This window comes from Mustela lutreola, chromosome 1, assembly GCF_030435805.1.
Source record: "Mustela lutreola isolate mMusLut2 chromosome 1, mMusLut2.pri, whole genome shotgun sequence".
In the NCBI taxonomy this organism is placed as follows: domain Eukaryota; kingdom Metazoa; phylum Chordata; class Mammalia; order Carnivora; family Mustelidae; genus Mustela; species Mustela lutreola.
The window spans coordinates 26790691-26927319 of NC_081290.1; the positions used below are offsets into that span (position 1 = coordinate 26790691).

Below are 136629 nucleotides of genomic sequence, written 5' to 3' on the forward strand. Positions count from 1 at the left end.
GTAAAGAGAGAAAGTAGAAGAGAATGAGATAGAAAGTAGAAACAGTGGCACCTTGGTGGCTCAGTGAGTTAAAGCCTCTGCCTTCGGCTCAGGTCATGATCTTGGGATCCTGGGATCGAGCCCCACATCAGGCTCTCTGCTCAGCGGGTAGCCTGCTTCCACCCGCCCCCATGCCTGCCTTTCTGCCTGCTTGTGATCTCTGTCAAATAAATAAATTAAACCTTAACAAAAAAAAAAAAAAAAAGGTAGAAACAAAGCAACAAAGGTGTGACAGGGTCAGAGATTTAAGGAAAAACATGAATGCTAGAAAAACCACCCTGACCTAGATATGGGGCTCGAGGGGATTCTATTTCATGATACAATTAATAGAAGTGTGAAGAAAATAAGACAAAAAGAAAAGATAAGCAGAGGTATAAGGAATAAAAATAGGGGCACCTGGTGGCTCAGTCAGTTAAGTGTCTGACTCTTGATTTCGGCTCAGTCCCTGCTCAGGTCATGATTTCAGGGTGGTGAGATGGAGCTCCACATCAGGCTGGGTGTGGAGATTGGTTGAAATTCTCTCTCTTTCTCTCTCTCTCTGTCCCTCCCTACCCTGCTTGTGTTCTCTCTCCCTCTCATCTCAAAGAAAAAAAAAAAATAGAGATAAAAAGTGATTTCCATTTTAGGCTCCTTATTTAGGAACTTATTTATTGGGGAAAAGTCTCAACAGGTGATAAAACCAAGATTCTTCCTCCACATGTAGAAGTTGAGAAAGCCTAACTCCCAGTGGTTAGCAGCATCTGTAATTCTAAAACACAATAAATAGGTCCTAAAGAGGCATTCAGAAGATGGGTCTTCTAGAACAATACTTTTAGAAGACGGCCATGAAACAAGGGGTCCATGGTGAAATAAATTTGCAAGGGGCTGCATATAATATTCTCCCCGAACTTTCCCATGAACAGCAGATGATGGAGGGCTCTTCAGGGTCTGGCAGAAAAGAAGAGTTCAACTCATCCTTTAACTCCTTTTTCCAAACCACAGGATACTTTTTTTCACCTCACGTCTTGCTAACATCCTACAGACTCGGTGAAAGACGGCGGGTTCAACATGAGAAAACATGGGTTTGAACTTTCGTTGCAACACTTACTAACTTCATGACTTGGGATTAGGTTACTTATTAATGACCCACAGTCTTCGCTTCTCCATCTGTACATGAGGTTTAATAACACCGAGTGCTTGGCACAGTGTCTGGTATATAGGAAACGCCAGATTAAATACTTGTTACTAGTATTCCACAGAAGATTTTCTGGGAAATGTTAGTTCTTCTTAAGTTTCCTGTCAAATTATCAATATGAAGTATAAATATTGGATTACACTATCACTCTTAAAACATCCAAAAGAAATTTGTTTTTCTAATCAAAGAAAACCCAAAAGTTTTTATTTTATTTTTTCCACCCCCACCTACCCCTCTCCTTTTTATTTTCAGCTGGACAATTTCAAATCAAACCAAGAAAGGTCAGTGATAACACATCAAGGCCAGTAATTTGTAGGGATATCCTCAAGTATGCACACAAATGGGTCTTGGACCAAAGGCAACCCCTGTCTTAGTCTGTTCAGGATGTTATAACAAAAATATCATAGAGTGGGTACTTTAGACAACAAACATTTATTTCTTGCAGTTCTGGAGGCTGGAAAGTCCAAGATTAAGGTGCCAGCAGATTTGGTGCCTGGCAAGGACCACTTCATCCTTCATGGACAGCCATCTTCTTGCTGACATGGCGGGAGGGATGAGGGAGTTCTCTGGGATCTCTCTAATAAGGGCACCAATACTACTCATGAAGGCTCCACCCAAATGCCCTAAACACCTCCCAAAGAACTCACCTCCCAAAAACTATCATTTGGGGGACTAGGTTTCAACATATGGATTTGGGGCAGGGGGACCAGGCTGTAGCAACCATTTCTGAGATGAAGCTGCCTTTTGGAAAGAAAACTCTGCCTGGCCAGTAAGACTGCTCACATCAGACCCAGCACTAGAAGAGGTGAAAGCTGGTCTTCATGCCTTGGACTACGCCCATTCAAATGGAAAAACCTTGCCATTACATAACCCACGAATACTAGTCACCTACCCGGGGCCCTTATAGTCCCTCTGTCCCTTGTCTCTCCCTCTATCCCGATCACTTTTCAGGAAAGAATCCAAAACCTCATTAGAACTCTGGGTTACTGCTCCAAGTTATTTGCATTTGTATTCTAACATCCTTCAGAGTCTTCAGTCTGAGTACAGCTCTCAAACTGAAATGTCAAGAATCTGCCAATTAAATGCAAGTGAGTAGGGAGGCCTTCCTGTCAGGTTACCTAAAATTGCTTCTGTGGAAAGTAGACTCATCAGCCTTGACAATGTGTCTTCTCTGATTCTGATTCATGCCTCCCTCCTAACGGTGAGTCCAAAGTCCTTTATGACCTCCATGCCACTTCCAGCATGTGTATCTCCTCAGATCATTCTCACCACAGGTCACAGTAAGCTGAGAAACCTCTCTCAGTAAGTTATTACTGGATGCTAAGTCTGGGTTTGTAGATGACAGTACGATGGAAGATTGATTCAACCCACTATCAACATAATGGACTTAAGATGATCTCCCAAACAAGAGGTCATCACCAGTCACTGCGCCGTCTTTAAGAGAGATCGCAGACCCATCCCACGGGTACACATTGCCAAAGACTACTGAGCACGTTCTCTTCACAGCTCAAAGTCTTGTTCACCATTGTGTCCCCAGGGCCTCACACAGTGCCTGGTGCACCATTTTACTAGCATCAGCAAGGGCTTCTTAAGAGAAGTAATGACAAAGGAACAACTGACATTTCCAGTCTTGCTTCAACTGGTGCCTCGCCCAGCTGAGCCAATCCTAAACTCTCTTACTCTGAAGACATGGCTCCAAACCTTATTCCCTGGTCTAAGACAAGAAAACTATGGACAAGAGAAATGAAATGTCTCACCCCAGCCTCCCAAGAACAGCTATCAATTGCTAAAAGGTCTGATTTATCAAATGGTACTCCAGATCTTCTGACATCTGTCCAATTACTAAAGACCTTTTCTAACCTATATTTCACAACATATTTCAATACGTTATTTTGGTTGTATCACGAAAATCATGGCTTAAACTCTACTGAAATAGAGTATTACATACCCATTTGTCACATTCTTTTGTTGCTCATCCAATACAAAACAGAGTTAGCGGCCCAGTCTTGGAACACTAATTGCCAGTGAACCTATGGAAAGTATAATATTCATGTTGGCACCCAGTGAGCAATTTTTAAAGCATAAAATTGTCCCATTACATTTCATTTTAAAATAAGAAAATTAGTTCCTGCTTTATTTCCAAGGCCCCTGTTCACTCACTGTATTAAGGCCAACAGACTTCACTGCTTTGGTATTTGAACAGTAGACACCCACTGAATGTCACTTACCCATATGGTTCCTGGGCTCACATTTCAATGACCTAATGCAGTTTGTAATACTAGTTTCTTAAGAGCTCCACAACCCTCTGCCCTTAATTATAGGTATGATACTATCCAAAATCATACTACTAAGAAATCTCTCACTCAACTCTAACCTTATAAAACACCATTGGCAGCAGTCTTCCTCATGAAGGACGTGGTGTGCCTAGAAATGAATTAGAATGGTCTGCAAATCACCCTGGAGCTTAGGAGTAAACAGCAGGTGGAATGCACAGCTGTAGTAATGGGAAGGGTTAAAACTGACCTTGGGAGTTCCTCCTCCTCACACTCATTTTATTATTAATGATCCTGGGATCATAGGTGTAGTAGGTATTTGTTAAAAGGTTGAATAATTCACCTGTGAATGACAAGTGAGTTGCACTGAGTTACGGTCTCTTCTGCAGTTCACCACATATCTCTTATTGCCTTGCATAACTATTCCTTCTATATGGGTATTTGCCCTCCCAATTAATCTATTTAAATCCCTCAACTGATATGCTGTGCTGATTCCATTTTCTTTTTTGTCTTCTGTCATTATCTGCCTCCTGTGACCAAAGAATGCAACTGGACATAACATCAAACTCCCTGAGGGCCAGAACCCTGTCCACTGCTCTACCTCCAGGAGTGGGTACTGAATCTAGCATACCCAGGCTACATGCTGAGTAAGTGTTCAAGAGTGTAGGAATGTATGAACCAGTAAACAAAAGAACTGATGCTATAGGCCATGACAGAAGGGGAGAAAAAAAAAAAAGAACGTGATTCTGAACAAAAATGCCTTGGAAGAAGTTGGCATGGTGTATCAGAGGAGCAGCTTCCTTACCTATAAGTTGAAGAGACACCTGAATTTGCTGTAGGAGCAACTGAAATAATGTTAAGTGTGAGCTCCATAAAAATGGTAAAGCACTATTCAGAGACGGTATCTCGAATATGATGACAATAGATTGTGAATAAAATTAACTAAAGCTGGCTGTTAAGCTACAGCATAAAATTGCAGCAATCAAAGGGTTAACACCAGAGCAGGGGTGTGGTCCAGACTTACGGAATGAATTCATGGCCCTGGTTCAGACCTTACAGAATGGAGATGGGGAAAAGTTATTGCTCAACTTGGGGATCTAGAAAGAAAGCATCTCATAGCAAAGAATCTACAGATACAGAACTGCTCCTTTTCTTGATTTTTTTATTAGATGTTGAATCAATCATACAGAAATTGACATTTACCTGTTGACAAAGCAGGAGTTTTTCATATTTCAAAGTTACTAAGATTAAGGTGCGTGCCCAGATGAGTACAGGTCAACCTTTTTTGCTTTTGTGAATCCTTTCCAAAAATTATTCTAGACTCTTCACCACTGTTCCCTGTGTGGTTACAGTTCAAATGAGAGACCTGAGAAATGACAAGTGGCCAGACAAGATACAGAGCAAATAAACTGAGCTATGTGTCAACATTTTCTAAGTAGGGCCTGTGTTCCCCAGTTCAACTCCTAAAAATGAATTCTCATTGCTTAGTGAGATTTTTTAAAAGGGTTTTTTTTTAACACAAAACACAAAGTAATAGTTGCATGGTTTTAATGTACACTGACTTTTCCAGAAATGTGCTTACTATGTAAATCAAGGCATGACTAAGATTTTGTTCAAAACTTTATTGGGAGTTGTGCTCCATTTCAGAATATCATATCCAATGCTGTTCGTGATATTGCCAATACAATGCTCATTGATCTGCATTTGTAGCTCATGATTACACACAGGGCTAAGCATCTATGATTTCATCTTATCATCTAGGATGGCAAGACTGAAGCCTTCTGACTGAAGCCCATGTTATTAAAAACTGCTTTTCCTTTTTTCTGCTTTGTACTAAAGTTAGGATACTATACTCATTGTTTAAAAGTCTATATGCATTTGGGTCATATGGACATGGAATTTTATTTCAGAATAACCAGAACATTTGTTATAAAGGAACACTGAATCTGCAAGCATTGAGAGAACAACTAATCTCATCCAACCTACACACTCTAAAATAAAAGTGAGACTCAGAGAGGAGGAGTAACTTGTTCAAGGCCACACAGCCAACTGATGACCAAGCCAGAACAGGAACTACCTAAACACCAAGTCCTCCTTTCAGCAGGCTGCCTCGCCTTGATGCGATGACTACATAAAAACACACAGAGGGAGAAAAATGAACCTCACACTTGAGAATGAAGTTGGTGACCATTAGACCTAAGGGATGGGGCTGGAGAAGGTCTCTCCTCATCTCTAGCTACCAGCACAGGGGACAAGAGGGTTCAGAGAAGTTCTTGCTTTGGCTTTGTCTTGTTTTGTTTTGTTTTCCACCTAAAAAGCATTAGGTGCTAGTTTGGGCACTGAGTTTGTGCAGATGGAGCTGTGGTCAATTCATAGTTTCTCTCCAAAAGGCACACAGAGAAAGCAGTCATTCATGAGTCTTGTGTTTAAGACCACATTAAAGTGGGGGGGGGGGGCGGGGGGGGGAGCAGACAAAACATCACTTATCTTGGGAAAGCTATGTTCCATTATTACATTAAACTTGAACTTTTTCAACAGTCCTTCACAGTAAAGAAATCAAGGTATAGAGGCTCAATTTAAAAATCAATAAAAGGTACCCCTGGTTTTAAGCCCCAAGCTTAGATATTTTTAGTCAGATGCTTTTCTTAGGAGGACTGAATTTGCAAACAACTACGTGGAACAGATACAGCACACGCCCATGTCGTTTCTATATGTAACATGTACATTAATACTGTATGAAACATTCCCACCAGTTAAACACGAAGTAATTAACATTTCTCTCAAAGCTGGCTTCCAGCCAAATCACTTCTCCCCATTTATGAAGCAAGAACATTTCCTTTGGTAAGGAACTTTGGCATTGGTACCCAACTAAACCAAACAGGACAGTCTCAAATCAGGAAAAGAGAAGCCAGCCAGTGAACTCGATTCTCTGAAATCAATGCCATCTTCGGGTAGCCCAAAGTCACTGCTACTAGGACAAATTCCCCAACCTGGGATTAGGGCTGTCTTCCAAACAAAAGAAAACTAAAACACTCAATATTGTTTCTAAGCCTTAAGCTAATACCAGCAATTATAACATTTATGATTCATCTATAAACTAAACTGACTCTGTCTTTTCAACTCCACTTGGCAAATATCCTCAGCTTAAGTTTCTACAGTTGCCACTGAAGAGCCTAGTATTTGAGGATGAAAACCCTGAGGGACTTTGCTTCAAATGAATATGATCCTAAACACCTATGCAATCATTTTTATCAAAGTAATGGAATTTGTATCTCTAAAATAAAATAAAATGCAATATATCTGAAGTTACAAACATGCTAAGCCAAGACATTTAACTCTCCGTGTGGAGGGATACACAGAATTGCATTTTCACATTATCTTTAGTGAGTTCTGAGGCAGGCACAGGAGACAGGCACTGGGGAAGTTGCTGGTGCAGATGTACTGTAGCAAAGGGACACGTCTGGTGGCTTTAAAACCCTAGGGAGAAAAACAAAGAGTTCTTGATTATGGTCACTTTCTTCAACTTTCTTTTGGAAGGACCTAAATGAAAGTGGGGTGACGGGTCTGGGTCTACAATGATAAAACCTCTCACTCAGAGGCTCCTCCCATGTCACCCAAGGGACCCACTAGGGCACCATCAACGGAAGGGCCCGAAAATGAAGGTGTGAGGTAGAGGTCAGAGATGTTCCCCGGGAGGCGAAGCATTCATTTTGCTGCACGGGGCTGAGGGTTAAGAAGGGTATTAAAAAGCCGTCTAAACCTTTCCACTTACTCGGCAATCCGCATCTTATTGGAGAAGGGCTCCGGCTTCGAGATATCTGGAAAATACAGAGGAGTCACGTGAATGACACAGGAGATGGAGCTCAAAAAATGAATCCCTTTGACGTTTTATTCCTAAACCAGCTAAATAGTTGTTCTGAGGCACTTTAGAACTATGATGGTCAACTCTGAAGTTGAGCAATGCGAGTCCTCTTATACGTCCTGAAGTAAATGGGCCCTCAATGTGGTTTCAATCATGTCATTCAATAAAATCTGGGCTCAGTGGCCTAAGCTGGTTTGTTTGCTTATTTGTTTGTTTTAATAGCTGCTGAAGACATTGAGATTGGGTGCTCCGTGACCATGTCGAATTCAACACTTTCCAGAAAATAGTTATTAATAGTAGTACGATTACCCAATTAAAGCTAAAATGATCCAACGCTCTCTATCAGATCTCTATATAAATCATGTCCTGTGTCCAAAACCCTGGAAAGAATCATTTTCCAGAAAATCTCACCTTTGTTTTCAAAGCAATTTTTTTATTTAAAAACTTTTTTAAATATTTTTATTTTAAAAAATTTTTTAAAAAATTTTAAGATTTTATTTATTTGACAGACAGAGATCACAAGTAGACAGAGAGACAGGAAGAGAGGGCAGGTGGGGGAAGCAGGCTCTCCACTGAGCAGAGAGCCCAATGCGGGGCTCGATCCCAAGACTCTGGGATCATGACCTGAGCCGAAGGCAGAAGCTTTAACCCACGAAGCCACCCAGGCGCCCGAAAAACTTTTTAAATTTTTTAATTTAATTTTAAATTAAATTTTAAATTTAAATTAAATTTATTTAATTTATTAATAATGATCGTTTTATTTGTTATTTATTATATACTTATATATAATAAAAACCATTTATTAATTTATTGATTAAATAAATTCATTAATTAAATTTATAATTTAATTTCATTTAAATTATTTTAAAAATTAAAAATTTTATTTAAAAAATCTTACCTTTGCTTTCACCAAGCAAAATCCATTGCCTATACCTACACACCTGTTATGATTCAGAAATAACTGACTACAAGCAACATTCTTGCTCTGAGCTTTCAAAAACTTTAGACACTAACAAAGATGAAAGCTGTTCTGGATGCATCAAGACCTCATAAGCCCAAAACCAGACTAACAAAAAAATTTGTATTTTATTTTGCAGGTGTACCCAATCACTGTAAGGAAAGGACGGTGGAAGAGGCCAGAAAGTGGGCAGTGGCTTCACCGTTAATAGTATATTTTAGGGGCACCTGGCTGGCTCACTCAGTAGAGCGTGCAACCCTTGATCTCAGGTTCATGAGTTCGAGCTCCATATTGGGTGTGGAACCTACTTTAAAAAAAAATGTATTTTATTTTCATCTAAAGTTTAAATTATTTGATTCTCCTTGGGCACAAAGCAGGAAAGAGAAGGGGTGTGAAACGTGCATGAGGGGTTTTTTGTGTGTTTTTTTTTTAATGATTTTATTTATTTGACAGAGAGAGATCACAAGTAGAGAGAGAGAAAGGAAGGAGCAGGCTCCCCCCCTAGCAGAGAGCCTGATATGGGACTCGATCCCAGGACCCTGAGATCGTGACCTGGGCTGAAGGCAGAGGCTTAACCCACTGAGCCACCCAGGCAGTCCTGCATGAGGGTTTTATTGGAGGGACACTGCCCACCAATAAATAAGCCTTTCAGTGAGAGTCCAGAGGAAAAATCTGCCCTATCTGTGAATGTTTGAGGTGTCTAATACTGCTCTTTGGTAAGTCATGTCATCTTAGAATAAGGAGATTGAGGTTCTTGCAGGATAAAATTCTCAAGATTTCTTTTTTATTTTTCAGTCCATTAAATGCACTATCCTTTTGCTTTTACCCACCATAAATACTTATTCATGAATATGGATGTCAGTTATATTAAAATCTCTATGAGGAAAGATCTGTGTCAGATACATTCCTTTTCCATTCTCAGGCTATTTCCTTTTTCTGGATATTCCTCCTTAATTTCCCAGCTCATTGAAATTCCATCCATTCTAAAAAACCAAATCAAGTACCAATTTGCCCATGAACCCCTTCCTCACTACCAAGTCCTGAAAGAGTCCCTATCCCCTCTATGGCTGTAGTCCTTCATGCCTCTTGCATGGATGGTGGCATATACCACACTTAGTGACTTTGTTGAAATCATGTTGATCTTCCTATATTGAAACCCATTCAGGGAAGAGATCATGTTTTCATCATGTTTGTGTCCCCTAGCATCCATCAGAAAAGGAAATGATATTTGTTAAAGAGTATGTTGAAGTAATAGATGCTCACTAAACTGAGAGAAGTAGACCTTATTAACGGAGGGTGGCGGTGGTTGTTTTTTATTTTGTTTTGCAGAGGAAGTTTTAGAAGTTTAGGCATGAGTTGCATGACTAGAGATAATTCCAGAAAACTGGAGCCCTGCCAACTATAGTTCTCCTCCACCACTCTCCCTAAAACAAGACTGAACAAATATTTAAAGAATTTTTATTCGAAGGAACAGCAAATTACTAGCCGATTTGGTGTCCAGATGTCTTGATCCAGTCCTGTACTCAAAAGGCATTGACTAAATATTATTTGTTGAATAAATCAACAGTGGTGAAGCATAATAATGTTTTGGTTTTCAAAAATGTTTTTGCTGTTATTTTTTTTTTTGACAGAGGTATTAGTAATCCTCCCAAGAACTAATACACAAGGAGACCAATGTTATTCTTCCTACTTTGAAGTGTGGAGGAAAATTAATACCTACAGTGCCCTTTATAACTGGAATCCAGACCATTTGAGCAATTTCTCAAAACTTGTGCAATAGGTTGAAGAGAAACCGAGGACCTGTGTTTGGGTCACTCCATCCTCTGTTCAGAAGACTGTATCGCTTTCCCATTTTCATTCCAAAACAAAAAATAAAACTATGAAATATGCAAAGTCTATTATTCTTTGAAGTAATTAAGGAAAATATAGCCTCTACTTTCTTCTTTCTAGAATGATAAATTTCTTAGAGCGAGGTAACATAAAAATCAGTTTGGGGTTATTGCAACAGGTTCTCTTTCTACCTATAGACTTATAATCCCTTCTTGTAGAGATGACTGTTGGAGATAAGAATGTCAACCATAACATGCTTTGCATAAAAATTATTAGATATATACCGTGCTTAAACCAATACGGCTACGGGGGCAGACAGGGCTTAAACTCCTGCTTCGACATCGACTTACAGATCGCACCGAATTCCACTAAAAAGAGAGAGAGAGAAATAGTAATTTGTGAAAGTTTGCATGGCTTCAAACAATATGCAATCCCATGGACTAGGAGGTTTTCCTGATACGATTACACTTGCCCTTTACTGGGCACCAATCAGCATGAGACACAGACTTCACATCCTACAGCTACTCAATATTTGACAATTACTTCAGGGTGTTTCTCAGATAAAACCCCATCACAGTGAACTTTGAGATACTCAAAGTCTTGGTGCTAGAATTTCATTTTGATGAGTAAATCATTAGAAATTACATTCAAGCTTGGAAGTGTCAGAGAATGTAAGCCCAATGTGGGCAGGGATTTGGGTCTCTTTTGTTCATTGTTGAATCGTAATAGTCAAAAGTGACTATTGAATAAATGAATACAGTTGAATGAAATGAATTAATGAATGAAGGAGGGAGGGAGGCGAATCAACATGGCTGCCTATCTACTAATGAAAATAATGAATAAGAAAACTATATATTGACTATAAATAGATCTTACTAGCAAAATCCTTCTTACAAATTTCCCTTCATTCAACTATTTCTTTTATTCCAAGTACTTCCTTTTAGGGTTTTCACATTTTGTTTTAGGAGTTTAAGCTGGGGAAAACGTTGGTGATATGTTTGAGCAGAGGAAGAAGGAAATTAAAATGCCTACTTGATGTAGGATATACAAATAGTGGCTATTTCCTCTCCCTCCCTTCCAAATTGCACTACAGAGAGTCCATAATTAGAATTTCTTAACAGAAAGTTATAGTTGCAGGAGCAAGCAGCATGTTTTATGAGTTCATTCATCATAGACCATGGTGGCTGTCAGATCAACCCAACCCAATTTCTGTAGGTTCAACTTTCATAGTACAGAATAATTTATTGAGATACTATTCACTACAGTGGAATGTTTAAGCTGCAAAAACCCTTAAGTTCTTTTAAAATACTCTACTCCCATTCTCCATTATGTTAGGAAAAATGCCACTGAAGCCCTTCTCTATTCTCTCACTCAAAGAGAACGGGATCTGAGCCAACCCAGATGGTGGCTTTACACTGGACTGAAGAGCTTCCCTTTAGAATTCACTTAATTCTTTCTAGGAGAGGTAGGATAAAAACTCCATTGTGTGAACTACATGGAATACCCAAGCCCCCGTAGCCACCCAGCCCCCACCACAACACACATTAATACACTTTCATAGCTACAACTCCATTTTGAAGGCTGCTCAATTATTTACCACGTTCAAAACATTTTACAACCAATGCACACAGGAAGTAACCCTCCAAAACAGATGGACTACTCTCTCCCCACCTCCTCTGCCTTCTTTTTTTCATCCCTCCCCCACTCCCTATACATCATACCAAGGAGAGAAAAACAGCACATTCATCGTTTCCCAACATGGATAATCGTCAGTAAAAATTTGGCCAACTGCTTCCTGAAAGTTAATTGATCACGTCCCAAAGCTTAGAATTATAGAGGGCCTCCAATAAGACAAGCTCAAAGAGTTTTGCCTTTATAATAACATATTTCTAAGATGGAGGAGGCAAATATGACTAGTTTAATCTTATAAACAGAGCAACAGACAAAGAAGTCACTGCCAGGAAATTATGAAGAATCATGGACGAATCAAAGAAAGGAATCTCTTCTTTCCCAACCAGTCTGTTTCCTCTCCTTTGTATGAAACCTTATCAAGCAACTTTAGACTTCTTCTATAGAATCTCTGGGTTTATAAATGTTCTCGAACTTGTGAATCAAACACTTGGGATGAATTGTCACTATGCAAGGCCACCGTACAAAAGCCCCTCTCTTGGTGACAGCTTCTCCCTTCATAATGACACAGTCATTCTCCATGAGAGCAGGCCACACGTGATAGAGGACCAAGGGAGCAGTGAAATCAGAGTCATAGCTGCGACGGTACCTATTTTAAACACACAAAAGAACAAAAAAAAGGTTAAGTGATTATGTAGTATAACTGGAGGTCATCAGTGTAAGTTTTCATTTTTTATTATGCTCAGTCTAGAGGAATATGGATCCTGATTCTGTTGCCAAAGAGATGGTTGTGGGCTCTTAGAATAGCAACCAAGGATAGGACTCAACATGGACTCGCATAGAACAAGCTAGGTCAGGCTAAACAACATTCCTTCTTTTTTCAGAATTACAAGTTACCATTCAGGGAAACACAGGAGACAGAGACCATCTGAAATCCTATAGGTATCCTGAAAGATTTCTCATGCTCTCCTTGTGGACAAAATAAGAGAAACGTAGGTGGATGATAGACTTAAGTAGGTGGGTTAGAAACTGATTCAATGATCATACCCCAAAGTGAAATAACTAATGAGTCAATAAAATCTTGAATTCAGCTCTCTCTCAATCTTTTGATAAGTAACATGTTCACCAATGACCTTCATGAACTGTAGGTAAATCACTCAAAGGCTAGGGATGGGTAGGAAAAGAGAAACAAATGACAATATCAAGAAATAGCTCAGCAGGGGTGCCTGGGTAGCTCAGGGAGCTAAGCCTCTGCCTTCAGCCCAGGTCATGATCTCAGGGTCCTGGGATCGAGCCCCACATCGGGCTCTCTGATCAGCAGGGAGCCTGCTTCCCCCTTCTTTCTGCCTGCCTCTCTGCCTGCCTCTCTGCCTACTTGCAATCTCTCTCTCTCTCTGTGTCAAATAAATAAATAAAATCTTAAAAAAAAATAGCTCAACAGACAGGAACAATAAGCTGAATCTAATAAGACACAGTGTGGTGTGGATACATATGAGGCTCTGTAATTGAGTCCAAAAAGCATATAATCGCACAAATAGAGGTGATAAAAGACTTAATCATGGTACAAGTAAACAACAGATTTCAGTTGAACTCAAAATGTTCAACAACAGTGCTATATAAGAAAAAAAAAAAGCAGAAAACACTACTACAAATTAGCTGGATTGACAGAGAATAAGAATGGAAAGGGTATTAGTTTCTCTAAACTCCTCCATTCAAAGCAGGGGACTACATTCAGTGTAGACACTTAAATAGGAATACTCAAAAGAGCATGGAGCACAGGCCAAAGAAACTGCTCTATCAGGAAGTCTCAAATCCCCTTTATATGGAAAAACCCAAAGCCATGAGGCCAGAAGTAGGAAGATATGAGGAATTGCTTCAAATACGTGAAAGGCTGCCAGGGTTTTTTGTGTGTGTTTTTTTGTTTGTTTGTTTTTTTAAAGGTTAAACTTGTTCTGTGACATCCTCCAAGGAGAACCAAATAGTCATTATTAGGAAAACCAGTTTCAGCTCCACAACCTTCCAGAGGTATAGGTTACAGACTGCTCCACAAAGCAACACCTTCCATCTGATTAAAGGCACAGAAGCACGAGACCCCCCAGAGGTCTGTGAAATGTGCAGATTCCATAAACTAAAGTGCATGAACATTTCTGAGTGGTTCTATGTGTTCTGCAAAGGAGAAAGGAATACGGGAAGAGGATTGAAAATAATATGTTCTGTAAGAAAATCAAAAAGGTCAATTGCAGTGTAATGTTCTAATAGCAGCTCTTCCATGAGTGGACACGTGTTAGGAGCGATGATCTGAAAGAAACCAGCAACAGGGCAATGGCAGGAAAAGCTAGACGGCATCGGAAACACCCTTATTGTGATTTGGATAAGCAAAAGAAAGGTATGTCATGTCTGTCATCAGTAGCTCGTAGGGACATCGGGCCACCACCGTCTATGTAAACAAAGACCAAGAGCTAACATTCCCTGAGCGCTCACTACATGCCAAGCAGTGTCTTTTTCTGTTTTCTTTTTTAAGATTGTATTTATTTATATGAGACAGAAAGAAAAAGTGCACAAGCAGGGAGGAAGAGTAGAAAGAGAGAGATAAGCAGACTCCCCAATGAACATGGAGTCCAATGTGGGACCCAATCCCAGGACCCCAAGATCTTGATCAGCGCTTAACCGCTTAACCCACTGAAGCACCCAGGCGTCCCCATGCCAAGCAGTGTCCTAAGTACTTTCTCTGAATAAGTTCAGTTAACATTCTCCAGACCCAGGAAATAGGTATTATTATTTCCCCCATCTGACAGCGAGAGGGAACTAAGAAAAAGAAAAATAAAGTAGCATGCCCTAGAACTAATTGGTGGGAGAGCTGGGATTTGAACCCAAGCAGCTCGATGCCAGAGCCTCAAGCCTCACAGTGTTCTTAACCACTAGCTTGGCCTCCTTCCAGTAACCTCCAGCTGTATCATAAGATCCCATAAAGTTTCAGTAAAATGTTTTTTTTTTAAGATTTTATTTATTTATCAGAGAGAGAGAGGGGGAGAGCGAGCACAAGCAGACAGAACGGCAGGCAGAGGCAGAGGGAGAAGCAGGCTCCCTGCCGAGCAAGGAGCCCGATGTGGGACTCGATCCCAGGACGCTGGGATCATGACCTGAGCCGAAGGCAGCTGCTTAACCAACTGAGCCACCCAGGCATCCCTCAGTAAAATGTTTTAAATTAATTTAATTTCTTCTCATTTACATAGGAAACATCTACCACGTAAAAGCTGATAGAAATTCAATGGTCCTGATGAGTCTCAAATGCTGGTGTGCGTAAGGAACACCTGGGTGTTTGTTAAATGGCAGATTCTTCAGCCCCATTCCAAAACTGCTGCATAAAATAGCATGGGGTGTGATCCAGGAGCCTGCCTTTTTAACAAGACTTGAGTAATTCTGACACAAGCGATATATCTCTGTGCCCTACTTGGAGACACCCAGCCAAAATACTGCAGTAGAAACCGGTAAAAAGGAATATACATTCATGTTCCTTTTTTGAGTGTTTTTAGGGCAGCCCCTTTTCTTAGTGTTCCAGACAGGTTCCGGGTACTCATTAGCTCCCCCCAAGACCAATATAGTCCGAGGAAATGATAACATCACCTCTGAGTCACATTTGACTGGGAAAGAGAACGAGGCCAGGAGAGGGGTCTGCCCTGTGGCATCTGCCCTGTGGCATCTGCCCTGTGGCACAGAGAAGCACATGGCAGGGACCGGAAGTCAGCTCATGTCTGTTGATTCCCCACCCAGAGCTCTCTTCCCTAAATTGCTTCCAGGCAATAGAGAAAAGGTTATTTATTGTTTAAAAAAACAAAAATCCCTTAGCTTGTGCTCTTATGTCTCTTACTTGCAATCATTAAAAATTTCTCCGTCCGCCCCAAATGCAATATCTAGGGGTGGGTCTAAAGCCTGCATGGCAAAGGCAATGCAGCATATCTCCTGGATGAAGTTGCTGAGGAGGCAAAAGTCAACTTCAGGAGGAAATGAAATCTTGGGATTGACATTCATGGCTCGGATCACATCCTGAAAAACAAAAAGAGGGCATCCCCTTGTTACCAACCTGTGACAAGAAGCTCCAAAAGGGGTTATGATGGGTTGGGGGGGGGGGGGGTTGGGGCAGGGAAAGAGCACATGGGTGAAGATACCGTAGACTAGGAAACTAGTTTGTAAACTAGGAAAGTTGAACACGTGCTAAAGGAGAAAGAGTCCCTACTGGGGAAAGAGGAAAGATGATGCAGAGGACAAATGGCGTACTGAAGGCCAAGAGAGTCTCTCCCCCACCCCCACCAAACTAAAAGTAAATACACTGAGTGGCTTTTATTCATTATTTCCTCAATTTTCTATTCTGGGCAAGTACAGGAAGTGCCAACTTGTTCCTAGTCTAGAATAACAGCAGTTATAATAGCTTGGGCTTATTGGGTATTTGCTATGTGCCAAGTCTTATGCTAAGCAAATTACTTGCTTGTTTTTCACTTAATCCTCTCAAGAACTCTTGATGGGGTCATGGCCATTGTGGCTCCCATGTAAAGCACAAACAGGTGAAGTAAATGTGCAAGGTCAGACAGCTAGGATGTGGCACAGCCAGGGTGCGAGTCTACACTGACCTTCCTCAAAGCTTGCTCTTAAGCCTTATGGTATTCTAGTTCCAGTCTTAAGAACCCATCCAAAGACTAGAACTATAAAGGTCAGACTATTTTTTTTCCCCATAAAAGTCTAAGAAAGAGCCAATAATGACCAGTTCTACAAAGTCAGTTGGCCGCTGCTCATTTCTGATATCCCGTCACATAAAAGCAATCCTGAGCACTGGGTGGATTTCTGAGTTATTGGTCTTCCATATAAAGAGCAGCCGCAGCACACCAGTCCCACTAAGAGACCCAACACTTACGTTAACACTGCTTTGGGAATCATATAGATCAAGATGACAAATGATATAATCCGAGACAGCATCTTCAAAGTTATTCGACCCCGCGAGAGATGGTGTCAACGATTTCCTCACGCGGATCTTGAAATGTCTGAATGCCATCTTAGCTACATGGAATGCCTCCTGCATGTAAAAATGCAGCCAATTTATTAGGTAGAAGAAGGGGAGTAAAAAATCCAAAGTAAGAGAAGAAGAAAGAATACCCACCAAAAATTCAACATCGTGTGGGTCTTCTGAACATTAAATACAGTTGATCAAAACTAATTTTAGTCTGGGAGAAAATACGTACCTCAATTTTGAAAAGTACATAAATACATCTGTGACTATGCATGTTCATCTATTTCAAGACAGTTGGTCATTGTTCCAGTAACCTCAAGTTCGAGAGGCAGCACAGTGCAGAGGTTCAAGGAAACAGATCGTCTGTGGTTAAATAAACACCTAAAAAGTGCTGATTTGGGGGCGCCTGGGTGGCTCAGCTGGTTAAGCACTAGACTCTTGATTTCGGCTCAGATCATGATCTCAGGGTCATGGGATCAAGCCCCATGCATCTTTCTTTACTCCTTCTTCTGTGCTTAGCAGAGTCTGCTTCTCTCCCGATGCCCTTTCTCTTTCTCGCTCAGATAAGTAAATAAATTTTTTTTTTTTAAGTGCTGGTTGATGCTATGATCCCACCACAATGTCATATTACTGGTCCAAAAATGAAATTATCAATCTGTGTTTACATTATACAAAGACACATATCAAGTATCCGGCAAGTTTCCTGGCGTATGTTGATTCAACAAACATTTATTAAATGCCTGTTATGTAGTAGGCACCGAGGAAACTCAGTTATGCATGAGAGACATGGCCGTTAAGCTTACAGAACCTTCACCAACTTCTTAATGAAGTGAACCACGGTTGGCAAACTTTTTTCTGTAAAGAGCCAGAGATTAAATGTTTAAGGCTTGCCTAAAATACATAGTCTTTTGTTATATTATTTTTTTACACTCATCTAAAAATGTAAAACCATTCTTATATTCTTAGCTCGTAGGTGGTATTTTCCTTAGAACTAAAGGGCAGGACAAGATCTGGCCCTCAGGTCATAGTCTGCGGACTCCTGAAATAAATTAATAATACAGGATAACACTCAGTAGACTCTGATAATTCTGCTCTCACACCAGTGTTTCCTTTTGTTTTTAAATATTAACTGTTTTTCTCATTTCTCATAATGGACCCTTACTATCTCAGTAAGGTACCCACAGAACAAATACCTTTGCTTTGAGAACTAAGGATTCTATATGAGCCCTTTTAATCTGCCATCCTCAAGTAGCTCATGTCCTAAAAGTTTTAGTAACTACTCTTAGTTCAATAGACAGAAGAGTTAACACAATCAGCCTTCTGATTTGAGAAGGAAAGGAAATCAGTTGGAAGACTGGTGCAAATCAACATAGTTTATATTCATTTGAGATAATCCTATATTTATGGATACTTCTTCAACAAATGCCTGGGCGGTATAAGTATTGATATATATGAAGAGTTCTTGACTGTGAAAAATTAGCCATCCCAAATATTAGTAACTGGAGGAAGGAAGAAATAAGCAAGCAAATGGAGATCCTACCCTCCCTCTGTGACCTCAGGTCCAGGCTGTCCGTTCAGGCTGTAGGGTCCGGTTTACCCAGCACCTTCTTAGCGCTGCCCACCCCGCCCCCGCCCTTCAAGGTGCAGCCCCACCGGCGTCACCTACCACGGTGGCGATGTAGATAATCCGCTGCACGGTCTCGGCTTTGTCAATGCAGCGCCGCAGCAGGCACTGCGCGTCCAGGCGGGCCTGGGAATAGGCGTCGCTGAACCGGGACAGGAGGGCAGCCTTGCGCGCCACGTTGGACATTTTGGCGCGATTCGGGGACGGGGTCCTGATCTTCACGACGGCGGCGGAGGGACTGGTGGACCGGCTGCGGCTGCGGCTGTGGCTGTGGCTGCGGCTGCGGCTGCGGCTGTGGCTGTGACTGTGGCTGCGGCTGTGGCTGTGGCTACGGCTGCGAGGGCCAGGGCTGGGAGTCCGGCTCCTGGCGGACCTGTTGGCAAGCAAGAAGCAGCAGGAGAAGCACTGGGATTCGCTTCTGGCCACGGGAACAGCAAGTGACACCCAGGAGCCGCGCGCCCTGGCAGCTGCCCCCGCGAACTACTAGGCGTCAAGTACACTGTCATGCGCTCTCTATCTGCGCGGGGACTTGGCTCCTCACTTATCCTTTAAGCAGCCCTTGGAGCTCAACATGGATTGTTGGCCATTCTAAAGCCAAGGAACCAGAGGCTCAGATAACTAAAGTAACACCGCCAGCAAGCCAGAGTTAAAGAGATCAGCTTCTCAGTATTTCGTACCCCAGCCTTGGGGTGCTAACATATCACAGAGGCTTTAGGGTATAAAACGGGATGAACACTCAACCATGAGAAAGATGTGTGTTCTCGTTCTATGGCGGTGGGGCCGTTCACACTCATTTCTCCTCTCCAGAGCCCGAGTTCTCACCGGCGACAGGTTCGCCCGATTTCTGGGCGGGAGCGGGGAATGAAAGATCTGGTGAGCTAACACATGCGGAAGCACTTGGTGAATTTTAAAGCCCAGCATCTTGAATAGTATCGCTACAAGTACAAGATAGATTATCAAAGGAAATGGGCCGCCAAGGAGGGAAGTGGTGGAGAAACTAGGAAGCAAACGGGAATGCGAGGCCCGTTTTGAAGCTAGAGAGAGGCGCAAAAGCCCTGGGCAGTAGTCCGCCAATTTCTATGGCGCAAGAAATACTGTCACCGCGGCCGATCCCAAGCTATGAATGTGACATCACACTGAACTTGGAGGGAGGCAGAAATGCACAGAATCAGGTCCTGGGAGCCAGCACAAGCTGGTACCAACTGATCATGGCAGAATCACTCCCCAGAATGCAAGGCTAAGGTGGCATTTAGGGAAATGGGCACCAGGTATGGGAGTGGCTCCAATAGCTTGGGTCAGGGCTCACTGTGGGGCTGAGGGAGGTGGTGAGTGGTAAAAAGAACAAGGAAATGGTCCCAGAGAAGCATCCTGCTCTGTCCTCATGGAACTCCGAATGACCTGTCTTAACATTCTGTCCATCAGTAGAAAGGGATGTCACAGAACACTCACCCACACACTCCATCAAAAAGTAAAATGACCGGTGGTCATCCCAGAGAGGGGACTCCCAGGCCTCAGAGAACAGGACGCTCCTATTATGGAACATTCTTCCAGCACGGGCACCATGCACGCACGATAGGTCCCCCTGAATCTGCTTTCAAGCCACATAACTCTCAGTTTCATTCCTTCGGCTTCCATGTCAGCCCCCAGTTAATTAGGGCCCAAGCGCTGACAATCCCAGAGGTATTTTCTCTCTCTGGAAGGGTCTAGTTAGAGAAAACAATCCCTCTGCAATTCTAAGTTTCCTATACTGTGGGGGTTTGGGTACAAAAGGTCATTTCGTTTGGTTTGGTTTTTCTTTCCCAAGCCACGCTTTTACCACTACCAAAAAGCACTTAAAGGAAAAGATCTGTGAGAATGTGTCTGACCTTCCTTGAAGTGCAGATTTTTCAGCAGACAAAACCGCTATCTCGTCCTTCAGCGTTCGGAGCTGTTTCTCATAATCGGAAATCACTTCGGGCCGCTGCTCTGAGCCCCGCTTGTCAATGCGTCGCTGGTCCAGCCTCCTCTGCTCAGAGGTCCTCGGTTCGGAGGCTCTAGGCTCCGAACACCGGTGCTCTGTGCTTCTGTGTTCTAAGTTTCGGTGGCGGGAGTCCTCCTGGATTTGAAGAGATTTAAGCCTGAACAGAAAACAAAAATTGAGGAAAGAAAAGAGAAAGCGGGGGAGGGTGGGAGAAAGATACCAGCAACCACTGGCATACCTAACACACAGAGGCTACTACTCTACTTAGCAATGCCTTTCCTGCGTTGGACTACTCTGATGGAAACACAGGAGGAACAAAAACCAATCAGAAAAGAGCAGAATTGCCAGGGTCAGAGGGCCACCCCACATCTGCAGCTTGCATGAAAAAGGCTCCTGAAAAAGGAATACATAGGCAGATTCTTCAGCAAAAGCAGAGTGGGCCTATAGTCATGCTGTCCTATGTTAGGCTGATCCTAACTGCACAGAGTCTGGAAGCACCGGACCTCCAAAACCTAGGTCCTGAAGCTGGCCAAAGATACAATCTCCTATCTTCATTGGCTCTTTGATTCTCGGAGCAGATGGAATGGCTGGGGGCGGGGGGAGGGGGGATGACAATGGAGATGGCATCCACAGTACTAGGACAAAGGGTGAATTTGTAAATAATAATAATAATAATAATAATGATGTATTCTAGAGACAAAGCTTTGGAAATAAACTTGGCATCCTTATAAAGATGCAGAGAAGCAGGGCACCTGAATGGCTTAGAGGGTTAAGCCTCTGCCTTCAGCTCAGGTCATGGTCTCAGGGACCTGGGATCGAACTCCCCATCGGGCTCTCTGCTCAGCAGGGAGCCTGCTTCCTCCTCTCTCTCTGCCTGCCTCTCCACCTACCTGTGATCTCTCACTCTGTGTCAAATCAATAAATAAAATCTTAAAAAAAAAAAAAAAAAGATGCAGAGAGGCATGACTAGCTAAAGCAGGAGCAAAGCCGCACAAAGAGAACATGCTGTGATGAAAAGGCCAATGATGGAAGATGAAAAGGTAAGGGCTAAGGTTAAGGAGGACACAGAGAAGCTAAAAACGCAACAGCAGAATTAACCGCTGCACTGGAAACGGTAAAGACCAGAATTGCTGCTATAACAAATCACTGAATTATAGGGTCAAAGAATCTGAAAAGGTCTGTCAAGTAGGAAATAAGAGATGAAAATGATGGTGAGAGCTCTTTCCCCTAAGCAGGCTGAGACGACCTCTGAAAATGGCCCGCTATTCGTGTGACCCAGAGAACCCTACAAAATCATGCAAATCTAGAGGTTCAAATCTTCACTTTCACTTTAAGAACACACGTGAGCCTCCCCAGGCCATCAAGGGTAGAAGATCTGAAAAGCCACCAAGTATCTGAAGGACATCGCTTCTCAGAAGCAGAGTGTGCCCTCCCGTTGCTACACTGGTGGGGATGGTACATGTGCCCGGGGCAAACAGTGAGGCTGCACACAGGGTCTGTGGCCCATGAAGAATGCTGAATTATCCCTGCCCGTGCTTAAAAATGCCAAGAGTCATGATGTATTTAAAGGTTTTGATGTCAGTTCTCTGGGCACTGAGCACACCCAGGTGAGCCAAGTCCCCCAAGATGTGACGAAGAATTTACAAGGCTCATGGTCGGATTAACCCCTACATGAGCTCTCCCTGCCACATCGAGATGGCCATTGCTGAAAAAGAGTGGACTGCCCCTAAACCAGTAGAGGAGGTTGCCCAGAAGAAAAAGATATCCCAGAAGAAATTGAAGAAACAAAAATATATGGCCCAGGAATAAATTTTGCATAGAATAAGTGCACATAAAACTAAGGAGAGAGAGAAAAAAAGAAAATGATGGTGAGAGAGGGGAGAGATGTAGACAACAGAGCAGTACTCCCAGCTACAATGTTGGGGTGTTCCCGAAGAAACCAGAACAATGGAACATGTGTGAAGGCAGCAAAAAGATATTGTGTGTGTGTGGGTATGTGTGTGTGTGTGTGTGTGTGTACACAACTCCCACTTGCTTATTTGGTTGGGGGGGATCAAAATTAGGATCAATGAAGGTATAGCATCTTAACACCTGTCAGAATGGCTGGAAAGATGACAACAAGAAGTAACAAGTGTTAGTGAGGATGTGGAAAAGGAAACCCTTGTGCACTGTTGGTGGGAATATGAATTGGTGCAGCCACTGTGAAAAATGATATGGAGTTTCCTCAAAAAATTAAATATTGAAATCTAATAATTCCACTACTGGGTATTTACCCAAAGAAAACAAAAACATTAATGTGAAAAGATATGTGCACCCCTATATTTACTGCAGCATTATTTACGATAGCCAAGATGGTAATAAGCTTCCATAAGTAACCCGTGTCCATTGATAGATGAATAGATAAATATGTGATATATGTATATGTGATATGTGACATACATATTTATATATATGTCTACATACACATTTTATATATATTATATATATATATACACACACACACATAGACATACAATGGAATATTACTCAGCTATAAAAAAGAACTAGATCTTGCCCTCTGTGACAACATGGATGGACCTAGAGGGTGTTACTCTAAGTGTAAGTCAGAAAGAGAAAGACCAATGCCATAAGATTTCACTAATGTGTGAAATTTAAGAAAACAAAACAAATGAATCAATAAGCAAAAAGCAGAAATAGACCCATATATACAGAGAACAAACTGGTGGTTGTCAGAGGGGGGAGGCATGGGGAGATGAGCAAAGGGGGCGAAGGGGAGTGGGAGGTATAGGCTTCTCCATAGGGAAGAAATAAGTCACAGGAATAAAAGACACGGCATAGGGGATACAGTCACCCGTACCATAATGGCATTGTAGGGTGACAGATAGTAGCCACACTTATGAACATAGCATAAGGTACATACAGAGCTGTCAAATCGCTATGTTGTACATCTGAAACTAATAGTGAGTCAACTAGAATGTGTTTATGTTCTCCTCCTCCAGATTATTTACAGAATAATCTGAAATTTAAACATTTGCTGCAATGATTATCACAATTTATTTCCAATGTTTAAAATCAGTATCAAAGTAACTATTCAATATTAGGGAAATGTCTAGATAATGGAACACAATGCATCTATTTAAAACCAAGTTTTGCAGTATTTTTTCTTAGTAATAGAGAAAAACAATGTTAAGTGAAAAGATGGGGTCCAAAATTGTATACTTATACTGATTTTTGCAGTATTAAGTCCAATTTTTAATGGATCATTTGGAAGAAATTGCAAAATGGTAACAAGAACTAGCTCTGGAATTTTGAAAGGGTCTTTGGGTTCCTCTTACACTCTGTTGTACTTTGAAATTTTTCTATACTAGATAGCTAACATTCTAATAGTAAGAAAAAAATTTTATAAAATTAATAAAAATATTTCTGCCTTTCCTCTTTGTGAACAGCTTCTTTTGTATTGTAATGGAGCACGAAAAAGCTAAATTCAAAGATCAATCAGCAGGCTGCAAAAATCCTGTCATTTTTTTTTTCTTACTGCTTTTTTAGCTGATTTATTTCCTCCTCTGCAGCCAAAAGGGATATGGCCGATCTGTTCTTGGTTTCTTCAAGAGTCTTTTCAGTTTCAGCCAGACTGTAAGAGAAATCAGTAACTAAAGACCGATTTTCCAAAATTGGCAGACTTTCCAAATCAAGGCATAGGTTCTCCCAGGAACTTTTGGCATATGATATAAGTTCAACATAAACAAGATTAAGTTATGATACATCTGCATCCAATCAGATGCCATTGCAAATATTATGTTGTGCTTGTATGCAAAAAATATGCAGGCATTCTTTCTCAAGGTTAAACGCAAAGACATTACAAAGTGACTACCACCAAAGGGCTTATGTAATAATTACTAACATTAGAATGTAAAGGGCAAAGAAACTTGTTCCCTTCCTCCTTCTCTCTCTCCTCATCCATCTGTTCTAATCACACTAAATCTTCAGGCTGCCTCTCCCTATAAAAGCCCCATTCCTAGTACCATTTTCTGCAGTATTCTCATTACTTTACAATGTAGAGTTGCATTTGACCTAATTTTCCCAGACTTCCTAAATATAAAGAAAAAATTATTTGCCCACCTACAAAGAAAATCTTCCAAAGTCAAACTTGCCTACCAAGTATTTCATGCCTCTGACTTCCATAATTTATTGAGCATGATTTTCCTAAGTTTTCAACATAGTTAGGTCATTGTCAGTGTCAAGGACTCTCTTCATTGTAGACAAATCATAACAAATCATATTATTTCTTTAGGTCTATTTAAATTTTTAAGAGAAATGGGAATGTGTAGATGACATCGGATGGAGACCAGTGGTTCTCCATTAAGTTGCCTTAGTCCAGTGAGAGATCATAGGTGGGCAAAGGTTTCTTGACTTCTTGGACCCTACTTCCCTGAACTATCCAGGTTCTTTCATCCGAGGCTAAAAGAGTGCAGTTGCTGTCTAGACTCACACTAGTCTTCTTCCTTTCTTTTAGATGGAAGAATGGAAGGTCAAACACTGGGGTCCTATCCTAAGCAGTGAAGCATATAGAGAAATAATGGTCTACCAGGATTCCTACCAAGTTCCCACAGATTCCAGCCGATCAGGCAATACAAGAGGTGGTGTGATTACCCAATGTTCCTTCCCATCTCCTCCTCCTCCTCCTCCTCCCCTAACAGGCAGACAACCTGTGAGTGGTCTTGCAATTGTTGCCCCTGCCTGTCTCAAGCAGTCTCCCCTTCTCCAGAGTGCCTCCAACACTTGGTTCACACTAACATTCTCATTACAAATACACTATGAACTACTTAAGGGCAAGAATTATTTTTTTACTTATCTTTTTATCCCCAGCACCTCAAATAGTGCCTGTGAACATGGTAGTGATGAATGAACACAATGTCTAAAGGCTTTTTAAAAATGCCAAAGTAGCAGTAACTTCATAATAGGGCTACTGGTGATTAAGAGGAAAATCCTGTGATTTAATTCAAAGGTGAATATGTTACAGGTTTTTAAAAGTATATATGGAGAAAAATATTAACATATTTGTCATGAGAAAACTGTAGAAAATTAAAATAAGCAAATAAGAAGTAAGGAAGGAGAGTATGAACAGGAATAGTTGTGTTTTTCTCTTAAGACATGGCACTCGTGTGTGAACACATGTACATACAACCAAACATACATGCTAATTTGGCACCCTTGAATGATATACAGAGAGAAGAAAGAAAGTCACATTCAGGTGCCAAGGATTATTTTAAGCAAGTTAATGTATTTTATTTATTTTTTATTAGGGGTTTATTCATTCATTGAGGATATACCATGTATCAGGCATGATGTTGGGTGCTGGGGACACAACAGTGTCAGAATAGCAGATACAAGACAGTAACCCTTTGGGGCTTCTAGGCTGGTGGATCAGAAACATGCAAACCAATCTTTTCAAGTTCCAAATTATGGTAAGAGCTCTGCCCAGATCACTGTGAAAGAGAACTACGGAGCGGAGGTAAGGAAAGACCTTTCGATGTACGTGGTCACAGAAAGACTCTGAGAAAGTCACATTTCAGCTGAGACCTGAAAGATAACAAAGAAGCATCGAGGCAAAGAACCAGAGAGCGAGACCGCCATGTTTCTGAAAGAGCACAAAGGTTTCAAGGTGAGGAAGAGGACCACAGCCTAGGTGAGGAGAGCCTGGCAGGAGATGAGGGTGGAAAGAGAGGTAGGGCCAGATCACACAGGGCTTTGGAGAGTCCTGGTAAGGAGTTTAGAATTTTTTTTCTAAGTGTGAAAGGAGGCTACTAACAGCTTTTAAGGCGGAGTCTGCCTTTATTAATTTCTATGTGTGAAATGGATCATAGTAGAGCAAGAATGAAAGCAGGGAAGGGACAACTGGTTGAAGAAACAGGTATCCGGGCCTTGAACTAGGACGATGGAGGTAGAATAGGAAGAAAAGTCCAAGGGTGGGAGAAGTTTAGCAGGCAGATTCAACTGGACTTGCCAATAGATTGGAGATAGGAAATGAGGACATGTGGGATTCATAACCAGAGCCCAAGTATAAAGTCTAGACATCTTCCTTTCCGAGAATTCATCAAACGTGGGCAGATCCGTCCCCATTCAGCACTATAGAATTTGCTCCTTCGGAACTGAGTCAAAACCAATCTGGTCTCCACAAAGTTAGACACAGGGACTCTCCTTGGTGGGCCACTCATTTCACAGCCGGTAGCACCCTGACTCTAAAGGCAAGTAGAATAAGAAAGAAGAGACTTAGCTACTATAGAATGTGGAGGACAGACAGCATCATTTGTGATGCCTTAAAAAAATAAGAACCACAGGTGGGTCAAAAACCAAACGAAACTAGGAAATCCAAGGTAAAGGAGCAAATACCTTCCTCTGTGCAACTTTCAAATGAGATGCACATGGCTTGGTGGTGGGAGAGGGGGGAGGATGCATCTAGATAGTGTACACATGAATGATAAAGCAAACAGTGTGAAAGGTACATGACAGTGCCTATGGGTGTCCTTAGTACTAGTCTTACAAATTTTCTGCATTGGAAATTATTTCCAAATAATTTTTTTTTTTTTTTAACAAAACCATGTAGTCATGGTTCCTTGAATCCTGATGCTCCTGATGGGTATTTACGGAGCCATAATGATAAGAGAGGGAGATACAAAGGAATTCCTGGCTCCTTTTGGTGCTGATAGAAGTCAAAAACCAGCAAAGTCTTGAAGCCCTGCCTCACAGTTAGTGGCAAACAGAAGGGCCTGGCCAGCAGCAGTTGCCAGCAAATTCTCCAGAAGATTTAACCAGACAAGCCACAAATCAGCACCCCTTGGCACAAGACTCTACTGCCCAGTTGGAAATGAAGGAGCAGGAAGCCATAGAGCAGTACAAGACCAAAAGATCCTCCTCTCCAGCCTGAGGCATCCCTCATGAGATGCAAGCCTCCCTCTACTTTTAGATGCTAGTAGAAGGAAGGAGGGGGGCCAAGGAGACTCCTGGAGAGGGCCAAAACAAAACAAAACAATGCAAAAATAAACAAACAAAAAAACCCTAACAGTAGTTTGAACTTTGAATTCACCAGATATTTACAGGAAAAGAGCTATAATAAACCAGAAAAGAAGTGGTAAATGTAATTATCCTCACCTCCCTCCAAATCAGCTGATATTAGTTGAAGTAAGTTGCAGAAATTCAGAGGAGCAGTGCTTTTTTGCTCATTACATTTGTAAATGTTGACTGTTGGCAGCCATAAAACTGTTCATTGACGATGATTCCACTTGCAACATGAATGTTGGGTATGGAGGTAACTCTGTGTGTGTGTGTGTGTGTGTGTGTGTGTGTGTGTACACATGCAAGCATGCACAAAGAAAAATGTCTGGAGCAAAATAAACCAGAGTGTTAACAGGGATGAAATAACAGGTGATTTTTCACCTTTATCCTTGTCTTTGTTGTATGCATTTTGAATTAGCAATGATTGTGCCTCATTAAACCTCCTTGGCTATGACACAGCCACTTTTGTATGTTTGTATGTTGTATGCATTTTAAGAAGGAAATTTTTGTTACCTTCATGATCAAGCAAAACTAAGTCTGTAGAGATGCTTTCCTTAAAAGGAAATCTCATCAGAGAACAAGGCAGTGTGCCACACTTTATTCCATCACAAACCCTAACCAAAAAGTTCTTTGCTGCCCTATACATGTGAGCGGTAGAGCAAGGCTCCAATTAGGAAACACGGGTTTGATGGGTTTGTGCTAGCTGGGCTGCACGCAATTTCATACACATTTGTCTATCTTCCTTAAGTGCAAATCCAAGGCTTGTGATTTTCTTTGCAGTAAATCCTTGAGCTTGCTACCCTGGCTATGCCACTGATAGCTGCTGCTGCCTGGCATTGCCTGACTTCTTTAAAATACTTTTTTATATCTACAAATTATTCCAAAATCTTGGAATGCTCATACTTTAAAGAGTCTGACTTCTCAGCCAGGGGTCTATACCCCCTAAAGGATCACATCTGTCAGATGGATGTAGCCTCTTCCTCTTGCTCTTGATTTTACTCTTTGTCTGACCTTCTCTAACCCTCCCCATTTTGCATTTTATTTTCTTTCAAAAGACAGATTATATTATGTAATAATCTTCATATAGATATTTATATAGATATATAGATATATGCTGATAATAGGCCTCTAGAGAAGAAGAAGCTCCAGGGATGGAACCAAGGGGACCAGCATCTTAGGTAACCTATTATAATAGAGAAATCTTATCCCCAGATTCAAAGACATCTGTCTGACTCTCTCTCTCTCTCTCTCTCTCTCTCAGACACACACACACACACACACAGTTATTTGCAGACGTCTACATTTTTCATAAGCCATTATTTCCCTTTCAAACTTAAAAATTAAGAACAAACAATTCTTTTTGGAAAAAGATAACTTGCATTCCTCTTACTCGTCTTGAACCTGGTTGAGTTGATTACGAGTCGAAGTCAACTCAGAGTCTAGCTGTTGCATGTCCCGATCACGAACACCTGACTCTTTATGTTTCTCTTTATCAAATGTGTCCTGAAATGATATACAAATCAAAAAGAGTCTTGAATAGATGAAACAGCTTGTTAGGTTGCAACGCAATTATGCTGAGCAAAATTAGTCAGGTGCAAAAGGACACAAATGCATTGTTCCATATATATGCAGTTCTAGTGCAAGCAAAATTACTCTAGAACAATAAAAATCAGAAGAGTGGTTGCCTGTGGTGGGGGAGGGTAGGTGACTGGGAATTGGCACAAGGAAATACTCTAGAGAGATGGAGATGTCTTCTAAGTTAATAGGGTGTGAATTACATGGATATATGCATTTATCGACCTATGGATTTCACTGCAAGTAAATTATACTTCAATTTTTTATTATACATCACATTTTTAAAAAGCCATTGAAATATCATCCCATTATCTTTATCCTCAGAAGAACACCCACAGGATAAAATCTAAGCAGCATGTGAAAAATCCCCGGGAGAGAAAAACTTGATTAAAACTGACTGATGTCTGTGGAGTGCTTACCCTATGTTAGTTGTTTTTGCATGTTTATCACATTTAATTCTCAAATGGCCCTAGTGGGTCAACAAAAGCATTGTCTTCATTCGGCAAGTGAGACATAGAAGGTTACACGACAGACCCGGGACCATAAATGAGCAGACAGAATTGTGCCCAGTGACCTCCAAGCAGTAACCCTTTTGCCCCTGTCCTCCTAAGACTGCCAAGAAAAGACTGCTCTATGTGCTTTAATTTGAGAATTTATGGAAATCCATGTAATTGTTTAAAATCAAGGCTACCAATGTTTAATGACATCAGTGCCTTAAGCAAGGTGTATGTTCTATTTCCAGTCTGGGCTTCACCTGTCTAAAACTTGACACTAACCCATAGAAATCACCCCCTAGCAACAGCAAATGATGGTACTCTTTGTCAGTCTCTGAGAACTAAGTTTCCAATTCGTTTCATTTCACTCTTTCAGAATGGTCTCTCCTGAGGCTCCATGGTACCCTAACTGTGTGGATTAATCTTCATTCCAAAGTTCCTATTTAATGCTGAGGGTGGGCAATGTCCCAGATGTAGACCATCACCAGTCCCTTCTTCCAGCGGAGGAAGCAGAGGCTCGTTGATTCGTCTGAGGTCATACCGCTGGGAGGTGGGCAAAGCTGAGAGTTGAACACAAGTCTGTTTGAAGAGAAAGCTGAACCCATTATGCCACATGCTACTGTAAACAGAACCTCACTTTTTGGACCTGTGTCCCCCTTCCCTAAGTAGCGCTAAGTCCCTCACTAGGCAAAAGCCATCTCTTACATATGTCTGCATTCCTGGAGCCCGAACAGGGTGCTGAAAGTCAAGGGGAATCCTTTAGCATCCCTACCTGTAGAGAGGGCACCCTGCTGTCAACAGGTTTTCCCAGGGAAGCAGCAGTAAAGGAGGCCTCCAGCCAAGGCAGAAGGCGCGATTTGATGATTTCCACACCATCGTAATGTCCGCCTGAAAGAACCCACAAATCAGGTCAGGGAGAGAAGTTCAGCAATACGGTGAGAGCACCAAGGACAGAAGCAAAAGAAGACGACAGAGCCGGATGGGGAAACATGGGCCATTCTCACCTTCTTGGGCTGCCGTGGTGAGGATCCGAAAGAGCTGTCCTTGTACTTTGGAAATTTGTTCGATGAGCTCAAGGCAATGACTAAGATTTTGATCACATGTGTTTGCCTGCAAAATCAAAACAGAAAAGTCAATGTAATTCCTTTCCTCTGGAACCCACTGCAGGGACCCAAGGCCTGACTTTACCCAGGGGCGCCTGGCTGTGGTATGCTCCCAGGCACAGAGACTGCCCTGGGTTCACCAACCACCTTTCCAGTTCCTCCTGGGCACACAACTAGAATACTTCTCCCAGCTGCCCTAGTAGTCGGCAGTAGTCAGCAGCGGTACAGCGGAGTTCCAGTCATTGGGAAAGGAAGTGCTATATGCTCCTTGCAGGTATGACCCGGAAGAAAACCCCTTGAGCAATTCTCTTCTCTCTCTCCTTCCCCATCAGCCAGCCAGATGCCGAAGACCCAGGAGAGGACCCCAAGGACATAAAGGATGGTGGAGCTACAAGATTTGAAATTTGAAAGGCTAAGCATCCAACACTTGCAATGATTATCATTGAGAAAGTGTGAGTGTGTTTGTGTGTGTGTGTGTGTGTGTGTGTGTGTGAAGCCACTGAGGTTTAGGGGTTAATTTACTAGCAATACCCCCGACTTGCTATTCAAAGGAACCCTACAAAAACTCCTTTCATAAAGTGAATAGACATTTTGTAACCCAATACAAACCACTGTTTCCTGATTTACCTGCTTTATTGGTTCGTGTCCTCTAAGATCATTATGTAGACTAAGAACACTACTTGTTAATAACAGGAAGGTACTGGGTCATTAAGGATCCCAAGGAGAATAAGACAAAAGACGTGGCACCAGCCATATAGCATGGGCAGACTTGTAGGGGAGAGAGGATCAGAGACAGTTCCCCCCATGGAACATGGGCACACGAGGTCTACTCCAGAGCCCACGGTCTTGGGAAGGCAGAGAAGACTTCCCCGAGAAAGTGAAATCTAGGCAGGGAGAGCAGGCCGATGTGGGGGGATGGGCAGTTCCAGGGGTTGTGGAACATCAACAGAACACAAAGAAACCCAAGAGGTGGGCCTTTAGCTATTGTTCTGCTTTTTTCACCCCCTTGGTGAGATTTTTACCATTTCCTCACCAGCCAAACCTCTAATGGCGTCTACCACTAAAGGAAGGGACAGAACCACAAGCAATGAACAGATCACATGGGTGTAAAAACACACAGACTGATGTATTGTCTCAAGCCCTAAGAAGGCAGGAGCGGTGGGGGCCTCCTGGGCGCTGGGCAGGACGTGGGGGTGAGGAGGAGAGAAATGAGAACAGGGAGGAAGAGTGGCCTCCAGGCAAAAGTCTACAGGTCATAGGCATGTGTGGGTAGACTGGGGATGTGGTTCAGGCAGGCAGGCAAGCCCCCTGTGGACAGAGGTTGTGCTGACCTGGGTGCTGTTGCACTCCCGGCCTGTGTTCCCTGTGTTCCGTGGTCTCTGTGGTCCAACCCAGTAAGTACTGGACAGACGCATGATGACGAGAAGATTCGCACACTCCGTGTTTATCACAGACCTCCTATGCGCAGGCGCTGTCGATGTTTACGTATATAAGCTCAGGGAAGCCCCACAGCAGTACACTGGGAGGTGGGGGTGTCATTGTTATCACCTCCATTTTCAGTTGACAAAAATGAGATGCACAGAGGTTAAATAACTTGTCTAAGCTTACCTTGCCGGTAAAATGGCAGAACTGAGATTGGAACCCATGCCCTTAAGAGTATGACTGGTGCTGGGAGCAGAGGAAGGACATGAGTGAATGGGGAGGGCCATCCAGAACCACCCCCCCCAAGAGGGGAGACACTGAGAGAAGTCTGGATGCAGAGTACTAGAGAGAGACAGTGATGTACAGTAGAGTAGCAGGGGCAAAGGCCTTGTGGCAGGGGCAGGAGGGAGTTTAGTTACCTTGAGAACCGTAAGTAAGCGTATGTAGCAGAAGCACAGAAGGTGAGAGCCATTGGCAGGACAGATCCTGGAGGGCCTTCCAGGCCTGGGGAGGAGTCTGGAGGGAGTGGACTCGAGCCTAGACCCTAGGTGGAGCTGCTGGGTTATGTCCACGCCTGGTGGACGGCACCTGGTGACAAGCTCTGATTTGGCACCTATGTCTGATGCAGCCATTTGTTTCTGTTTCTCATCCCTCTATCCCCTTCCCTAAAAAGACCAGGAGCTCTCTTTAAAAGTTCCTTTGTCTTTCCTATGTTTATATCAGTTGCCACTGGTATGTTTAACAAATTAAATGGCCCCAAAATATGTGAATGAATGAATGAATGACTTAACAGTGTAATATTGACATCATCAGAACACTTGGAACCCCCAGCAGAACAGCTGTGCCCATCCCTCCCTTGTTGAAGCAGCGGCTCCTTGGCCTTGCTCTCACACCCGCACTTATCATGGTGAACCTGTTACTCAAGAACAGCTTTGCCCTCTGGCTCGATTATGCCATAGCTACGTAGGCAGGGAATGGGGCCTGAGGGTCCAGCAGACCTGAGTGATTATCTCTGCTCTGCCACTTGCCACCATTCTCTGCAATCCTACACAGATTACTTAACCCTTCTGACCCCAATGCCTCTCCAGGAAAATGGGAATCACGACTTGCAAAATATTAGGAGAGAATTAAATCCAAAGAATGCATATCTAGCACCTCAAAGACAGAAGGCATTCAACAATTGGTACCTATGAAGTATTATGTATTATTTAAAGGAGCAATGGGTATAGGAATAAAGGCAGACCTCGGTTCAAATATGGTTTCCCACTTAGTTTCTGTATTCTCTTAGAAAAGATGCTTTTTAAAAAGAAAGCGATCACAAGTAGGCAGAGAGGCAGGCAGTGGTGGGGGGTCGGGGAAGTAGGCTCCCTGCTGAGCAGAGAGCCCCATGCAGGGCTCCATCCCAGGCCCCTGAGATCATAACCTGAGCCAAAGGCAGAGGCTTAATCGACTGATCCACCCAGTCGCCCTAGGAAAGGTATTTTAAATATGAGCCTCTGTTTACCCATATTTAGGAAGTGGCTGAACTCATGAACTAAGCTAGGTGCAGAGTAGAGGAGGGACAGAAAAATTAGAAGCATTATTGTAGTATTATTACCATTTGCTTCTATGCCTTGCCCAGAGTCTGGTTCAAAGGAGGTGCCCAAAGGAATGTTTGTTAAGTGGGCTTGTACACACAACTTAAACAGAAGACAAAGTATAGTATAAAACCGTTCCTGTTCCCAAGACCTGTCTCAACACGCTGCAGCTTCTAACACAAAGCATCACGCAAGACGCTCAAATTGCAGTAGGGTCGTGTTCTCTACCAAACAGTCCCCCACAAAATAAACAGAGCAAAGATATGACCGAATTCTGCTGTCTCCTAATTCCAAAGTTCATTCATTCATAAATCACTGTACTCTTACTATTTGTAGCTCAGGAAATAAAGCTACATTGAAAAAATTAGGGGCACCTGGTTGGCTCAATTGGCTAAGCCTCTGCCTTTGGCTTGGGTCATGATCTCAGGGTCCTGGGATTGAGTCCTGCATCGGGCTCCTTGCTCAGTAGGGAGTCTGCTTCTCCCTTTTCCTCTGTACCCTCTCTCTGACTCTCTCTCTCTCTCTCTAAAATAAATAAATAAAATCTTTTTTTAAAAAAGGAAAGAAAGAAAAAATTAAAAGTTGCCTGCTGTCAATGAGCTCACCAGCTGGGGAAGTGGGATGGAAAATGGGGGACACACAGAGGATTAATAGTTACCTTAGAGTTTACTGAGTGTCTTGTGGGCAGTGAGCTGGCACGGGAACAAAGCACACTCTCATGAGCAGTGAGGGGTAAGAAATGAAGGTATTTCAAGAAGAGGAGCAGCAGGCATGAGAGCCAGGAGGAACAAGGTGTACCAGAAGGGCAAGTGGAATACAGGGTCCAGAGACCAAGTAATGATAAACTTTATTTGTCACATGAAGGGTTCTGAGCCTTACGCCATCACTGAATATTTAAGGGGGACAGGAAAAGGAGAGTGGTGACGTGGTTCAATTTACTTTGCATTTTATGAAATTCACTCTGGCAGAAGCCAACCACACAGGGTTCCGAAAAGGAAGTGAACCTGGTGGGAAGTGGGGGTGGTTGTAACCCTCTGGTTGGGGAATGCAGTGCCTTTGCCCAACTACAGGACACAAGTGGAGAACCAGCAAGGCTAGAGAGGGGGAAACAAGTCCTGTTGGGTTCGTGTTGGGTTGGAAGAAATCTGGAGCCTCCCCATGATGCAGGCTAGAAGGCAGGTGATGACTGAGGTCAGGAGCTCTGAAGAAAGCCCAAGCTGGAGATAGATTTGGGGGTCCCCAGCATCTGGGAAATAGCTAACGCCATAGGACTTGATGCATCAATTGCTTTTGAGAAATCGAGGAGCTAAGAACAAGGAAGAAGAAGAAGGCTGGTTATCAGGTAACTTCTGGTGACCTTGATGAGAGCAGTGACGGCAGACTGGTGTGGGATATTTGATGTATTTCCAGACTGCATGGGGGTGAGGGAACCAATGGGAGCCAAGAAGAAGCAAAAACAATGAGGACAAGTGACCCTTTTCGAGAAGTTCCCCAGTGTGGGGAAGAGTAATGTGGATGTCCCTACTCTCGTGCCCCAAACAAAAGCTCCTAATACTATCAAGCCCATATATTGCCTGATTTCCTAAATCCTTCCTAACATGCCTCCGCATGACTCATCCACCTTACTTCCCTCTGCTCCCCTGCCAACAACTCTCTCCTCTCCAGCCACTATCCTGCCTTGCATACGCACACGTTACATAGACACAGGATCCGCCACCAATGCTTTAATGCCTTTCACGTTCTTAACTTGTGAGCAGCCTTGACCTTAACATTTCTCCTTGTGACAGCCTGATCATCCAAGCCTCTACCAATGATTCTCTCATACCTTTGATTCTATCCCTCACCTTGAACCACCCCTGCAACATGGAAGAGAAAACTTTTCATTGCTAAGTCAACAAAATGTATCACTCAATATCTTTCATCAACTGACAAACTACGGTTGGAACAGCTATTTAAATCTATCGCTTTGAGCACAAAATACAGTGATTTACATTTTAAGAAAGCTCGGTCTCACACACACAAAACATTAGATAAGACTTAATAGTACAAAGGGTTCAGCCCAACATTCCTTTAAAATATGAATGCTATTATAACATTAAGTGATTTACCTGGCTTTATTTTTTTAAACTTTTATTTAAGGAAAACCTCATCTTACATACAAGAATGCCATTCCAGGGCGCCTGGGTGGCTCATTGGGTTAAGCCGCTGCCTTCGGCTCAGGTCATGATCTCAGGGTCCTGGGATCGAGTCCCGCACCGGGCTCTCTGCTCGGCAGGGAGCCTGCTTCCTCCTCTCTCTCTCTCTCTGCCTGCCTCTCTGCCTACTTGTGATCTCTCTCTGTCAAATAAATAAATAAAATCTTTAAAAAAAAAAATAAAAAAAGAATGCCATTCCAATCCTGCCGGTTGGAGAATGGGCAGATGAGCAAGGGAAAAGAAAGATCAGTAGTCAGTGTGTAGAGACTCATCTGAGCGGCAGTAGGGGGCAGTTGCTTGTAGCCAGTCGTGGAAATTCACACATGGCAAACAACAGCCTGAATTTCTACCTTCTTTTTTCCCCCACTGTCCGGCTAATGTGTGCTAGAGGGGATGGGCAGAGGAGGGTGGTGGAAATGGACACCTCAAATGAGTAGAATTTCCTTACACCTGCCCTCCCTCTGTAGGAGGCAAGAGAATAAACTTGGCAAGCAAAAGACCTACTTTCAAGTCCAAGTTCTATCCTTTCTTTTCAAGTCCAAGTTCTACCCTTTCTACTCGTGTGACCTCGGGCAGGTTAGCTGCTCTCCTAAGGTTTGATTTTCTCATCTGTAAAATACAGAAAATAAAACCTGCTATTTCACAGGCTTTTATAAAATTTCAAGGCAATAATGCAGGAAGAGAGCTTTGAAAGCCTTCGAGGGCTCCTTACGTGCTGGTTATGAGAGGCTACAATTCGTCCTCCAGGGAAATGGCTGTCCCATATATGGGCAGCCCCTTCACGTGACTCAGTTTCCAAAATCAACCCTCTTCTACAGTGTAGCTGACTTTCCCACTACACCACTACCTCCACAACAATATTTTAAAACCAAAATACTAAATTTTAGATAGAAGGAGGCTTATATATACCCCAACATCTTAGCAAAAACTTCTATTTAGACTTCCTCTGGAGTTTACCATCTTGACCTGCAGTTACTATTTCTACCAGGTTTCTTTCATTAATTATTTCCCGAAAACATGAAACAACAATGTTGTTTCCATTAACAAGTTTGTCTAAGAATGTTGATAGTCCTACTGTTAAAAATAGAATAATCTGTCCTAATCACTTGTCAATTTCTTTCCTACCCATGAATTCATCGTTAGCAGCTGTGGCAGAAACTTTAGCACTCGTGAAAGATTCCACATGCTTTCCAGGTCTCGGGCTCGTTTACAAGGAGACTGGAGCCGCGTAACAATCCTGGTCTAGGGAAGAGGAGTGAAAGTGATGTGTATAATGTAAGTGCCCTCTTTCTCTCTCTCTTCCCCTGTGGACCTTTGCGGTCCCGGGATGAGATCTGTGATGAGATGACTTGTTCCACCAAGTGGCGGCCACCCGAACCTGAGCCAGTGACGGAGGAGAGGGGCCATCAGAGTTGGCATGAATGAGAAATCTCTCTCATGTAAGTTTAGACAGTAAGATTTGGAGCTGTGTTCATCACTGCAGCTTAGCAGTAAAGAGATCAAGGGAAGAAAAAATGTTTTCTATGAATTCACTAGACTGAACCCCAGGAATGTGGAAGTGTATTGACTATGGGGGAGGACAAAGGCAGCCAGGGAGTCCGTTTGAAGACACCATAGCAACTACAACAAAGCTTCTGTACTGAGAATCAAGGATATTTTGTCATGCAGACAACATCTATTTTAACACAAAGATTATCCAGAAACAGAGGGACACCTCTTTGAGAAATCCTTTTTATGTACTGATATTGAATATGCTGTTGTTGCTTGCAAGGGCAGATTTCTATAACACAAGAGGAGAGTAATGCAAGGGGAAGTGTGATCAGCTGTCCCTAACATCCTCACCCACATAGCAGATAATCACAAGTTTCCAATTCATAATGTCCTGATGTCTGTTATTATACATCAAGAATGGAATCTTCTCCTGTCTTAGGGATGGGGTTATCAAGGATCTGGTAAGTTCTTACCGTTTTCTCCTGTAATTACATACAGTACATTTTAAAAAGTAATAAATGTCAGAGCATCTGACCAAAGGTAGCTCCCTAGTCCACAAGATTCTGGGTGGATATAAATGCATCTCAGGAGGAGGAGGAGTTTCAGCCCAGAGCTGACCTTCTCCAGGTACTGCTAACATGGGAAGGAGGTTAATTTCTTTTTTTTTTTTTAAGATTTATTTATTTGTTTATTTATTTATTTGACAGAGAGAGAGATCACAAATAGGCAGAGAGGCAGGCAGAGACGGGGTGGGAAGCAGGCTCCCTGCTGAGCAGAAAGCCCAATGCAGGTCTCTATCCCAGGACCCTAAGATCATGACCTGAGCCGAACACAGAAGCTTAACCCACTGAATCACCCAGGCGCCCCTGGAAGGAGGTTAATTTCTCATCTTAACATTTCTGTGAACTAACTAGGTCCCGGGACCTAATTCTGATCTGCATGATCAGTTGGGGGCATTTGGGCAGCAGACTATTACTTGAAGGACCATTCTCAGAGTCTGACCTTGTTTACATGTCTCCTCACTGCATGATGCTTTTAAATCCCACCTCCCATTGCCCCCTGGGGATAACATCCAAACTCCTTAACACACCACCCAAGGCCTCTACTCTCTGGCCCCAACCACCCCACATTCTCAGCCCATCTCACTTCCTCTCCTTGCCCAGAACCATTCTGGGCAACCACAAAGACCAGCTTCTTCCTTCCTTCCTGCTTTATCACCTGCTGTTTCCTCTGCCCTTTATATGCTACTCTGCCTGGAAGTTTCCCGTTAAGATGCAGCTCACATTTCCACTCCCAGCATCTAGCACAGACAGACATATCATAAACTCTGCAAAAATATTTTGTTGAATGAATTAGTTAATCAGTAAAGGTACATTGCCAAAAGTGGGCGCCTGGGTGGGTCAGTGGGTTAAGGCCTCTGCCTTCAGCTCGGGTCGTGATCCCAAGGTGCTGGGATCGAGTCCACATCGGGTTCTCTGCTCAGCGGGGAGCCTGCTTCCTCCTCTCTCTCTCTCTCTGCCTACTTCTCTGCCTACTTGTGATCTCTGTCTGTCAAATAAATAAATAAAAATCTTCAAAATAAATAAATAAATAAAGGTACACTGCCAAAAGTGTACATATAGAGTGTTTAGGCCAAAGCTTCACACAAAGCAGAAGCTAAGTAACCATTTATTGAATGAATTATTAAGCCCTTAATAACTGGCTCAGTTCTTGGTTGAACAAGAAGAGATTTTCTATGGCTCTTCCGTCAACATTCTCAGTAACCACACAGGAGGAAAAACAATTCTGAAAGTTACATGTTTGTACCAAGCTGTCCTTGAACAGCCAATGCAATCCAAGGTTTAAAGACCAAGTAATACAATATTTCAGCATTTCTTTAATAACTAAAAGTAAGTGAATTTGCAATGTTTGCTTTTGTTTTTATTGTGTTTCTCTAGCAAGGTTTGGAAAAATATCCCTTCTTGGAGTCATTTTAAATAAATAAATCTTTTTTAAAAAATCAAGCAAGTAGTGGTTTTGTGTAGGGCCCAGAAGATTGCTAGATGTTGTAGGATTAAAAACTAGCTAACATATAAAAAACAAAGGCATTGGGGCAGAAAATTGCATTTTTTAAAAAATTTACTGTGTCTAACAACATACATAGGACACAAGGAAAAGAGTGTTGGTGGACAGATTAAGGCAGAGGAAATAGGAAGCCTTATGAAGGAAATTAAGAGAAATTTTAAAAAGTTAACTAAGATCTATTAATCCCAATAATGACTAGTTTAAAGGAAAATGAAAATTTTGCATTGTGCTTTAGATTTGTTCAAATCATTGATCTTTTTCACTGAAAATAACTTTTTCCCAAGGGGATAACTTTAATCACATTCTTAATTCTAGAGTGGTATTTATGGTCTTTTATTTTGCTTGAGTTAACTAGAACTAAATCAATGTGGTCACAGTCAGCAAAATCAACTTTCCATAGCAAATATAATATAAAGCTTTTAATGAATAAACCTCTAGAGCCAACATTTTAATAAACGTACTTTGCTACAACGACTACTCTTCATCTTAAGGTTTCAAGGAAAAAGTCCTCGGAACTATTAAAACAAACTTGCTATATTACAAAGAATGTCTAAGCCATTGACCAAAACCCACCCTGTAGGTGACAGGTTACTGAATAAGTCTAGAGGTAACCTTAATTTTGGTAGGTGTATATACATATTTTCTTATTCTCTCTCTTTAGCTATGCATACATACGGAAACACACACACACACACACACAATTAAAAACGCTTATGCCCTCTCAATTGTGCCCCTACTTGGAAATCATGGCTTTGGTTTCAAATCAATTTTAATAAAGGCTGAATTAAAGATATTTGGGGATCACCTTTAATTCTACACTGGATATGAGGTTTTAAGAAGACAAATGTGTCCCAGAACCCAGGTGTGTGGGAGAATGGTGGTGGCATTCAGTCAGTCATTATTTAATTCAACATTGCATTGCAATGAACAAACATTGCAAATTCACTTTCTTTTAGTTATCAAAGAAAAGCTGACGTATTGTATTACTTGGTCTTTAAACCTAGGAGGCACGCATTATTCTAAGTGCTGAGAATACAGAGATAAGCAGAAAAGGGAGAACTCTCTGCCCTCTGGAGCTAACATTTTAGTGGGAAGAGGGGAAGGAAAGATTGACAATAAAATAAAAGAATAAGTAAAAATAAGAAGATGCGTTTATTACAGAAGAAACAAAGCAGAGAAGGGACACAGTGTGCCAGGGGCAGGGGGAGGAGATGGCAGTTGTGAACAGGATGGTCTCTCCTGAGAAGGTGAAATTTAAACAGACTTGAAGGAGGATAGAAAGCAAAGCTGTTGGTAGCTTACTGAAATACCCACAAGCAAAAGTTTTCCAGGCAGAGAGGAACAGGAAGTGAAAATGCCCTGAAGCATGAGACTGGCTGATGGGCTCTAGACTCTTCTGCCCAATAGAGTAACCACTAGTCATATGTGACTATTTAAATTTAAATTGATTAAACTTAAATGAATTTTAATTTTTTTAATTTAAATGAAATGTAAAATTCATTTAAATTTAGGGGCACCTGGGTGGCTCAGGGGGTTGGGCCTCTGCTTTCTGCTCAGGTCGTGATCCCAGGGTCCTGGGATCCAGCCCTGAATTGGGCTCTCGGCTCAGCAGGGAGCCTGCTTCCCACCCACCACACCCCCCCAGCCTGCCTCTCTGCCTACTTGTGATCTCTCTCTGTCAAATAAATAAATAAAATCTTTAAAAATAAATAAATTTAAAATTTAAAATTCATTTCTCAGTTTGTACTTACCACAATTCAAGTACCAAATAGCCACCATATTGGACAGCGCCTGTATAGAACAAGTCCATCATAGAAAGTTCTACTGGACAGCTTTGCTCTAGAAACAACAACCAGATCAGTATTGCTAGAGTAGATTGAGGAAGAGAGTAAGAGATGAGGTCAGCATTTAAAGGAGCACAATTGTGTAGGGCTTTGATGGCCATTGAAGGAACTTTGGCTTTTATTCTGAATAGGACAGAAGCCTGAGGGCTCTATCAGAGAAGTAACTTGATCTCACTTGACATTTAGAAGAATCTCTCTGAGATATGTTTATATCTAGATGAACGATGATGGAAGATGGACAAGGATGGTTACAGCATAGGTGGTGAAAGGGTTCTGTGCGAATTTCGAAGTAGGTACCAACAGACTCAGCTGGTGAAAAGGTTGTGGGGTGAGTCATGCTGAAAACATTGAAGTAAAGAAGGAGATCAGTGTTCACAGCACGGGCGTCGCTAAGGTAGGTTTTAGACTGATTTGACTTCAAGCTGATGAGAGCACAACTGAAAATGTCTCATGGGCAATCGGAGAAGTGAGCTCAGATGAGAAGAGGTCCTGAATACAGATATGAGATTCATGGGCATATGTATAAGAGAGAAGCAAGAATGGAGGCCCAGAGAAGATTCCTAAAGTCTTAAAGAACTGCCATAGGAGGAAAATGGGTAAGGCAAGGAGACCAGTCACTTGAAGAATAGAGCTAGCGACAGTCACAGGCAACAGAAACACCAAAGAGTCCAAGAAAATGATTGCATGGGGAAACGGCCACAGATCTTTTTTGGAAAGGCATTGGTCTCCAAGACGGCAGTTTCTATGAAGGTGGGGGGGGGGGGTCTAGATTGGAATGATTTCAGTGACAATAGAGGAGCAGGGGGGATTACTGCTACTGAGAAAGGAAAGTGTAATAAACTTCGGCATTTCTCTATCATTAAACTTGGTCCAGTCAAATGTTAGTGTGATTTATGTGAAACACTGTCTTGTGACAAACTGAATATACATTTTGTAATATATATATATATATATATATATATATATATATATAAATATTTTAAGTCATCTCTACAGCCAACGTGGGCCTCAAATTTACAATCCCAAGATAAGGAGTCCCACGTTCTACCAACTGAGCCAGCCAGGCACCCCCAAACTAAATATCCTTTTTAGCATTCAGAGTTTATTTAGGCCAAGGGGGTAATAATGAAAGGAAGAGGGTGGGGTGGGAGGAAGGAAGGAAGGAATGGGGGAAGGGAGAAAGGAAGACAGAATAGGCTGTAAGAGGTAGAAAGAGGTGAGTTTTAATTTTCCTGCAATCTTGATGCAGAAGTGCTCATTCTTTAAAGGTGGGCAAAGATGGTAAACAGGGAACACTACAAAGGGAGCAAGGAGAAAGCTGTGGGTGTTCTTTGAGTTCTCCTCTACCACAGGAGCCCTGGTCAAAGGGTGAATGGGAAAGCCCAGAGACTCAGACAGCATCCAGTTGCATTTTTCCTGGTAGGATTTCAGAAATGAGCCAATTTAAATTTAAAAAAAAAAATTGAGATCTGGTTAAATGAATCTGTCCTATTTAACAGAAGAGGTACTGAGACCCACAGAGGTGAAATAAATTCCCCCAGGGAATTCAGCTGGTACTATCTAGAGCCAGAACCAGAACCCGGGCTCATTCCGGGTCCACGCATGCCCAGCTCTGTCTGCCTCACTGTTCCACTTTATGAGGGGGACCCTCCTATTTAAGACGGACAGATCAAACCCAGCAAATGCAACACCGAGTTGTACTTAATGTGCGGGGGAGGTTAACGCGAGCCGGAGTGGGGGTGGGGATTAATGAGACTTGAGGAGCTCTATGGGTTTGATGCCAGAATGTTGGCTTCCTACAAATGCCTTGGTTACAGGCCTCCTGAATTCTCTGCCTTGGTGTGGAATTGTGCCTTTCTTGCCATGCTGACCAGCACACAAGTGAAACCCGCAACGTTGACAAGTGTCCATCTCACTGACATCTGAGTAATGGCTTCTGGGAGTATTTTTATAAAAATTCATTGTGATACAATCCCTGAGTATTCTGAGACGTGCGGAGAGGCACGACCAGGGGTATAGTTTTAAAAAAAAAAAAAATCGAGTTAGGGATAGGGAGGTGGGTTGCTAACGGAGCGGATGGGAGGGAAAGCAGCAGGCTGGAGCCCTGGCGGACTGGGGTCTCTGCCGTTGCTAGGGCCGCCAGCGTCCTTGGTTACCGCTGGGCCGAAGGCGCGCTCTCCGCGCGGGCTCCGAGTCTGCGCTCCGCGAGTTCCGTCCCCCCCACCAGCGCCCCCTGGCGCGGAGGGGAGAAAACTGCACCGGCAGGCCCGTGCCCTTCCTCCCTCCCCGGCGATCCCGGTTCGAGACGCGGTCCCGGTGAGACATCACGCCCGCCCGGGCTTTGCCAAGCGACCGCCCCGGGCCAGCCCTGCGAGGGCTGTGCCGGGAGCTAAAGCGACGGCGAGCCCGGGGCTGTCCCCCGCGGACTCACGTTGTACTCCCTCAGCCAGCCGTCTAGCTTGTCGTGCATCAGTCGCAAAGTTTCGCTCGAGACCAGTTTCCTCAGGTTTTCTGCCATCGCTCACTTTTGCACTCGGCCGCGCTCTGGGAGATGGGAGACGTGGAGGGGACGAGGCGGCGGCGTCCGCGGGCCCCCGGGGCGACGCGGCGGGAAGGGTGTTCTCCGCAGGGGCTCAGAGCACGGCTGCTGCTGCCATCCTCCGCCTCGGGTCAGAGCCGGCAGGGTTCGGCAAGCCGGGGGGCGGGGAGGTGCCCTGGGCCGCAGCCGCCGCGCCTCATCCGCCGCCCGGCGCGGTCTCGCGCTCCCGCGCCGCCGCCCGCAGCCCCCGCCATAAATACGGCGGCGATTATTAAACAAACCCTGACGTGGGCGGCCGGCTGCTAGGGACGCGCCCCGCGCGCGCCCTGGCAACGCCGGCCTCCGCCGCGCGCCCCCGCTGCCGCCGCCACCCGCCGCCCTCCCGGAGCCCTCGTGGCCGGGCACCCGCCCCGGCGCGCCCTGGAGCCGCTCCTGCTCCTGCTGGTGCTGCTGCTGCTGCTGCTGCTGCTCCTGCTGGCCGAAGGCGAGGCCGCCCAAGACCCCTGACGCTCGGGATGGGGCCTGGGGCGGGCGGGGCGCAGACCGGCGAGGGCGGCTACCCCATCCCTTGCAGGACCGCGACTCGCCCGCCCTGTGGGATGGGGGCATCCCGCGGCCTCTCGCCCGGAAAAGCGAAGGTGGTAGGTTTCTCCACGGACCGTCGGGTTAGGCAGCAGGTAAGCGTCTGACGGCGCCCCCCTTGATGCGTTAACTTCTCAGACCTTCGGGGCTTCATTTGCAGCACCGAGGGGTTGGTGGGCGCCCAAGTGCGGAGATCGGAGGCGCTCGGGCGTTCGCAAACGCGAGTTAATCCTCGGGCTTAGACAAGGTTAGGTATAGTGTTGTTTTTTGTGTTTGTTTTTTTAAAATTTTTAAAAATCTATTTGACAGAGATCACAAGTAGGCAGAGAGGCAGGCAGAGAAAGAGGAAGGGAAGCAGGCTCTGCACTGAGCAGAGAGCCCCATGCGGGGCTCGATCCCAAGCCCCTGAGATCATGACCTGACCCAAAGGCAGCGGCTTTAACCCACTGAGCCACCCAGCGCCTCTGGGTGTAGTTTCAGAATCACCGAGTACTCTGAAGTTTTCATTCAATTCTCGTTCTCTAACTGAAACTTGGTGAAAGTTCAGACCGCGCTTGGCACTATTTCAAAAGGGTGCGTGAAGCTACGGGGATGGTTTCAACAGCTTAAGAAATGAAACAGTTTCAACCATCATGAAGCACTTTAGAAGCCCTTATTTTATATGCATCAAATGATGAGCTGATTGCAAATCATTCTTATCTAGTCGTTAACACAGGAGTGGGGCCGGGCCACAGCGAGCCAGCTAGCTAGTTTATTTCGGTGCCGTTTCTTTAGGAACTTGAAAATATATGAACTTTGCACATGTCCAAATATGGTAATGTTATCTAATATATAGTAATATATGGTAATATTCAGAGGTTGTTTCTCTTCATTATGGTGGTTTTCTGTCCTCCAATGAAAATGAGAAGCTCATTTCTGGAGCCGAAGTACTATCTTCTATAGGCTACAAAATAAGAACTAGAGAAGTTCTCATCACAAGGAAAAAAAAAAATGTGACCATGTGTAGTGATGGATGCTAACTAGATTTATTGTGTTGGTCACTTCACAACATGTGCAAATCCTGAATCATTACATCGTACACCTGAAACTAATAAAAATATTATGTGTCATTTAGATCTCAATAACAACAAAAGGAACAATAAGGACCATAAGGGTACATAACATATTTTATTAGAGTAGTGTAATAATTACTAAAGTAAAAGAAAAAAACAAAAAAACCCACTAAGTATTCATTAGACACTTTCTTCCTTTAAAAAATACATAAAAAGGGAGGAAGGGAATGGAGAAAAATCCCACAGATTTTTTAATTGGGAGCCAATAATTGCATATTTCAATAAGCAGTTGGAGTCTTTGAGCAGTCCTATTTACTTATCCATAAAAAACAAGTTGGAATATTTGCTTATGTCAGATTAGGGGTTAAATCCTCTTCTTTGCTGTGGACTCTGTGACTGCTACTCCTTGGTTACGCTATCTATAAACAAGAGACAATAGTTCTTACATCACAGTATTATTATGCGACTAAACTAAAAAATTCGTGTGGCATTCTTTTTTTTTTTTTTTTTTTTTTAAGATTCCATTTATTGATTTGACAGAGAGAGATCCCAAGAAGGCAGAGCAGCCCTGGAGGTGGGTGGAAAGCAGGCTCCCTGCTGAGCAGAGAGCCTGATGTAGGATTGGAGCCCAGGACCCTGAGATCGTGACCTGAGATGAAGGCAGATGCTTAACCCACTGAGCTACCCAGGCGCCTCTCATGTGGCGTTAACACAGCACTTGGCACAGTGCTTCACAAACGCAGGATCATTATTACTACAATGTGGATCACAGTACATTTAGTAGAGATAACAAGGCTGGAAACAATCTAATCTCCAGCCATAGAGTGAAGGTTGAACAAATCCTTCAGTGAAATGTTACACAATAGAAATCCTGTCACTGAAGAGTATCTGTTGTCTAGGAATTCTCACTGCATAAAGTTAAGTGAAAAAAGCAGGGACACTAAATAATCTACATTGAGTTATATTATACAATATCAACCCAAAGCGTGATTATAGATTATTTTAGTTTGCTCCTTTACACTTCTTTGATTTTCCAAATTTCTACCATGAACACTGATTCCTTTTTTGAAAACTTATTCAGAAGCAGAGTTACCCAAAGAGTTACCTTCAGGAAAAGTGTTAGCCAAAATAACAATATTAAGTGGACTCAAAACAAAACATGCTTTGACCAAATGTCCAAATTACTACTGTAATAGTCTTAGAGTCTTAGGATAGAATGGATCTCTGAAATTACTTTAGAATTTGCTACCCGATATTGTTTATATCTACATAGGCTCGAGTCCCACAGCTGGATTCAAAACCCTAATGGCCTACAGTCATTTCCAGTACTTCTTGGGTGTCCCCAGATCTCTGAAGTGTGTGCTGTGTATAGCAGGAACCTCAGGTTTATCAATAAAAAACCAACATCGTCATCAATGACTCAAAACAAAGGAAGTGTTCTATGTATCTATTCATTATTTTCTCCCCACTACTTCCAAAAGAAGACCTGAGATAACGTACAATAAGAACCTTGTAGAAAATATCATTGTTAGATTAGAAATATTTTTTTAGTGGAAAAAGCAAGTATACACCCAATTTAAGCTTATGTATGAAATTGAGCTTTATTTAACATTGAATCTGTAGTTTGTGGAAGCCAACACAGAAAGGAAAATGACTTTTATGATTATTATTACTTGAGTTTAAAAGTATATGTACCACTTCTTTGAGTGAAACACATTTTCCTGCTACCAGTTACAAAATATGTTTATCTTTTTCCAAAGAGCCTAGAACAACACAGATGACACTGTCTTTAATACTTACCCCACTTTAAAAAAAATAGAGAGAAAATCTTGATATGCTTGTTTCCTGCGGTCACCTTCCATCAATGCCAAGGGGGTGACACTAGAACTCATGTCATCAAAGAGACACTGACATACCAAGAAACTGACGTGCCATTTCTTAGCTCTCTAGTGATGTTGCCTGATACAAGCTTAGAACTTCCATACCTGTAGCAGTAAGTGGACATCCTCATAAGTGCCCTTCATAATCATCCCCTCCACAGAGCTTTAGATGGGTGCTAGATAGCAATCAATTTAAGAGAGAGCTGGAGCCTGGAGTGCAAATAGTCTGTGTTGCTGACGAAAGAAGAATCCATATGCTTCATATTACAAGTGTGCAGGCAACAAGGTTGAGATTCTATTTTTAAAGCCTACTTTTTTATACATATGGAAGAAAACATCAGATTAGTGAAGGCTCTATTTGGACAGCACTTTAATTTTGTCTCAATTTGATTATTTTAGGATATAATCACTTGGCGATTATTTGTAAAGAAAAGAGAAAATCAAATTTTTCTTTTGTGGTACACTATCAGGTATGTTGAAAAAGTTGAAAGAACAATAAAGTCAGATCATGATGCACACTCTTGTTTTATCTCTCCCTCTGCCAATCAGTGGTTTCTTGTGACCTTACATAAGTCTTTAATGACCCTGGACTTCAGGTTTTTTCCACCTACATAATGAAAAACATAGATTAGATCAGCTCTGAGATCTCTTGCTCTTCTCTTGTTTCTTTTAACATACTGGTTATGGGTCAGATTGAGCAAATCTTGCCCTTTATTCCAATTTATTTCCCAACCATCACCTTATTTTCAGTTTTTGGTTCACAGTTCAGCTTGGGTCAAGTCTTGATTCTGAGAGCATTAGTCAATCACCAAAAGCTGAACATTTTTCTTGAGTACAATTTATTCTGCAGCCTTGCCAGAATAACTAATGCACCTAGCCTCCAGGAAATAAGCAAGTGTTTTCTTTGTAGTTGCACTTTAAATACATTTAAACCAGCTGAAACTGACAAGATCTCCCCAACTCTCCCCAGGCTCTCAGAGCTCATCCCCCACTCTTCTTTATGCTTATTTTCTTTCACTTTTGGACATGCTGATACTGTTGCAGTTATCACAGGACATTAAATTTATTTGTCTGCCTCCTGTATGAGCTTCTTGAAGAAAGGGACAGAGGTTTAAAAGCTTGTTGAACTTGAAGTGCCTGGGTGGCTCAGTTGGTTTAGCATCTGCCTTTGGCTCTAGTCATGATCCCAGGGTCCTGGGATCAGGCCCTGCATTGGGCTCCCTGCTCAGCATGGAGTCTGCTTCTCCCTCTCCCTCTGAATCTCCCTCTGCTTGTTCTCCCTCTCTCTGCCAAATAAATAAAATCTTTAAAAAAAAAAAAAAAAAGTTTGCTGAACCAAACTTAATAAAGAGTGAAAGAAAAAAGGAAAGAAGGAAGGGAGGGAGGAGCCCATTGGCTGCTTTCTAGCTGATGTCATAATCCTGTTGAGGCAAAAGAAAGCAAAGTTTTAATAGCCAGTTGGCCGTTCTTATGGCATCATAATTCTGCCACCCACTCGTTCTAGAGAAGTGTGGGGTGACAAACATCTGGATGGAATAGGAAAAGTCCTGACTTATAGAGTCCTTAACTCTGAAGTTTACATGCATCCCTCAACTGGGGAGATTTTCAGCTGGGGATTTTAAGAAGCCACTGAGAGCTTCACTGAAGCCACTCAGTGTAGCAAGAGGTGTGTCGGTGTGGAGGTCCACGCTGCACTAAGCATAAACACGTGCGAGGATATACAGAGGCATCCTCGTCATTTTCAGTTCCTCACTAAGGACAGTTGCCCACCACCCCCAACCCTTAGCTAGTGGGGCTGAAAGAATGTTCTGCCCAGCTGTGGCCTGGATGCTTTTACAGGTATGCTGTGCTATTCTGTCCAATAGCTCCTTTAGGGTAGGGCCTGGTGCCATCTGAAGAACATCTTTTAACCCTTTATTGCCCACTTGCATGAAGCTTCTTTAAACCCAGTTTCATTGATGATCTTGCCGGGGTGCTCTGTCTCCGTTCACGGGGAGCAAAATGCTCGTTTGTCCATGTACTTCATGTTCTCTAGTCTGAGACTCTGGGTACTCATTTTAGCAGCTTCATTGGGTCCTTTTTGGGTTCTGCTACATTGCAGGGAAAGATTTTTTTTTTAAAAAGATTTTATCTATTTATTTGACAGTGAGAAATCACAGGTAGGCAGAGAGGCAGGCAGAGAGAGAGAGGGAAGCAGGCTCTCTGCTGAGCAGAGTGCCCGATGCGGGACTTGATCCCAGGACCCTGAGATCATGACCTGAGCCGAAGGCAGCGGCTTAACCCACTGAGCCACCCAGGTGCCCCAGATTTTAAATGATTTTAAAAGGAGAAAAAATCCTCCACCCTTGGAGAAAGAACCAATTGGTTGGGATCTGAGCTGAAGGCAGGTCCCACCACTGCACAGAAGCAGGGATGCTGTCTCCTGTGTCATGCCAACAAGCATTCCATGCTCACAGCAACAGTTCAGAATGTTTCTGTCAAAGTATTTCATGCCCTTTATTGGTTAAACGACAAAAACAAGAAGAAAATGTTCATATATTACAACGTATCACCTTAGCACCTAAACAAACTATAGACCTTTTGTAGCAAATACAGCTGAGAAGGAGGGAGCCAATTTAGTATGACTTTTGAGAGTTACAGGTACCCCTCCTGTCGCAACCCAGGTTTCCATCACCATTGTGATGGAATATTGAAACATCCCTGCCCTCCATGTTTTCAGCTCACTAGCTAAATGCAATGGCAGATACTTGGCTCTGAAAATGGCCATCAAAGGGGTGCTCTTAGGATACATGAAGGTGTTGCAGTGTATATAGGGTGTGATCTACACTGTGAGATCTCCTTAAACATCCCAGGAGAGGACCTAGGACAGCATGATGGCAGTCCCTAAAATGAAAGATGTTGAAATAGGTTTTTTCATCACATCACATAAACATCGACTGAATTTCTGGGTGACAGAAACATCTGCCTTAGTCATAAGGCAGAATTAGACTTGGTTTCTGCTCCCCAGCATCTCACAATCTATTCAGAGGAAAGACACATAACCATAGATCAGTGTAACAAGTTACAATAGTAAATATAAAATTCTATGGAAACACTGACCAACCCTTCCCTTACTTCCTCCTCCAGCTCCCTGAAGAAAAGATCAAAGGAAGTTGTAGAAGAGAACGCCATTTAGAGCCAGATCTGGAAGGATGGAGAGGAGTTTCACCAGGAAGAGAAGAGATGATGGCACAGAATGGACAGTCGCCAAGAGGCATGAAATTGCATGGATAGGCAGGGAATGATGAGTGCTAGTCCAGGGTGACTTTAGGAAACTCGGGGAATCAGAGACAAGATTGTGAAGATAGTCCTGGGTTCAACTGTGATAAGTCTTGTAGAGCAGGCTGAAGAAGTTGATCATGACTTTGTAGGCAGTGGGGAAGCAGCTAAGAGCTATAAACAGAAAAATGATTTGTTTGAGTCTCTTTTTTATATCGTGTTGGTGCTCCGAGAGGTGAAATTTGGAGGAGTGATGGACCCAGCAAGAGCACTTACAGGACACAGATTTGAGAGTTAATAAGGTTCTTCTCTGGAGTAATGCATGGTGAGCATTAGAGTGGACATATGTCATAGACACTCAGATGTTAGTAATATTTTTTACCCAATAGAAGAAAGTTAATCCATCCATCCATCCATCCATTCATTCATTCATTCATTCATTATTCATTCATCAGTTATTAAGTACCTATTATTTACCTAGTTCCTAGTATGTTCAGGAGCACAGAAGTTGTAACACACTGCCCCTGCTTTGTAATGAATTTACAGTCTACTCTGGAGCAAGATATACATGCAGGAAAGGCAAAATAATACAATATAGTGTATTATTAAGTATCAAAGCATCATCATAGCAAATCAGGACAATAACAATTCCTAAGGGCCACAGAAATCAGAAATTGCTCATGAGGAAAAAAATTAAGAAGGGCTTTCCAGAAGAGATATTCCTTGAGCTGAGTTTTGGTGGCCAAGTAGGAGAATTGCTAGATAAAATACAGAAATAGCCACATCTGCAGAAGCACTGAGACATTAAGAACTTGATACATTCAGGCAAACAGATGAGAACTGCAAATTAGACACACGGCTGAAGTGTAGGAATAGTTTGTGGAAGGGGCAGAAATTAGGCTAAAAAGAGGTAGACGGGGACCAGAAAATATAGAACTTTATGTGATAATATAAAGAATTTTCATTGCAAAAGTTATTGGAGGATTTTCAAGTTCAGGATGAATGTCATGATTGGGTTTGTACTTTAAGAAGGTCACACTACAAAGAGTATAGAATAACTCTGAAGGTTGCTGGCCGGATGATGGTGTCATTTACTATGGGAACATGCAAAGAGCAGGTTGGGGAGACGGATTTTAAGTCCCAATTTTTTGATGTGATGGGCTTGAAGTGTGTGTTAATTTCCTAAGGGCTACTATAACAAATTTAGTCACTTCAAACACCAGAAATTTATTTTCTCATAGTTCTGAAGGCTAGAATTCAGAAAATCATTAGGGTTGGCTCCTTCTGGAAGCTTTGAGGGAGAAGCTGATCCATGCCTCACTCCCAGCTTCTGGTGACAAGTCGTGGCATTTCTTGCCTTGTAGAAACATTACTTCAGTCTCTGCCTCTGTCTTCCGAATGCCTTCTCCTCTGCGTGTCTTTGTCCTGTTCTTCTCTTTTAAGGACACCAGTCATGAGATTTAGAGCCTAACCCAAATCCAGGGTGATCTCTCTTGAGATCCTTAACTTATTTATATAAGTTAAAAACCTGTTCTCAAAACCCTATTTTGAAAAGCCTATTTCCAAGTAATATCACACTCGCAGGTACTGGTGACTCGGACTTGGATATATTTTGGTGGGGGGACACTATTCAATGAAGGATAACTGTCTTCCTCATCTGACTAGTACTCTAGCCTTGCTTTGCACTTCCAAAAGCAAAAGGAAATACAGAATTAAAGACTGTGTTATGTTGTAGAAAGAGCAAAAACTTTAGCCAGAAGAAACTGGATTCAATCCAGGCTCTATATTAGTTGAAAACTTAGGCTTTTAACCTCTGAGAGTCTTGATTTCTTTATTTTTAAAATGGGGATAATATGACCTATTATAAAACTGGCAGGGAAGTTAAATACTCATTCTCAGGTGTATGGTAGACCCTACTATTTTAAAAAAAAAAAAAAAAGCTTAAAGATAACACATTTAGAAATGACCCACATTAAAGATGGGGTTATGTGAGTATAACGCGTGTTCAGACTACAGCAACAGACACGAAGAATGGGGAGGTGACCTGTCAGAGAGACAGACGTCAGCAATGAGGGCTCCCAAGAGAAGGTGACTTTTCAGATAGTCAAAGGGGCTTTTGGCATCAAGAAAATCAATTACCAGGTATCTCACCACCTAAGTCAAAGAGAAGTTAGCAAAACAAAGGCAGGGCTTCTAGTCTTAAAAACTGGGGTATCAGGCAGATTTCTAAGATGTTACGAAGTTTCTGTGCTATGCTAGGCGTTCCAGATAAAAGGACAAGTAAGACATGGACCTTCCAGATAGAGCTCACCATCTTTCAGGTGACACAGACAGGTAAACAAGATAAATTACAATAATGTGCTACAAAAGACAAGCGGAGTTCAAGGACAGACCAGCTAAAAACTGCCTGTGGGAGACTGGGAAAGCTTTAGAGTGTGTGTGACATTTGGATGGATTCTAGGAGGATGGCTAGAGCGTGCTTGCCAGAGAAAAAGAGGAGCTCTTTCCAAGCAGAGGAAAAAGAGGTAAAGTGTAGGAAGTAAGACCTATGGTACCAGAAATGGAGGATCAGTCAGAAGCCCAGAACCAGAGCCAAAGTGTTAACAGACTTACTGCTGACTCCCAACGCTTTGTACTACAATTTACAGTTATCCTGGTTAAGATGCAGGTTTGTCCTAGAGATCCTAGCAGGACTGAGCACAGAGATGTGAGTCAGTAATCCTAGCATTTGGGAACGAAGATAAACATATTCATGACCAGTAAGCTACTGACATTAGCCAAAATCAGAGAGAAGGGGAAAGTTTGTGAGGGATTTCTTATGCAACAGATGATCTAATTTATACTTCACAGCCATGTTCTGATGGAAAGCAGGCAGAGCCATGAAATAACAGTTCAGTCATCAAAAAAAGCAAAATTGAGCTGGTTCCTAGAAAAAGAACATTTTTGCCAGCTGGTCTCTTTGCTCTTTCCTGCTGACTTAGGCGGCCCTGGGCCCCAAAGGTGCTTTCTAGAAGTGGTTTCAGCTCCCTGAGAAACAGCTCTTACACCTCGGTTGCTACCCACCCATTGCGTTGAAAACAAATAAGATCAACGTTGGGTTCTAGTGTGCTGTGAGCATCTATTAGCTTGGGTTTCCCACAATGTGTACCGACAACACCGTCTCCAATAATAAATGGAAAATCCAACCCCAATACCACCGAAGAAAGCATCAGACTTCACAGGCTCTCCAAAGTTAAGCAGCATCCCTAAAGCGGCTTCACGTCCTCCTCGAGTCCTCTCACTTGCCAAGATTTTAGCTGGCTAATCGGCAACGTACTAACTTCCGTGCACCAGGACACCACCCCCGTCCCCGTGTGTTCTCCAATACGCCTCTTCCCACCCTGGCCACGGAGACCCCGGCCCATAATGCAAGGAGGACGCGACAGCTCGGGACCGCGCCAGCCCTCGGTGAGGGGAACCGACGGCGAAGGAAGGGGCGACGTCGTCGTCTGAAGCGCCCCTCGGGAGAATGGAGGCGGGGGCGGCGGACCTCGCCCGCGGGCAGCCGGAGGACTCGGAGACTTCCCCGCGCCGGAGGGGCAGGGGTGCGGCGAGCGGAGCCCCCTCCCCCTCCCCCACACACACCCCGCGGCCAGGGCGCAGGCGCAGGCGCACGGGGTGCGGCCACGGCGGGGAGGGCGGCGGCGCGGGGCGCGGGAAGATGGCGGCAGCGGCGGCAGCGGCGGCGGCCGAGCAGGTCTGGGAGCCATGCTGCAGCCGGGGGCAGGAGGGGTCGGGGAGGCCGCGACCGGCCGGTGGGGACCGCTGTGGGGACCGCCGTGGGGCGGGTCGGCGGAGGCCGGGACGCGAGGGCGGGCGGGGGCCGCCGCGGGCCGGGCTCCGGGGGGCGGAGCGGACGGGAGGAGCTGTCCGCCGCCGGGGATGCCGGCGAGGGCCGGGTGGCGGCTCCGCGGGCAGGGGCTCCGGGTCGCCGAGGGGAAGCCGGCGGCGGCCCTCGGTCCTGCCGGCTGCCCCTCGGCGGGGCTGAGGAGGGGTCGCCGCCTGAAGGGCGGGGTGGCGGCCGTGGCAGCCGGGAGCCTGCGCCAGGACGTGCCGGGGACGTGCCGGCTTCGGTGGCCAGCGGAGATGCGGGTAAAAATAGCCTGAGCCCCGGAGCGGGGAGGCTGCCCTGACGCCCGCCGACACCCGTCAGCTGCTGCCGGGAGGTCAGCTTGCGGCCACTGCTGTGCCTGCCATCCCTCGTACGCTGGCATCGGGTTTCTCCCCACCGCTTTGGTTATGGAGATTCGGTCATCAGTTTAAAACTGCCTCTGTCCAGCTGGTTTAAAATTACTTTTTTAGGGACGCCTGGGTGGCTCAGTGGGTTAAGCCACTGCCTTCGGCTCAGGTCATGATCCCAGCGTCCTGGGATCGAGTCCCACATCGGGCTCCTTGCTTGGCAGGGAGCCTGCTTCTCCCTCTGCCTCTGTCTGCCATTCTGTCCGCCTGTGCTCGCTCTCTCTCCCTCTCTCTCTGACAAATTAAAAAAAAAAAAAAATAAAAAAATAAATTACTTTTTTAATGCTTTATCAACTATTTCCTGATCTGAATTGTAAACGTGTACCTCCGAGCAGTTTAAAAGACTATTTCCCCCCCCCCAAAGCAAGCTAAACATTTACATACACATACGTGCATGCATGTTGCATACACATAGGTAGTGTTGCTAGAGTATTTTGTTGTAATAAAAATAATTTTCGTAGTCACTTTTTTCCTTAACTGTTCTTTCCCTTTACGAAACTATGAATGAGACTTTCCTTGGAAAAAGTCTCATTTTACAGCATTGCTGAAGAAATAAATGCAAGTCAAGTTGCCAGCATTCTGTTCTCAGAAGACTTAACTGCTTTGTATGTCACTGGAACAGTCATTCTGAAAGACACAAAAAATAGATGAAATCCACCTTCAAGAAGCTTAAAGTCATACTGCCAAATAAATACAGAGAAATCAGCTAAGAGGGCAAGCTACAGATCATAACAGTAAATTAAAATCTAAGGGAGTAAGTAAGAGTAAAAGGAGGCAAAGCTTCTTGGGGTTGTTGAGATTAAAATTGTTCCTTGGCTTCCCTGATTTCCCTCCTGACATCTCAGCTCTTATTTTAGATGGTTCTTTTTTTTTAATCTGCATCCCCTGTTGATGCTCTGGGGGTTCCACCAAGGTTCTATTCTTGCTTTTCACATAAATTGGGCAATCTGGTTCATTCCTTCGTTTCTACTCCAGAGTTAAACATAGGTCTCCAGCCTGAACTGAAATTTCCACAAGCACCCCAAACACAGAAATGTAGAAAACTGGATTGCGTCGTATTTACCATTAAAAGGGCTACAACCATCCGTCCTTGGTTAACCTAGCTAGAAACTTGAGAGCTGGACCTATCTAAGGGAGCTCAAAAGGGACCCACACTTGGTTTGATGTTCTGCTGTTTGAGGTGTGATATTTGAACAAAGGGCCCCACATTTCCTTTTTCCTCCAGACCACACATGAATATAGCAGGCCTCTACCTGAGAGTCATCTTAGATCCCCTCTGGGTCCCAGTCACAGCCAATCAATCACCAGGTTCTGTAGTTCTTCCTCTTAATGCCTCTCCCCATCTTCTGTTCATCTAAAGCTCCGTCAAGCCTTCCTTTGGACTAATATCAACACTTACCTGACAGTTGATATATCTTTATCTCTAAACTCTTCTGTTCCAGCTCATCTCTTTTTAGTACGTGACTTTGATTTTGCCGTAATGCAAATCTGATTGTATCGCTAACCCACTTTAAAATTTTAGTAGTTCCCCATCACCTTTAGGACAAAGTCCATTGTTCCTGACACAGTACTTTGTCCATTCATTTGCTGGCCCCAAACCATATCTCAGACCTTATTTTTTGCACCATTTCTATACTCATCCTCTTACCATCCACAGAAACTACCAAAATTAGTTCACACTGAGATAACTTGTATTCAGAGTTTCCCTGCTCTTCTCTCTGCCTGGAATGCCTTTTCTGTGCTTTTGCCTGGCTTACTCCTATTTATCCTCCCAAGGTTCAGATGAAATCTCAGTCTTTCTTAAAAACCTGCCCCTGCTGCTTCTGCTTGCTAAGTAGAGCTGCAGTCCTCTTTTGTACCCTTTCAGCATTCTGTGCGTTTGCCACCACTGTTGAACTGCCACTGCTAGTGACCCGGTCTGTCTACTCTCCTGGCCTATCAGGAAGTTCACTGAGGGTAGGTGCTTTGTCTGGCCTATCTTGGTGATCTGGGGCATTTGGCATATAGTAACTCTTCAATAAATCATAAATGTATCAAATTGAATATAATAATTTACATGAATTGGCAGAAAAGAGTAAAGAATGCATCCCAGGAGGGATCAATTTTGTCTTGTCTCTCTTTGTTGTAGACCTTTTATTCAAGCTCCGACTTTTAAATTGCCCATACCATGTCTGTGACAATTAGTGGAAAGTATATCTCCCTTAAGGTATTCTATGCCTTCTTGCAAAAAGTATCAAAGTGCACACTCCACTCTAAGATGTCAGCAGCATGAGTGTACCCTCATGCAGACACACAACCTACACAATACTCAACAACCTGTTTTGGGAAAAAAATCTGGTGAGTAGACTGAATTCTCTTCTATAGAGCCTTCCTTGCTGCTTTGTGGAATTACAAAAATTGTATCTGCTGCATTATTCACAATGATTAGTCCTGTCATTTTCCATTTTCCATAAACCCCTAACCAGCCTGCTACCTCTGCCACCACGGTAAGATTCCGGTAGCCTTCTCCACTCTTTCTTGGCAGATGACCTTAGCTTTCACATCCCAAAGAAAAAGAAGAATGTTTTCTCTCCTGGGTGTGAACTGTTTCATTGAAGTGGGAAGCCTATCCTGAAAGCCTAGTCTTTTCTCATGTACTCGTATCACTTTCTTTCCTGCCTCCTGGAGGGTCTCATTTCCTACATTATCCTGCCCAACTGTGAGATCTTCCATCTTTGCACCTCTTGGCATCTTTCCCTCTGCCATCAAATATACAACTCTTCCCCCAAATTGGCGGGGGCCAGGGGGAGGAGAGGTGGTTACTAACAGCAACCACAAAAGCACAGTTTTCCTCTGATAGTACATAATTCTTTAGCTATCGTCTTCTCTTTTTTCCTCTCTTCTCTTTCTAGACTGGAAAGTAGATGCATACATGTGATATCTTTTTAGACTGTGCCCAGCTTACTGGTTTGCTTCCCAGAGTTCACCTTTGAAGGTTGAAGCACTTCTTGACAAAGCAGGTTCAGCAACACTACATATCCTTGGTTTTCCTACCATTCATTGTATTTCTCACTTTCCACCATAGCTGCACATTTAAATTTTCCCAAGACTGTGTCCTTGGTCACTTGTTCTCTTTCCTGTATGCTATTTTTCATAGTACACTGATGCACTCTTGTGGATTTAATTTACCTCGGGGCTAAGCTCTCAGATCTGTATCCCTAGTCCTGACTGATCGAATACCCCATTCCGTCCTTCCCCTTGCCTTTGAGCCATGTGGTTATTTCTCATTTAGTTTAAGTGCGACATAGGCAGAGTCTTCTGCCTCCTCCATTCCCCATATTTAGCTAGTCCCCATTCAGTACACATGAGATTCTTTGAAGCTGGCTGCAAATTCAGTCAGCTCCTCTCACGAAGTATGTTTTTAATCTTTCCTTTTTCATCCCACGTTAGTTTAGGCCCTCATTACCTCATTACTTCAAACCTCCATCATGGCAACATCCCCAGCAGCCTGCTCACTGATGTCCTGTTTCCTCTCTCTTACAAACACCCACACGTTTAGCATCTTGAAATGTGTGTCTTTCGTGTCCAGGAACCTCCAAGGACTCCCAGTTAAACAGAAAGACTAGAATTTGTACCCAGCAGTCCAAGAATTTTCTTGACCTGCTCTACTTTGCCACTGTAATCTCCCTGTGTTGCCTGCTCTGACCCACCTACTTCCTGTTTCCTTGAAAACAAATGCGAAGCCATCCTGTGTCTCCTCCGGTTGGACTCCGTGGCATGAATTGGCCATGCTATTGATTCTGGCATCTGAGCATACAGATTACTTTATTGCACTGCTAACTATTTTATACCCACATCACATTTATGATATCTAGAGAATAAGGGTCCTGTCCTGTATTTCTTTAGTATTCCTATTTGTGGTATTAGTGTTTAAGCATAAAATATTTCATAAGTCCCTATCCAATAAGTAAGTTTTCTCAGAGCTCTAAAATATTTATAAGTTGGGTAGTATCCATTTTTATCCATTTTGTGTTCATAACATATTACCAAAAATACCATTCAACCATAGTGTAAGTTAGAGGTCCTCCAACTTTCTGGTCTTGGGTTATTTTTATGCTCTTAAAAGTTACTGAGAGGGCGCCTGGGTGGCTCAGTGGGTTAAGCCGCTGCCTTTGGCTCAGGTCATGATCTCAGGGTCCTGGGATCGAGTCCCACATCGGGCTCTCTGCTCGGCAGGGAGCCTGCTTCCCTCTCTCTCTCTCTCTCTGCCTGCCTCCCCATCTACTTGTGATTTCTCTCTGTCAAATAAATAAATAAATGAATAAAATCTAAAAAAAAAAAAAGTTACTGAGAACCCCAAATAACTTTTATTTATGTGAGTTATAGTCATTGATATTTACCATATTAAAAATTAAACTGGAGAATATTTGAAACACAGGAATACACAAGCACACATTCCATTAGCTGTTAGAGCCTTGATGTCACATACAGTCATTTAGCCTCTGCAAAACTCCACTGAACATTCATGAGAGAAGAGTAAAAAAGATAAGTAACATCTTGGTATTATTTTGAACACAGTTTTTACTCTCCAGGCTTCTGTAGGAGTTCAGGGAGCTTCTCCTGGTCTTCCTTGCCCATACTTTGAAAACTGCTGATAGAAGATAATGTTACCTTTAGCCAACTGGGGTGATAAATAGCAAACAGTGTCAGCCTTTCCAATTTTTTTTCTTACAAATGAAATATATATATATATGTATACATATATACATATATATATATATGGAATGCATATTACACATATATAATGAAACAAATCACTAAAAATCATTAATAAAAAAAAAGATGAACCATGTGGAATATATATGTCAATTCTTACCCCAGATGAACTAGCTGTACACTTCAGGTACACTGGAAATGTTCAAAGCAGAGGGTAGAAATGTGTTATCAAGAGTCACACTAAAGCTTCTCCACTACCCCTCTAAGCATAACAACATCCTGAATTGGAGCCTACAGCTCAACATGACTTCAAATTTATCCATGGAAAATATGTGTTTCAGCAGTTCAGCAGTTCAGTTTTCTTTCATTAGGAATGTGCACTTCATAAATAAATGCATTGAAAAGAGTGGGTATGGCTGTTCCATTGTGTTGTATTTTGTTTTTAGCAAAGTTCCAACGGTCCTGTAAAGAAGTCCATGCGGGAGAAGGCTGTCGAGAGAAGGAATGTCAATAAGGAGCATAATAGTAATTTCAAGGCCGGATATATTCCAATCGATGAAGATCGCCTCCATAAAACGGGATTGAGGGGGAGAAAGGGCAATTTAGCCATCTGTGTCATTATCCTCTTGTTTATCCTGGCTGTCATCAATTTAATTGTAAGTATGTGGTACAGAATTTTCTTTTTGTAATGACCATGGAGTGCTTGCTTATGCAGCACATATATTAATTACCATGGGGAATTTTTTAGTGAAATCATAGACTTTGTTTCTATAATTTCTTTCAAAACCCTCTTACCTTCTGCTTTTCAATACATGTTTTCTCACTTTAAGTTTTTCTTAGATGCACAGTTACCCTTCCCAGTGTGTGCAAAGAGCCCCTGACTTGCTTACTCTCCAAATATTGTCTAACAGAATCCTGTCTTCCTAATTTCACAAGCAACAGTGCCTTTTATCAAATGTTTTTGAAACAAGAGATTCCATCTTTTACACATAGAAAAGACCCACTGGCCTTTTTTAAAATTTATTATTAAAGTGTAGCTAAGATACAATATTATTCTTAGTTTCAGGTGTACAGCATAAGGGATTGGACAGTTCTCTACAGTACTCAGGGCTCACTGTGAGCATAGTCACCACCTGTCACCAAATAGTGTTATTACAGTGTTACTGACTGTATTCCCTATGCTGTGCTTTGCATCTCTGTGACTTATTTTATAAGTTTGTATCTCTTCTTACTGAGTTGCCGTAAATATGTTATTTATTTTTTAAAAACCTAGTATGCTAGTATTGCCACATGTTAATTTTATTTAGAAGAAAATGTGCATGGAACATTTCCTTTAAAGGACTTAGCTTTGGGAAGGGTAAAGTCAGCTGGGTAGGAGACACTTGACTGCCTTCACCTCTCCTAAAAAAATATAACCCTTTTTGTTCTCATTCAGCTTTTCCTAAATTTAGTATTACCTCCTCAACCAGATTTTAAAATCGTAAACCCTTGTTTGACAGAGAGTTATCTTTTGTAGTGTTGTCTATGTTGTTATAGACTGGAAGGATCTGGTAGGCGAGTTTACTTTAAGGTGCTGAAGACCTAATATGTTACCTTTTCCAAAGATACTTGCTTTTCTAAAGAAGAAGACTTAATCCAAGGTTGTAACTACCTGAGGGTTAAACTTGAACCCCTCTGGCATGTGTGGAGATGACCTATGCCAAGGGTTGTTATTGGTCTACCTGTGACGGATGAACATGGGCCACAGAGGGTCTAAAGCAATTTCATTTATTTTTATTTTTGGCTCCTAATACTTTTAAGCCAGTCCTTTATACTTTATGTTCCTCCCAAACCTTTGTGTTTCATTCTTCCCGTACATTGGAAAGAGCTGGTACTGTAAATAGCTTTTCTAGGAGCACGTGTTCTGAATTTATTTTATTTTATACATTTTTGTTGTTGTTGGAAACTTCTGGTTAAGATGGAAGAATGAAGACATTTTTCTCCCCTTCCTCTTTAAAAAGCTCATCCCAAGGTAACAAAGTCAAGAAACAGAAATACATTGAAGGAACGTGGGAAGCAACCGAAATCCTAAACCATAATGTATGAAGACAAGAAAGCAGGAGGAGAAATGGCAGTTCACTTACCAGAGAAGGGAACCTGTTCCTTTGTGTTGGTGACAGAGCCTTGCATAATCGTCAGGAATTGGAAATGCAAGTACCGTGAAAAGCAGGAGTAAGGCAGGAATGGAAAGCAGCTTTTCAAGAACCCTGTAGAAGCAGTCAGAGATCCCTAGCCTCCTCTGCCTTCCGGCCAGCAGTTAGGCAACCTTGCCTTGTAACCCCACACAGCATGTCGTGGAAGGGAGAGGATTCTTCCTGCCTGAGGAGAGGAGGGATGCTCGAAGCAGGCAGGTCTGAATCCTGAGTGCTGAGACCCTGTGTCCCAGCTCTCCAGCTCTCTTCTCAGTCTCTTTCTCCAGCTCCCTGGTCCCAGGCTTCTGTCCCCCAGGCAGGAGATGAGGTAGCCTGCTCGGGGAAAACTGAAGCATCTGGAGAAAAAACCTGTAGATACTGACATCTGGCAAGTCCGAGTGGAAAAGCCACCTCATCTCCTGCTATGAAGCCTGTCACAAGCCCCACCCCACACAGAGAACTTTCTGTGCACTTTTTTAAACCTCACTGTTCAATATGAACACTGAGCCACTAGGGATCCATGGATCTTTTGGAAAGCTCCCAGAATTAAAAAATGATGGAGACCAAAAACACACAAACCATGGGGAAAATAGGAATTCAAGGAAATAGAGAAAATACAATGAATGACAGAAAACTTAAAAAACTAAAACCAATATCTTCAGCGAAAAGAGAGGATATTACATCCACAAAACAAGGATAACATGCCATTAAAAAGGAGCTATTAAAGAATAAGGAAGAACTTGCAGAAATACATAGGGATGGATGGATGGATGGATGGAAAGACAGAGAGATTGGCCAATAAAGAAAAGGAACCTTTCTAGAAAGCTCAATAAAATTAAAGAATCCAGGAAGTGTAACATTCTGCTAATAGGAGTTTCAGAAAAAGGTAAGAAGGAACACTGGGGAGAAAGTTATCAAACATATAAGTCAAGAAAATTTCCTAGAACAGATTGAAAACTACCATTCTAGGTCCAATGTCATGCATAAAAGACTCACACCAAGGCCATGACTGAAATTTAAGAAAACCAGGGATAATGAGAAGATCCTAAAATCTTCCAGAGGAGAAATAAAAGCAGGTTGTGTATGAAGAACACAAAATCAGAGATGTCAGACCTCTCAAATGCAGCCCAGCAAACCAGACCGCAAGGGCCTTCAAAATTCGGAGGGAAAATAGCACCAACCCTAGAATGTCTATTGAGCTAGACTAGTAATCAAATGTGAGGGCTTATAGAGACGTTTTTTAACCGTGCATACTCTCAAAATTGCCTTCACATACATTCTTTTTTTTTTTTTTTTAAAGATTTTATTTATTTATTTGAGAGAGAGCATGAGAGGGGAGAAGGTCAGAGGGAAAAGCAGACACCCCGCTGGGGTCGAGCTCAACTCGGGACTCCAGAATCATGACCTGAGCCAAAAGCAGTGGCGCAACAGACTGAGCCACCCAGGTGCCCACATACGTTCTTTCTAAGAAGGCCATTGGAGGAGAAGCTCACTTCCAGAAGGCACTAACCCAGAAAACTGAAGGCAGGGATGTGGGAAACTGGGTATCCAGCACAGGAGAGAGACAGAGAAGTTCCAGCACAAAACGAAGGAAAAGTTTTCAGTGACGGCTGACCCAGGGGGAACGGTCAGGATTGGAGCAAGCACAGAGTTCCAGTAAGCTTTCCTGAGACAGAAAAATAGAACTCCTAGAATAAATTACCCGAGAGGTTTGGACTTTGAGAACCTTTTACTGAGTGACCTTTTATAAAGACTTTGGAGGTTTTGAAAATTTTCAGTCGGGTTTTCAAAGAAACTAAGCAAATGTGGTCCAGTGCCAAAGAAAGACAAGTATGAAACTCCAGGAGACGCAGAGTACAAAAAAGGAACTGCTCTCTTAGTTACAGTATTTGGCTTAGCCATGAACAGTACTTATACAGTTGCAGTACTAAAAATACTGAACCTGGGTCTAGCTAGCATTTGAGAAGGGAGCCAGTGGAGAAGAAATATAAATGAGATAAATTCTTCTGCTGAAGTAAGAAATTAATAGGTAAAACCTTAGATTGATGAGTGAAGAAATAATATAATCACATCACTTAAAAATCTGGAAAAATTCTAGATGAAATACCTAAAATTGTTTGAAAGTGGCTGTCACCAGACAAGATGTGGAGGAAGCAGAAGAAATAAGAAACTGCTCTTCTAGCACTCCTAGTACTTTGACTTTCAGCTATTTGCCTGTAATACCCTGATCAAATTGAAATGGGTTTAATTTTCAAGTGGAAACCCAGGTGATGTATTCATATCACTAGTGAGACATCTTAGGAAGTTTAATCCTCTGGCAATTGTCTTTTCTGTTTGTTTTCTAATTATGTTAAATGTAGGCTACCAATTAACAGGGGGCTTGTTTTCTCTTATAGATAACACTTGTTATCTGGGCTGTGATTCGCATTGGGCCAAATGGCTGTGACAGCATGGAGTTTCATGAAAGCGGCCTGCTCCGGTTTAAGCAAGTATCTGACATGGGAGTTATACATCCTCTTTATAAGAGCACAGTGGGAGGAAGACGAAATGAAAACTTGGTTATCACTGGCAACAACCAGCCTGTAAGTTCCCACATCAGTCGAGGGATATTAGAGGAAAATTCTTTGTAAAAACCTAGAGTGGATTATTGGAAATGGATGTTTTCCTCGAGAGACTATTCATAAGCATATTTAATAATATTGTCAGTCTTGTAATCTATAAATATTACATGCTTTCTTAATATCTTAATAGGGCAGCATTTCCTATAATAGATTAATTACTCTAAGAATAGCATGTTCTTTCTCCTCCGCGCAAGGTAACCTGCAAACAGAGCACCTTCCCAGGTTGGAATTCCCTGTACTTTCTGGGAGTCTAGAAGGGAGTATGCCAGTCGAGTCCGTGGCAGCCCATATAGGTGGCTGCTGTAACACAGGTTTTCAGTGGACCAGAACCTCACGGAGGTATTCTTACCACCCCCTGCCCGCCTTAGGTCTAGGTCCATCTGTCTGCCCCGTGACCCATGGATTTGTGCAGAGCAGTACAACCAAACAAGGGTATAAATCCTCATTTTAAGGAACTCTTTTCCCAAATGGATAGAGAGATGCGGTTAAAATCATTGGAAGTTAGTCTATTGTAAAGTGTTTTTAATAATGTTCTTGATGTATTTTGGATGCAGCCTCCTTTGAAAACATATTCATGATAAAGTGTTTCTCTGTAGATTGTTTTCCAGCAAGGGACAACAAAGCTCAGTGTAGAAAAGAACAAAACTTCTATCACCAGTGACATTGGTATGCAGTTTTTTGACCCGAGGACTCAGAATATCTTATTCAGCACAGACTATGAAACTCATGAGTTTCATTTGCCAAGTGGAGTGAAAAGTTTGAATGTTCAAAAAGCATCTACTGAAAGGGTATGATTTCTTTTGTTTGCTTTATTAATGGAAGAGAATTACTGTCTAAAGTTACAAAGCGGGAGGGGAGTTTTGCTGGTTTATAGTGATGGGAAAGAATAAGTTCTGGAACAGTGGGAAGGACTAGTTAGTTCTAGATTCATCATCTGATCATTATCAAGTCACGTCTCTTAATCTCAACCCCTGTAAAACGTGACTGAAAATTCTTGCCTTTCATATTCCATGGGTGAAACTCCTGTTCCTCTGTCTCTGATAATAATTCTCACTTTAATTTAGAAATGCTTTTTATTACCTTTTTTTAAATAATTTTCAGATTACCAGCAACGCTACTAGTGACTTAAATATAAAAGTTGACGGGCGTGCTATCGTGCGTGGAAATGAAGGTGTATTCATTATGGGCAAAACCATTGAATTTCATATGGGCGGTAATATGGAGTTAAAGGCAGTGAGTATTTCTTAAGTGTTTTAGAGAATTAGTAGATTCTTGGGCATATAAATCTATATGTGGAACAGTATACAATTATTTAAAATGGTAATGTAGTTGTATATTTTTTGACATGGGGAGATGTTCAAAATGGACTCTGAAGTGGAAGACAGTTATAGTTTGTAAAATGTCTCATTTTTATTTTTCAGAACATATGTACATTAATAAAAACCTAGAAGGGTATGCCAGAATGTCAACAATGGTTGACTATGGGTAGCAAGATAACAGATGACTTTAATTTTATTTTTCATTCTGCTTGCCTCTTGTTTTCTAAAAAAATTTTTTACAACATGTTACCTGTATTATTTTAAAAGGCAAAAATAAATAAACTTCCAAAATTCTGGAAGAATTCTCAAAGTAAGAATTATCATAGTAATTATCCATTCCCTGAAGTTGTTGGTTTTTGGCTTCTTTTTTAGATGTATAATTTCTTATTTTTTTATTAATATATAATGTATTATTAGCTCCAGGGGTACAGGTCTTGAATCGCCGGGTTTACACACTTCACAGCACTCACCATAGCACATACCCTCCCCAATGTCCATAACCCCATGTTGGTTTTTTTTTTTAATTAAAGATTTTTCATGCCCTCTCCCAAATTTTATATCCAGTGATGTGAAAATCAATTAGCAAATGTACAAAATATATTTTATTTACCCATCTATTATTAACTGCAAAGGGAAAAGATTTTGCCTTTATTATAGCTATTAAAAAGTGAAGTTGTGTGTGTGTGGGTTTTTTTAAAGATTTTATTTATTTATTTGACAGACAGCGATCACAAGTAGGCAGAGAGGCAGGCAGAGAGAGAGGAGGAAGCAGGCTCCCCACTGAGCAGAGAGCCTGATGCGGGGCTCCATCCCGGGACCCAAGGATCACAATCTGAGACGAAGGCAGAGGCTTTAACCCACTGAGCCACCCAGGTGCCCCGAAAAGTGAAGTTTTGTCCTTCACAGATTATATCTGAACTTCAGTAGGTAACATATCTCATGTAAGGGAGCCAGATATCCAAAAACTGTTTATTCTGCTTAGTTTTGATCAAAGCATATTTATTCAATATGTCCTTGGCCACCAGCAATGTGCTACTTAACTAAAGCTAATTAAATTATTTTACCAAGCATCATATATGACAGAAATAAAATTAATCCTAAGGACTTATAAAAATAAAATAATTATTTCCTTTTATTTAAAGTTAATTTAACTTAGAAAAAAATAAGCCTTAAAAAATTGAGTTTTCCCAAGATGGGATTGGGAGGGAGACAAACCATAAGTGACTCTTAATCTCACAAAACAAACTGAGGGTTGCCGGGGGGAGGGGGTTGGGGAGAAGGGGGTGGGATTATGGACATTGGGGAGGGTATGTGATTTGGTGAGTGCTGTGAAGTGTGTAAACCTGGTGATTCACAGACCTGGGGATAAAAATATATGTATATAAAAAATACATGTTTATAAAAAATAAAAAATTAAAAAAAAAATATTGAGTTTTCCATTTTCATAAATAGCATTCTCCTCTAAAACACATATTACAATTTCTAAATAACAAAGATAAACACAAATGTGTTTCTTGCCAGAAACTCAATAGCAATACTGAGTATATTTTGCCTGTATTGTAGTAAGAAGCCATTCCTCTTAAGAGAATAGTGTTGAGGAAACATCACAATGGGGCTATTATTCTCAGCACTGGAAACTCAAAGAAGCAAGAGGCTTGATAGCCGGCATATAGCCATTAGCAAGTTACCTAAATCTTTTTTTTTTCCCTACCTGAAAATTCTGTCTGTAGTTGATATGGGAAATATTAAGATACTTTGAAATACATATTCATACATATCAGTTTCTCCACAATTAAAGAAAAACAAGCCACCAGTACTGAAAAGATAATTAGCTTTATAATCCAGTTAATATCAGTGGTTAGTTTTTAAATGTAGAGCTAATTATAAGAAAAAAAATTTTTTTAAGTAAGAATTTTATCAATTAAACTGCATTTAAAGAAATAACTGCTCTAGCGATTTAAAGAAAGTAAAATTAAATGACCACAAGATGGCAACATTGAAACGAAATTTCAAAATTCATCACAAGGACTCTGTTTATCCCATATGCATACTAACACTACATAGTCACTTAGCTATTAACATTTCTTCAAACCCAACTTTGTCTCATTGCTTTGAATGCCTTCTATAACCCAATGACTCTCCAATTTGGAACTCCTGCTTTAATCTCTTCTCTGAACCAAGACTCACATACTCAGCTGAGTTCTCCACTCCAGTACATAATAGGCACCTCCAATTCAACAAGTCTAAAATCTTCATACCCTCTCTCTCCCCAAACATGCCTTTCTTTCAGTGTTCCCATCTTGTTAAATGGTGCCCATCAGCAAAGCCTTAAAAAAATAGAGCCTGACTGTTTCTCATTGCCTCCACCACCACCACCGATGATATAAACCACCACATCCCGCCGCACTGTTGGAATGGCCTCCCAAATGGTCTAGCTGCTCTCATTCACCCCTGTAGTCAGTGATCTGTGCAGCAGCCAGGGTGATCCTGTCTCAGAGATCACATCACTTCCACATTCAGACCTCTCCCAATGGCCTCTCACCTAACTGGGGATAAAACTCAAAGTCCATTCGGTTCCCCAACATGTCTGGCCCCAAGTTATTTCTTTGACTCATTTCCTGTTAGTCGACTCCCTTGTTCTCTCTGCTTTAGCCACACTGGCTTCCACCTGTTCCTCGAACACCTAGCACATCTTCATACTGGGGCCTTGGCATGTATTGGGTCCTCTGCCTGAAGGGCCCTTCCCCGGTTGCCCACATGGCTTACTCATCTCATCTGGTTTCTGCCACACTGTGACCACCTCAGGGAGGCCTTCCCTGACCAGCCTGTATAAATAGAGCCCCTGCCTGGTCACTCTCTCTGCTTACCTTTTTTTCCCAGTGATGTTATATTTATTTTACCTGCTCACCTGTTTATTTTCTGCCACTCCCCATTAAAACGTCAGCTGTATGAGAGCTTGGACTTAGCTCTCTGTTAATTGCTGGATCCTCAGCACCTAGAATAATATCTAATACATAGTAGACACTTAATAATTATTTGTTGATTGAGTGAAAAGAAAAAAAAGAAAGGAGGAAAGAAGAGAGAGAGAGGCTTAGGAGTTCCCAAAAATAAAGGGGCTACAGTACAAGAATGTTCCTGAAACAGTACACATGGAGAAGAGAACCTCGAGGCAGTTTTCTTTGAGTGCCCGGTCTTCAAAATTATCTGGTTTGAATCTTGATTTGTGGTGTACAAAAACATTAGAAATTAAAATTAATTTTTCTATAGGAGAAAAACAGTGTTTTTCTTCTCATCATCAGAAACATACCAGTCAGTAACTTTGTAAAAACTCTCTTAAGAAGTAACAAGTGAAAATGACCTGTATCAGTCTTATGCACTTAGGAATTTTGATATAATTTTAATAGAGGGTGTTATAACTGTATTGATACACACTATGAACTAAAGAGGTCACTAGTTGAATCTTGACATTGGTTTTGTTTTTCCTGTTGTTGTTTTGGTCATGACTTTACTGTTTTTTTACACCACTTATTTTCCTGGTTACTATTCTAAGTTTTGTTTATTAATTTTGTTCTATTTGTGGAGGTAAATAAATCATGTTATTATTCTCCTGATAGGAAAACAGCATCATCCTAAACGGAACTGTGATGGTTAGCACAAGTCGCCTACCTAGTTCCTCCAGCGGAGACCAGTTTGGGACGGGCGACTGGGTGCGCTACAAGCTGTGTATGTGTGCAGATGGGACGCTCTTCAAAGTACAAGTGACAGGCCAGAACATGGGCTGCCAGATCTCAGACAATCCCTGTGGAAACACTCACTAGAAGAACCCGAGAGGTCACCCACGTGTTCATAGCGTGACTTTTTTTAAGAGTGTGCATGCAAGTCATGTTTTTAGAGAGTTCGCGATAACTCTCACCTACAGAGCACTACTGTACCTATTATGTAATCTCCATATTTAAAAGATTCTCAGCTTAAATTTGAATACATTTCATTAAGTTGCACTGATCTTCAAATTACAGTTCTAAAGTAATTATCAGAAGTGAATACAAGCAAAATTCATCTTGAAAGAAGTATTTTTAAAATCCCGCTGTTCCTTGTCTAAAGGATAAAGGGCTGAAGCAACCGTTCAGACTCACTCTAAGTACATTTGGTAAATGGGGATGCACCCACTTAAGGGGACTGAAAGGTGCACCGTTAGTAAATGTTACACGCTCTGTCTTTTGGCTTCTGAGAGAATGGTCTCGGATTTTTAGTGCATTAATTTTCAGCTGTGTTCTCAATGCAAGTGAAATCATTAAAGAACGTCACATATGTGATTGGTAAGAAACTGTGGTTTCTTAGTTTTGCACTAGGATGAAAATACTCCGTAATAGAATATTTACTTGCTAACTATTGATGAGTATGAAATGTTCACAATGTGTTAGAAATTGAAACACCAGCTTTAATTGTTAGATCCTGATGTCAGCTGTGGTTTACATGACTCATTCTAGCCACTGTCCCAGGCACTGTGTCTGTAACATCGCTGATTCTCACCACAGCTCTGGATGTAGGGCTTATTATCCCAGGTTTTCCCCTTAGGAAACTGAGGATCAGAGGAATTAAGAGACTTACCTTATGTCACACAGTATAATAGCAGCCCGGGTTGGGACTGGAGCTCACATGTGATTCAAACCTAAAATGTACCTGCTTCCAAATACTGTGTCCTTTTCACTATCTGCACTGAAGTCTTAATATTTAAAAATATAAAAAATATATAAAAAATATTAAGACAAATTCAGACTCACTTAAGCAGGTAAGGATCAAATAAAACAGCCATGCTTACTCTAGTTTAAAAAATTAAAAATGAATCTCATGTCAAAAAAATTGGCCAACTGCTATCAGATTTTAAACTAGCTTGTGCCAATCCAAAATATTATGCGATAGAGAAGTCCAGTTAGTCTAGCTGTAGGCTACTGCAGTTTCCTAACTGATGGGCCTTGGCCCCTGGGGGTACCTGAATTGGGTAAAAGGGTCACTAAGATATTTAGACCCTCAGGCCTCAGGGCAACGCAGTGCGAAGCTGGAGGCCGTGGCCCCAGGCAAGTCCGCCCCACTGCGCCATTCAAGGAGCACCCGTTGCCCTGTGCGCTGCAGCATGGTGTGAAGGGTGCGGATAGAGAAAATTCGTCTTTAAGTAGCTTTGCAGTAAGTATGAGAACTGATCTCTGCTCCTCATATCCCAATCCCTGAAGCCAGTTGATTTTTAATGTATTTTATAATTGACTTAAAAGGAACTCTCTGGTATTATTAATCACACACAGAGCATCAGGGGCCAAGTTTTCAAAATAGTTTGCTGTAAAATAAGCAGTAGAGATAAATCATAAGCCCCACTCTGTGTTCAAGTCTAACAGTATTCTGCTGTGGTCACTTTGAACTGTGCAGATAAGAAAATCGATACAAAAACGGATCTGCATTCAGCCTACGCACAGTTCTCTCTGATAGAGCAACCAGATGCCTTAGAGATTACGAGCAGTCATTAAAGTGTACTGAAGGAGATGAGCTTACTATATAATACTAAGTGCAGTTTTTAAATGAGGGGGAAAGTGAACTTTATTTTTTTTTTATTTAAATCCAGTTAGCCAATATATAGTACATTAGTTTCAGATGCAGTGTTCAGTAAGTTATCAGTGACCTATGACACCCAGTACTCATTACCTCATGTGCCCTCCTCAATGCCCGTCACCCAAGAAGTGAACTTTCTGACCTCTGAGTGTTATTAATTGTTGTGATAGTCAGAACTTATTTGAATATATGCAGTGTCATTTCATATTTGAATGATGTTCAGAAAAATCCGTTGGAATTTTCATTCAGACACATAGTCTATTTTTAATTTCACATTCTTGTCTGTTCTATTTAGATTTGCTTGGAAAGTCTCTAAATATTTTTGCAAAAACCACAAAACACTATGTTACAAAGTATTATTTATTGAGTATAATTCACGAAGCAATCTATATTTACTCAACTCTTTGAGAAATACTTGTGTTTTTGATACATCTCCATTAAGTGCTTTTAACATGAGAGGATATTTTGATGTTTTTACAGGACTGTAAAGGTAACAGGTACAGTATTTTAGGACACTTTGCAGGTAGCCTTTGCCTTTTCACTGAGATGTAGACCTGGAAAACTCACGGGAAATGAGATCAGGAACAAACCGTCCATTTCACTTGCTATCTATTTTGCATAATGGTAAAACTTCAGCTCCTCGTTCTCACCACCAGATGGTATTTTTCAAAACCCGAAATGTTAACTTTGCCTCTTTCTCCTGGTTGTTCATCCCCTGCCTTGAGCACTGACTGATAGGACAGGAAGCGGACTCCGGGAAAGCAGATAGACAATGACAGGCTCCCAGGAGAAGGGGGGTAGATTCGTGTTTGTGTAAGTAACCGCACTACTTCAGAGAGAGGTCGCAATGATGAGGGAGACAAATGAAATAAAAGCCAAGTATTTCAGAAACCATCAAACAGGCAGCTGGGAAAATGCAAAACAACACAAGGGGGGTGCTGTCTATATATGGTCTGCAAGATTTAAATATATCCTTATTTGTATTCTTTTTGCGTTATGACAAAAATGAAATAAATTTTGTGTGATAGTTCTAATGATGAAAGGTGGAAGTTCTACCTAGCTTTGAAATAATTTTTTTTAAAGAGGGTAAGAATGTTTATGGTGCTTAACTTGACGAAAAGAGACCACTGAAATGCTGATATTTTTAGAAGTCTTTTAAAAAGTGTTGAGGGGGCAAAGACTACAAATTATGCCATATAAAAATTAACCTCTGTTTTGGATTGCTAACCTGATTTTCAGTTAATTCAGTTTGTAATAACTATTAATGATCTCTCTTTACAATAAAGATTCTGCAAATTGTTTGCTGTTGATTTTTTAATGATTAAAACTCTGGTGGGTTTCTGCTTAATCATACAAACATGATAGATTTAACTATACCTTGAGTCTACTTAAATACATTGGTGTTTACGTAATCCATCTGGAATCCTAGAGCTCATCATTCGAAGCTGTATGGTTGCTATTTGGATAGTCCTATCCTCTGTGCATTGCAGACTGCCTCTCTCTAGTGTCTCTTCCCTCCGTGTCGCAGGAGAATATGCACACTGTCACTGTGGCAAGAGGCCAGAACCTGGAAGATGAAAGGGCGAAGGTTTCCAGGGGCAGGGAGGCTCCAAGGGCAGATGGGTGGAGCTTTAAAGGCTCAGGTCTAAATCCCCACCCACCTGGCTGTATCCAGACAGAGACCCGTTTGAGAACTACCCAAGGACCAGAAGGTATGCCTTAGAAACTGCTACTGTTGTTGTGTTCTTCCTATACCTTATCAAACATACCTTCTGCTTTCTTCTAATTGTTTTAACTTCCCTTTTATAGAAGAATGGCCTCTTGGTTTCTGTTGTACTTTCTGTTTTTTCTAGAGCCTTCCTATCTCACTCTCTGACACACACACCTCCAGTATCTCAGCTTCCTCATACTTAGGCTTGAATGTGTCCATTTAAAGACTGACATTTTACCTAATTGTTTTCCAGTTTCCTTAGAAAGTTTTTCTAGAGTTCTCAGGAGTTCTTTACCTAGTACATGAAAGTCTGTATACAGTACGCATAATTTTTCTTTACAAATCAGTGTCTTTCATTTTAAGACAAAGTTATCTAGCTTTTTGAACTCAAATTTATTAGTTAACATATAAACCTCAACTTAAAAAGAACCAGGTCAGTGAAAATTTTTAACATGCTCCCAATAAGTATTTGTCACTCATATGTTTCTCTTCAGTACTGCAGAATAAGGTGCCTGTGAATGACCGTGTTCTGGGATTGCTCATATTGTTACATTCACAAGGTCTACACTTGTATTTATGATGATTGCGGCTTTGAATATAGAGACAAATATCCTTCTGGCTGGACAAGTTAATTCAATGTCTGGTATTGTGTAAGAAGTACGCCATCAAAATAAATCACTGCTCCATGCTGTAGGGCACCGTTACGGTTCGTGGACACATGTACCTCGATTTAGGTGCCCTTTAAAATGTAGGAGAGTTGACCTTGTATAAAACCAAAGTTTAAAAGTTACATGTTTCATTTCATTCACTCCGTGCACTTATTTATCCAAACAGGATAGCCTTGGGACAGACTAGAGACTATTGAAAATATAAAACATGGGGAGAAGGGAGAGGAATTATATATATATATGTAGTTCTTCTAGTCATTAAAAAAAAAAAAAAGTCTCTTGTGAATGGATCTCTCTCTCTCTCTATATATATATATATATACACACACACATCTATATTTGGAAATATGTGAAATATATATATTTGGAAAACATGGCCCTTCTGGGAACTTACAGTCTTTTGGGGAGTTTACTATCCATTTTCTTTGAAAATTTTTGTGTATACACATTTAGCCATTGTAGATACTTACTTTAAAATTTTCAATTGCTTCTCAAACTTTGATGAAAATGATACTTGATATTTATGTATCTCATTAAATCCTGATGGTGCTGATGCAGAACATCATTTTTATAACCCATTTTGCTTATGTTGTGTCTAAATTTCAAAATTTAAAGTCACAAAAAATGTAAATTTAATTTAATTTTTTAAAAAATCAAGAGTCTCCTTTGTGAGTTGAACTTGCCCTTCATATAGTTCATAGTTTAGTGTAACTGGATGGCTTGTCACTCACATAATAAACCACATAGCTGATTACAGGTTGTAGATAAGCATAATAGACTTTGCTCAGTACTAATGACCAGCAAAAAAACAGAAGTCTTTAATCTTGGTAGGTTTTCCTCCAAAGCAGACTGCACAGTGAGTATACTTGGAATAACAGACACAGAGGTGAGGACCAAGTGAATATTTTCTAGAAAATCAGAGGAGTTATTTCTTTAAATTGTGACATAAATGTAATTGCATACTATAGCTTTACCATTTTGTTAAAGCCTTTGAGAGAGAGAGAGAGAGAGAGAGAGAGAGAAATCGAGTGTGGTTGGGGTGGGGAGGAGGGAGAAGAGGAGGGAGAAGAAGCAGCAGACTCCGAGCTGGGATTGGGACCTGAGCCTAAGGCAGACACTTAACCGACTGAACTACCCAGGCACCCCATAGCTTTACCATTTTTTTTTTTTTAAAGATTTTATCCATTTATTTGACAGAGAGAAATCACAAGTAGGTAGAGAGGCAGGCAGAGAGAGAGAGGAGGAAGCAGGCTCCCTGCCGAGCAGAGAGCCCGATGCGGGACTCGATCCCAGGACCCCGAGACCATGACCTGAGCCGAAGGCAGCGGCTTAACCACTGAGCCACCCAGGCGCCCCAGCTTTACCATTTTTAAGCTACATTTTAATGCCCCAAGTTCTAAGAAATCAAATGCACTTAAATTGACAATCAAGGCAAAATAATTTTCCTAAACCTTAAATTGAAATTTGAATTTTCTGCTTCTTCGACGTTAATTGTCACATACATTATTTTGAATAAGGCCATTCATTTTCCTTTCTCTAGGCATTATGAAAAACCTACATTTCCGAGTCCTAACAATGCTAACAGGTCTTTATTTTACTGGAACAATGACAAACCCATCCAGAAAAGGCAGTATTTTATTCAGTTCGGAGTGTCAATGGAATGGACATCTTCTGACAAACTGTTCTTTTACTGGAAAGCATGATACCCGTGCGGACATGCCCCGGGCAGCGGCCACACTGGATGCAAGTGCCAGTTTCCTTAGGGATCTCATACAGTCTCGCGTGAGAAAAGACCGGAATATAAAACATCTGGACCTCAGTAACAATCACATTTCGAACATCAGCTTAAGCCCTCTTGCACACTTCCACACTTTGGAAATACTAAACCTCAGCAACGGTTCCATTCGCTCGCTCTCTCTGGATCTACCCAGTGCCAAGTCCTCATGGGGGAAATGCCACAGAAGCAGCGGCAGGCATGGGCTTCTGTTTCTAAAGTTGTTAATTCTTCAAAGAAACAAACTCACTGACATTCCCAAGGGTAAGTACGATTTTAAGAGATGGGCTAGCCCCGAGAAACAAGGAGATGTTCTATGCCTGTAAGAATCCCATGTTTGTTGTCAGTTTTGAGGAAATTGCTAAAAGTAAAGCAGTTTCATCAGGACAGATAAATGAGTTTCTTAGCGGAATTTCAAGTTAAAATATGTGGAATTCATAGCCAATGCAATTGAATCTCTCATCATTATAACTTACATTAATGTAATAGAGCTTTGTTGAGAGAGACTAGGAAGTATTTAAGTGCTAAATAATCATGACTTCAGATTATCTACATTATTATCATATATTTGTTATTAAATATAGGAAGTACTAAGAAATAACTAGTTTATATGTTTTCAGTGTATAGCACAATTCCAATTAAGTATGTTGCCATATTTATAATTTTTGTTTTCTTAGAATACGTTTTGCATCAGCTTGGAGGACAATGGTGTCCTCCAAGTGTAGACGAGAAATATGCTAATGTTGTATGATCACTATGTAAACTTTCTCATTATAAAATCAAAATCAGAATTCTTTATCCTGGTTTCTAACAGGATACTCCACATATCCTGTTGTTTAATAAATTCTCATGGCTTCTGGCATTCAGTAATCCACATGTTGGACCTCCTTAACTAATCACCAATATTTTATTAAGAAAACATATCAGATTCATAATCTGCAACTTCCTTTGCCTTTTTTAATACCCAGGAGTGCCAGACAATTTCCTTTCCTTGTTTATTTTTAGTCTTGGTCACTATTTGCTAAGTATTTACCTTATATGAGACATTCTGCTAGAAAAAGAAAATGTAAGGATATTGTCTTTTTTTCTCCATCCCAAGTTATGCATATTTCGTTTTTTTCTTATTTTCCATTCTTTCCTTTCATATCTTATTGTTTTGCTTTTTCCCCAGCCTTTGGTCTTGTTTGAAGCATCATTTTGGCAATAGCCTGCCAGGTGAAGGAATGACTATCCCAGTCATCAGATCAACAGAATTATGTGGGAAAGGGAAGAATCTTCCCTCCCTAAGCTTTTTCATAAAAGCAATGTGCAGGATTTTCAGTGTGAAGTATAAACTAATTGCACCTTATTTGATAATTTTTATTGTATTCTTATTTTTAAAACCCTGCTGTTTGTAGAACATTAGTAATTTTAAAAAAATTTAAAGGAGAAAACTTTTAAGTCCTTCATGTTATACAGTTGACCTTGGTACAGATCTACTTATATATGGATTTCTTTTTATAAGTACTACAGAACACTGTAAATATATTTTCTCTTCCTTACAATTTTCTTAATAACATCTACAGTATATAATACATACAACATATAACATATTTGTTAATTGACTTTGTTATGGGCAAGGCTTCTAGTCAAAAGCAGGCTTTTAGTAGTTAGGGGGAGCTAAAGTTATATGTAATTTTTTTACTGTGCAGGGGATCAGCACCCCTCCATCCTGTGTTGTTCAAGGATCAACTGTATATATTCTTTAAGTCTATTCCTCATGCCTATGTGCATATTTTTCTTTCAAAATCGGATCATACTTTCCATAATATTTCATAATTTGTATTTTCATGTCACAGTCCATTTTGAACATCTTTCTATAATTAAGCAATCTCATAAATAGTATTTTATATTATTGAATAGCTTTGATATATACATACATTATAACTGGGTTAATCAAACAACATTTAGACTACTGCCACTTTTTTGCTATAACTCTGTGATGATCATCATGGTAGCTACACATATGCATATGATATAACATAATTTTAACTAGTATGGTAGATGTGAATTTCAACCCATAAGTTCAAGTGTACTAGAGAAATAACCTTCTGATGTCTATACCCCAACATAATTTCTGATTCTGAGCTCGCATTCTAGTAGACTCAGTTAGGGATGGGGTGTGAGATGCTTGTACTTAGTATCAGTCTTCCATTAGCTTTCCTCTGCTTTTCTCCAAATTTGTACCACAGCTCTAGAATCTTATACCCTGACAAGGCATCAAAGTGTGCATGTGCATGTGTCTGTGTGTGTGTGGGCATGCGCACACGTGCATTTCTGTGCGTGTCTCTCCGTCTACGTGTGTCCCCTACCAACCCTGCTAGCCAGAGAACATTTCTTTTCAGTTTTTTAGTTCGAAGAAAATTCTTCACATTTTTTTGTTTCTTCAAAACACTCTGTCTAGATCTAGAAATTCCTTTCGTCTAAAGGTTTAGGCCTTTGGAAACAAAAGCCAGAAAGACTTGTAGACTCCTCTGTTTTCTGCCTTGCCCTGTGCCTCCCCTGGGGTAGTTAACACAGAGCCTCCTTTCTGGTTGAATAGGGAGAAATGGAAAAAGAGACATAGAGATAAAAGAGCAATATGTCAAAATAATCTCCCATCACTTAACTTCTCTCCTTAAGGCAGATGTATTCCCCAGAGCTAATTGGAGGTCAGAGGGACTACAATACCATTTAAGGACCAAACACCCCTATCCTATAAAATACATATACAACCCCATCTTTCTTTTCCAAGTTGAATTTCTGCCTCCCCAAAAGATCAGAAAAAATGTTACACTTACAAAAGAGAAGAAAAGGTGATGAGCCAGTCATGTATCTGAAACTCCATTAGAACTCTAGCAGACGAAACCGTAGAGAGATGAATGAAACCAGCTGATAGTGGGAGGCCAATGTAAGCTCTGAATCTAACTGGACATAATTCAGAGCTCTTTTATCCATAGCATTTTGTGACTTGGATTATTTTCCTCTAATCGCCCTATCCTTCAGCTGAGCCCGCCTGTAACATCCCTTTGCCATTCCACGATTCTGTGACCGTCGCTCAGTCACCCTGACTTTGAAATCCCATTCTGGAGGGGGAAAGCCGGTAAAAGAAAAGGGCGATGCTGCCGGGAGTACCTTTCTATTTCCGACCCTCCCTTTGTTCTTTGATTCCTTTGTTCTAAGCCTGGTTAAAGGCAGCATCTGGGGGCCCCTGGCTGGCTCAGTCGGTACAGCATGCTGCTAATTATCTTGGGGCTCTGAGTTTGAGCCCCACATTGGGGGTACAGTTTACTTTAAAAAAATTTTGGTTACAAAGGTAACATATTGATAATATAATATTTACTCATAGAATTGTAGTGAGGATTCAAGGAAAAATGTATTTCTTTTTTTTTTTTTTTAAGATTTTATTTATTTATTTATTTATTTGACAGACAGAGATCACAAATAGGCAGAGAGGCCTACAGAGAGAGGGGGGGGAAGCAGGCTCCCCGCTGAGCAGAGACCCCCCCCCCCAATGCGGGGCTCCATCCCAGGACCCTGAGATCATGACCTGAGCCGAAGGCAGAGGCTTAACCCACTGAACCACCCAGGCGCCCCAGAAAAATGTATTTCAAGAACCTACTGGAACATGGTGTTTGGCATAGTAAATGGTAGCTATTAAAATATGGGAACAGTACTTTGTATACATGTAAAGTACTTTGCAAATATTAGTTATTTTTTTCTGTCTTGGCACAAACTGAGAATAGCAGTCTATTTAGAAACAAATTATCCATTCGGTTTTGTCTGAATCTCAAGTTATCTTCTAAAATGTTCAATAGCTATTGCAGTGTGGAAGGCCTGGCCCACATAATTCATGAGCTGAGACTCACTTGTGTCTGCCTGTTTATAGAAGTGCTTGCGTTCATCAAAAATAATAATAAATCAGAGATTCTCACAAAGTAGCAATCAAACAACCGGCCTTGTAACACATGTGTGCTTTTTTTTTTTAATTTTTTTAAACATATAATGTATTATTAGCCCTGGGGGTATAGGTCTATGAATCGCCATAACACTCACCATAGCACATACCCTCCCCAATGTCCATAACCCCACCCCACATGTGTGCTTTTATAAATCCTGTCTCACGTCTTCAAGCGGTGACAGCTTACAGAATCCATGAAAAGTCGCTTTCACTCGGGAAGACCCACCTTTGCAGGAGCAAAAGCTCACACTGACTCACCCAGACTCAACTGATCCCCTGTCATCAGAGTCAGCTGTGATGTCACCAACAAGCTTCCCGTTGGGGAAACACCCAAGAGAAGTGCCAGCCAATGCAATTTAACTTTCTGATTCAATTCCACCTTGCTCCCAGATCTTTGGAGTACAGTGTTAATAGCAGAAAAATCAGTTTTCAAACAATGGGATCAATCTCCAGTTCAGCTATCCCACAAGCAGTATTTTGGAGTGCCCATAGAGTACCTGGAAATGCAGAAGGACCAACATCTTCCTGGGATTCCAATTAGGTTGACAGACCAAAAACTTAACACATTAAGTTCTGGAAACCAAGAGATAAATGTGTTAAAATGAGACAAAATAATACCTGTCTTTTGAAACTGGTGGAGGGAAAAAAACAAAAAACAAAATACAAAAAAACATAACTAGTGTATGGTAAAAACAAAAGTATGTTATAATCTATTTCATATTTCTTCCCGATTGTTGTTGAATTATGGAAATACCAATAAGCTGTATTTTCAAAACCGGGTCAGGTTCTAAAATAGCCACATGAACGTATGTCAGTAAGCTAAGAGGGCCTGGTGTTTGGCTCACCTATATAAAACTGACCACCTTGAGGGCTGACCTAATGAATAAAATATCTTGCCTAAGACCATTTCAGACTCTTTCAATTCTCAATACTCTTTGAACTTAAAGCCATAACTCCCTGAATATCATTGTTCTATGTTATCAGATTATCACTCTTAGGAGAGCATTTAAGAAGTTCATAGTCCAGGGGCGCCTGGGTGGCTCAGTGGGTTAAGCCTCTGCCTTCAGCCCAGGTCATGATCCCAGGGTCCTGGGATCAAGCTCCGAGTCAGGCTCTCTGCTCAGCAGGGAGCCTGCTTCCCTTCCTCTCTCTCTGCCTGCCTCTCTGCCTACTTGTGATCTGTTTGTCAAATAAATAAATAAAATCTTAAAAAAAAAAAAAGAAGTTCATAGTCCAAAGGAACATTCCTAAGGCAATTTAGTGTCTGGGTGTACCCTCTATGGCCTTTCTTCTAAGAGACACTGAGACAATTTCTTAGAAATAATAAAAATGCCTCTGGCTGCTTCAATGCAAAAACTAATCAGATTCCTGCCTCCTCTGGCTTGTGTGATCATCGGAAAACAGTTCAATAAATAATTCCTTCTCCACAAAAGTGCCTCCATATTTTCCTCCCGATGTTCAACTCCCCTCTCTGGAAACATGGAATCTACCTTCCGATGGCCACGCCCCAGCTGTCACTACCTCTCCCAACTTCTTTTGTTCACCTGAGTACCCTCTCAACATTGATTCGCCATGCAAAATTTTTAAAAGAACACATTTCCCCATTGAGAAACGCACCCAAATACTGTGGAAAATTTGCTCAAATTTCCCAACCCTACTCTGGGAGACCCTAAGCGAACAATGTCATTTATAGGACCCCACCAGTTCTCTTAATAGAATTAAACCTTAATTCTCTGAAATTGGAAATAGATGGAAATTTTTCAGGTAGGAGCTATAACTGAACTTAACCGTCTTAATTCTTTTTTTTTTTTTTTAAAGATTTTATTTATTTATCAGAGAGAGAGAGAGCAAGCACAGGCAGACAGAGTGGTAGGCAGAGGCAGAGGGAGAAGCAGGCTCCCTGCTAGCAAGGAGCCCGATGTGGGACTCAATCCCAGGATGCTGGGATCATGACCTGAGCTGAAGGCAGCTGCTCAACCAACTGAGCCACCCTGGCGTCCCAACAGTCTGAATTCTTATCTGCAGAGTTTACCTTCCTCTTGGGGATCTTAGCTTGATATTATGAAGGGAGTCAAATAAGGGGGTATCCTCGTAACTCTCTGCCTTCAAAGTCCCTATTCCCACCCCCACCCCCACCCCCGCCAACCCATGCTTAGAATGTTCTGGTCCCATTCTTCTTATTTACCCTTATACCTCTTATATTACTCTATTTACCTGTTAACTGACCTTAAACAAGACACTTAACCTATACAAAGCTGCCTGGTTCTTATTTTTAACTGAGGATGATGGCGTATACGGGGAGGTTATGAGGGTTAGCGACAGTGCTTGTAAAAACTTTAACACGTAGAGTGATGATACATGTGAAACATTTCTCACAGCATCTGGTACGTAACAGGTGCTCGAACAATGTCAGCTCCCCTCTAGTGCCTTTTGATCATCCTGAGTCTCTAATTCTCTGTTCCCCATCCCAGTCTTTGCTGTGATGGTCATTTCTGTGATCTGAGGTACAATGGGTGATTTCCATTCTCTTTCTGCAAAAGTTCAGAGTTCATGTGAAGTTCAGAATACCCATCAACTATCTTGTTGTTGGTTAGACTTCTGGAAGTCTGAACATTATCAGAGGCCCCCGCTCGTCTGTCTGCTTTGCACTCTTTGATCTGTCCTTTGACTCACTGAACCACACTGACCCATGAGACCATCACTGCTGTTGGATAATGAACTGGCTGCATCCCCAAAGCTCCTCATGCCCTTTATGATTTATCCTTCCCACCCATCCTCTCCCTTCAGTAACCAATGACCTCCTTCCCGATACTATATATTAGTTTGTATTTTCCATAAGTTTATATTCATGCAATTATATTATATGGGTTTTTTTTGGTATAGCTCCTTGCATTCAGCATAATTACTTTGAGATTCATCCATGGCATTGTATGTATTAAAAGTTCATTCCTTTTCATTGCCAGAATTCATTGCATGGATATACATTTACCTGTTTGTGGGCACATTGGCTGTCTTTTTGGTTATTATAAATAAACCTGATAGCTAAAGGGATGGAGAAATATAAACCATTAAATGTTCCTGGGTGGCTCCACTGGTTAAGGGTCTGCCTCTGGCTCAGGTCATGATCCCAGGGTCCTGGGATCAAGCCCTGAATCGGGCTCCCTGCTCAGCAAGGAGCCTGCTTCTCCCTCTGCCTCTGCTGCTCCCCCTGCTTGTGCTTTCTTGCTCTCACTCTCTCTCTCTCTCTCTCTCTATTTCCCTCTCTGTCAAATAAAATCATTAAAAAATGATAAACCATTAGATAAACACTAGCCAAAAGAAAAGTGGAGTGACTATATTAATTTCAGACAAAGGAGACTTTAGAACAAGAAAACTATCAGGGATAAATAAAGCACTATATAAAGGGGATAAAGGGTCCAATTCTTGAAGAAGATGGAATAATTTTAAATGTGAATGTGCCTAACAACAGAGTGTCAAAATATGTGAGGAAAAACTGACAACTCAAAAAGAAAATTTTAAAAATCCACTATAGTTGGAAACTTGCAGCACTCCCCTGCCAGTTGATAGATTAAGCCGGCAGGTAATCAGTAAGGATGTAATTGACTTGAATATCACTATCAGTCAACTTGATTCAACTGGCATGTATGGGATACTCCCTCCAACAATAGTAGAATATACATTTTTTTCCACTGTACATGAAACATTTACCAAGACAGATCACATTCTGGGCCCATAAAGCACAACTTAACAAACTTGAATAAAAAACAGAAAGCATGCAAAGTATGTTCACAGATTACAATGGAATTAAACTGGAAACCAGCAGCAGAAAGCTACAAACCCCTCAAATCCCTGGAACTTAAACAACACATTTCTAGATAACACATGTGTCACAGGAGAAGTCTCAAGAGGGATTTGAAAATATTTTAAGCTAAGTGAAAATGAAAATTCAGTCTATCAAAATTTGTGAGATATGGCAAAAGCAGCAGTTCAAGGGAAATGTATAGCATTAAAAGCATCCACTGGAAGATAAGTCTAAAATCAAAAACATAAGTTTCCACCTTGAGAAATTAAGTAAGAGCCATGTGTGCCTAAAGCAAGCAGAAGAAAAGAAATAATAGAAATTGCAGAAGTAATCGATGAAATTTAAAACAGGAGAAACAATGGATAAAATCAACGAAGCCAAAATGTGTTTCTTTGAAAAAATAAAATAAAATTGATAATTCTCTAAACCAACCAAGCCAAACTAACCAAGAAAAAAAACTTAAGAAGACACAAACTGCCAGTATCAGAGATGAGAGAGGGATTATTGCTACTGTTCCTATCAACGTCAAAAGAATAATGAAACAAAGTCTTTGTGGTGATACATGCTTTCATTTCTCTTGGGTAAATTACCTAGGCAGACAAGGCCTGAGTTGTATGTCAAGTAGATGTTTAACTTTTGAAGAAATTGCCAGTGTTGTATGCAGTGGTTGTATCATTTTAAATCCCCACCAGCACTGTGTAAGGATTTCAGTCGTCCTACATCCTTACCCATACCAGGTATGGGCCATCTTTTTAATTTTAGCCATATATCGTTGTGGTTTTAATTTGGATTTCCCTAGTGACTATTGATATTGAATATCTTTCTGTGCGCTTATTTGCCATCCGTTATGTCTCTAATGATGTATATAAATCTTTGGCCAGTGTCTATTTTTTTTTTTTTTAATTACTGAGTTTTGAGTGTTCTTCATCTCTTCTGCATATAAGACTTTTCACAGATATGTGATTTGTAAATATTTTCTCTCCCAGTCTGAGGCTTGAGTATTTTTTTTATTTTAATAATGTCTTTCACAGAGCAGAATTTTTAATTTTTGTGAAATACATTTCATCACTTTGTTAGTTTATAAATTGTGTTTTGGTGTCATATCTAAGAAATCTTTGCTGAATCCAAAGTCATGAAGATTTTTCTATGTTTTCTTCTAGAAGTTTTGTAACTTTACTTTTTTACATTTTATATTTTAGGTTTATGATCTATTTATATTTAGGTTAAAATTTAGGATTTTTAAAAAATATTTTATTTATTTATTTGACAGAGAGAGAGACAGAGAATGGGAACACAAGCAGGGGGAGTGAAAGAGGGCCAAAGCAGGCTCCCCACCAAAGCAGGGAGCCCAATGCGGGGCTCGATCCCAGGACCTTGGGACCATGACCTGAGCCAAAGGCAGACGCTTAATGACTGAGCCACTCAGGTGCCCTAAAACCTAGGTTTTTACATTAGGTTTACGACAGTTTTAAAATAGTTTTAATTTTTTGTACGTGGTATGAATAACATATAGAAGTTTTTAAAGACGGGCGATTATTCCAACACCATTTATAGAAAAGACTATTTTTTCTATCCTTTTACATGTATCCTGCTCATGTTCCTATATTTAAAGCAGTTTTCTTGTAGGAATTGAATAGTTGACTCTTGAATTTTTATCCAAACTGGGAATCTTTGCCTTTTATTTGGTATTTTTAGACTGTTATTTCTATCTATCATCTTGGTATTTTTTCTATTTGTTCCTTCTGTTCTTTGTTCCCCCTTTTATCTTTTTCTGATTTTTTCTGCATTAATTGTGTATCTTTAAAATTAATCCTCTGTATTTAATCAATCCTCTTTAATTAATCTTAAAATTAATCCTCTCTATCTCCTTTGCAGGCTGACTAGCCATACTTTTTTGCTGTTGTGGTGTTATTTTGTGGTTGCTTTGGGATTTGCAATACACACCCTGACATCACAGCCTGTTTTATGTCGTGTTATACTGTTGGCCTGTAACACAAGGAACTTACAACTATATTCTTCCACCTCTTTTCTCCTGGTGTTTGTGCTCGGATTGTCATACACAATGCTACATATATATTGACCCCTACATATATATTATAAGTCCTACAGTCCATGTTTACTATTTTTGCGTGTGTGTGTGTGTGTGAAATGTTCATGGTTAAACGGTAACAACTAAAAGACCTGAGCTTCAATCCCGGCATCACAGCTCCACCTACTAAGATATGGGTTAAGCTCTTAACTTCACTGCACCTAGATTTTGTTGTTGACGAGATGCTAACAATGTCCAGGGCTTTGTGATGATTTAAAGGAGATGTCTGGGAAGTGCTTAGAGCATAAAGAGAGTATACAATTAAACAGGAGTTTTGTTTTGTTTTGTTTTAAACCACATTGTTTATTTTATTTTATTTATTTATTTGACAGAGAGATCACAGGTAGACAGAGAGGTAGGCAGAGAGAGAGGGGGAAGCAGACTCCCTGCTGAGCAGAGAGCCCGAGGTGCGGCTCAATCCCAGGACCCTGAGACCATGACCTGAGCTGAAGGCAGAGACTTAACCCACTGAGCCACCCATGTGCCCCTAAACAAGAGTTTTTAAATGATTTCTTCCAGGGTACCTGGGTGGCTCAGTGGGTTAAAGCCTCTGCCTTCAGCTCAGGTCATGATCTCAGGGTCCTGGGATTGAGCCCCACGTCGGACTCTCTGCTCAGTGGGGGGACTACTCCCCCTACCATCACCTGCCTCTCTGCCTACTTGTGATATCTGTCAAATAAATAAGTAAAATCTTAAAAAAAAAATAAAGTAGAATGATTTCTTCCCTCCACTGAACTCCTAGGGTCCGTGTTCCATTCAAATTAAGCAACGAGACCTTACAGGAACTGTAAGAGTAGCATGCTGGAGCGTAAGGGCTCGGATAACCAGGAACTTTTTCTCATGTGTATGTCTTAGCACTCACTCCAACACGAGGATGCTGTGCTCTGTTTGTCCTCAGCACTAAGTGCCTGGCTCCTAATGTTTTGATTGAGTTGTTGTAATGATCTCTTAATCAGTTCAGCTGTTGTGAACATATGATAACATCAATGTCCGACTATTTACATTAAGTCATCATCTCTGCATAATCAATTTGGTAACGAGTACCTTGCAGACTGTAGACAAGCAATACTCCCTTCTGGAATTGAACCAACCTGTTCTGCTAAGTAGCAGCTGGTTGGAGAAACAGACGACCTATGAGGGGCACCAGGGTGGCTCAGTCGGTCGAGCGTCTGCCTGCGGCTCAGGTCATGATTTCCAGGATCCTGGGATGGAGCCCCACCCACATCGGGCTCCCTGCTCAGCGGGGATTCTGCTTCTCCCTCTGCCTCTGACCCTCTCCTGCTCATGTTCTTTCTCTCTTGCTTGCTCGCTCTCAAATAAATAAATAATATCTTTAAAAAAAAAAAAAAGACACAAACTGCGAGAACAGAGCAGAAGGGAGTTGGGAAAATGCAGGGCATCCTTATGAGACTCTTGTGGGAAATCGGGTTTGGAATTCGGCTCTGACTGGCACCTACTTCCCAGCCTTTGTGCTCTGTGCCAAATGGGCCTCCTGGTTAATCTCTGGATACAAAAACAGAGACTAAAACCCAAGTAAACAATTTTGCCAGAAAACAAAACCTCGCTACACATATTACCTGTGAAAAATAAGCGAATGCCTAGATGTGTTACGGGACCAACAAGAACTGTGGAGTGTTACTACCACTGACCAATCAGTTCATCTCCCTCCCAGCCTTTTTCCTCTGCTTGCTCAGAACATGTGTATCTGTCTGCGTGCGGCTCTTTTCCCTCCAGGAACGCTGGAATCATACTCTGGGCTGTCCTGCAACCCACGGTGACCGTATGCAGAATCCCGGTCTGCTGCGCCGCTGAGCCGGCCCTCCACGGACAGCCCCGCAGGGTGTCCCCATGGTTTCACCGCGATCAACAATGGTGCAGTGAACATCACCCCCTGGATATTTTAATGTGCTTTTTTCTCTTAACAGGACTTCGGAACCTGAAATCATTACAGAGTCTGGACCTGTCGTTCAATGAGATAACGCAGATCGGTCCCTCGGACCTCCGGAACTGCCCGCGGCTGGAGAACCTCTACTTAAAAAGCAACAAGATATTCAGGATTCATCCAGAAGCCTTCAAGGGCCTCAAGAAGTTACAGGTTATAAAGTGAATTTTAGAGGATTTCCAATACGCAGGCAGCTGGACAATTACATTAGAATATTTCTGCCAGAGAGTTTCTCCGCACCCGGGAGTGCTGGCTATTAGTCAAAAACTAGAAGCCTATTTTAAGGCTCAGCCGAAATTGCTGAAGTCTTTCTCTTGCCTCAAAATCAAATGCCTCAGTCATAGACATGAATTTCACTCGAACATAATATTCAGCCGCAAGAATTGGCACATTATTTTTCTAAATCAAATTAAACCCAACTCCCCATTTCCACTTAGCCGTTGGCAGGAAATTCAATCTCGGTGATCCCCGAGGCTTCCACCCCGAGCTGCAGGGTGGGGTCACAGGTCCCCGGGGCCTGCACAGTCTGGAACACTTGAGGCCACTCCTCCGAGCCCCCTCTGGGCGATGCTGAGCAGCCTTGGATGGGACATTGTGGGGCCCTGAAGGCCAGTTGCTTCCAAACCCACACGGGGCGTACATAATAAAAATAATCATAATAACAGCCCATACTTGTAGAGTACTTACTACGTGCCTGTCTCTCAGGCACCTTGCAGTAATCTCATAATGTGCTGACAGCTGTGAACGGAAAGGCACCCCCAACCCCCCAACCAAAGCCCTGATGGGGCTTGGCCACTGCAGCCCCTGCCTCAAGCTCTCTGCTCCACCCTCCCCACTCTTGGTGATGGGTGGGGGGCGGATTACAGTCTCCCTGTGATGCTCCTTTAGAAAGGCCAAAGGGCTTTCAGTGGGACACCTCCTGAGGTCTTAGGGAAAGATTCAGTCCCCCATACCCTCCATCACAGACCCTCACTTTTTACACAGCCCCGCATCATTTCGTAGAAACAAACTGTGAGCCCCGTAGGCAATGTTAGATGCTCTAGTAACTAGATTCAGGAAGTAAAAATAAGCAGGTGAATTTCGTTTAGTAATATATTTTTTAACCCAGTATCCCCAAATATTATCTTTAACCCATGTAACCAATATACAGATCATTAACGAGATATTTTACATTGTCGTTCATGCTAAGACTTCAGAGCCTGGCGTATATTATCCGTACCCACAGCCCAGTGGGATGAGTCACATTTCAGTGCTTGAAAGCCGTGTGTGGCTAAAGGGCCATCATACTGGAGAGTATCGACATAGCTGATTTTTCCCAGTTTTATGAAAAGTGTTATGCAAGTATAGATGGGAGACAAAATTCCAGCTACCACCTGTCAGCCGGGGCCCCCCAGGTCCCTCCTCTACTGAAAGGAGGTGAGTGAGGCAGCGGTGAGGTCGGTGGGCTCTGGGCTCAGCTGCCCGGGTTGAGACCTACCTAGCTTCTGCCACGTTGCCGCCACGCAATCTTGGGCAAGTCACCATGTCTCTCTGTGCCTCAGTTTTCTCAGGTAACGTCATTCCTTTCTGATAGAAGTTCGTGAGATTTCAATGTTTTGATGCACATAACATGTCTTGAATGTACTTGGAATATAGCAAGGTCTTTCTGAATGAAGACTGCATAGAGAAATTCGAAAGTGGCCACAGCGCCCCACTCTCTGAACATACAAAACTGTGCCACTTCTTGCTAAAAATCCTTCTAAGCGTTCCCAACAAGGGCTGGCCCCTGCCTGCCTCTCCAGCCTCGTTGCCCAACACACTCCCTTGCTCTCTTGCTTCTTCCTCACTGCTGAAATAATTTCATTTTAGGTATCGTTCGTTGTTAGTGCCTCATCCTCATAATCTCTTTGAGGACGGACATCGTCATCTGTTTTGCTTTCTAGCGCTCAACATATGTCTAATTCATAACGTGTATCTAAAAACACTTGCCGAACAGACGAATGGATAAACTAACGATGCTCATGAATAGGAAGGTTACAAATTACTACCAAGTTGGTCGTCCAAAACCACACACATACTGTCTCACAAAACATTCTGATCTGGGGGGTCAGGAAGCCAGGCAAGGCCCTGGGTCCTTTGCTAAGGGTATTTCAAGGGGCCACAGTCAAGGTGTTGGCCAGGGTTGGAGACTCCCCGAAAGGTCCAGCTGGAGATGGACCCTCTGCCAAGCCAACATGGGTGTAGACAAGAGGCAGGTGTCAGTGGGCTGTGGCACTGAGGGCTCAGTTCCTTCCTGGCTGTCGGCCTCAGCCTGCCCTCAGTCCTGGGCCACGTGGGCTTCTCCATCGAGAAAAACATGACAAGCTAACACAATGTCATCATGGGAGTGACATCACATTGTTCTGCCATATTTGCTGGCTTAGAACCAAGTCGTAGGCTCTACCTCCTCTCCACGGGAGGAGATTCCTCAAGGGCATGAATATCAGGAGGCAGGACCATTGGGGACCATCTCTGCCACAGTAATTATCAGAGCAGATGAGAAAAGAGCACTTGGCAGTGCTCCCCAACGCCCCACAAATGAGTTGTTGGATCGCCTAGGAACCGCATTTCACATACTGTATACTGACTGTAAGTGTATTTGTGTGTGCAGTTGCCCTATGTCTGTTATTTCCTACGCATTTTTACCGTGCTTTGTAAGTGTTCGGCAGCTCACAGGGAAGAGATGCTACAGGCAAACTAAAAATGTTGTTAGCATAAAGCATTTAGCCCCAAGAAGGTTTTAAATCATCTGCAATTCTCGCCCAGGATCATACCATGTCTCCTTCTCCATTATCCTATCTACATGTTTGCTGATGGCTCTAAAAACAGGTTTCAGAACCTGATGAAACTATCTGGTACCAGAAAGCTAGAATATCAAAAGAGATGTTGTTTTTTTTTTCTTTTTCAGGAGAATGTATTTAGTCCTTACACTACACTCTGTGTCTTCCCACGTAGGAATCTTTCCAGAAGCCAGATCGATTTTTCAAATCATAAAGTCATCATCGTGTTTTGCTGGAATGAAATAGGTTTCACTGGCATTTCAAATTAGCATTCCTTTTCTTAAGCTTTCCCATTCTTCTTGGATACTGTGATTCGTGTAGCAACATTCGATGCCTCCCAATCTTTCTATAATGCACACCCCTTTCCAGTGATGGTGGATGGCTTTTTCTTTAGGCAAATTAGACTGTTCTGCTTTCATCTTTATTCCTCCTGAATCATTTTATGAGTTTTCTCTCCTTGCTTCAGTTTTGTTTTCGGTTCCATGGTTTGTAATATAAGACGCCGGGATGAACAAAATGCAGATGCACTAAAAGGAAAATCACTGCCTGAAACACACCGGAGTATTCCCTTCAGTTGTTGGGCAGTGGGGGGGGGGGGGGGGGGGTGTGGTTCATAAGAAAGCTCTTGATCGCAGGCAAGGCCTGGCGAAGCGAAGTAGTTTTTTCTCCCCCAACCCCAAGTCTCCTTCCTTTGGGAACCTTCCTTTGGGAGTCAAGACTGCTTGGTTACTCGGCACTAAAAAGGTTACCCTCACTGTCTCGGTTCCGGGAGAATTCTGATTCTACACGTGGTGGTCTTGGTCATGGTGCTGTTTGTTTGAATCAGCTCTATTTAGGAATTTATGGAACCCAAGATGCCAATGCTGTTTTTTCCCTGGTGTTTATAAAACAATTGACCTGGGTGACATTCAGCCTCTCTTTCATTCATGGCCATTTTCTCTTTTATGATTTTTTGTTCTTCTACCTACCACCTGGCCCTCCCTAAGCCCCATGCTCCCCGCCCCCTGCTGCCTGCTGCTCCCGGCCTCCTCCCCCCAGCCCTTCCCTCCCAGGCAGTGGGAGCCCAGGCTCTCCAAGGCAGCATGTTCCAGAGGGAAAGGCATGCAGCCCTGGTGCTGGATTAGATCTCAGCTCTGACACTCCATTCATTCATTCCTTTCTCCTTTACTTACTGAGCACCCGCTGTGCACCAGGCCCCAGTACTAGAGGCTTTGTGGTGTGCACTGTGTGACCCAGCCCAGTTTCCTCCTCTGTGAAAAAGGGGAGGGGAAGGTCAAAGCACCCAGTAGAATGCCTGTTGCACAGCAGCACTCTGCAAACAGTAGCAAGAGCTATACCAGCTACCTTCCCCGCTGTATCATGTCATGGCCATCGCCAACTTCTGCAGGTCCCTGCTCTCTGTTTCCAGAGCCACTGAAGACTTTTTGTTCCCCAAGTTCTCCCTCATTTCTGATTAGACTAGAAAAATTAGTCATCTGGTATACACCAGTGGCCATAGATGCAGGGAAATGTACTACTACCCTGGAGATAATTGTTGATCCAAAAGATCTCACTTTGCTACTTCTCAACCACAGTTCTTCTGTGTTCTATGTTCTCATGGCCCAGGATCCTTGGTCACTTTCGAGATCACAATGCTTCCAGAAATTCTAGACCTGGTATCTAATTCTAGACCTTGAAAATCACAGGGAGTCTCGATTTTATCTAAAAGTACAAATTACCACTCATAGGAGAGAAGGAAGAGGAAATGACTGGGCATCTGATATAGGCACCATACTGAAAGCTTTCACATGCATCTAACCGTTACGACCACCCTAGAAGGGAGGCTCCTAAAAAGTGAACAGTTTTCTGAGGCTCACAGAGTTGTTAGGGGCAGAGCAGAAATTGAAACTCAGTGTTCCCTAACTGTCAAATCAGGCCTAAATTTGTATTGCCTCCATAGCAATGTAAGCAATATCTGTAACTATTGTTGATTTTGTCTCTGCATGTCTTCATTCACAGACTGCCCTAAATTTGTTTCTTTTCAAACAGGTTGTAGACCTCAGCAACAATGTTCTGACCGCCATCCTACCCATGATGGTCATTGCTCTGGCACTTCCCCATCTGGAGGTGGACTTGGCCGACAACCCGTGGCAGTGTGACTACAGCGTGGCCGCCTTCCAAAATGTCATTTCTGACTCCTGGAGGAAAACGTGGAATGGCATCTGCAGCGAGTCTGTGGGTAAGTCGGTGGCGCCTCTTCTCCCGGAAATGGTGTCAGCTGAACTGAGAAAAGCACGTGAAATAGTCAGTCTCCTTGGAAACCACGACAGTCCCCTTGAAAGCCAGAGTGTTGATTTGGGCATTTAGTCAGCCACTGGCTGTGTCACAGAAGAGTCACTGGTACCTGTCTCCCTCGGTTCATGAATGATTGTCCTCACGTGGTCAAAGAAACGTAGTTCCAGTGGCTCGGAAATCATTGGATTTGGTCAAAAACAGTAATTTCACAGGGAGACAAAGCCCCAAAATGTCACATTTTTTTATCCCAAGTCTTTTTTTTTTTCTTTTAAGATTTCATTTATTTATTTGAGAGAGTGTGTAAGCAAGAGCACACACAGGAGCAGGGGGAGGGGCAGAGAGAGGGGGAGAAGCAGACTCCCTGCTGAGCAAGGAGCCTGAGGCTGCTGGACCCCAAAATCACAACCTGAGCTGTTCCCAGGACCCCGAGATCATGACCTGAGCTGAAACCAAGCATCCCAATCCCAATCCTTAACAAATAACTGATCAAAAAAGGAACTTTTAAAATGCGAGACATGATTATTTAAAGGGTTTGCCTCTGAAAACACTATATGTTAACTATACTGGAATCAAAATAAAATAAAATGCATGCTAACCCTATGAAAGTATAATCCTACTTTATATGTGTGTGTCTGTGTGTGTGTGTATACACACAAAACACACATATTTCAAAACTATACTTTTCTTTGATTTATTCCCTGACATTCTCCCAAATTGCTAGACTAGGTTACTAGAGTTGAACATTCTGGAAGACTTTTGTTTGCCATTAACCATCTGGACTAAATCTCCCAACTCCTAACTGGATATGGGGCTGGGGGAGTAGGGTAAGGTTTTTTGTAATGAGTCTTAGACTCTATTCCATTCATGACTCACGACTACCACTTAGGTCGAAAAATGGCCATGCTTACCAGGTTCCGAAGAAATCAAGATCACAGAGAAGTCTTTTTTTTTTTTTTTTTTCCCAAGATTTATTTATGTATTTGAGAGAAAGAGCATGAGGGGGCAGAGGGGCGGAGGGGCAGGGGGAGACTCTTCAAGCAGACTCCCTGCTGAGCACGGAGCCCCACTCAGGGCTGGATTTCCCCACCCACGAGATCATGACCTGAGCCCATCATCGGTCAGTAAAGCTGCTTGCTGTCACAGTGTGCCCTTGAGACATAGCCAGGTGAGGGCTGAGGGGAACCCACAGAGCCTTTCCTCCATGTCCGCTCACTGTGTTTCCCCCCCACCCCGCTTGCAGGGGATGAGGAGGCATACTGGTGGACCCCCCAAAGCAGAAGTTCCAGGGAGACCCACCTTCCTCACCATCCCACGAAGCCTGTGAAAAGCCTCCCGCCCGGCAGAGCCGAGAGGCCCCCGGCAGGTGGGTTTGAGCACTCCGACACCCCAGCAGCGGTGGGCGCCCCGGCCAGCGGGAGGCCCCACCGGCGGTCCAGGTGGGCTAGGAGCCCCAGGGATGTGCCCGCGGCTGGCAGAAAGGGAGCCCCTTCCCAGGACCTCGCCCTGGCCGTCTGCCTGGCTGTGTTTATCACGTTCTTCGTGGCCTTCTGCCTGGGGGCTTTCGCCAGGCCTTTCATTGACAGACTGTGGCACCAGAGATGCAGACGCAAGGGGCCCAGCTCGGACCGCGCGGATAACGCGGATAACGCGGATAACGCATACTGGAATGAGGGCTTCTGCAGCGACATGGAAGCTTCAGGGAAGGCCCAGCACCGGAGGACAGATCGGCCCCTCCAAGAGCCCGCCGGCCCCCGCGCTGCTGTCATCCCCGACGGAGCCACAGGAGAAAGCAGGCGGGAGCAGGGCCACCGGCGGAGCGGGGGGCTGGGCAGTGACAGCAGAGGGCCAGGAGGGGAGAAGGAGGACATACTTCTGAGTGACCATGCAGTCCGTCCCGCTCCCCCAGGACGTCCGAATGCTGGTCCTAACCAACGAATTCCAGCAGGACAGGATCACATCCGCAAGGAATATGTTCTCGGGGAAGTAAATTATGCGACTGGGGCCCAGGAAGGTTCTCCCCGCACGCCTCCAGGAGAAATGGCAGCTTCTCTCTCCAAAATGCAAATGCCTGTGAACGCACAGAGGGCTGGAGAGAATGAGCGGTTCCCTTTGGAGTTTTCCAAGGAAATGCAAGGGGGCGGTTACCTGAATTTGCTGGACACACAGCAGCAAAGGCTCCAGGAGACCAGCGCTGAGGAAGGGCCTCCTGCCTCCCACAGCGCAGTCCCACTCAGGGACTGGGGAGAGCAGAGCCCTGCGCCACCCATCTTTCCTCCAGGCTGGGGCCATGACCCGCAGGTCACTCCTGCTAACGTGGAACCGGTACAGAAATGGGCTCCTTCGAGCCCTCAGTATACAATGGACTGCAACTACGATTCTGATTCCGATGAAGGGTCTTTATTTACTCTAAGTTCGACAAGTTCGGAGGGTGCAAGAAATGAGACCGAAGAAGAGACTCGCGGCAGGGAGAGCCATGGAGCCAGCGAGCCCCCGGAGGATGGGGACTCAGGGGTGAGGAAGGACCATGTTACATCACTGGAGGATCCTGACGACCATATCCCCTGCCAGAGGATTCTGGAGGAGTGTGAGAATCAGGAGGATTGTTTTGCAAAACCTCTCATTTCTGGTCCAGACTCTGGTTTGTGTGAGACTCATCTGGAAGGTGCCTCTGACACGGATACGTGTGAGGGTCCGTGGACCTTGCCTGCATTGCTGGGCGGTAACAGCCCCTCCAGTGATGAGCTCCCAGGCACAGTGCTCGGTGATTATGCCGCAGCTCTCCTATCGGAGACGGTAACATGGCATCACTCACTGAGAGACTTAGAGTTTTTCAATGCAGATGTCATACCACAAACACCGCCATGGCCGGCTGAAGGTCCCTCAGACCCTGACGAGAGCAACAGTCATGAAAGAGACTCAGACGTTTATAAACACGAAGCCTGCCTTCAGGAAGTAAACACAGTTCAACATGATATTCCTCTCAAGATCACTGCAGGTGAAACCTCGCAACCCACACGACAACATTCTGAAGGGGGCCACAGGAACTCCCACCCGATGGACACCGATGCGAGCCAGGGGATCGTATGCCCTCTGGAGGACTCGGATTCCAGAAAGGTTAGAAGCCGAACACAGGTGTTACAATCCAGTAGCGATGAGCCGACTCTCCAGGGTGAAAGAGGAGAGGGGGATTGTGCTGAAAACGGTTCCAGGAGTCAGACACCGTCATTTCAAGAGCCCCCAGATGAACCCAGCTCACCAGGAACACGGGAGCCAATCGCTGATAGACAGGGGAGTAAATACTCAGAAGCGAACCTGCTGCAGTCAGAAACAGACCATGTTCACGTCCACGTTCAAAGGCAGACCCGGGGCCACCTGCGGGGAGCTGGCCGGCTGCACGAGGGCCTGCTCTACTACGATGCGGAACTTGAAAACCAAAGGGAACTCAAGTAACATCTTGCGTTCAGATCGAAGCCCTTAGACAGACCCAGATTTTCCATCTGGGTCTGCTGAACAATCTTCAACACATTCTGCACAGAGAACCGTACAGCTTTCTGGAGGGTGATCACCAAACTATAAAGTGACGTTTAGGGAGGGTTCAGAGGAACTCCATATTTTTTCATAAGTTATGTCAAAAGAGAGACCATTTTGTAGATGGAAATGTAAATTAAAAATCAGTCTTCAAGAAAAGAAGTGGCATTTTTTGTAAAAAGGAGAAGCTATCCTGCCGCTGTCCTTCATTCGCCCTTCCTTGGCGACCTCCAGCCTGGGCTGTCAGGAGCTGTGTTCTCCTCTGTGTATCCACCTGCTGCTCTGGCATTTTCTCCACTTCCTTCCCGACACTCCTTGTCCACCTCGGTGTGCCCTCTCAAAGAGCATTCCTCAAAGATCTAATCCGTCTTCTTCACATTCCGTTCCGCTCCCCCGGTCCGCTGCTTCACAACCGGCCCCACACAGACCACGCCCACATGTGCCCCATGAGGCCCCGCCTCCCTCCCCAAGTTCCAGACTCCCATTCTCAACCCCAGTAGTGCAAATCCACATAGATCATCCCGGCACCTAAAATTCATCATTTTCCTTTACAAATATGATCTCCCACCGTCTCTTTCTTGTTCAAAAATATCATGACATCCACCCAGGAAAGAGACTAAACTTGCTGTCCTATCTCTGACTCTCTGTCATGCGTTTCCTGTATCTGAGTGACCTCTGAGCTCTACGCGGGGGGGGGTGGGGGGGGGTTTCGTGTATGTCTATACAAGGAGACATTTCAATGCGGCAGTCTGGAGAGAGCCAGGCAGTTGTTGTCAAACCAGGGTTTGCCCCGAAAGCACCCTTTTTCTTCTCAGAGTGTATATTTAGGGTAGATTACGATGGGAGTGGACTGAGTTTGGGAAAAGGAACTAACCATCCCCCAATCCACGTGGTGGCATCGCCACTAGCCTCCTAGGACCTGGCTTCTCAGTGACTCTTAACTTTGCCATCTCCACTCTCAACCTCCAAATAAGGCACACCCTTATCGAGCTCCTAGATTATTTGAAGTGACATTATTTTGGTGACATTTAGTACTTCTCCTGGCCCGCACTCCCCACCCCAAAAGTCTTACATTCTCTTCATCTCCCCACTAATCAAAAACCTTCGATGCAGGCACCTGGCTGTTTCAGTGAGGAGGACACGCAACTCCCGATCTCTGGGCTGTCAGTTCAAGCCCCGCATTAGGTGTAAAAAGACAAACAAACAAACAAACAAAACCCCAAGAACCTTTGATGCGCACCATTGCCTATATAAAGACCGAATTCCATAATCTAGACTTTTCTCATGACATTGTCACTTCTGCATACATTCTGCATTCTGGTTTATATCATGTAGACCAATCATTTATTCATTTATTCATTTATTTTGCCAACCTCTGAGACCTTCAGTGGTCCCTGATCAGTTTCTCCCCTGTTGCTTGCCATTGCTATTTTGAAATCTCCTTGTCCTTGAACTTTCATTGCGAATATTTAGGCTGTCAGAAAGGAAGCCCCCTCATTCCCCACCCCACTGCAGTACACATTATGACTATCCACGTCTACACTCCTCAGCTCTGAGCTAAGAAGTCAGCATTCTATGGTCAAGGTTAATCCCTCCGGTCAGCTTTTGCTGCAGTCCTGGGCACAGATCCATTCGTGTTTCCCATTCCTTCACTTCCAAGCTTTCCCTGTCTAGTGGCTCCTTCCCACTGGCTAAAAGCATAGTCAAGCCCCTTCAACATTAAAATAAAAGGAACTGGGTGGTTCCGTTGGTTAGGCATCCAACACTTTTTTTTTTTTTTAAGATTTTATTTATTTATTTGACAGAGAGAGATCACAAGTAGGCAGAGAGGCAGGCAGAGAGAGGAGGAAGCAGGCCCCCTGCTGAGCAGAGAGCCAGATATGGAGCTGGATCCCAGGACCCTGAGATCATGACCTGAGCCGAAGGCAGAGGCTTTAACCCACTGAGCCACCCAGGAGCCCCTCTTTTTTTTTTTTTCAATGATTTTATCTATTCATTTATTTGAGAGAGAGAGAGAGAGTACAAGCGGGGTGAGGGACAGAGGGAGAAGCAGACTCCCCACTGAGCAGGGAGCGGACACAGGGCTTGATCCTAGAACTCCAGGATCATGACCTGAGCCGAAGGCAGATACTTAACTGACTGAGCCACCCCAGGCACCCCAAGCATCCGACTCTTGATTTCAACTAGGGTCATGATCTCAGGGTCCTGGGATTGAGCCCTGAATCAGGCTTCACACTCAGCAGGGAGTCTGCTTCTCCCCCTCCTTCATGCCCTACCCCACCCCCCATTCAAGCTTTCTGTCTCTAAAACAAATAAATAAAATATTTTTAAAAAATCAATAGAAGAAAAAAACCACCCTACAGCTCCCTCACAAAACTGCCTTCTCTTTAAATAGCTAGGCTCCGCAAACGAAGGTGAAGGACCAGCGACAGGGACCACCTTCCCCACCCTTAGGTCTGCAGAGACAAAGAACCTCCGCTCCGCACACACAACGGGAGTGCGGACCTGGGCAGAGGCACAGAGCCACCAACAGTCCAGAAGCCAGCAGGAGGGGCCATCCAGCTTCGCTCTCTTCTAGCCCTTGTCTGTCAGTCTGTCAGTGCATCCCAGCCTCGGACCTCTAGAAACCAGAGAGCAAGAGAGCTCCCAGATACTGTCCCCAGGGGTCACAAAGCAGGACGGAGGAGGGAAGAACGCAGAGCGGGAGTGGCAGATGGGGAACATCCATCTGTGCTTTCTTCTGATTCTTCATCCCTCTGGTCATGCTTCTTCCGGCTCCTTTCTACCTCTTCTTTCTATGCTCACCTATGAAATACCCAGGTTGTGGTCTTGGAAACTCTTGTCTTCGCGCTCAGTTCTCAGTCCCTGGGTGAGTCATCAATTCCACCACCACCCAATGGCTGAAATGTTTCGTTTCGGGGACTCCGGCTTTGAAATCCTCCTTGAACTTTACACGCACATCCCGCTGCCCATGGGACGTTTCTGTAGGCGCTTCCAACCAAGTGTGTCCGAAATGGAGCTCCTTAGCTCCTCCTAACCCTCCAGCACGTCTGATCTCTGTGCCCCATTTCACTGTCCACTCAGTTGCTCCAACCAGAAACCCTGGAGTCACTCTTTTGACTTCCTCCTCCTTCCTTCCTCCCAATCTGATCCATTGGTCATTAAGAGAAGCTGTTTCTGGGCGCCTGGGTGGTTCGGTCGGTTCAGCGTCTGCCTTCAGCTCAGGTCACGATCCCAGAGTCCTGGGAGTGAGTCCTGCCTCAGGCTCTCTGCTTGGTGGGGAGCCCGCTTCTCCCTCTCCCTCTGCTGCTCCCCGTGCTTGTTCTCTCTCACTCTCCGTCTTAAATAAAGTTTGAATTTTTTTTAAAAAATTTAAAAAGAACATCCATTTCTAGCCCTTTAACTATCAAATCTAGTCCGTCCTCTCTGTCCACACTGTTACCGCTTTTGCTCTCACCCTGACCCGCTCACCGGGTCTAGAAAAACAGCACAGGGCAGTGTGGTCTCTACCTTCAGTCCAGCATGCTGTTGCTATTCCCCAGGTTTCCACCAGGGGGCGGTTTATAGAATGCTAATATGATCACGAGGCCCCAGTGATCAGAGTCCATTCGGAGGCTACTCGCTTTCCTGTTCCTCTAGGGCCCTACAGGACTCCCTGTTCCCAGGCCTTTGCCCCTGTCACATCCGCCCTCAATGTTCTTTCCAACCCCACCCAACAACTCCACCCAAGCAAGCCCTCCTCTCAGTAGCTCCTACTCTGTGCTCAGGTTCAGGGTCACTTCCTCCGAGAAGCCTTCTGGGATCCTCAGATTAAGTTAGATGTCTCCCTTACAAACTCTCATGACACAAGCATCGTCCTTCGCAGACCAGAGCTTATCCCAAGTAAAATTACCTAGTTATTGGTGTAATTGTTGGTTTAATGTCTGTCTGCCCTTTCTATACTATAACCTTCCTATGGACAACAACAACAAAATGTGTCTTATCTCCCCAAGGCCTGTCATTTAGTACATTTCAGTATATCAATGTATTAAATAAAGGAATGAAAACAAACTCTTCAGTACAAGGTACGAGGATGTCCATGAATCTGGCCCGGCTTTCCAGGCAGCTCTCCACCCAGTATTTATTTCATTGTGCCCTACCTCCTTCCCGCCCCCCAAAGTCACAAGCACGCTGGACAATGTCACCGCCCTACCCCTTAGCCCGCCCTGCTTCCACTTTCTGGTCTGCACCTCCGACCTTTCCACTATGCCCGGCCTCGCCTACCTGGCAAATACCTTCTCTGCTTTCAAGATACAGAGTAAGAAAAAATAAAAAAATAAAAAATAATAATTTTAAAAAAAGATACAGAGTAAGGATCACCTCGTCTGTGAGTCTCTCTCAGCTCATTCCACCGGAGCAGAGTGGACCACTTCCTTCTCCCCACCCCCCACCGCACCCCTGTGTATTGTGGAAGAAAAACCAGGCTTTGTGCAACGAGAGTTCTAGAAGACCTTCTGTCGGCCAGCTTGCAACGGTTGGGTGAAGTTCAGTTCTGACCTGGAGTCTATGAAGCAGAAAATCATCTCAGGGCGGGCGGTTATTTTATGAAGTGAAAAATTACTTTCTATTCTGGCATCACAGAGCAAAGGGATACATAGTTTTGACTATTTTTGTTTGTTTTTCTTCACGCTTCCAAAAAAAAAAAAAAAAAAAAAGGCTTCTGGAAATGTGGCATAAACACCACAGGCATGGCGGGTAAGTATCTCTATTTCTCAGCAAGCGCTTGTAAAATAAGCGTTTTTTTTTTTTAATTAAATATATTCTTTTTCAAGATTTTATTTATTTATTTGTCAGAGAGAGAGAGAGAGAGCGTGCACAAGTAGGCAGAGTGGCGGGCAGAAGTGGAGAGAGAGGCAGGCTCCCTGCCAAGCAAAGAGTCCAATGTGGGACTCGATCCCAGGACTCTGGGATCATGGCCTGAGCCAAAGGCAGCAGCTTAACTGACTGAGCCACCCAGGTGTCCCATAAAATAAGTTTTTACAGCCCCTCTCAATGTGCCTGCTGTAAGAGTGGCTGACACTGCCCTGTGACTTCCTTTGAGGCCTGTGACTTCCAGATTTCCAAAGCTGCTCACCTTTAGGCTCTGCCTGCAAACTGCCTCCAACCTGAAACCGATGAAAGTTCCATAGATCTTCCTTACCTCAATTTTCCCCTCTATTTTAGTTTCACTTATTTTGATTAGGTCTCTCATTCTATGATTACGTACATGACCTTTAAAACTTATCTTTTCATTAAGATAAATCTTTTTGCATTTTTTTCTAACAAAGTAGCTCAAGTTTTTATTGGCCCAACCATTCTGTAATAGCATATTTTCATCCCAGAAACATTTGAAGAGTCCCTTGTATAATTTACCTTTACATGTTTCTAAAGCTATTAAATAAGTCTTGGACCAATGACTATAAACCCAAAATAGGAAACATTAAGATCTTAGTCTTCTTAAGTCAAGTCATTATGCTACAGACCTTAAATTACACGGTGTTATATGTCAATTAAATCTCAATAAAACTGGGGAAAAATATCTTATTCTTCTTGAAGAGCAACCAATGCCATAAATGAATTGTCTTTTTAACGTTCCCTCCTATTAAACCCTCTGGTTTAATATATATATTTTTTTTAATTGAAATAGTTGACACACGGTGTTACATGAATTCCTGGATGTCAGTAAACTCATTTTCAATCACGTTGGTAAAGTTTTTTCTTAACCCTCTAGAATGGTTCAAGACGTGAGGGGTTGGGCCTTTCTCCAGAAGCTTTTGTCTGGTTCCTTGCAGTGGTCATGCAGGGCACAGGGAAACCAAGGGAGTCAGGACAGGTAACTGCTTGAACCATTCAACAGAAAATACATGCAAGCAAGCAGATGTCTCATTTCTGGTCCATTTAAAAGATAAAAATCAAATCCACTCAAGGCTACGACTTCTTTGAAGTGCCTTCAGACCCAAGGGAAATGAACGTTGGAAGAGGAGAAGGGGTTCTCATAGCCTATGAATGAAAGGCTTTGATGCATTTCATTAGTGTTTTACACTAGACTGATAGGTCATTAAACAAACGAGTGGCAGGCCACGGCCTTACGAGAGGAGGCCTCACGAGCCTGCCCACCAATAAGCAAGGGAAGAGGGTTCCTTTGATGCATGAGAGCAAGTTTCTTGTCTCGCGGAGCTGAAGGATGTATCACACAGACAACGGCGAGTAAAGCGGTAGAAGTTTATTAACTGAAGATACAGAAAAAGCTGTCAAGAGTGTGTGGGCTGGGGATGCCTGGGTGGCTCAGTGGGTTAAAGCCTCTGCCTTCAGCTCGCTTCATGATCCCAGGGTCCTGGGATCAAGCCCTGCATCGGGCTCTCTGCTCAGCGGGGAGCCTGCTTCCCCACCCCTCCTCTGTTTACTTGTGATCTCTGTCTGTCAAATAAATAAATAAAATCTTTAAAAAAATAAAAATAAATTTAATTTAATTTAAAAAAAAAAGAGTGCCCGGATAGCCAACAACAGCCTTTAGGGTTGGTCTTTCATAGAAAGCTAACCAGGGACCTTAAATCCTTTTAACGTCTCTACTAACAACACCTTCAGTGGTTTATTTCCTTTTTTGAGTCTGGTTTTTCTTTCTTGGTCAAAGGTGATTATCATCAAAAAGAGACCCACCTCACGTGCCTAGGGCACGGGGGGGGGGGGGGGGGGCGCTGTTTGGTTCCCTTATCTCCGGCATCCGCACACCTCTACATTTTGGGGACTGCTGTGAGTGGGATCACAGAGCCTCCTGTCTCTAGCTCTACCTCACCCCACCGGTCCCTGACTCACCTGCTTTCTGTTGCCTGAAAAATCACACATGGACGAGAGTTTGAGAACAAGACCTCTGGCTATCTGAATCTTACTTTCTGAACAAACTTCTGCCAATTTCTATTTTTCAGCATCCCACTTGAATGTTCTACAACATTCTGAAGATTCTGGGTAATGTGAACAATGAAAAGTGTTATTGAGTTTTTAAGTTTTACAGAGTCTTTATAATTTAGCATATAATGAATGCCCCTCAGTCACCATAATAGACAAGACAGCCCAAACCTGGGGCTACATTTTTTTCCAGTCTTTTCCTGACATATATTTCATCTCCTTTTGGGTGTCTATGTATCTACAGTCCTGAAGAAATTTGTACAATTAAATATGAGTGACATCTTTGCTCATTTGAACAAATACAATGCAAATATAAAATTTCTTATTTAAAAAGAAAATTCTTTTTCTTTCAATTCTTTTTTAATTTTTAATTTTTTTGACTCTTGCTTTTCATGATTTAACATATTGAATTAACCATTATTTTTTGTTCTTGTTTTGATATTCAATTTGTTGTAACGCAGCCAATAGATCCACCTTTAACCTGGTTTCTGTGTCTTTCTCCAGAATTTCTAAAGCATCATTGCCTTCTGGCAATAAAAGTTCCACACCAGGCTAGACCATTACCTTGAGAATGGAATCAGCTTCTCTCCAAAGATTCCTGCTTTCTCATAGCAGAGAATAAAGAATTCAGGCTTTCCTGCTATAAAACGAAATTTGCATTTCTGAAAAATCTCCCATTCTGTAAAGTCACACATTGAAAGCCACGGGACTAAGGTATTTACCCCAAAGATACAGATGCAGTGAAAGGAAGGTTCATATGTACCACAATGTTTATAGCAGCAATGGCCACAATATCCAAAATGTGGAAGGAGCCAAGATGTCCTTCAACAGACAAATTGGTAAAGAAAATGTGGTCCATAAATACATGGAATATTACGCAGCCATCAGAAAGGATGAATACCCAACTTCTGTATCAACATGGATGGGACTGGAGGAGATTATGCTGAGTGAAATAAATCAAGCAGAGAAAGTCAATTATCATATGGTTTTGCTTATTTGTGGAGCATAAGGAATAACACGGAGGACATTGGGAAATGGGGAAGAGAAGTGAATTGGGAGAAATTGGAGGGGGAGATGAACCATGACAGACTGTAGACTCCTTCGATAAACAAACTGAGGGATTTAGGGCAGACGGCGGGGGGCGCGGTGATGGGTGTTAAGGAGGGCACGTATTGCACGGAGCACTGGGTGTTGCATGTAAACAATGAATCTTGGAACACTACATCAAAAACTAATAATGTATTTTATGGTGACTAACAACATAATAAAAATTTTTAAAAATAGTAATCAAAGCTGCAGGACTTGGGGACAAATGAAGGTGGGGAGACCACTCAAACCTTACGCAACCTTGGAACCAGAGCTCTAAAGAAAACAGTCACTGGCACCCGGACAGTCACCTTGGGTGTCACAGGCAGGCAGGCATAGGTGGAGGCGGACAAAGGTACGTGAAAAATTCACGTAGCCCCTTGAGTAGAAATGCCGGCTGGTTTAGCTGGAGGGCGCTGGGGGTGCCGGGACAGCGGTGGCTGAAGAAGTCAGAGCTGGGAGCCTCCAGGGCACAGCAGCCAAGAGCAGCCCCAGACCAGCCTGCCGAGCCTGGTGCAGGTGTTTTTTGTTTTCTAACACACAACTCAAGGAATCCTGCAGCCAGTACAGCAGATTAGTTGTGGGATTTTTTTTTTCTTTCTTTCTAATTCTGCTCTTGCTGTGCTAGATCCCCCTCGAGCTGGGCGCTCAAGGACCCAGCACCAAATCCAGCTCCCCTTTCCATGCAGCCTCTCCTGATTGTTCTAGCATCAAACTTCCTCATTGTTCTCTCTCTCTCTCTCTCTCTTTTTCCCTAAATGCACAGCTTGTAATTTTCTTGAAACTTTATTTCATTCTGCTTTGAACACCCTTATTTTTCGGACATAGCTGCATCTTGGAAGAGGTCCGGGATCATCTCCTTCGGGAGCTTGACTCCTTCCCTGAAACACCATGCTTCCTTGAGTCATCCGACTGTCTTCCCAAAGTAGTGGACAAAAAAGCTGGCTGATGAAACTTGATTGCTAAACAACAGTTTAAATTCAGGCCCCAATATTGTGCTTGTGAAATGTAAGCCTGGGTCTCACTTTCTGCCATTTTTACAGGATTAGTGGGCTGTTGAACCAGCACAGCCCAGGCCTTTCAAGCTGGCCTCACTTGATACGGACCAGGACCACACCGCTGGCCCCAACAACAGGGAGCACCCTCTGACTTTTGCTGCGGGGTAGCCCAGGGCAACGGGGTGTGCACTAGGAGACGTGCTGGGTACAGCGTGGAGGCTCGGGACTGTTACAACAACCACTTCTCCCCTCCCTTCGCTGACCACACTCTATGCTCTACCCAGAAGGGCTGGAGATGGCGCTGGAACCTCTTGGGGTTTTACTCAGATCTCGTGGAAGCTTCGTAAGATCCACTCCTAGGGCCACCAGGGTGACTCAGTCAGTTAATCGTCTGCCTTCAGCTTAGGTCACGATCCCAGGATTCCCTCCAGGCTCCCTGCTGAGTGGGGAGGTCTGCTTCTACCTCTGCCCCTACTCCTGCTTATGGCTCACTCTCTTTCTCTTCTCTCTCAAATAAATAAATAAAATCTTAAAAAAAAAAAAATCCACCCCTTTAGAGAAAAAATAGAATCTGCTTCCAGTTCCATCCCTGGAACCAGAAGGTCAGTCCCAAAGCCACCTGTGTCCGACAGCATCTGGGCCATAGGCTCATTGAGCAGGGACCGTGTTTTATACATAAGTCCCACCCTCTCCCCTACATTCCAGTATCAAATAGTGAACAGAACTTAAAGAAAAATCCAATTTCAAATAATTCCTATTTGGTGAATTAGTTCATCAAAGTGAAGTCAACTCTTGGGGTTTGAGTTGACTCTTCAGCTTTAATGAAAAGTTAAGTGTAGCTAGTTAAGTGTAGCTTATAAACAAAGAGGATTAGCACGACTTGAACCAGTTCTGCTGGAAGGTCTGAAGCCAGGGGCTCCTGTAACCTTTACCTAGGACCTGGGGCAGAAAGTGGACATGGTTTCAATCCAAATGTAAAATACCAAAAGGAACAAAAATGAAAAATAACCTCTCAGTGTCTATTTTTGGAAAAGAGAATGTTGTACTAATACTAGAGATTTCCTATCAATTCTTTGTACTCATATGAAGTCAAGTCTTTTTCTAGACTTAATGTCCTTAATATCTAGTGTCAATATTATAGTCATTTCTTATATCTTATTGATTTAAAAGCTCATTTCCATTCAAATGCAATACTTGGTTTGAATAGTGGCTACCCTGGATACAGCTAGGAAAAACTAGAGTTACATACACTTTCGCTATTTTTAGATTCACTAATTATTGACAATTTAGCCATATTTGCTTTCATGCTGTCTTGAATGCATGTGCACTCTGTTTTCATATATAGATAGGTATTTATTTACATTTTTATTTATATATATAACCCAGAAACATGAGCAAATGTACCTATGCTCTACCCAGAAGGGCTCTGTTGTCACTAACTTCTTCAATGTGAAAAACAGTAAAATGGCACTATCTAGGTTTCCAGACTCTATCACTCTCTATATCTATCACTATAGCTACATTTTCATTTTGCCTTAGCAACAGTTTACTAACGCTGGTCCCCTTCTTTAAACGATCTCCCCAACCCGTTCAGCAAGGGCTGAGCCACTGATTCTAATGGAAGACGAGAAACAATGTTGATAATTATGCAGAAAATAACAAATTCAATTTTTTCCCTTTTTATCATTCTGTTCTTTCTTTTTTTTTTTTTTTAAGATTTTATTTATTTATTTGACAGAGAGAGATCACAAGTAGGCAGAGAGACAGACAGAGAGAGAGATGAGGAGAAGCAGGCTCCCTGCTGAGCAGAGAGCCCCATGCCGGACTCGATCCCAGTCCCCTGGGATCATGACCTGAGCCAAAGGTAGAGGCTTAACCCACTGAGCCACCCAGGCGCCCCCATTCTGTTCTTTCTTACAGATGGCAGAAGTAACTGGCCTGGCTCTGGGGGAGCGTCGTTCCAATCTGAAGCAGTTTCCAGGTAAACAATGAGGTCAGAGCTGGACGAGCTTACCATGTACTCCGACTTACTCCGCAGAGGAGGAAACCGACGCACACAGTAGTCAACGTATGGGCCCAAGGTCGCTTAGCTAGCTCTTGTTTGCAACCACGATTCACTTAGGACCCCCACCCCCACCCCGTCCCTGATGACAGTTCCTACCTTTGGTCTACCAGTCCTGCCCCATAGGGAGGCCCTGCCACCCAGGAGATTTAGAAAACATTCTTTAGGATGTCCCCGCAGACACTTCTTCCCAAGAAGACCACCTGCCTGCCCGTGTCCTTGCCTCCCACTCTCTGGGACCGGGCTGACCCGGGCAGCTGGGGTAGCCTTGTGCTTTCCATCCTCCAGCCTAACCCTGCCCTGCCGGTCGCGGCTCCACACAGCCATCTTCCATTCAGACTCCCCCATTCCTTCTCGCTCTCCATCACTCCCCCTGCGCCTCTCCCTGTCCTCCATCCCCACAATGCCTTTCCCTTGGGTGGCCAGGCAGCGGGGACCTCTAGGGCCACATGAACAGTAACTGCTCAACTGCTTACAACGAGTTTTTTCTTTTTTCTTTTCCTTTTAATTTAAGCAACTGGAAGCTGTTCTGGACTTGTTCCTGCTACAGAGGTGGTGACCCAGCCGCCAGAGGCCCCTCCACTCTGAGCCCCACCTTCCTGTCTCCTCCCAGCCCCACATCACGGCTGCACACGGAGGGCCCCACTCCCCTCCCACAGAAAGACCAAGCACAAGCAGAAGAAGACCTGGAAGAGGAGAAATGCTCCCTTCAACATCTCCCTAGTTACTGAAGGGGACTGTGGGCCCGCCCGGCTGGCTGCCACCGTGATTGTCATCAGGGCTGCCAGATCTAGGAAATACGAATACAGAATGCCCAGTTAGGTCTGCTTTTGGGTAAACAACAAATACTTCTTTAATAGTTCAGTATGCCCCGTGCCGTCTGGGGACCTATTTCTACTAAGATATCATTGTTTTCCTGAAATCCCAATTCAGCTGGGCCACCTGGAGTTTACCTATTTTAATATTCAAAGAAAATGATCCAAAAACGCTCCCAGGCCAGATAGGGTCTGCGGTTGCAGCAAGAGCAACGGAGAGCAAACACTGCTCAGATCCGTCAGGCAGAGCAGTGAGCCCAGCAGGCACTCAGCCCATGCCACCCAGGCCTACGGAAGTGCCTCCTCCAAAGCCTCGGCAATGATTTACAAAGCAGTAAAAATGGAAATTCACTCACACCCAAATCCAGGGGGTAGAAAACAGGACATCAAGTCCTGCCAGCAGTTAGTTAACCAAGAGGGGAAAAGAAACAGGCAACCACACACACACACACACACTCTATAATGGTGACAAAACCAAATATTTGCAAAAGTGTTTCCTCGCACAGAAGCAAAGAGTTACCTGTAACAGAAAGAGTGGATTCTGGGGCGCCTGGGTGGCTCAGTGGGTTAAGCCTCTGCCTTCGGCTCAGGTCATGATCTCAGGGTCCTGGGATCGAGCCCCACATCGAGCCCCACATCGGGCTCTCTGCTCAGCGGGGAGCCTGCTTCCTCCTCTCTCTCTCTCTCTCTCTGCCTACTTGTGATCTCTGTCTGTCAAATAAATAAGATCTTTAAAAAAAAAAAAAGAAAGAAAGAAAGTGGATTCTGTAAAAGCTGGCCATTTCAGACAGGAGGGGCTTCTTGGCGTTTTTCCACTTGGGAGGCTCAGCCACCCGCGGGCAAACCACACACACACACACACACACTCCACCTTCACACACACACACACACACACACACACACACACTCCACCTTCTCCCAGCCTCATGGCTTCGCATGCATCAGCTCTTACTTCGGGGGACGCGGCCGTCCGGAGGGGGGACTTCCAGCCGCGCCCGCCGCACACTTAGCGCGAACACCGCGGGCGCCACGATGACCCGGTGAACTGGCCGCGCACCGGTCGCGCACATGCGCAGAACCGCCGTGTCGCTTCCCGTGCAATCCCCGCGACTCCGCAGACGCGCGGAACTCGGTGGGGGCGAGCTCGCGCGTGAGGAGGGGGCGCGGGGAGTGAGGGAGGGCGCGGCTGGGACCCGATCCGCACAGTCTTGCCCTCAGAGGGCTTAGAATCCGGAGCGAAGGATCAGAAGGACGAGCTTCCTCCGCCCCAAGTACAGACCTGCCTTGTGTTCGCGGAGGGCGGGGAGGCGGCCCGCGGGCGGGAGGGAGAAGCTGGGGAGGCCGGACCTCGGGTCCGCAGCACGAGAAGAAGCCCACCGTAGGGTTTAACGCACACATCTAAATAAATACGGTTCACTGGAATTCAAACGTGCTAAGATGAAATGGGCCGCTGCCTGACTCGGGTCGGGGGAGGAAAAATCGATTCTTCCGATCCATGAGCAAGATTCGATTTACGTTTAGTTTCGAGGCGGAGCATTTCCGACGGTTCCGATCTCGGCGTGGACGCGCGGAAATCTCGTCCCTCAGGACATCATGTTATAAAGGGCCATGCTCGAGCCCAGACCACACATGGGAGGAAATGCGAATGTCATTTCTTCGGGAATAAGATTGCCCCTCAACAAGAACAAGGAAGGTTTCTTTTTTTAAAAAAAGTGTGACTCCTGACCCAGAAGTGAATGTGCACACTGCCCTTTTGTGATTTTCCATGACGGGGACAGGCTCCGTTCCCATGTAGCTGCCGGGTCCGTCACTATCCCCCGATACCCCCCAACCCCCACACCCCTCGTGGGGTCTCTGCCGCACCCCACCTCCCTAAGCGGATGCATGCGCATGTCACCTGGTCAGCCTCACAGGCTTCTCTCTGCTCCTGGAAGGAAGTCGCCAAGGTCCCTACCACGAGGGGACCTCCCATGTGTCGCTTCCAATGCGTGGCCGGCGCTGTGCGTCGTTCTGGCGAGGACCACGGGGCTCCCCACCGTGGGTGCTCCTTGCAGTCAAGGCCTCAGTACGCATCTCCCGCTCACCACCGGGCCTGCCCATCTCAGCCTGTCTAAAGCAGCATACCCCACGCGAGGCATTCCTTAGCGCATTTTGGTGTTGTCTTCATACCTCCTAGAATTGTTGGCGGAACAAATACATTTCAACTCCAGATAAACCAGAAATAGTGCTTTTCAACCTACTTACATTAGAGAAGACATACACATTAATGATGAGAGCTAAGTCCCAGACTGTGCACTTCCAGAAACAACTAAAAAAAAAAAAAAAAAAAAAAAAAATGCATTCAATCTTCCCTAATAACAAGTATATGTGATTTATTGGGAAGAATTTCCGTGTTTGAGAAGATTTTAAAATTAGAAGGGTGGCTCAGTCAGTTAAGCATCCAACTCTTGATCTCAACTCAGGTCTTAATCTTGAGGTCGTGAGTTCAAGCTCCATGTAAAAAGCAAATAAATAAAAATAATAAAATAATACAAGATTAGGAGAAGAATGTTTACTATTGCTGACTTCCAGTCTTCTTCACTTGAAACATTTTGATAAAATTTCAATAGATGGGCTACCCACCACTGCCTCTCTGACAATTTTCACCCTTGAAAGATGGTTACCCAACTTTATTATTATTATTTATTTTATTTTATTTTATTTTATTTTATTTTTTAGAGTGAGAGAGCACACGCATGCGTGTGCATGAGGAGGTGGGGCAGAGGGAAAAGGACAGAGAGGATCTTAACAAGCAGACTCTGTGCTCACTGCAGAGCCCAACAGGGGCTTCCATCTCCTGACCCTGAGATCATGACCTGAGCTGAAACCAAGAGTCAGAAGCTTAACTGACTGAGCCACCCAGGCACTCCTACCCAACTTTGATATGCTTTAGAGACAGGAAACCCACCTCCGAGCATATTTTAAAAGGGGTTAGGTAAGGATTCCTAGGGTTTCTGGATCCCTGTGGTACTTGCTTCTCGCCTCTTCAGTTTGACGTATCTTCCTCGGCCTCCATCAGCACGTTAGCCAAAGTCCGGCACCGGGCCTGGCTTCTCACCCATGCTAGGACATCACCTTGGTTTCCATATGACCCACGTGCCCAAGTGACACTCATCAATGGAAGCCTTTTATCCTAATCCTCTGTGTTCTTAGCAGAGAGCAGATCCTGAGTTTTAGCACTCTTCAAGGGCAAGGAGTGGGTTTATAGAACTAAGATTAGTACAACGCCTCTGTCTGCGGGACAGGGAGGGTGAGCACAGTAATTAATGTGACTTTTTAAGTCTCTCTTGTTATCTTAAAAAATCTTTTCTTGGGCGTGCCCCCAAACCTGGCATAGATGAATAATCTTGAGAACTATAAAAGTAGGGACTGCTAACGGTTTTGCCTTCCTCCCACTACTCTGTCAGAGCTCCTATCAAATCACAAATCAGATTACCTGGAGCCAGGAAGCCAATAAGGAGCTGGGTGTTTCTGGACACTGTTAGCGCCTGGTTTTGCACGTGTTTAGGCTCCAGAACAGCTATGGGGTCGAGTTGCCTACAACAGGGAAAGAGGAGACTGCTACAAATAATCAACCCTCCCCACCTCCAAATCCTTCACTGGGCCTTCCTTGGCACCCACAAGAAAAGCCAGGGACAAGGTGGTGAGAACAGTGTGTGTCATGGCCAAGGAACACAGAGTTTAGGGAGGCAACTCTCTTAGAGCAGGCCTGCTCTTCGTCTGCGGCAAGAGGTCACCTCAGCCCTCAGGCTGCTTCCTACAAACACAGCCCTAAGAAGCAGCCAGAAAAGGAGGGGAGAGCCTTGCTTGCCTTCTTGGCACACCCAGGAAGAACATGGCGGGTCGCCTCTCCCAACGAGGTCAAGAACCAGTCTCAGAGGACCCGGCCCAGGAATTTCCTTCACCGAATGGAGTAGATCCTGCTCTGCTCACCAAGCCTAGGCCACAGGCTTGCTGTTGAGGACGGGAGGATCTGAAATCGTGGAAGTGGAAAGCTGGAAGCTGCCCCTGCTGGTCTGAGGCACTGGAGGGGGTAAGGAGAGCGGAAGTAGGAAGGCAGGAAGATGTGCTTCCTCAGTATGGAGGAGGATGAGACCAGGGTCCCTCAAGATGGGTGACATGAGCCCGGGGAAATGCTGACGGCATCAGTCAGGGCTCTGGGAAGGGAACACCTCAGACCCACTACCCCCCACACACACATTTCCCCACAGACCTGGGGCCACCACAGCCAAGAGGCAGACTCAGCCATGCAGCATGGTTTGGAGATGAGGGGCTGGAAGTGAGCTTCCCAGAGCCGCTCCTTGTAGCCCTGCGGTGTGGCTCAGACCCAGCCGGTCCCGCCATGCCCCAGAGGCCTTTACTGGACCTGATGCAGGTGCCTCCCCAGCCTCCTTGGGCCATGTGCTGCTGGGCACAGTCAGGGCTGCTGCCAGGCACATGGACCCTCCCCATCCTCTCCCCTTCTTTGGAGGCAGCTTGAACCAGCCACCAGGCCACTTGGTCCAGCCTGCAGCCACACCGCCTGAGCCGGGCTGCGCTCTTGACCCTACTCCCGAGCTGTCTGAAATGCACACCCCATGGGACGCATTGTCGCTGACGGCAGAACCCTGCCATTTCCCAGTCCCGAGGCAGCACCACTTGACACGGACTTGACTTCTCGCGAGTGCTGCAGGCAGAGCTGGGAACACAATCCAGGAGCGCAGAAGGGTTCTGACTTGTGAAGACTGAACTGGGAGAGACAGGAACCCAGAAGGAACCAGTAGATGAATTCCTTGCCCTTCCTCCTCTCCCCTTTCCCCCACCCTATCAATGATCCCAAGCCGCAGGAAGCCTCTCCAGCAGTGTTCACATTCCGGAGGCCCCCCGCAGCCTCCGAGGAGACATCCCCGCACCTGTGTTTCCTTGCACCTGCCATCTCCTGTCCCCTGCCTGAGTTAGCCTTTCCTCTCACTTTGGCTCCCCTGGGACTGCTCTCTGTCCTCATGCCTCCCTGCAGATAATACACTAGCGTTTCTGGATTTCGGTAGACTGTTTTTCTAGGGACCCCTGGCTTAGGCAACATCTATAGAGGGGAGTTGAGGGATTGCCTGGGGACCTTGCCAAGATCATAGAGATGGGGATAGGTGGCTCTCCGTGTGGGGCTTTAGAGACGGCGGTGCAGGGGCACAGGTGCTCGGGGGTCTGTGAGAGCCTGTATGGGAACAGGCCAGTGAGACACAGACCAAAGACGGGACAAGGGACAGCCAGAGAATGACAACAAGAGGAGCAGCCCCTGGGCAGTCCAGGGTCACCTCCAGAAAATTCTTTTTCCCCAAACCTCAGAGACAGAGTACCCAGATCCCAATTGGCAGATGGGAACAGAGCAAAGGCAAAAACCAGAGGTCACTCCAGTGAGACTGCTTCAACCATTCCCGATAGAGAGTTCAATTACTTTTCAACAGATTAAAATTTTATTTCTTTTCCAACAGATTAACATTTTAAATAGAGAGAAGACCATTAAGACTGGAAGAAATAGCAGTGGTTTTCACAAGCAAGGCGACGTTGTGCCTGCCACCCCGGAAAGAATATCCGTCCAAGTTGACAGGAAGAGATTCCACTGGCTTTGCGAGTCTGGGTGCTTGTGAGAGCTTGTGCAACGGCGTTGCTAGAATTCACTGGAGTCCGCAAAGGTGAGAGCCTTTGCAGGGGGCCAGGATTATAAATTCAGGAGCACTGGAACTGACCCAAGCTGATGTTGGTGAAGCGGAGATCCTTCTTTGTTTATCTGGAAATGTGGCTGTTTGGCTTGATCCAGGACTCTAAACTAGGGTTGCCAAGGGCATATGCCTACAGGCGCCAGGCAGGTGACATCGATGGGGAAAGGGGACTCCCTGGGAACTGTGTCCAACAGGAGTCTGCTTACCCAGCGTATCTGGGCCAGCCACTGACCACTGGGGTTCAGTGCCCCCAGAGTGTAGCTCGCATTATTAAGGCAGATAGCTCACTTCATCTGAAGCCCGCAATAACCCCTGGAGGACATACTATTCTTACCCCTCTTTTTCAGATGAGAAAAATAACTCCTCACTGAGTTACTTTGAGTCCTGAGGCACAGAGAGGTTAAGTGAGTCCAAGGTTAAATGAGTGGAAAGGGGCAGAGCAGGGCTCCAGTCTCGGGCAGTCTGGCTCCAGAACGTGCTTGCCCATAAGGCCCAATTCTGCTGATTCTTCTGTAGTCAGAAACTGAGACAAAACAAAACAAAACAAAACAAAAAAAACCTCCCAATTTAAATACTCAGAGTATTAAAAAAAAAAAAAAAAAAAAAAAAACTCTGAAAGCCAAAGAAAACCAAAGTGTGGGCCAAGCTACAGCCTATGAGCTGCACTTGTGTGTGGCGTTCCAAGAGGTATCCTTGGAAAGCCATGTTTTTGTTTTTGTTTCCCTCTTCTTCCCCTAATCTTCACAGCAGAGTTTAAACTTGTCCGTTTACCTTCAGAGTAGTCAAGTTGTGCCCCTACCCCCTTCTACCTGTAATGCTTCCACGACGCAAAATATTTCTGAATTCCTCTGTCTGGGAATTGCCTTCAGAAAGGTTTACAAGTCAGCTCTGTTATTTTGTTGCCATATCTTCTCTTTGGAGGAAACTGGCATTTCCCAGTGTGGTTCCAATCATGTTCGCCAGATGTGGCTGTGAATCACATTCAGTTATTTCCAGAAATCACATCCATTCTGAATGCAGGGCGACTGGCCGCCCAGGGAATCGTCCACAGGAATGTGTTCTGAGCACCATTACAAGATGTGTGCAGCCTTCAGGATAATGACATTTAGAAGGACACACCAATCCATCCCCTCACATTCTTCTGGGTTAGAAAACCAGCCACTAACGTACAGCTTCCTCTCATTTATAGGACCTGCGTTGGATATTTGAGTGATGTTGTGACATTATCTCTTGTAAATTCCGCCATCCGAAATCAATCAGTCCCTCTGTCCCCAGTGCTGAGAATGATGCACAAGGTACAGAACTTGAATGGTCTACAAGAAGACAATTAAAAACAAGACTACCGTCTGACCCAGCCCTTCCACTTCTGGGCATATACCCCAAAGAATTGAAAGCTGTGTCTCGAAGAGATATTTGTACACTCATGTTCGTAACAGCACGATTCACGGTAGTTAAAACGTGGAAGCAATCCCAGTGTCCGCTGCCAGATAAATGGTACCTAAAGTAGTCAGAACCATAGACACAGAAAGTGGGATAGTGGTGGCCAGAGGCTGGGGAAGGGGAGAATTGGGGAGTGTTGTTTAACGGGTAGAGAGTTTCAGTTTTCCATGATAACAGTTCTGGAGATGGGTTACAAAGCAACATGGATATATGTAGCACTATTGAGCTGTACATTTAAAAATGGTTATGATGGAATATTGTGTTATATGTATATCACCAAGATAAAAAATTAAAAAAATAAAATGAACCATCATTCTCCTCTTTAAAACAAAATAAAACACCGTGAAACCCACCCCATACGAGCAGATCTCTTGCACAAATCACATCCCAGCAGGCAGGTAAGACCTTCATCACGGATGGGCCCTGACCCTCGGGGCTGTTTGCGAACCATTGGACCAGCAAACTCCAGCTTCTAGGAGTTGGGGCTGAGGCAGGTTCTAGGCCAGAAACAGAAAAGGAGAAGTGAAGTGTCCTAGGCCTCAGCTGCAAGGGAGTTTACCCAGGACAGGGCAGCTCTGGGAGGAGCCCGGATGTGTCCCCTGGCTGGTTGCAGCCTGCCCGGCTCTGCCCACTCTTACCTTTAGAGGAGGAATCAGAGCTTGAGAACGTGCGATCTTCTTTAGTCCCCTTAGCAGGGGGTAATATTCTATTATTTTTTTAATTTATTTTATTATTTTTTAAGATTTTATTTATTTTTCTTTTGTCAGAGAGAGAGAGAGGGAGCACAAGCAGAGGGACGGGCAGAGGGAGAAGCAAGGAGCCCGATGCGGGACTCGATCGCCGGACCCTGGGATCATGACCAAAGCTGCAGTCAAATGCTCATCGGATTGGGCCACGCAGGTGCCCCATCTGTTATTTTAAACATAAGAACTGATCAAGGATCTAGGGCTCTCCTGGCTGCTCCATTGCTCTGCCTTTGGTCGGGGGCTCTCAGGGCACTTGGGGGAGCAGCTGAATACAGCAGGTACATGAGTGTTTCACTCCACCCCTCCCCTGCTCCCCAGCTTTACTGAGGCGTAACTGACAAATAGAAAGTATATTTACGGTGTGCAGTGTGAGGTTCTGGTGTGTGCGTGTGGGTGCAACGAGGCACGATCCACACAATTGACGTAGCCATCACCTCACAGAGTTAGCGTTTGTGTAGGGTGTGTGTGTGTGTGTGTGTGTGTGTGTGTGTAGAGAGAGAGAGAGAGCACTGAAGACTTACTCTCTTAGCAAATACCAAGTATATAATACAGAGTATTACCCATAGTCACCATGCGGCGATTTGACCTCCAGAGTCTCTTCATTCTACGTAACTGCAGCCATGTAGGGTTTGACCAACATCACCTCCTTCCCCCGCACCCCTCACTCCCGCTCCCACCCCTGACCCCGGGGCAGCCGCCATTCTGCTCTTCGCCTCTGTTGGACATTCTTAGATCCCACATAGAAGGGAGATCAGTGTTCGTTTTTTCTGCGCCTTCCTTGTTTCCCGGAGCATAATGTCCTTCAGGCTTATCCATGTTGTCCCAAATGACAGGATTCCCTTCCTTTTCAAGGCTGAATAATATTCATGTGTGTGCGTGTACAATTTCTTCATTCCTCTGTTGGTAGACAAGTAAGTTGATGCCACATCCTAGCTAATGTGAATAATGTTGCAGTGAACACGGGAGGGCAGATGGCTCTCCGGGCTCCTGATTTCCCTTCCTTCGGGTATATACCCAGAAGGAATATGGCTTGATCATAATACATAGTTCTATTTTAAAATTTTTTAAATATTTTATGTATTTATTTAATAGAGAGAGAGAGATCACAAGTAGGCAGAGAGAGAGAGGGGAAAGCAGGCTCCCCACTGAGCAGAGAGCCCAATGCAGGGCTCGATTCTCAGGACCCTGAGATCATGACCTGAGCCGAAGGCAGAGGCTTAACCCACCGAGCCACCCAGGTGCCCCTCTATTTTAAATTTCTGAGAAAATTCCATACTGTTGTCCATTATGGTGGCTCCCATTCACATTCCCACCCGCAGCGCACCAGGATTCCCCTCTGTCCGCATCTCAGCACTCATCTCTCGTCTTGTTGGTGCTCGCCATTCGAACAGGTGTGAGCCGGTATCTCATGGTGGTTTTATTTTGTATTTCCCCCATGAATAGTGATGCGGAACATTTAAACATTTCTCTGCCAAAGAAGATAGAAGGTTTTATGTGTGTTTTTTTTTTTTAATTTATTTTTTTTCCTTTGTCTTCTTTTGAGAAATGTCTATTTAGGTACTTTTCCTATTTTCTAATAGCGTTACCTATTTTCTTCCTGTAGTTGTTTGAGTTCCTCGTGTATCTTGGACATTAACTCTTAGATGTATAGTTTGCAAATATTTTCTGCTGTTCTACAGATTGTTGCTTTATTCCATTGACTTGTTTCCTTTGCTGGACGGAAGCTTTTTGGTTTGATGTGGTTCCCATTTGTCTCTTTCTGCTTTCGTGGCTTGTGCTGCTGGATCATATCCAAAAAAATCACTGGCCAGACCAATGTCAAGTGTCAGGTCTTATGTTTAAACCTTTAATACATTTTGAGTTGGTTTTTGTATATGGGGTGACAGAAGGGTCTAATTTCAGGCTTATGTATGTAGATATCCCAGTTTTCCAACACCAGTTACTGGAGAGACTCGCCTTTCCACCTTGTGTGTTCTTGGCACCCTCGTCAAAACATCAACTGACTGTAAATAAATGCAAACATTTATTTCTAGATTCTCTTTTCTGTTCCATGGATCTGTTTTCAGGCTGGCACCATACAGTTTTGATTATGATGGCTTTATATTCCATTTTAAAATCAGGAAATGTGATACCCCCGCTTTGTTCTTTCTGTACAAGATTGATTTGGCTACTTGGAGTCTTTTGATGTTGTACTGAATTTTAGAACTGCTTATTTCCATTTCTGTGAAAAAAATGCCCCTGGAATTTTAGAAGGGAATGCATTGAATCTGTAGATCACTTTGGGTAGAATGGACATTTTTAACAATATTAATTCTTCCAGTCCATGAACACAACCTATCTTCCATTATTCTGTGTCTTCTTTAATTTTTTTCATCATGTTTTATAGTTTTCAGTGTACAGCTATTTAATGTCCTTGGGGAAATTTATTCCTGGGTCTTTTATTGTTTTTGATGGTATTGTAAATGGGATTGTTTTCCTTATTTAATTTTTGGATGGTTTGCTCTTACTGTACAGAAATGTCACTGATGTTTGTATGTTGCTTTCATATCCTGCAACTTCACTGCATTTTATCACCACTAACAGCTTTGGGGAGTATTTACGGTTTTCTCGACAGAAGATGGTGTCATACACAATATTTCGGTATCTTTATAATGAGTAGAATCACACTAGCGAACGCCAGCCCAGGACTAGCCTCCCTTTACGTTCTTAATGAAGCTCTTTCTAAAACCTTTCAAATTCTGCAGCACTCAACTTGGGAGAGAGGAAATTTGTCTGTATCTGGAGCACCTTAGCCAGGAAAACAACCAAGGGATCTGGATCGGGTTTACGGGCTTTAGGGGGAGTAGGAGAGGGATGTCCGCAGCTAGCCAGCTGGAAAATCGAGGAAGAGCCAGGTAAGCTATGGTAAGGATGTGGGCAAAAGGAAGTTGGAGAGAGTGAGTGGAAAAACACCTCTTCCTGCCCTCTTTTCCAGGGTGTGTGTAGAGCCCTGGTCTCAGTAATTAAGCTCGTAAACATGAAAGGTAAAGACACTTAATAGTCTCAGCTTCCCCCCCCCCACCACTCCACTGGGGCTCAGATCAAATCACAACACAGATTTGCAAACCAACTCGATAACTGGTCAGTTCAGGGAAAAGTTAGCTTTTGTACATACCCAGGCAGGCGCGGGGGCTTTCTGGCATCTGGTGGGCACAGTCTCCGTGGAGCCTCCTTTCCCTTCTTCCATCAAGAGGTGATGATTTTGACAGACAAGAAAGCTGGAAGCCAAACAGGAAATGGAATAAACAGCAAAGAGCCTGGAGAACATTCCAGAAGAACTGAATGGAAGGCAGCACCCTCCACTGGAGAAGTTTCCACCATCATCCAGTTAAGAATCCTCCCCATGCTGGTGTGTGTGTGTGTGTGTGTGTGTGTGCACGTCCGCTCACGTGCTCGCACACTCACACAAAAACGAATGTGTTTCCACATGCAAGCTAACGGTCGTACGCACACCTGTGTTCATGTCCATGGACAGGTGCAGCTGCTCATGTTTTATTGAGGCATAACCAGAAGGATGTGGGGATGTCAGTTCCAGGACAGCAAATAATTCGTGGAAGCGCTTTGACACGTACTCCCTGAAGTGGTAAAGCAGCTGTTTCCAGCTACATTTTCTCTCTATTTCCCTTCTTCTCCCTCACATCTTCTGTCCTCCTCACCCCTCATTCGCAGAAACTGTGATTCCGAATACGTCTGCGGACTGGTTGGGTTTGGGAAAAATGATCACAGGCAGTAGGAAAGGAGGAGAAACCCGATGTAGGGCGAATGGAGCCTGGCAGCGCTGAAAATAGTGTCTGTTGAGTGACTAAGGGATGGGCTAGAGTGGAAACAGGTAGGAGGTACTAGCTAATTAGGGGCTGGCTAGTAACAGCAACCACACTGAACACTCTACACCAGATGCTTCTTGGGTATTTTACATACAGCCGTACCTCGTTTGTTGTGCCCTGTTTGTTCTTTGCGGATAGTGCATTTTTGACAAATCAAAGGCTTGTGGCAGTGCTGCATCTAGAACTTTCAGTTAGAGAGAAGAAATCAACGTCTAGCTTCAAGCTTCAAAGGACAGGCTGACCCTCTTGTGAGGGGCTAATGCAGCTGGTGACATTAGGTTGAAACCAGTGCCACTTTACCATCTCAGAAATCCTAATGCCCTTAAGAATGATGCTGAATCTACTCTGTGTTTTAGCGACAGCACGACACAGCCTGGATGACAGCACATCTGTTTACAGCATGGTTTACTGAGTACCTTAAGCCCACTGTTGAGATCTGCTGCTCAGAAAAAAATTTCCTTTGAAAATATGACTGCTCACTGGCCATCACCTGGTCAGTCACCCAAGAGTTCTGACAGATGGACGAGGTCAATGGTTTTGCATGCCCGCTAACGTGACATCCATTCTTCAGCTCATGGATTAAGGAGTCATTTTGACTTTCCAATCTTATTAATTAAGAAATTTTAAAGAAATTTTATAGGGCTATAGTTGCCATAAACAATGATTTCTCTGAGGGAGCCAGGCAAAGTACACCGAAAACCTTCCAGAAAGGATTCACCACCATTCAAGATGCCATTAAGAACATTCATGATTCATGGAGAAAGATCCAAATAGTCACATTAACAGAAGTTTGGAAGAAGTGGATTCCAAACCTCATGGAGGACTTTAGGGGTTCCAGACTTCAGCGGAGGAAGGAAGCGCAGGTGTGGTAGAAATAGCAAGAGATCTAGACTGAGAAGCGGAGCCTGAAGAGGGGACTGGATGGCTACAAGCTCATGATCCGACCTCAACAGATGAGGGGCTGCTTCTCATGATGAGCAAAGAAAGTGGTTTCTCGAGGTGGAAATGCCTCTTGGGGAAGATGCTGTGAAGATTGTTGAGATGACAACAACAGATTTAGAATTTTACCTAAGCTTAGTGGATAAAGCAGCAGCAGGGTTCAAGAAGATTGACTCCAATTTGGAAAAGTGGTCTACTGTGGCTAAGATGCTATCAAACAGCACCATGTGCTACAGAGAGATCGTTTGTGAAAGGAAGACAATAGATGAGGCAAGCTTCATTGTTGTCTTGCTTCGAGAAACTGCCACAGCCACCACAGCCTTCAGCAACCACCACCCCGATCTGACAGCAGCCCCTAATATCTAGACAAGAGCCTCCACCAGCAAAACAGTTATGATTTGCTAAAGGCTAAGATGAGGTTTAACATTTTTTAGCCATATTTTTAAATTAAAGTATGTACATTATTTTTAGACATAATATTATTGAGCACTCACTGGACTCCAGTAGCAGGTCAAGATAACTTTTACATGCACTGGGACCCCAGAAAGTTTGTTGGACTTGCTCTATCATGATATTGACTCTCCTGTGGCAATCTGGAATCCAACCTGCGAGATCTCCAAGGTTTGCTGTACGTGATCTCATTTAACTCTCACGAGAGCCCCATGGGGTAAACCCTGTTGTCGATCCCAACACGTGGATGAAGAAACTAGGCTCCGAGGCCAAGAAGGGCTGGTCAGTGTTTAACAAGCAGCTTGGGGAGGGAGGATGGTGCTAATCTGCAGCATTTGTCCATGTTCATGGCATGAAACATCACCATGGCCAAGGTCAAGCGGCCAACAGAAAGTCACTGAACACAGAGCTGGGAAAAGACATAGCAAGGCGGTTCGCATGTGCCCAATCGAGGCAGCGCTGGTGCGTGGGCTTGGAGGGAGGCTGGGCAGCTTCCCCACAAGTGCTCACCACGGCAAACAAGTGGCAAAGCCAGGGCTCGAACCCGGTCTCACTCCAGATTACCCTTCTCACTGAGGTGCTCTCGCATGCCTTCTGAACTACCAAGATGTCAAAAGGGTCCGCACTGGGGAGATGACGGTGCCATGGGGGAGGAAAGAATGGATGCGGGTTTGCAGAAAGCACTCTAAGACACATGGTTTTCCACAGTTGCAGCCCAGCAGCCTGAAAGCAAAAAAAGGAGAGTTCAAAGATCAGTGACTTATTAACATCCAGCTGCCAAAAAAATTACTGTGCTTTGATCTCAGCAGAATATTACATAAACTCTCCCTGGGCAAGAGACACCTCAGGGAGAATTCAGAGGTGGGACAGGGAGAGTTCATTTAGGAAGACTCAGAAGTACTTTCCTGTATAATCCCTGGAATTCTGGCGGAAGGGTGGAGCCCAGGGTGGGGTCGGGTGGGGTGGGGTGGGGGGTGGGGTAGCTCTGTAACAGCGCTTGGTATTATGGGATTAAAGAGTCAGGTTTCAACAGGTATTCCCAAGCTGAAGACAGGGGAGCGGGGTGGTATTGGGGGTAATTTCCAAATTCTGCCCTTAAGCTTCCGTGCTGCCTTATGGACCCAAACTGGACTGTCGTGGCAAAGTCTCTGGCTTCATCAGGGCCCTTGGCACATGGTGACAGAGGAGCACAGTGTGGCATGTTGGAAAGAGCTCTGGACTGGATTCTAGTCCCGGCCCACCCTTACGGGCTGGCCCCTGTCGGCTCTGCTACTCTGAGCCTGTTTTAGTCATTTACAACACAAAACGTTTGGACTGGATTAATTTTTTAAAAAATCCGTTTCCATTCTAAAAGGCTCCAATTCTGTGCCGCTTAAATATATTCATTTCCTAAGTCCTGTGCTGCACGAAGACACTCTGATGAAGCAAATCTAACGTGAAAATAGAGTCACGTCCGTAAGCTTTTATACGGTGCTCGGGAACACCAGACACTGTTTTAAGGGCTTTGCCCGTGTTCAATTATTTAATCCATATAGCCATCATTTGAAATAAGTGACTTTATATGAGATGATAGAGGCTAATGGAAGTTACTGTGATGATCTTTTCACACTATATGTGTGTCAAGTCATTGTGGTGAGCACCGCAAACGGATACAGTCTGGATGTCAGTTACAGCTCTATGAAACCGGGAGGGGAGAGAAATAAGTTATATTATTATCTTCCTTTTGCAGATAAGGAAACTGAGGCACAAAGTGGTTCTATAAGCCAATGGGATAGGCTTTTTTTTTTTTTTTAAGATTTTATGTATTTATTTGACAGAGAGAAATCACAATTAGATGGAGAGGCAGGCAGAGAGAAAGAGGGAAGCAGGCTCCCAGCTGAGCAGAGAGCCCGATGTGGGACTCGATCCCAGGACCCTGAGATCATGACCTGAGCCGAAGGCAGCGGCTTAACCCACTGAGCCACCCAGGCGCCCCAGGATAGGTGCTATTCTTATCCCTGTTACAAGGATGAAGAAAATGAGGCTTAGGACCCAGCAGCACATGGCCCAAGGAGGCTGGGGAGGCACCTGCATCAGGTCCAGTAAAGGCCTCTGGGGCATGGCGGGACCGGCTGGGTCTGAGCCACACCGCAGGGCTACAAGGAGCGGCTCTGGGAAGCTCACTTCCAGCCCCTCATCTCCAAACCATGCTGCATGGCTGAGTCTGCCTCTTGGCTGTGGTGGCCCCAGGTCTGTGGGGAGATGTGGCGGGAGGGCCGTCTGAGGTGTTCCCTTCCCAGAGCCCTGACTGATGCCGTCAGCACTTCCCCGGGCTCATGTCACCCATCTGGAGGGACCCTGGTCTCATCCTCCTCCATACTGAGGAAGCACATCTTCCTGCCTTCCTACTTCCGCTCTCCTTACCCCCTCCAGTGCCTCAGACCAGCAGGGGCAGCTTCCAGCTTTCCACTTCCACGATTTCAGATCCTCCAGTCCTCAACAGCAAGCCTGTGGCCTAGGCTTGGTGAGCAGAGCAGGATCTACTCCATTCGGTGAAGGAAATTCCTGGGCCAGGTCCTCTGAGACTGGTTCTTGACCTCGTTGGGAGAGGCGACCCGCCATGTTCTTCCTGGGTGTGCCAAGAAGGCAAGCAAGGCTCTCCCCTCCTTTTCTGGCTGCTTCTCAGGGCTGTGTTTGTAGGAAGCAGCCTGAGGGCTGAGGTGACCTCTTGCCGCAGACGAAGAGCAGGCCTGCTCTAAGAGAGTTGCCTCCCTAAACTCTGTGTTCCCTGGCCATGACACACACCATTCTCACCACCTTGTCCCCAGCTTTTCTTGTGAGCATGTGGGGAGACCAGTGAAGAATGTGCAAATGGGTACAAATGTGGTAGCTCCAAGGGATTCTGTATTCCTGTGCTGGTCACACTCAGCCTTCAGCAATCCATTACAAATCTTCGTTAAATTCTTGTTACTGGCTTGTACGCACCCAGCAGCCTCCGCCTGGTGCTGAGCAAGGTCTCATGGCCCCTTCATCCTGGGAGGTGCCTGGCTTCCCTTAGATTTCAAGTCTGTGGGTTGACCTGTGACTTCAGTTCTCTGAAAGGTTCGAGAAAAGTGGGGAGTTTTCAGATTTCTCGGCAGACCCTCACTTGCTTGATTCAGACCCAAAAACACTGAAGAGAAAGGCCAGGCTAAACCAACCAGATGAAATGATTCAGCAGTGAACAGAGACATCAGGGAACAAATCACCCAGCAGTAAGAGGAAGTTCTTGGAAATTAAAAAACGTGATAAGGAGTGGACTGAGCTGAGAATGAGTCCACAGGTGACTTGGTTGTCGCTAGACTCCCATCCGAATGTCACCATCCATGACCATGTCCATGTTTTACTTCGATGGGAAAGCTTTAAAGTTACAGGAGGACAGAAAAGTCTGATTACTAACAAAGAATAACAGGGAAAGCGTCTGATGGCACGTGGTCAGTAGCTGCCGTAGCGTGGGAATGTACGAGCAAAACAACAGAACCCGAGTCTGGCCCACTGAGAACATCTGAATCAGCTCCTCTCCAAGAAACAGAAACCAGAAGTCCGGGCAGGGTTGGCTCCTTAGAAACTTGGCATGTCTATGCTTCTTGTTCACCTATTCAGTGACTGTAAAAAATTGAGTTGCAGCAACACCAACTCAGCATCTAAGTATCCCTTAAAATGTATCTTCCTACAATTAAGCTGCATGAGATGAGCTGTGGGTAGCAGGCCTTACACCCCTAGGTCGCTGCCCAGACAAGCAGACACATCGCAGCAGTTACAACAATTCATGTTGGCTTCAGCCAAGCTTCCTTGCAGCCAAGAAAGGCTTTGCCATCTGCGGACCCCCAGCAGATCAGAGTTCCCGGAAAGATCTCACCCCTAAACATTCAGCCATGTCGGGGTTCTACTGGTCTGAAATCACTTTCCTCAGCCAAGCATTTCCAGAAACACATTTCCAGAAGGAAATGAGTCATAATGACACGATACGTAATATTTTAACCGTTAGAGAATTACTTGAACCTTTTCCATTTAGTTGCTTCAAACTTAATTTGAAGAAATAACTAGCTTTCCCTTACTATAAGATGAAGTCAGATCAAGCAGAAATTTGGAACTTTGGAAATGCAGAACAATCTTACCAGCTTACGGGAAAGAAATGGTTATCAATATTCGGATTGCTGGTTTCCACCTTGGCCCTGTGGCTCATCAGAAAAACAAAACAAAGCAAAAACCAAATTCATTGAATTTCATCTATCTTCCTGGGCACAGATAAATCAAAACCAAGAAGCTCTAACAAAAAATACACTGGAGTCCCATTGAGAACTGTCTAATGTTATAAAATGATATGCAGTCCATATTCTCTCTTTTTCCTGAGCAGTGAGGATTTGGAACAAACAGGGTCTTGAGCAGAACAGAGTTCTGCAAAGAGAGGATTCCTACTGCTTTCGGAAATGGATAGAATTGCTCATTGTCATAGCCAGGCTCGCCTAGGGTCAGAAGCTTCTAGTTGCTAAGCAGCCTCCCCTAATTCCAAGCTTCCTGCTTTACTAAGCAGGAGGGAGAGTTTTCTATTACAAATCTGCCAAAGCAAGGGCTTTCCACACTGATGAGTTTCTAACCACAGCCAGCAGAGGGGGAAAAAATTTCCTTGGGTGGGAAGAATAGTCCTCCAATGCATAAAAAGCTGTATTCCTTCTGTATGGTTATGGAGCATATATGCAAATTCAGTTTGGAAAGTTGCTAATTAGCCTGGAGGAGCTGTGTGGTTAGAAGTTAAGAGTCTGGGGCTCTGTGGCCAGATTGTCTGGTTCGAAGTTTGTCTCTTCTCTTCTTTGTGACCTTGGAGAAATTGTTACACCAGTGTGTGCCTTTGATAATTTCATCTGTTTAATGAGGGTAATACATTTGTAGTGAGGGCTTCAATGAGTTATTGTCTACAAAATGCTTAGGACAGAGCCTGGGGCATACAAAGCACTTAGCAGAGGGTACCCATGATTATTTTGGAGGCAAACTTCTCATGTCTCAATTGCTTGCGATCCCTGAGCCATCCTCTACTGACCAACAGAGGAGGAACAGGACAGTTCCCACAGGGTGTTCGTTAAGGGAGCCTCTTTCAAACCTCCGCCCGAGAAAGGATTTTCCTAAATCATCTTCTGGTCTTTGAGGTCATTGACAGCTTTGTGGTTCCGTCATGCCAGCTGAGGAATTTATCTTTTTGCGTACTATATCACATCTGTATCACATCTGCATCACATCTATATCACATCTGTATCGCAACTGTACACATCTGTATCACAACTGTACACATCTGTATCACATCTGCATCATATCTATATAACATCTGCATCACCTCTATATCACATCTGCATCACATCTATATAACATCTGTATCACATCTATAGCTCTGCATTGGGCCCACTGGCCTGATTCTTGGGCTTTGTGAGGGTTTACACACTCCTAGGCTAAATTATTGTTGTCTTCCAGAACAAGAATCAGGAAATTCAAAGATTTTGGAACTTCCAGAAAATGGGTGATATCCTATTCTATCATGTTAGTATAAGTTCTTTGATTGACCTAAAATACATATACCAAAAAAGGGTACAAACAGTAAGTGAGCCACTTCGTGAGTTGTCACAAAGTGAGGAAACATGTATTACAATCATCCTAAGATAAAGTCACGGCCAGAACCTTGAACTTTGAACTTCGCCCCTTACCCATTCTCTTTCCAAATGATCACTCCTTCTCTCTTACTCAGAGCTAACCACTGTCCTGATTTCTAACACGATAAATTAGTTTTCTTGGTTTTGAAACTTAAATACATGGAATAACAGAGAATGAATTTGCAACTTGTTTCTTTCATTTTATATTAGAACCAAAACAATCACATAAGCTGTTGTATGTAGTTTGTTCTGAACATAGATTTCGTGCTCACTTTGGCAACACATTTACTAAAATTGAACATAGATTTTAATGTCTTTTTAAATTTTTTTAGATTTTATTTATTTATTTGAGGAAGAAAGAGTGCGCATGAGCAGAGGAAGCAGAGGGACAGGGAGGATCTTGCTTCCAGCTGAGCAGGGAGCCCCACGTGGGGCTCGATCCCAGGTCCCTGGGGTCATGATCTAAGCCGAAGGCAGATGTCTAACTGACTGAGCCACCCAGGTGCCCCTATGTAAGCATTTCTTTTTTTTTTTTTAATTTTTATTATTTTTTTATAAACATATAATGTATTATTAGCCCCAGGAGTACAGGTCTGTGAATCGCCAGGTTTACACACTTCACAGCACTCACCATAGCACATACCCTCTATGTAAGCATTTCTGATGAGTATATAACTAGTGGGGAAATGATCAATCACTGGGTATCTGTATGATAAAACCAAACAATTTTCCACAGTATTTGTACCAAATTGCACTTGTGCTAGACACGCATGAGTTCCAGTTGCTCCGTATTCTCATCAAAACTCGGTATTGTCAGTCATTTTATTCTAGGGTGAGAATAGGAGTGTCTCCCTGGGATTCTGATTTGCATCTTTCAGATGATTAACTGTTATGAATCATCAGATGCTTAATTAATGAATCTCAGATGCTTAGTTGTATGAAATCTTTTATCTAGGAAGATTATATGAATTATATGATTTTTTCTTATTTTATAAATACAGTAGATTGCATTGATTGATTTTCAAAAGTGAAACCAATTTTTCATTTCTGGAATAAGCTCAATTTGATGATCTTTATATTTTGGTTCAATTTGATGTGATAATTTAGAGCTTTGTACCTATGTCTTAAAAGAAATTGACCTACAATACTTTTTCCTGGAGAGTTCCTAGGTTACAATGACATTATAAAACAAAATTCGAAGTGTTAGTGTATCTCTTCCTTCAGGGTTTGGAAGAACTCATTGGTAGGGATACCTAGGCTTGAAGTTTTGTTTTATTTTGCTTTGTAGGAGGGTTTTGCTGCTATTGTTAACTTCTTGGGCAGAACATTAGGAAAGCGCTCATAAGTACACAGCAATACATTTCCAAACTGAGTATAAAGCCATGAGGCCAGCTCCCAGATTGAGAAACACAATCAGAACATAATCAGCACGTAATCAACATTCCAGTGGCGTTTTCTGGTCTTATTCCAGCCATTAGCTCCCTGCCCAGGGTAACTGCTCTCCTGAATTCTGAGACCATTATTTAGTTTTGCAGTATTGGTACTTGATCGGATATCCGTTGAGACTTACTTTTTGATCCAGCATATGGTTAATTTTGGTATTGTTTTGTGTTTGCTTAAAAAATAAATTGCCTATTTTGAAGTTGTTGAAAGCAGTGTCCTATGTGTCAAATTAGTCAAGTTTGATAATTGTGTTGATCACATGTTGAGTAGCTTTCATGCCTAGTTGTTGGCTTGTTCTATCGGTCAGTGAGAGATGGGATAAAATCTCCAACTATGTAGACTTGTCAGTTTCTGCTTTCGGTCCTATCACTTTTGGCTTCTTATATCTCGAAGTCATGTTACAAGGTTCATAAGATTTAGAATTATTTTATTTTCTTGGTGGATTGAACATTTTACAGCTCTGAAATCTCCCTCCTTAACTTCAGTAATGTTAATTGTCTTGAAATCCATTTTGTCTGATGTTAGAAGTGCTTTACCGGCCTTGTCTTTGGTAATGTTTGCAATGACTCATCTTAACCTACCCTATTATTTAAATATTTTGGTATTAAGAGTTGCCTCTTACAGGCAGCATATAATTAGGGTCATGTTGTTGTTCTAAAGATCTTTGTCTTTTAAGTCATGTAATTTGTCCATTTGCAATGAATCTAATTCCTGATGTATTTGGGTTTACGTGTACTATCTTACTGTATGTATTATACTATGTATCCTGTGTTTATCTCTTTTCTTTTCTTTTTTTTGCTTATCTCTTGTCTTCTCTTCATTTTCATTATTTAGATTACTCCATTGCTTCCCTTTTACTAACTTGTCCTACACATTCTGTACCATTTATATCTGATAGGATTTCAATTCAGCCTGAACAATTTCCTTTAATATTTCTCATATTACAAAACTGCTGGGAACATATTTTCTTGATTTTCAGTTATCTGAAAATGTCTTTGCCTTTATTTTTGAAGGATATTTGCAATGAGTGTAGAAATTCTGGGTTAACAATCTTATTATTGATTTTAGCTTTCTGAAGGTATTGGTCTAAGATCTTCTCAAATTCTTTGTGTTTGATGAGGAGTGAAGGTTACTGAAATGATTGTTCTGTGTATAGTGCTTTGGTTTTTTTACCCTGCTACTTATGTGATTTTCTTTTTCTTTAGTTTTCAGCAGTTTGACTATGATGTGCCTAGGCATGGTTTTACTCGTATTTATCTTATTTCAGGTTTCCTGAACTTCTTAAACCTACAAATGTATGTGTTACACTAATTTGGGGAGAAATCTAGCCTTTGGTTCTTTATGGGTTTTTGGTTTGTCTTTTTTCTTTTTGTCTCATTTTACCCATTTTTTCCATCTGAAACTCCAAACGTAATGTATTTTAGATCTTTGCTGGTGTCCCATAGATGCATGAGCTTCTATTCATTTCTTTAAAATTTTCCTGTTTTTCAAATTGGATTACTATTCAGTAATCTATCTTCATTTTTATTGAATCTTCTTCTTGTGAACTTTTCATTTGAGGTATTTTTTACTCCTAGAATTCCCATTTGGATGTATTTTATAGTTCTTATTCTTCTATTGAAATCTCCCATCCTTTCCCTTCAAAATGACCATGTTTTCCTTTATGTTTTTAGCCAGTTATTACATCCACTTTAAAATTCTTATCTGCTAATTCTAACATTTGGATCACCTCAAGACCAGTCTCCATGGATAATTTTATCTTCTGAGATTTGGTTATATTTTATTGATTCTTCACAAGTCAAGTAAGTTGGGGTTGTATCCTGGATATTGTGATTGCTTTGTTGTGGAAATTCTGTGTTCTGTTATATTCCTCCAAAGGGTGTTCGTTAACTTGCTTAGGTTCAAATAGCAAATTCTGTCTATTGTGTGGCACCTCACATTTCAGTAGTTTGATCTTTAGCTGGGCTTACTGGCAGCCTGCCCTGCATATGCGTGTTTCAAGGATTGGCTTAACATTTGGACAGAGTTTATGTGCAGAATTTGGGATTTCTCCTTCTTGGCTCTGTTTCTGGGATTCCCCTTCACTTTCTAGAGGCTGCGGTTGCCCTGAAATCTGATTTCTGGTTATTAGAAAGGCTGCAGAGTTTCTTGAAGTTTTGCTCATCTCATGTGGTGCAGACTGGAGCATCACAAAAAGCTAAAAAGCTGAACTCAACTAAAAGCTGTCGAAAATGAAAAACTTTTTCTGTGCCATTCTCTTAACTCAGGTGTCAACTAACCTTCAGACTCTGCCTGTTTTTGCCTGCTCTTCAGTGTTTTCAGGTCATTATTTGTTTTTCATTTATCTTCAGTATTTTATGGTTTCTACTTTAACATGTGGCTGCTTTTTAAGGTTTTCTGTCTTGTTTATTTCAGAGGTTTTACTTGTATATTGCTTTGTATTTGTCCTGTGTGGGTCTTGAATTGGGGCCTCCTATTTTCATTAGTTTAGGAAAATTCTTAAGCATTGTTTTTAAAATATTCTCCTGCCATGTCCTCTGTCCTCTTTTTCCAGGTCTGAAATTATTGGTATTTTAGACCTTTTCACTGTGCTGTAAATCTCTGGACTTGTTTCTATGTTTTCCACCTTTTTTTTTCTTTTTTAGTTTCTTGGTTCTTCAGTCTAGATGTTTTCTGATGTATTTTTTATTCATTAATTCTGTCTTGGTTGGGCTTATTACTCTTCTGTGAACTCCTATCCACTGGGTTATTAATTTCATTTATTAAAATTTTCAGTTCTATAATTTCCATTAGATTCTTTTTTTATAGTTTCCAATACTCTGCTGAAATAGTCTCTCATAAATATAATTTATAGTTATTTAAAGGCCACATCAGTTAATCCTCATATCCAAATTTCTTATGGGCCCTTTTTCTATTGTTTTTTTTCCTTCCTTAATAAAGTCTAGCCCCTTTTTGTAGGTTTGGTTATTTTTGAATGATTAACATTAAATAACATTACATTGCATAGAAGAAATCATAGATACAGTGTAAAGTTCTGTATGATATTTCTTTAATAAAAGAAAGATCACTTCATGGTTTCAATAGTCTTATAGATCTGGATATAAAAAAGTGGAGCAAAGACAGCTGGGAAAATGGGTTCTGGTCTTGGAACTTTGAGGACTAAAACTGCTCCATCTGTCTTTCAGGGAACGGCATATCTCGTAGTTGCTTCTTACTGATGCTCTGTGCCAATCAGCTTTTTACTTATTGACATATAAACAATGTAAAATGACAATCTAGGAACACCTGGGTGGCTCAGTTAAGCTTCTGCCTTCAGGTCAGGTCATGATCCCCGGGTCCTAGAATCAAGTCCCATGCCAGCCTCCTTGCCCAGTGGGGAGCCTGCATCTTCCTCTGCCTGTTCTGTCTGCCATTTCCCCTGCTTGTGCCCTGTCCCTCTCTAACAAATCATAAATAAATAAATAAATAAATAAATAAATAGACAATCTACCCCAAATCATCATGATATTATAGATCTCATACCCGTCTGTTTCCTCCTGTCTGTTTCAGTATATTTTCATTCAGATTTCTGAAAAAGAGAGTGCGTGAGGCTCAGTGAAGTCTATGGATTGGTACCCACTGGGACAGGCACGTACCCTGGGTTAGTCAGCCATAGCCGTATCCATAGGTGTGAACTCACATATTCAAAAAGGGCAGAAAGCCTTACTGAGAAGTAAGTCTCAGCAGGCATGCCTGGGTGGCTCAGCTGGTTGGGTGTCTGAATCTTGACTTCAGCCCACATCACAGTCTCAGCGTCATGAGATGAAGCCCTACGGGCTCCATGCTGAGCACGGAGCCTGCTTAAGATTCTCTCCCTCCAAGGTCCCCGGGTGGCTCAGTCATTTAAGAGTCTGCCTTCAGTTGGGGTCATAATCTTAGTGTCCTGGGATTGAGCCCCACGTCGGGCTCCTTGTTCAGTGGGGAGCCTCTTTCTCCCTCTCCCTCTTCCTGCTGCTACCCTATTTGTGCCGTCAAATAAATAAAATCTTAAAAATATGGAGCACTGGGTGCGGTGCAAAAACGATGAATCCTGTTACACTGAAAAGAAATTTTAAAAATATATATATACATATATATCCTTTCTCCAGTGACCTCAATTTCATGGCTGAAGTGTAACCAACCCATACGTTCCCACTTCTGAAAATCAGCCGATTCCTGAACTCTGTGTTTCCCCAGGATTTGATAAAATTAGCAGAAGGGGGGCACCGGGAAGTCCATCAGAGACCCAAGCAGCACACATAGGGCTTACATGCCTCACCCCTCCTTGTGGCAACCTTTTCTCCATATCACATGGCCCCCTCCCAAGCTGCTGGAGGTGAAGACATCTGCCCGAGTCTAACCCTCACTCTCCCACCTTCCAGCCACCTGACTTAGCATGAGCTACGTAAACATTCCAAACCTCAGTTTCTTTGGTATACTTCCCATGATTCTTGAAAGGTGTCTCAGGAGACCAGGGTCAAACACTGGTGTTTACACAGTATAAAACCTCACTGGCTGCCTTCTCTTCTGAAAGGAGTTAAATATTGTCAGTAAACCACCAACTGGCCCTCCTGTCTCCTACCTCCCTTGAATCCATTACAGTTTGCTGGCAATCAAGTCTCAAAATCCGCGAGTACATACATGACATCAGTGTAGAAGGTAGCAAAGATGATTGTGTTGTACCAGAAAGTCTCACGTATTTTTTTTCTTGCTCCCTGTCACAGGTCTGTCACCTGCAATGTCATCTCACTGTGGTCAGAATTGAAAAAGTACTTGACCTCAAATGCCCCTTTATATCCCCAAATCTCCATGCTGGAGCAAGAGGGAGAGAAGGTTGTAGGTGCCTTCTAGCAACTTATCCTGAGGATGGCGGTGGGCTACGGGGGAGACCTAAGTCCTCCAACTGCTTAGCTGCAAAGATTGTGACAATTGGACAGTACTGGGTCTCTGCTAGCCCATGCTCTCCGTCTCTGGCATTGGGGTCTCTGGAAATTTGTCAGTAAGGGAACTCCCTTTTTTCTGAGCACTGTCCACAGGTTGGCCCTGCTTGCTTCATGGCTCCCCCAGCCGCCGCTGGAGGTTCCCCACCCCTAAATCTCTCTGTCACACGGTCTGACCCTTCATCTCCTCAGCTTCCCACTCCCCTTGCAGAACCCCTGGGGGTCTTCCTCCCATGGGTGTCCTCCCTTCTATGAAAATGCTTCGTGGCTGGGCCTAGGGAAAGACACTCCTGGAAGACGGACCCCCCAACCCCCATCTCGTGCTCTGCACCTGTCACTTCCATCTGGTGAGTGGACAGGCTTAGGGCCAGTCTCCAAAGGCAGGCAGAGGGGTACACCCTCCAGGAGAGGGAAAAGAGGGCATTTCTCACTGGCTAGAAGCCTTGCACTGTGTGGGAGTTTTGAACTATAGTCGGATGTCCTCAGAGTGAATTCTGGGGACCTGGGAGGTCATTCCTCCATGACAGAACATGCTTTACCATCTCCTACTTGATGTAGCTGCCTCGGTACATTTCATATCCTTTTTCCTGAGATATTTCTTCTGTTGGCATTTTTTGGGTCAATTACATATCTCTTCATGACAACCACAAACTCCCTGTCTTGAAAAGCCCAGTCTCTCTACTGTCCCTATATCCTATCTCTGTGTCCTCTGTAGCACCCGAGAGTCAACCCATGCCGAGTCCCAGCTAACCCTATAATGCCGTATTCTCCAGAGGAACTCTTGGCACCAACAGAGTGTCTTTCTGGTCTACCACTTATCAGTGGCTTATGCCACTTACACCAATGGGCACAGACCCCCACGCCCCGAGGTCCTTCCAGATTTTTCAATCTGTCGATTTTCTATTTATCCCAGTCCCCCACTCGGCACACTTAAAGATTTTAATGCCTGTGTTCCCAATTTCACCTAAGAGTTGTGCCTAACGTACAGTTGAAGTCTGTTGCTACAATGATCACACTGCAAATGTGAAAATCAACCTCGATGAGAGAAATAGAGGAGGAATTTGAAGCATTAGTGAGCATTCAGGCATGCAGAATAGGGTGCAAAAAGGCACACAGTATTCTATTAGGGTGATCTGTGATGGAGTCATAACTCCTGTCCAAGTCCCACTCTCAAGAAGGTGTAGGTAGCAGCCCCCACAGGTAATGAAGCCAAAATAAAAAATAAGCGAGTAGACACAAAATGGAGTGGCTTTTTTTTTTTTTTTTTTTTTTTTTAGAGATGGAGGAAGGGAGGGAGGAAAACAGAGAGAGAGAGAAGTGGGGAGGGGCAGAGGGAGAGAATCTTAAGCAGGCTCCACGCCCAGCACGGAGCCTGCCATGAGGTTCAATCTCACGACCCTGAGACCATGACCTGAGCCAAGATCAGGAGTCGGACACTTAACTGACTGAGCCACTCAGCCGCCCCGAAATGCGGGGGCTTTTAATATACTATTGAAAGTTGGTGACAACTTTTTGGTGAATGAGTTCACCGGCTGTGAGTACAGCTGCAACTCTCCTCATCATCACATTTATCCCGAGATTTCTAGAAAACACTAGTTTGAATTTCAAATATTCAAATTTCAGCAATTCCCAGATGTCTCAGCTAGTAAGTGCCAGAGGCAAAAAAATAAACAAAAAAACCAAAACACAAAACCCTCCTCAGCTTACCTTCTCATCGCCCCGGCTCTTCACAGCCCACATGCTTCAGAGAGTGGTTGCAAAGGCGTTATTTCCAAAGGACTGAATACATTTCCTCAGAAGAGATTACATTTTAAATGATGTTTTTAAAAAATTTCCATTTAATTACCGTAGACAATTTGTGTTTCTCAGTTTCCAATTATTATTGTCAGCATAGCCCACTTACTCACTGTAATTTCTGAGCAAGGACTTGCACACAGGGGACGGTTTTGGGTTTTGTTGTGGCAATTAAAGATAAATGTTACGAACAGATTCTGGTGGGAAATAAACCCGACCGTCTGCTGCTGAATGTGCCAAGAGCGGTGAGCAAGCTGTTTGGGATTCCCTTCTGCCCCCAGGGCTTAGGCTAGTAGACAGGGCCAGGAGGCTCTTGTATCATTTCCTCACGCGCTAGGTTTCCCCCTTCCAAGCTGTCACTAGGTTCCTCGGGCAATTCTTCTTTAAAGGGATCACAGAAGCTTCTTTCTTATCTTCTACCTGGAAGTTCCTTCTTCACACAAAGATATGGGGAGAAGGTTCAGGGGAGTCAAAAGGGGGGATGCATGTTGCTCTGTGGGGAGCACATCCTGCCTCCCTGTGGGTTCAGATGAATCAAGAAAGGTGCTGTCCGGGAGCTCCCTCCCCTCCTCACTCCTCTAGCTCTGGGGCGGAGTCCGTGATCTTCCATCTTTTCCTGCAGGTAATGTTTTCCATTTTCTGTTCACTGTGCCTCTATGTCCCATTATTTCAAATAGCTGTCTTTTAAAAATGCGCTTCCAGGGGTGCCAGGGTGGCTCAGTGGGTTAAAGCCTCTGCCTTTGGCTCAGGTCATGATCTCAAGGTCCTAGGATCAAGCCCCCCATCGGGCTCCCTGCTCAGCAGGGAGCCTGCTTCCCCTCCACCCCCGCCCTCTCTCTGCCTTCTTGTGATCTGTCAAATAAATAAAATCTTTTTTTAAAAATGTGCTTCTGTTGGAGCAACCATCCTGTAACCTCTTGCTTTCATAGGTCTGCGGCAATGCAGCTCAAGCTGGGTGTGTGCGTGTGCATGTGCGTGTGCACGTGTGTATGGGGGGGGCAGGCATTAGTCATCTATGCCCTCCCCGGGGCATCCTGCTCATTACATTGCTGGAGAACCTCATTTCAATGACTGGGGTTTTTATGCGGACTAGTATTGCCCAGAGAAACCCACCTCGTGTTCCTGCTTTGTAGGGTTGCACAAAGTGCCTCATGACTTTCTGCTGTTCCCTGCGGCCCAGGTTGGGCCCGTCCTACCGCTGGCCCTCTCCCAGTGCTGGCTGTCCATAGCCAATGAAGCTTTTCCTTCATCTCCACCTACCGACTCTGTAGGCGTCTGCAAGAGGATTTTCCAGAGTTGAGCCCAGCTTTGGTCCAAATGATAGCGGAAAGCCCATCTGTGTCACCAATTTAAAATGGAGATTGTTTTAGGAACCTTGTCTTCTACCTCCTGTCTTGTCTTCAAGCTCCTGGAAGTCTTAAATAAAAGTCTGGATCAGTCCTTGTGGGTTCTCTGATCTTTACGTGAGGTTTCTTAGGTCCTCACGATTCTCTGCCCTGCACGGTCTTGTGACTTGCTTCCTTCTACGTGCATTTTCGGGGCACCCGCGCTGTGCCAGAGGTCTGTCATTGGCGAGCTGATACTCCACCATCAGACAAGTTCAGAGTGCTAAGCAGGGCTGATACTCGCTAGAAACTAATTGGACGGTAGTACCAGAGGCAGTGAAGTGGGCACTTCTGCCTGGCTCTGGCATTTTCCAAGCACTCATTAGCTCAGTTTTAGAAATCTGCAGCGTATGATTGCGTATCTTTTTAATTCACTGTCTGGCTGAGGAGGGTTTGTACTGTTCCAGATGAAAAGACTAGAGAGAGGCAGGACAGCTACGTATGGTGCTTTTCCCCGGATTACGAATGAAATTGCTATCAAGGCCAATATTGGTATGAAGAGAGAGATTTTAATCTAGACTGTTTATTAGGTAATAGAACTGTATCAATGTGAAATTTCTTGAGTGTGATCCTTGTATCGTGGTTCTTAAACTGTCCTTGTTTCGAAAACTAG

The 136629-nt window shown here is 43.5% G+C and overlaps 3 protein-coding genes and 1 pseudogene across 9 annotated transcripts; 3 read left to right on the forward strand and 1 right to left on the reverse strand.

Moving 5' to 3' along the window:
• Positions 1-4634: 4634 nt before the first annotated feature.
• On the reverse strand, positions 4635-43941 carry SPATA18 (spermatogenesis associated 18). Of its 5 annotated transcripts, none has more exons than XR_009350778.1 (13): positions 43598-43941; positions 30475-30580; positions 30243-30358; positions 28792-28904; positions 23884-23979; positions 20254-20505; positions 18431-18761; positions 16672-16830; positions 15634-15809; positions 12241-12414; positions 10421-10504; positions 7259-7304; positions 4635-6963 (listed from the first exon to the last, which is right to left on the reverse strand). XR_009350778.1 is itself a non-coding variant. In XM_059161615.1 (13 exons), exons 1-13 carry the CDS (start codon positions 43682-43684, stop codon positions 6956-6958), a joined length of 1698 nt encoding a protein of 565 aa, XP_059017598.1. In that variant the 5' UTR covers positions 43685-43939; the 3' UTR covers positions 4635-6955. The 5 variants fall into 5 exon arrangements, 4 of the variants coding, with proteins under 4 accessions (XP_059017598.1, XP_059017613.1, XP_059017629.1 ...); XM_059161615.1 differs by having other exon boundaries at positions 12291-12414; positions 43598-43939; XM_059161630.1 differs by lacking the exon at positions 23884-23979 and having other exon boundaries at positions 12291-12414; positions 43598-43939.
• Positions 21603-22157, forward strand: LOC131824208 (large ribosomal subunit protein uL22-like; annotated as a pseudogene).
• A 10029-nt stretch (positions 43942-53970) lies between the features above and the next one.
• On the forward strand, positions 53971-69885 carry SGCB (sarcoglycan beta). Of its 2 annotated transcripts, none has more exons than XM_059161660.1 (6): positions 53971-54213; positions 59897-60106; positions 64018-64203; positions 64839-65030; positions 65344-65475; positions 69176-69885. In XM_059161660.1, the coding sequence occupies exons 1-6, from the start codon at positions 53986-53988 to the stop codon at positions 69377-69379; spliced, it is 1152 nt and encodes a 383-aa protein (XP_059017643.1). In that variant the 5' UTR covers positions 53971-53985; the 3' UTR covers positions 69380-69885. The 2 variants fall into 2 exon arrangements, with proteins under 2 accessions (XP_059017643.1, XP_059017651.1); XM_059161668.1 differs by lacking the exon at positions 53971-54213 and adding an exon at positions 56950-57092.
• Positions 69886-70678: 793 nt separating this feature from the next.
• LRRC66 (leucine rich repeat containing 66) lies at positions 70679-95886 on the forward strand. Of its 2 annotated transcripts, none has more exons than XM_059161593.1 (5): positions 70679-72871; positions 75079-75576; positions 87108-87277; positions 91951-92140; positions 93437-95886. In XM_059161593.1, exons 1-5 carry the CDS (start codon positions 72694-72696, stop codon positions 95644-95646), a joined length of 3246 nt encoding a protein of 1081 aa, XP_059017576.1. In that variant the 5' UTR covers positions 70679-72693; the 3' UTR covers positions 95647-95886. The 2 variants fall into 2 exon arrangements, with proteins under 2 accessions (XP_059017576.1, XP_059017585.1); XM_059161602.1 differs by lacking the exon at positions 70679-72871 and adding an exon at positions 72921-74394.
• The last annotated feature ends 40743 nt before the right edge of the window (positions 95887-136629 follow it).

Excerpts from the sequence above, each read along its gene's own strand:
- SPATA18 (XM_059161615.1), bottom strand. The coding sequence starts at position 43,684 with ATGGCAGAAAACCTGAGGAAACTGGTCTCGAGCGAAACTTTGCGACTG. Across the intron at positions 28,905-30,242 it reads GCAGGGTGCCCTCTCTACAG|GACACATTTGATAAAGAGAA; the intron begins GTAGGGATGCTA and ends ATATCATTTCAG. Across the intron at positions 20,506-23,883 it reads ATAAATCAGCTAAAAAAGCA|GCTTAAATCTCTTCAAATCC; the intron begins GTAAGAAAAAAA and ends TTTTCTGTTCAG.
- SGCB (XM_059161660.1), top strand. The coding sequence starts at position 53,986 with ATGGAGGCGGGGGCGGCGGACCTCGCCCGCGGGCAGCCGGAGGACTCG. Across the intron at positions 60,107-64,017 it reads TGGCTGTCATCAATTTAATT|ATAACACTTGTTATCTGGGC; the intron begins GTAAGTATGTGG and ends TTTCTCTTATAG. Across the intron at positions 65,031-65,343 it reads AAAAAGCATCTACTGAAAGG|ATTACCAGCAACGCTACTAG; the intron begins GTATGATTTCTT and ends AATAATTTTCAG.
- LRRC66 (XM_059161593.1), top strand. The coding sequence starts at position 72,694 with ATGCACACTGTCACTGTGGCAAGAGGCCAGAACCTGGAAGATGAAAGG. Across the intron at positions 87,278-91,950 it reads AGGGCCTCAAGAAGTTACAG|GTTGTAGACCTCAGCAACAA; the intron begins GTTATAAAGTGA and ends CTTTTCAAACAG. Across the intron at positions 92,141-93,436 it reads CATCTGCAGCGAGTCTGTGG|GGGATGAGGAGGCATACTGG; the intron begins GTAAGTCGGTGG and ends CCCCGCTTGCAG.